Raw genomic sequence first — 144,179 nt, 5'->3', positions numbered from 1 at the left:
TGAGCGCCTTTCCTTTGTATTGATTTGGTTTAATGTGATAAGCCCACACCTCGGAACTGAGCGATCATACTCGATTTGGGTGACGACCAATATCAGGCTAATCCTCATACATTTAGGTATCATACCATACCTTTGAAATTGTTGATTTGTGAAATAAACAAGTGACACCTAAATTTGGATCAAGGGACACTGGTAAAGAGTGGTTATGTTTAGCAACGAGCCATGTGATCCGAATAAGGACATGTGATATAACATCGATAACCTAGCTTCATCAATATGCTGGATGAATTGAACTTAATATTTACTCGGCTAACATGATCATTCACCGCATCGGATTAGTTTATAATGTGACAAAACAGGCATTAAAGTCACGTGTTGAGGAAGTGTTGTCATTTGCGAATCAGGTGCTCGGAGTCGCGTGTTGAGGGAGTGTCAAATGGTGAGAGCATGCATCATGTCATATCTTCATATGCACATTTAATAAGAGTATTTAGGAAATGTTTGATTTCTCATTTTATCATTACTTGTGTTGACTGGGTTAATAACACGTGTAACTGCTTAGCATCTGTGCCTTAAATACAACATGTTTAAGTATATTACATGTATGAATATGTATTTGTTGCGAACCTATTAATCCCTAAAATATCCCAAATAACAATCTTGGAGATATTTCTTCACTATGTTGGCATTTGACGCCTTCCATTTGACATATGTAGATAACTCAACAATAGGACCATTTGGTGGTGCGCTGGGGCTCCCAATAAACCTCTAGCTTCTTCTCGCTTGGTAGCTGTTCTTCTGTTCCTATTACAATTATTATGATTTGTACAATTCTCATTTGGGTGAACACCATATTTTAATTGTATCTTTACTGTCAGCCCCATATTTATTTATTTTTGTTATCTCTACCTCGCTTTGGATGCAAATTTAAATTGCGCTACTCTGATTGCTCGTGTGTGGAACTGATGTGAATCTGAATGAGGCCACATGTACATTTTCATTTGGTTAACACTTAAAAACTCGGGACCGAAGTCTATGTACTCGGGTGTCAATTTTTGGGGTGTTACAACACAACACGCTACCCAGTAGGTAATAGGCCTGCCTAACGGGCTCAAGGAAGGTTACCATTGTGGGTTTCTCATTCCCCAACAATTTCTCTTAGTGTTGGGCCCGCTTGGGCATTAGGGTTGCATCATTTAGATGGACCCAATGCCACTTATATCTTAAGAGAACATTTGGACATTAAGATCTATCCACTAAATATTTTACAAGTTATACAACACCCATTTACAACACATGTCAGGTGGACCTCATTACATGAAAGGTAAAGCCCATACAAGATAGCCCATACTAGATTGCCCACTTAAGGTTTTTAGCCCAACAACACTTGGGAGTTGTTTTACAGAGTTTAGGCACTGCATTCAATGCTTGGGGAAGGTGGCGGACCCCACTGACATGGCCCCACATAAATTCTATGTCAAACAGACTTTTGGCGCAAGGTTGGTTCTGAGCCATTTTCAATTCAGATTTATGATCATATGAAACCCACATCTGGTGAAAGGATCCATATTGTAGATTTATGAGTGGGCTTTAAAAGGTGTAAGGTGGGCCTCATTGATTGGGTGTAAATAATTTACGGTGATGTCCTAAACATGGGTACTAGGAGGAAATGTGCACGAAACACAGTGCAGAATTAGTTTTGGCCCGATTTGGCCCGATTTTGAGTATGTCCCAAGATCACAAGGGATGTTATGTGCCCTTGGTAGTACTATACATGTAATTTAAAATTTATAATCTAGGACCAACTAGTTGTGCACACATAATATTTGGTATAGGGCCAAACATAGGTATTTTAATTTTCTGCACAACCATGTCTGACCACATTTTGGGATCCACTCCCTGATCATGTGGGGTCTGATTTGGCCCAAGTAAAATATTATTTATCTATTCATTGGTATACCATAAAGGTTTCAAGTGGTGGTCTACTCATATTTCCAGCGTGTGGTCCACTATAGAGGCCCAAAGTTAGTACAAAACACAAATAATCAGACAATTTTCAGCAATGGGGTCTGCCACAACTTAGGGCCCAATTTCCAAGCACTTAGGGATCATTCATGACAAAAAGGTGGGACATCCCAACTCACTTATATAAGGATTAAACATCCCCCAAAGTGGGACCCTTAACTACAGAGTGTGGGGCCCACTACAAGGTGTCAAAGAGGCCTACATGCAATACAGTCAAGTACTTAGAAAATTTCGGCAAATAGAAAGTGCAAAGGAAATAAAATAGATCCAATGGCAAGTGGGGCCTACATGCTAGCAAACCATAGATAAGAGACCCATAGAAATGTACATGGGTTTCTAGATTGGATGAACTAATAAAATACATAAATCACAAGTGATCCCATACTCAAGTGGGTCAATGAGAGGATGAATGTTATGTACAACATATATCCATCATACACATCTAGTAGCACATGAAATATATTGATTAAATCTCTATGATCTAATTCTTTGTTGAAAAATCTGATCTAATGGATGGTTTACTAATACATCATTTAGGCTGTACATGGGTTTCCAACCATACAGAGCCTTGGATCCATCTGGACCATACAAAACAATTTAAGATTTATCCTTACGGAAGTATCTATCAGTTCAGAATTTTCCAAATTTTATCATGAAAGAATCTGATCATAGGGACCATACATATGATTATTTACTATCTCAAGTAAGTTAAGAACAAATATCAAATGCATCTGACCGTTGGAATCACGAATATCGACCACACAAGAATGGTCATAACATGCCCCCAAAAACATCTTTCGTATAAGGCCAACATCTCAGTCGTCCGAACTCCGATTAAGGCTTATTATATACCATTGGAAAGCTGGTTCAATTTTCTACGAATCTAACAGAACGCATATTTTTAATACATTCATTAAAAGAGTTAAAAATGGGTCCATTTTAGGCAAATCGAAATCCTATATGTGCTATTGGATAGTGGCCAAGTAAACTTGATGTTACGGATGATTAGACCGTTGGATGGCTATGAAATTTGGTCTAGAGTTAGTTTATATTGTGGTTCATATTTTTTGTTGCAAGAATTTGGATCACCTTCCACCTCACCCTGGTCTTACACAAAGTGGTTAACGAAGGAGACCCTGGCTTAACCAAGGGACCCTCTGATGCCAAAGTTAGGCTAAGGAAATGGGTCTAAGTAGTGTAGAGTAGATGGGAGGTACAAGACATTGCATCCCTGTTGTAATGGGTTCCTCTAGTATTTATACCCATAAGGCGATGCAATCATGGCCGTCAATCTCGGCACGATTTGTTCAATCAAGCGGATGTCACGCGTGCGAAGATGTCAGCCACTATCTTTAGATCATGCGTCGGTTCACTCTCCCGTATGCCTTAATGGGGCGTATCTACGAGCGTGATCATTGGCCACGCCCATACTAGGGTTGGTTTCAGAACTTGGTCTCTCGAGCCGTTGGTCGGACCTTATGGTCGGAGTCTATGGTCGGAGTACATCTCTAGCCTCCGAGATGTGAGTAGGCTCGGCTCGGCCGATCTAGAGCCATAGTTCTTCGGATGAGGATTCCAGACAAGGGCTCGGCTCGTCCGATCCAGAGCCATAGTTCTTCGGATGAGGACTCCAGACAAGAGCTTGGCTCAGCCGATCCAGGGCCTTAGTTCTTCGGATGAGAGCTCCAGACAAGAGATCGACTCGACCAATCTAGGGCCGTAGTTCTTCGGATGAGAGCTCCAAACAAGAGCTCAGTACAGCCGATATAGGGCCGTAGTTCTTCGGATGAGAGCTTCAGACAAGAGCTCAGTTCGACCGATCCAGGGCCGTAGTTCTTCGGATGAGAACTCCAGACAAGAGCTCGGCTCAGCCGATCCAGGGCTGTAGTTCTTCAGATGAGAGCCCCAGATGAGGGCTCAGCTCGGATTACCCCGTCTGTCTCTCCCTAGTAACCCTAGTTTTGGAATCATAGTTCAAAAGCAAGGCCGGACTTGTCATGATGTTCTCCTTCTGAGGTCCTACTCATCGATTCGGTTTACTTGAGTCAGTCCTTATCGAGTTTGCTCACATTTTCCCATAACAGAAGCCCCCTACTCTCTTAGTCCGAGCCCGGACTTAGAGGTAAATTCCTGGGGAAATGAAGCGCTGCCTCCACTCAATATTATGAGTCGGGGTAATCGAAGCACAATTATCATGACGATTATTCTTTAAGATACGTGCCCGTTACGGTGGCCCCAGTCCTTCAACTTGTGACCTCTGGATGAGGGTTGCATGGCAGGTAGTTACGGATTGTAATTAATGGAGCAGGAGAAATGATGTCGAGTGCTCATGGGGGGAGGTGAGAGGTCATCTGCGCCGCAATGGCATTTAATACTGAGGGTACTCAGACCAGGGCACACGGGTCCAGACGTATGGCTTCCTTCCACATGTCCCATTATGCTTGGGTCCGAGCCATTTTAACTTCAGAGACAACTGTCTGTAATGATGGTGTTTGGCTGGTGGAGGCTATATAAACCCTTCCACGCCTTCACTTGACCTCTCCTGCATTTGAACATTTTCTCTACTGCTCTCCATTTTCTCTATTCTTCTCAATCACCTTCTGGCGGGAAAGGGTTTTTCCTGCCGAATAACGGGATTCCGTCAGTCGGAGAAGGGGTTTTTCCTACTGGATAATGGGATTCTGTCAGACGAAGAAGGGGTTTTGCTTGGAGGAAGTTGCCGGAATAAAGAAAACTGCTTTCGGACTAAATCACCTACAGCGCAGTGAGTCCTCCACCATTTACTTTTTCTTTCAATATGTCAAGTAACTCAGACGAAGCGCAAGTGATCCGAGGAGCAGGAGTGGACTCCGAGCTGGAGACTACCGACTCGGAGCTCAGAGACTCCAAAGGCCCCTTAGAGGCCATACCATTACATCCACCGGCCAAGAAGATTGCAGGTCCAAAGGCCAAGAGCCAAGGCACGAAATCGAAGAGGGTGCCTTGGGACCATGTAGGAAGGTCCAAGGCCGGTCCTTCATGGGCCAAGTCCCGAGCGATAGTTCCTAGACGCTTGGTTCTGCTCGAGTCTTAGATGGCCCAATTTCAGGCTGATTACCAAATTCCTGACTCGATACATGTCTGAGCTCCCTCACCTCGGGATCAAGCGGGTAATCCCGCTAATGGGGACGTCGCGATATTCCACTATGCCCTCCATTGTGGGCTCTAATTCCTCATCCATCCATTTGTGCATTTGGTATTGGCGCGTCTGCAGCTAGCTCCGGGTCAGTTAGCTCCAAACACATAACAGATTCTAGTCTCCACTTTCATCATCAGGCATCAGGTGAAGAACCAACACTTAACGTCATACGAGTTCCTGTATTTGTACATGGCCAAGTTTGATAAGTCCGACCCAGACTGGTACTATTTCTCGGCCAGGCCCTAATGTTCCCTGAGCCTGGTAACCCGACTCCCCACCTCTAACAAAGACTGGAAGGGAAAGTGGTTTTGGGCCTCAGGAGAGTGAAAAGCTCCCACTGCTGAGCTCGGCAACTTGCGGGTCTGAGTTCCCACCAGATTCTCTAATCCAGGTGGAACACTTTCTACTCTTCATTGTGTTTCTTATAGCTGACCCATATTATTGCATTCTAATCTGTCTTCTGCTTCTGCCTATAGTCCAACTGAAAGGACAGCCTGATCTCTCATCTTTACACCAGGCCCAGGTTGTTAGGGCTCGAGTGCATGGCGAGGATCAACGCATTTGGCATGACCTCATCAGTGGGGATAACCTCATGTCTTCAGGGTTCTGCCGATTTTTGCCTCACCCTTTTACTTTGGGTAAGCGAGGTAGGTGTTATGACTATCCGAGGATTCCTTCGTAGACTTCGCTCGGACTGACTCCCTTCTTTTGAGCAGGAATGGTCGAAGCTTCTGGCTCTAAGAGGAAGAGGACGACCATTGTGAGCCCTCCCATGAGCGAGATCCTGGCTGCTAAGCCAAGGAGAAGGTGACGGAGAATAAGAGGAAGACTCCTGCCTCAGATTCTACACTGGTCGAAGTCGAACCTGCTCCCGTTCCGACCGCAGTCCCTAAGACACAACCCTCTGAAGCTCCTACCAGAGTTGAGCCCATCACCATTCTGTCCCCAAACTTTGAGGGGAAAGCTCCAAAGGTTCCTCCCGTAATTCCTTCCCACCCTCCGGGGATTGGGAGAGAAGTTGTCTCAGAGACCCCCGACACCGATTTCTCCCATCACAGGGGAGCCTCCGAGGTCCCAACTTGCTCTGCCACCCATCTTACCACTATTGAGGTTGATTTCCTGGTTGGTAAGACTAATGCCTTAGTCGAGTATGCTGTCACGCCCGATGTTGAGACTCAAGCCTCCAAGGCCAACAGGGTGGGGAGGACGACTGAGCCTACCCCTCTAGCGACTTTCCCTACTGGCTATCACATGTCGCTGTTGAACGAGTGGGCGTCCAGACACGTGCCCGAGTCGAACATCACCAACACCCTCTCCCAAGCTTATGCTCGTTCATGAACAACTATGCCACAGTCTGCTATCAGTCGTTGTCGATGTTCGTGGCTGTCAAAAATAGGCTGAGGGAGATAGATCAAATTGAAGCAGATAAGGCCGAGCTTGAGAAGCTCTTAAAAGTTTCAGCAACAGACAAGGCCGAGTTCAAGAAGCTCTTAGAAGCCTCAGCTAGTGAGCGGGAGGAGCCAAAGAGGCTTGCGGAGGAGGGTCGCATTTGGGAGCTAACTCTCTGGGGCGAGGTCAACCAGCTCCAAGCCCGCTTGGATGTAGCTGAGCCCTAGCTCATGCATCTGCAAAGGGTCGTCGAGTTGTCAGAGGCTTTCAATGAGCATATGAAGGCAGAAAATACATAGCTCACGGATGACCTTGGGAGGGCGAGGCGTGAAGCTGCCGAGGGGTTGATGTCATAAAGGGTTGTCCTTGAGGCCTGGGCTACTGCGGAGCTGGACAAGCAGTGGGCAGAGCTCAAGGCGTTGGCAGCCTCGTGAGCTATTGCGGTAGTGGTGGAGTACAAAGAATCTTCAGAGAGGTACAGAGAATTAAATAAATTATATCTCCATGCCTACAACACCACTTATAACAACTGCCTCGTCGACATCCGAGAGCTCCATCCCGGCATCAATCTCAATCCTCTGGTTGCAAATGGAGCCGAGGGGACTGAAGCAGCTCCAATTGATGCTTAGGAGGTTGGAGAGGCCCCTGCTACTACCGGGAAGACTTCCGACACTCAATTCCGTGATTCAACGGTTGGCCCCTCTTCTCGGAGGGAATGAAACGTCTTTGCTTTTATATTATTATTTTTTTAACAATGGATACTTGAATGATGATATTTTACTCTTAATGTGTGAATGATGATTTCTGCTAAGTACTTGCGTGTTTGTGATTGGTTATTTTTGTGAAGTTTGTGGAATGATGGGTTGACCTCTTCTTTAAGAGGTCGGCTCATTGAAGGATATTCATAGCGTACTCTGCCATAGTAGAATCTTGTCGAATGACAAGCCAACCCCTTCTTTAAGGGATGGGTTTGCCAAAGGAGTTCATCCCTGCATGTGAGGGATGACCCTTTGTACCGTAGCAAAGTAATCGCATTGTAGGCCAAGTAGTAGAATAGAATAGATTCTTTTATTAATTTAGAAAGTAGACAATCTGAAGGTAACACAGCAGGTTGATCCGAGTCATACATTACTTTCCCTCTCAGGGGTAGTAGATCTTCAGATGCTCGGCATTCCAAGGGTGGGGCAATGAGAGTCCCTCCAAATCCTCCAAGCAGTAAGACACTGGTTTTGCCAAGCCTACTACTCAATAGGGTCCCTCCTAGTTTGGACCTAAGGTCCCTACTCTGGGTTCCGTGGTGTTCTGGAAGACCTGACGAAGGACTAGGTCTCCTCTTCGAAATCACCTCGTTCGGACTCGAGAATTGTAGAAACGGGCAACTTGCTGATGCCGAGCTGTGACTCTGAGTTTAGCGACGTCCCGTGCTTCCTCAATCAAGTCGAGGCTTGCCGCAATTTGCTCGACATTCTGGTCTTCATGATAATTCCTTACTCGTGCAATGGGGAGGCCTATCTCGATAGGGACGATTGCCTCCGAACCATAAGTCAGAGAGAAAGGAGTTTCCCTTGTGGATGACTGGGTTGTGGTCATGTAGGCACAGAGGATGAACGGGAGCTCGTCGGCCAAGTCACCCTTAGCTTTCTCTAACTCAGTCTTTAGATGATGCTTTATGACTTTGTTTACTGCTTCCACCTACCCATTGGACTAAAGATGACGAGGTCAAGAGTATGCATATATGATGCCGAGCCCTGACACATGCCTCAAAATTTATTGTTGTCGAACTATTACTCATTGTCAGACATGATGGTGTGCGGAATTCCGAACTGACAGATGATGTTTTTCCAAACGAAGTCGGTTACCTTCTGCTCTGTAATTTTTACCACTGGCTCTACCTTAGCCCATTAGGTGAAGTAGTCAACTACCACAATTGCGAACTTGGTCTGCCCTTTTCCATGGGGCAATGGACCGATGTTATCGATCCCCCACTGAGCGAATGGCCAAGGCCCACTCATACGGGTCAGCTCTTCAGCAGGCTACCTCAGTACGACAGCAAACCTCTGGCATTTGTCACACCTTTGGACAAAGCTCCTGGAGTCTTCTATGATTGTTGGCCAGAAGTACCCCTGACATAGTATCTTCTGAGCCAAGGCCCGACTCCCGGAATGGTTTCCGCAAATCCCTTCATGGACCTCTTGGATCACGTAGTCGGCTTCATCGGGTCGAAGGCACCTAAGGTATGGCTGCGAGTACCCTTTCTTATGCAAGGTGTCACCCATCATAATGTATCTTACTACTCTGACTTTCAGACACCGAGCCTCCAACTTGTCCAGAGGGGCTTCACTAGTAGTGAGGTATTTCACAATCGGATCCATCCAGCTCGCTGTCACTTGCACTGGATTGATCATTTCTTGATCGGCTCGGTCAGCTCGATTGATGCTCGGGTTATCCAGGAATTCCACAAGGACAACCCTCAGGATCTTTCCTTCAGTGGCTGAGGCCAGCTTTGTAAGTGCGTCAGCCGATGAGTTCTCAACTCTCGGGATCTGATTGATGATGCAGTCTTTGAATTTTCTTGTCAGCCTCCGAGCTTCGGCCAAGTAAGCAATCATCCTTGCCTCCTTGGCTTCATATTCTGTTGACATGTGGTTGACAATGAGCTAGGAGTCGCACCAGACATCGAAGAGCTAGACTCCGAGATTAAAGGCTAGTCTGAGTCTAGCCAGTAAACCTTCGTACTCCTCTTCGTTGTTGGAGACCTTGAAACCGAGCCTGATGGCGTACTGAACAGTGGTCGAATCCGATGCAACTAAGCCGACCCTTGCCCCGGCTTTCTTCAAATTAGACAACACATCCACAAATAGGGTCCTATCATGCTCTGCTTCTGTTTTAACCTCCTAGGGAGGAGGTAATGTCAAGGGGATAGCCGTTGACACTTCTGGATATCTGATGTCTCTAAATTTATGTCTTCGATTTCTTGACTCGGAACAGTGAATTCAGCTATGAAATCGGGCACGGCTTGGCCTTTGATCGCAGTCCTTAGCTGGTAGTGGATGTCGAACTCTCCAAACTCTATCGCCCCCAAACTTGGAAACCGAGTTCACAAAATTCTCGATCACCGAATCCGGTGCCGACAGCCTCCTCCATTCTCGACTCCCAGCGCCCATATGCCAGATTCCGATCCTAGGATCCTACAAGTAGGATTTTCCAACATACATTTAACTCGCAATAAGCATAACCACAAGTTTACCCAAATCACAAAGGTAACATCAATATCACATATCCGCTAATATAAACATTTAAATACAGTGCTGAAAGGGAAATACATATATCAAAAATCAAAGCTCCATAAGATAGATGCACACTCGAAGCTCAACGCTGCTGCGACCTAATGCCACCTACATGCATCTATCATGTATAAGCCTATAGAAAGCTTAGAGGGTGGTGTAAGTGTGTGCGATGCATGTGCGAAGCATCTAGATATCAAAGTAAGTGGAAATATTGGCAATTCATAAAGCATACAATATCAGAGTAATGTGGAAACATGCTAGTAAGTCTATAAATACTATCAGCCTTATCCAAGCTATGTGATGCAAAACCTAATAAACCAATATCATATACTGAGGAAGCAATGTAGATCAGTTATGCAATGTGGAGACATAGTAAGCCAAATGTCATATACTGAAAATGCAATGCAATATGCAAATCCTGACGAGTCCATGAATACCGTCAGTAGTATCTAGGCGAAGCATCAAACTTGCGTGTATCGCATGATCATGTGGGGGCAACTCCGTCTCATAAACATCTCATCCCAATGGAATATGCTTTAATCAATCATCCCTCACAACATGCATATGAATGATGGGGTCCACAAAAAGACAGCGAATCTAGTCCAAATATCAAGATAGGCTCTAAACAGTGGATACACCAAACCTGATACTGGATATCTTTCTGTCTATGGCAAGGGGTGATATAAACTAGTTTGCCGAAGCTCACTGATTTAAAATATGTCACGATAGTTAAGGAATGAATCCAACTTATAGACACCACAACATCGAACGATGCTTCCGATGTGGGACAAAGTTCTACCTTCACTATGTGCATAGTAGCCTGCAACCACTAGTAGCTCATCAGGCCCTTAGGCCCTGCCCACATCAGTGTCAACCCACAGTGCCCGCCCACATGTACAACAGTGACGAAGCGTCACAATATCCCCCACCAAGGGCAGAGCCGAGTCTAAGTACAATAAGTGGGCTTCCTTACCCTCTCTATCACACAATAAATTGGACTTCCCTATGGGACCCAATACATACATAAGGTGGGCTCCAATGTAAAATAAATAATCTTACTAACAACCAATAAGGACCCAACATCTTGGGATATCCCAATCAGAATAGATGGACCATGCAAACATCAATGGGGCCCAATGATTTGGGTTGACTCAAAATGATGAGACTGGGCCTAACAAAGGCCTAAGGGAATATCACAATGTGAACATTTAACCATCATTACCCATCAATGTGGACATTTAACCAACATTGCTCCCAAGGAGTGGCCCGCATGGAGCCTAACGTATAATGGGTCCATGGCCTCACATAAGGGTCTAATACACATCATAATGGGCCTCTCATGGGCCTTAAATACATCACAATGGGCCACATCACATGGGCCTAATATGTATCACAATGGGCCTTATATAAGGACCTCATATACATTGCATTGGGCCACACTCATGGGCCTCGAATACATCACGCTGGGCCTCATTACACAGGCCATATATACATCATAATGGGCTTCAAATATGGACCACATATACACCACAATGAGCCTCAAGTACGGGCCGCATATACATCACAATGAGTCTTAAATACGGGCTGAATATACATTATAATGGGCCACATCTCATGGCCTTAGAAACATCACAATGGGCCAGAACAATGGGCCTCTTATACATCAAGTGGGCCGCATCACATGGGGCTCATATACATCAAGTGGTCCGTAATATATGGAACTCATATATATCAAATGGGCCGCAATACATGACATCAACAATGGGCCTTCAACATATCACAATGGGCCACATATCTGGGCCTCGAATACATCAAGTGGGCCACATCACATGGGTCACACCAATGGGCTCATATACATCAAGTGGGCTGCATCACATGGGCCTTGTATGCATCAAGTGGGCTGTAATATATGGGCCTCGTATACATCAAGTGGGCCGCATCACATAGGCCTCGTATACATCAAGTGGGCCGCATCACATGGGCCTCGTATACATCAAGTGGGCCGCACCATCTACACCATTCATATATTTTAAAGATCATCTTAGAGCATTTTTAAAAAAAGAATCATATCGATGGATCATCTGGACCACATTCCAAATAGTGGCGGAGATGATGATTGGAAGATCATCTAGACTATACCACAAATAACAATGGAGATAATGATTTCCACCATTTAAAATTTCCAGGGCCCACCATAACATTTATTTTCCTTCCAATCTGATCATAAGGTCACAAAGACCTAGATTAAGAGAAAAATAAATTTCATATTGATCCAAAGCTTCTGGAACCCAAAACGGGTTTCAATGGTAGGCGTTCAATCCTCCACTGGTTTCTGCAATGTGATCCACTTAATATGCAGATCTGTCTTATTTTTAGTCTCAAGCCTTAATACGAGCACACCGTTTGGATGGACGATTTGGATGTAACATATACATCAAGGTGGCCTCACACCACCCGTCCAGATGGACGGCGTGGATATACAATACATACACCAAGGTGGGCTTCACCTGCCACCGTCCAGATGGACAGATGAATAAAACACATACATCATCTGGTGGGCTCCACATAGCGCATACATAACGATGTACGTCACATAGCACCGTCCAAACGAACGGTGCAGATATAAAATATACATCATAATGGGTGATACACAGCACCGTCAGATGGACGGTACAGAATATATACAGCAAGGTGGGTCCCACATGGGGCCCACCATATATGCATATGATACATATAATATAATATTATATTTTATTATTATATTATTTATTTTTATTTTTTTAAAAAGGGGGTCCAGCATCCAGGCCTGGACGCTGGACGAACGGCTGGATTAGAATACATTCATCAAGAGGGGCTCTCCCCACACGTGTGGCATGTGTGGGTGGGTCCCACGAATGCCATAAAATGATCTCTTCAATTAGCTGGATGGTATGGGTTAAACGCATACCTTGAGTGAGTCCCACAGGACCGTCTAGGTACGGACAGCCTGGATATACATTACATGATAGGTGGGCCCCACCCCCACACGTCTTGCACGTGTGGGATGGGCCCCACACGAGCCAAGTGGACGGACGATGTAACACACCTCTTGTTGGCGTTAATCCAGCAACTAAATAGCTACTGGACGATGTGGATCTTCATGGATGGGGTGGATCCACACATGCGGGACCCACCATAATATCAAGCTGATATTTAAATTTTTTTCCCTTCATCTGGACCTGTCCAAACAAACAGGTCAGTGGGCCTGCTACTGGACAGTCCAGTAGGGTGGGTCCAACATATGGATAGCATGGACATAATACATGCCTCATGGTGGGGTCCATCTGGGTGGGCGACATGGCCATATCACCATCAAGAAATGAAAGAGAGGGAGAGAGAAGATGGTGTAGTGGAGGGACCCCGCCACTATAGGCCCCTCCTAGATCACAACACATACATCAAAGTGGGCCCCATCATAAGTGGGCCCTCAAATGAAAATCAACGGTGGATCACCCACCAATTGTCCTTCTTCTTTAGCTCCTTGGATTGCTAATCACCTAAGCTCCTTAGATGGAAGATGATGGAGATTGAAGGGTGGAGATGGGAGATAGGGTGGTAGGAAGTGGGCCACACCATAGCTTCTCCATGGGAAGCTTGGACGTCCTCTCCTTGGGAGTTGCTTGGGAAAATGGACTTGAGAAAGAGAGAGGGAGAGGTGATGTGAGAGTGAGTGATGTGTGATGGGTGAGTGTAAGAAAGGGATGGGTGGAGAGAGAGAGAGAGAGAGTTGACTTTGGGAATGGGAGAGGTATGGGTGTTGTAAGGGGAGTAATGGGATGTGTACTTGACTTGAGGTGATTAATTGATTTGACATTTGGTAGAGATTCTCTCGAGATTACAAATGAGCTACGTTTCTTCGAGATAAATGCGGGCCCATATCTCCTTGCCTAGGTATCACATCGGTGCACAAGACACGGTGTTGGAACTGCGGTGATGGTGCGGTCGCAATGATATAAGTCTCGGGTTGAGTCGACTCAGATTTACAGGATACGACTTAGGGTCGTGCGCAAACACCGATTACAGGTCGTGGGTTGCCGAAATTCGACAAAGAGGACTGTGGATGCCTACGGAATGGTATGGTCTAGGATACGGGCCTTACATGAGCCGTTCGGACACCTCAGGCTTCTGGAGGATTTTTCAGAGGGGAGAATCTGTGAGGACGATGATGGAATGCGCCTGAAAGTACGGACACAACCTCTGAGTAGAGATGACTAGGCTGAGGGCTAGCTTCTCCATGCTCGGATATCTAGTCTCGGCAGGGACTAAAGACTTGTTAGTGTAGTAGACCAGACATTGTTTGCCCTCCACTTCTCGGATGAGTGTGGAGCTTACATCTGAGGCGGAAACCGCTAAGTATAGGAATAGAAGCTCACCCTGCTCGAGCTTTGATAACAAGGGAGGTGACCCTAGGTATTTCTTCAGCTGCTGAAAATCTAGCTAAGAGTCCGGGATCCATTCTGCTTTCTTGTGACCCTTCAGTTGCTGAAAGAAGGGGAGACACTTGTCAGTGGCTCTGGATATAAATCATTCGAGCGTCGCAACTCGTCCAGTAAGGCACTGAATCTCCTTCATCATACGAGGCAGGCTCATGTCAAGCAGAGCCTTGATTTTGTTGATGTTTGCCTTGATGCCCCTCTGGCTGACTTGGAACCCTAGCAACTTGCCTGAACCCACCTCAAAGGCACACTTGGCAGGATTCAGCTTCATCCGATATTCTTGGACGATCGAGAAGGTCTTTCCAAGGTCTGCAACGTGGTCGGACGCTTTAACACTTTTGACGAGCATGTCATTGACGTAGACCTCCATCATCTAACCAATCAATCGGGCAAACATCTGATTTACCAGTCTTTAGTACGTTGCTCCAACATTCTTTAGGCCAAAGGGCATGACTCGATAACAATAGAGTCCCTTGTCCGTGATAAAGGTTGTCTTCTACCTGTCTGGGGGATGCATGGTTATTTGGTTGTAGCCAAAGTACACGTCGAGGAAAGTGAGAAGCTCATGCCCGGCCATGCTATCGACCAGTTGGTCGATCTAAGGTAGAGGAAAGCTATCCTGGACATGCTGTGTTCAGGTCCGAGTAGTCTACGCAGACCCGCCACTTCCCAGTAGCCTTCTTCACGAGGACCACATTTGCGATCTAATCTGGGTAGTGAACTTCTTCAATGAAGCCCACATTGAGGAGCTTCGACACTTCCTCGACGATGGTTGTGTAGCTTTTGGGCTCAAATGCCCTCCTCTTCTGCTTCACTGGTTTGTGATCCGCGTCCACGTTCAGCCTGTGAACCATGATCTCTGGAGGGATGCTTACAATGTCCTCATGCGACCACGTGAAAATATCTTTATGGTCCCTCAAGAAAGCTAGCATTTGTGCCCATTACTCGAAATTCAGTGATGACCCGAGCTGAACCATTTTGCTCAGATCGGCTTCCTCGAGCGGGACAATTATTAGGTCTTCAGTGGAGGTATCTTTTGCGGGATCTTTAGGGTCGAGCGCATTTATCGTGAGTGCCTATTTTACCGATCCCTTCCTTACTTCCACTGAGTAGCATCAACACACCTCGCACTAGTCTCCTCGAACATATCCGACCCCTCCTTCGGCTGGGAACTTCATCATCAAGTGATAGGTAGATACAACTGCCCTTGTCACGTTAAGGAATGGTCATCAGAGGATGACGTTGTGTACTGATGGCACATTAACCACCAGAAAGTCCACCAGCAGGGTGACTTGACTCTGCCCTTCTCCCGCTATAACTGGGAGGGAAATAATGCCTTCGGAGATCACCCTATCTCCGGGGAACCCACGTAGTGCAGTCTTCCCGGGTAGGAGGAACGATCGGTCTATGCCCATCTTGTCGAATACTTCTGAAGAGAGGACATCGGCTGAGCTTCCAGTGTCCACCAAGACGTGGTAGACCTTGCGATTTGCTATTTGCATTGCAACCACTAGGGCATCATTATGCAGGTGCTAGATACCCCGCACGTCGTCCTCGGAGAACGTAAGGCTGCAGGGGCTTACTTGGAGCTCTTTACTTGACCTTTCAGCCAAACTAACATATTATTTTGTATCGATGCTCCTAGAGTGGGCCTTACGAGCCCTATTTGAGCCTCCGCCGCCAGACGGACCTCCGAAGATTGTTCGGATCTCTGGAGCCTCTTCCTCAGCTTTTTGTGATTGGTCATCCTTCTGAGTCCACTTCTCTTCTTTCACGTACCGACACAGATGACCCTTGCAGATCAGCGTCTTGATCTCATCTATCAAGTCGACGCAGTCACTGGTATTATGGTAGTGGTCAAGATAGAAGCGGCAGTATTTATGTTTGTCCAGCTGGCTAGTGTCTGTCTTCATGCAACTCGGCCAATACAACAACTTCTGGTCTCGGATGTCAAGCAAGATCTGCCCGGGGGATGTGTTAAGGGGAGTATACAAGTGAACTTCCTCTCTAGCTTCTTGCTCGGCCTTCGATCTCAGGAAGTGTTGTCCGTCTGACCTCCTCTTATCCGAATGTGGCACCTCGTCCCTCTACATCTTCCCCTTGGATGATTGTTTGGCAGCTTGATTGTCCTTACACAAAATGAAGAACTCTTCAGCATTCATGTATTTCTGGGCTCGACTCATGAGTCCACCGAGGGTACTCGGGGAATTTTTCCCTATGGGGAATAGGAATTTGCCTTCCTTGAGCCCATTAATCATGGCGGACAATGCCATCTTATCGTTGTAGTCGTCCACCTGCAGGGCTTCCTCATTGAAGCAAGAGATGTAATCCTTCAACAACTCCTCGTACTTCTGCTTAAGGGTAAGGAGATGGGTTGACGTGTAACACCCTGAATTTTGAGTGTTGAGCAAAGCTCTACTCCCGAGATCCAGTACATCACTTATGCAATATGGATAATGATGTTCAGATTTCGACCATAATAATGAGTAAAACAAGAGTAGGATTATACCAAAACATCATATCATACTCTGGATATAATTAAATTAAGCAAGCGAAAGTCTGAAACATATACATTTAAGCATGTAAGTGTTTCACAACCTCCAGAGTATGAGTATGTGACCGGGCTCAATATATACATGTACTGTTTTAAAATAAACAAAATGTGGAAAAGTAGATGTGTCCAACTAAGCAAAATATCCCTGTAGTCCCTGCACATCGGCATGAGGTCTACGTAGACCTGCCTGAGAGCTGAAAGTAGGAGAACTCCTCCTCCTCATCCATAAGTCCTGCTTCGTCACATAGACTTCATCAACACCTACATCTAAACTAGAGTCTGATTGGTGTTTTAAAACACCGTCCCAGAGTGGGAATGAGTGGCCCACTCAGTGGTACTATAAGGTAAAAGTTAACATGTTATCAAGTCAATCAAGCAATAATAATAAGGAAATCATAACAATCACTTCATAACTACTCTTTTTAATGCAAGAATGGAGTGCAAGTAATGATGTATGCCCTCATATCGAAGCTCCCTCACAAGCAACTCTGATAACCTATTTCACATATGACATCACTCCCTCAAAACGGTGTAACTTCATCATCTTTAAAGCACATCTTAGCTAATGCAATGTGATACATGGTCGTGTTAGCTGAGTACTTAATTAATCTTATTCATACAGCAGGTTTGGGAAGCTAGGGTACCTCCCTTTATATCATTGACCCGAACCGAATGATCCATCTAGGTTCGTCACTCCTAGTTAAGCAGATATGATAGGCAAGTTGTAGGGTCATCACTCCTAATGAAAAGCAGTCGATAGGCAAATTCAAGAATTTATACTTGCGGTCACTATGGAGAGGCTCGTCACCTCAGCGTAGGCTGACAGCTCGAACACGGTATCCCATACCACCATGCCCAGCTTATGAGTTTTAGTTGCTCAATGGTCACTACGAGGAGGCTCGTCACCCCAGTGTAGGCCGACAGCTCGAACACGGTATCCCATACCACCACGCCCGGCTCATGAGTCTTAGCAGATCGTGGTACCATGGTTAAAGTGGGTCTTTACATTAGAGAGGGGTACCTTAGATTCAAGCAGTAGTGTCCATACATGGTAAACACACAATAGGCCAATCGGTTTGTTAGGCAAGTTCGATTGGTACGGGCACACGCTGACTTAATTGACATGGAGTGCATAAGCACCCCTCGTGGCCTAACCAATGTCGATAATCGTCGTGTGACCCAGATTCATCAAGTATACCCAATGTGGCGAGACTAATTCGGCCACCCGAACAGGGACTTACCGATTGCCTGGGCTACGTTGTAGCCCCAATCTTACTCAGATGCAGCAAATAAATACATGTGATAATCATTTCAGCATTTAACAAACAATCCAAGTAAATTCCTCATTTGAGCATTTCATCAAACACATTGATCATGTTACTAAACATTTACATTTTATCCATAAATTACATAGAGGCAAATATGATTACATGAAAGAAACTATACATATGAACAAGGTAATTAAGAATTTTATCTTATTACTCGTAATAAATACAAATCACCAACAATTTCTCGTTCAGACAATTCGTGAAACACTTAGATTACAATTCACTAAATATATAAACTAGGTTAGTTATAACATATATTTTAGCAATTCCTTATACCGAGAGGTCAGCATGCATATGACAATGATGAATCATAGATCAGTAGTCATTGCAAGCATAAATCATGTTTAAATGTTCATTCAAACATTTCAACAAACACATGGGATGCATCTTTTGTTCAACACAATTTGTACATATATATTACACCGAAAATGGTGTATCTAAGACAATATGGTAGTAATCAAGTCAGGCATAAATCATTAGCTAACATTGAAAGCATTAATAACTACAACCTAAGCATTTATAGTCCGCACCTTTCATCGGAATACTCGATTCAGACTCTGTTCAAACTCTATGTTGCCGAAAATAGAACGTCGAGCACCTAAATGACGAAATAGGTTAGGTAGGTTGACAAATAACTATCCTGGATCTCTACAACAATATTAGGGTTAGGATTTCTTACCCAAATCGTAGCCGAAAAAGGTTGTGTAGCGTAACAGGACAAAGATTTGGTGCATGGAATCGTGGGAGAGGATTCCTGCAGTAATCTACCAAGATCTCTCTTCTCTCCTTCCTCTTTTCTCTTCTTTTCTCTCCCCTCTCCCTTAAGGTTTTATGAAATTCGTATATGAGAGAAGAGGGGTGAGATAAAGGTTATTTATAAGCCTAAAAGTGATGCAAATGGCCCCAAGGCCACCATATACATGGTTTATACCCTTTGGGCGACTGTTTTTGACAAACAGGGCTGATAGGGAGGCCCACCACCTACTTACATCATAGGGTATGCTCTCTGACAATGGATCCATGCCAGGACATGATTTCGGTGTGATCGGATAAGTCGATCAACCATGGAGGACCTGTGTCAGATCAACGGTCATACTTACTCAATCGGGGCCACAGCTATACGTATATGTGTAGAGAAATTTTCTTGTTCCATGGGTGAAGTTTGGTCAGAAACTGACAGTCTGAAATTCTCAATTTCGCGTGAGTGCGAATGGCCCAATTCACTTAAGTTTCATTTCATTTTCTAAAGATATTCGCGTTTCTCACACACTTCACTCAGGGCTTAAGTTGTACATTTTTAGACACTATCTGGGCTTGATTCCCGCAATGGTCATCAAGCCTAGTAAGACGAACATAGTCTTATAGTTTCGCGGTCATCGGACCCTCGACGTGCAGTCTAGGTCTGATACGGAGTTTCAATGTACTCCCAAGTGCAAAAAGCTCTTCGGATTTCTCCTAGGTCTTTAAGTGACGTTAAGTCAATGGTATCAACGGTTTTAGGCTTTCCCATTTGTGAAAATGGTGGCCCAATCTTAATCCACCAATTATTCAGTTCAGTACTTAACTAAATTCTGCCTAAATTACGATAGGATACGGTCCTTAGGTCGTTCTGCCTAAGGTGGTACCGAGTCTTTGTACGAATTTTTTCGAGACATTACAATCTACCACCCTTAAAGAAAAATTTCATCCCCGAAATTAGTACCTTTTCGCACTCCTCAAGGATCTATGGGTAGTTCTTACGAACTTCAGCTTCTGTTTCCCGAGTAGCCTCCTCCTTAGTGTGGTGTGTCCATAGCACTTTCACAAGTGGATAATCTTGCTGCGTAACACTTATTCCTTCCTATCTAGAACATGCGTGGGCTGCAATACATAGGTAGCATCTTCACTTAACTGCACTTGCTCCCACTTGATAATATGGGTATGGTCAGGAACATATTTCTTCAGCATGGATACATGAAATACATTGTGCATGCCTGCGAATGGTGTGGGCAAGGCGAGACGGTATGCTACCACACCCACTTGGTCTAAAATCTGAAACGGGCTAATGAATCTCGACGTGAGTTTTCCCTTTCTGCCAAAATGAAGTACTCCTTTAATTGGAAAAACTTTAAGGAATACATGGTCCCTAACTTCAAATTCTGTCTCCGTCTCGTATCAGCGTAACTCTTCTATCTACTCTGGGCTATAAGGAGTCGACGCCTGATAATATCGATCTTTTCTAAGGTCGCATGAACCAAATCTGGGTCAACCAAGCTCTTCTCGCCAACTTTCGCCCAACAATGTGGAGCTCGACATAGGCATCCATACAATGCTTCATAAGGAACCATGCTAATGCTTGCTTGGAAGTTGTTATAAGCAAACTCGGCATAAGGGAGACAATCATCGCAGTTGTCCTTGAAGTCAAGTATGCATGCTCGTAACATGTCCTCAAGTATTTGATTTACCCGCTCCATCTCCCCATCAGTCTGTGGGTGGAACGCGATACTGAACTCCAGTTTCACTCCCAATGCTTCTTGGATTCGAGTCTACAAAATAGACATGAATCGTGTGTCTCGGTCCGACATAATCTCTATAGGAACCCCATGCAGTCGTACTATCTCCTTGATGTATAGCTTAGCCAGATCATCTGTCGAATTACAAACTCTAATCGGGAGGAAATGGACCGATTTCGTCAACTGGTCCACAATCACCCATATGGAGTCATGTCCCTTTCTCGTCTTTGGTAACCCAGAAATAAAATCCATAGATATGAAATCCCACTTCCACTCAACTATGGGTATGGGCTGAAGTAACCCGGGGGGTCGGCGGTGCTCGGCCTTGACTTGCTGGCACGTGAGGCATCAGGATACAAAATCTGCTATTTGGGCCTTTATGTTATCTCATCAGTACAAATGCTTCACGTCTCGATACATATTTGTACTACCTGGATGCATTGCTAACTTTAAATTGTGGGCGGCCTGTAAGACCCGTATCCTTGATCATACTGTTCAGTAAGCTTCCGCGGTCCTCCCGGTCGAATTTCGGTGACCCGCGATCTATTATCAACGTTTGCACGTGACCCTGAGTCGTATCCCATATTCCAGAGTCAGCTCAATCCCAGACTTGTACCCTTGCGACTGCGCCGTCGCCGTGGTTTTGACGCCACGCCTCATGCACCAAGGCGATACCCAGGTCAGGAGGTGTGGGTCCACGTTCAGTTCCAGGAAAACATCGAGCGTTGCAATCCTGAGAGAATCCATCACATCAAATGTCAAGTACACATCACATCATCACACCCATCCCTAAGTACAACTACCCATCCCTAAAAAATAACTTTCCATCACTTCACCCATCCCTCTCCCCATCACTCCATCACTCACATCACCTCTCTCTCTCTCATTTTTTCTCCAAAGCTCCATGAGAGCAACCCACATCCAAGCAAGCTCCATGAGAGAGCTTTGTGTGGCCCACTCCCTACCACTCATTCCAACCCTTTAAAGCCGATCTCAACCATTAAAATCCAGCCCTTGGAGCTCTAGATCGCATCGATGGAAGGAGGAGTCCGAGAAGATCAAAGGTGGGTGCTTTCATTTGTTGATTTTGTGATTTGAGGGCCCACATATGTGGGACCCATCTTGATGTATGGTTTGTATCGCCTAGAGGGGCCCATAATGGCAGGGTCCCTCCATCACCATCTGATCTATCTCTCTCTCTCTACCTTTCTTTTAATGATGATGATGGTATGTGGAGTGGGACCCACCATGCTATACGTATGAATCCACACCGTCCAGGCCATAAGGCCGCATGATGTATGTGTATTACCCACGCTCGTCATCAGCTGTGGGGTCCGCCTTAACGGCATGTGGTGTCCACGGTGTGGACCCACCTAATATGCACGGTCCATCTGTTGGGCTGCTAGCCAGCAACCCAGCAGCATATAGCTGCTACAATTGACGTCAGTAACCTATGTGGGCTGACTGATGTATGTGTTTTATACACACCCCATCTATGTTATGTGGAACCCACCACCAATCATGTATTTCGGGTATGGGATGGACACATGTACGTGGACCCCACTTAAAGCATGCGTCCATCTATGCTGTCCACCATCCAAGTAGGGACAGTGGAGCCCACATTGTGTATGTATTTCACACCGTCCACCGTCCAGTCCCTGGACGGTGGAACCCATACGTAAGGTGTTGTATTCACACCGTCCCTCCGTTTTCCTTGACATGGGACCCCACCTAGATGTATGTTAAATCTCCACCATCCATCCAATTTCTCAGCTCATTTTAGGTGTTGAGCCAAAAAATGAAGCCAATCCAAATCTCTAATAGGCCCAAAACTGTTAAGGACTGCTGTGATATTTCTACACACCAAAATATATCCAATATTGGGCTTGTTAGGCCTGTCATGAGCCCAGGGACCCAACCGGTGGAGTGGATCCTTCTGATGTGGACCCCACCTATGAAAAACCTTGTAAAAATAAAAAAGAAAAAGAAAAAAATTAACACAGCAGATGTTGTTGCTGTCAGCGTCCAAAGGACGCTGCAGCAAGCAGCATCTGCTACTTGGCTTGGGCATAGGGTCAATGGGCCCCCACCATGGACCCCACCTTGATGCTTGTTGAACATCAACACCGTCCATTTGATGGGTCCCCTTTATTTATTGGATCATCCCAAAAATCAGCCGTACACAGAACTCCGGTGGTCCACACTATAAAAGAATCAGTGGGGATTGAATGTCTACCATTGAAACCATTTTTTTTAGGCCACAGCAGTTCTGGATGAAAGTGATATTTGTTTTTCCCCTTAATTCAGGTTTTTGTGACCATATGAACAAATGGGGTGGAAAAATAAACGTTATGGTGGGCCCTATGAACTGTTTAAATAGTGGAATCATTACCTCCACTACCAATTGTGGTGCGGTCCAGATAATCTTTGGACATGATTCATTTTTTTTATAATGCTCTCAAATGACCTCTATAAAGAGGTGAATGGTGTAGATATAATAATTGCATCACTTTGGGACCCATGTAACTTTGATCTCCTTTAAAATGTTCATACTACTCGGAACTCAAGAATATAAGAGCACTTGCTGAGGTCCACCTGAGACTTGAATTCATTAAAAACTTGGTCTGGCCGCTTAACCCAATGGGATGCATAAAATGGATGGGCTGGATTTATGAACCACATCTTGGTGGGCCCAACAATTGATTATGAATGTCTAATGGAGGGTAACCCTCTCAACTTTTGTGTGGCATGGCCCAAACAAGCCACCAATTAACTTGATTTTGAGTCCCAGGCCCCACCATGATATGTGTATTATACATACACTGTATATTCATTTTCTTAGGGCCGTGGGCCCCATTGTCTTGAGAGGCCCACCCTATGTATGTGCCCCAATCATGGGCTGCCTTAGGTAAGCCCACCATGATATATGAGTTGTATAAAGGTTGTCCATCCTTTTCTTTGGGCCATGGGCTGCCCCATGAGGCCCACTTTGATGTATGTATTTTATGTACACTGTCCATCTATTTTATGGACCGTGGGCTACCTTATACGGGCGCACCATGAGGTATATGTTATACGTGCTGCCCATTATTTTTTTTAGATCATGTAAAGGCTGTGGGCCCCATTGAGAGTTAGATCCAAATCCCAAGTGGACAGCACCATAGGAATAGTGGTGGTTAAACACCCACCGTTGAAAACCATACCCCACATTGCCAACTAGTTGTGTAATCGCAAGGCCCACCATGTTATTAGTATTTTATCTATGCCGTCCACTTATGCGGCCCGCCTTGATGTGTGAATCCTCTATCCACACCATCCAATGTAGGGACGATGGGTCCCACCGTATAATATATGTGTTTTAACCTCGTTGTCCATCTGTTTATTGTGGGGCCAACCGTAATGTTCATGTTTGATCCAAACCGCCCATGTGCGAGGCCCACCTTGATGTAATTGCTGCCCATATGATGAGGCCCATTGTGATGTATTTCCAGCCCATATGTTAAGGCCCATTGTGATGTATTCCCGACCCATATGGTAAGGCCCATTCTGATGTATTTTCGACCCATTTGGTAAGGCCCATTGTGATGTATTCCCGGCCCATATGGTAAGGCCCATGTGATATATATATGGCCCATGCGATAAGGCCCATTATGATGTATGAGAGGCCCTTGTGTGAGGCCCATTATGTTGTATGTGAGGCCTTGTGTGAGGCCATAGGCCCCACTAGATGTTAGGCTATATGTGGGCCACTCCTTGGGAGTAATGTTGGTTAAATGTCCACATTGATGGGCGATGATGGTTAAATGAACACATCGTGACCTTCCCTTAGGCTCTTTGTTAGGCCAATTGTCGATTTCTGATTGTCAAGGCCGATTGTCCAGTCCGATTTTGATTGTCGAGGCCAATTCTGATTGTCGAGGTCGATTGTATAGGCCAATTATCGAGGCCGATTCCGATTGTCGAAGCCTAATGTGATGTATATGCGTTCCATATTTGAGGCCCATTGTGATGTGTATTTAGCTCGTGTTTGAGGCCCAATGTGATGTATATTAGGCCTATTGATGAGGCCCATTGTGGTGCATTTGAGGGCCATGCGATAGAGCCCATTATGATGTATCTTAGGCCCATGTGAGAGGCCCATCGTGATGTGTATTGAGCTCTTGACTAAGGCCCATGGTGTTGTATATTAAGCCCTTGTGTGAAGTCATGGGTCCACTATATGTTAGGCTCTATGTGGGCCATTCTTTAGGGTAATGTTGGTTAAATGTCCACATTGTCAAGGCCGATTGTTGATGTCGATTATTGATACCGATTATGAGTATGTGACAGCATAGCTTCATGATACATGCCCATACACATCATCTGCATGTTCGTTATGAGATGTGATTGACCATTGCATACGTCATTGTGCATGTTGTTATGAGACTCCCTGATAGGCGGAGATTGTCTCACATGAGCACACAGTATGTGCAGGATTGATGCATGACTTAATTGTATGACTCATGCATCTTACATTGTGTGTTGTGATTACTGTACGCCCTAGCGACATCATGACCATAGCCTCCACAGGCATATTGTGGATGGCCAGATGGGATATCAAAAATGTTTAGTTCTATCATACGGGCATCATAGATGTCCCTGGGTGAAAATTCCTAAACCTCCATGGCCAGGAGACGCCCCACGTCGAGAATGAGTGGATATATATGAGCACATGAGGGCCGAATACCAGGATGTCGTATCTCCCACTATGTCGTGGTCGGTTGGGATGAGGTGTGGCCCTACCCGCCCGAGAGTAGGGGCATTGCTAGGCTAAGTTTGACTACCTCATGAATGGGTCCGCTATCGACATGCCGAGTAGATATTGGCTGACTACTGGCCAGGCGGATGGTGAGGTCTCTTCCACTTGCATGGTCACACGTCAGTGGGCGGCGATTTGTATGTAGAGTATACTAGACCCCGGTGATGATCCCAAAGAGAAACTATACTGATATGTAAACTTATCGAGTAGGAGTTGCTTATTCTTTCATTCATTCATTCACTATCCACTCGGGTTGGTGGTGTGCAACTAATTGTTATGTACCTTCGTAATGGCAAGGATTTCAGTTGGGCGTGCGACTAACCTGAGATCAGGAGTCTACTACATTGACTCTGGCTATCAAAATCTAGGTATGGGATTGATTTGGATAGAAGTCCCTTGTGATGGACCCCATAGCCTGCGATACTATGTACTATCATCCCGACTTCACTCCAGCTTAGTCATTTCATTTGCACCACATATTGCATATTGCATTACATCCTCGGCATATGGCATTTGGGGTTGCTATGTTTCTACATTCATATGACTTAGATGAGGCTGATGGTATTCGTAGCTCTTCAGGATTGCATATGGTATTGTATCATCTGTATCTGATATTTGATTTATTATATTTCCGCATTACATAACTGACCTACATTACTTTCTCAGTATATGACATTGGCTTGTTATGTCTTTTCATCATATATCCTGGATTAGGTTGATGATATTTTTTTACATGACTTGTCAATACTTCTGCTTACTCTGATATTGTATGGTTCGTGAACTTACCAGTATTTTCATTTACTCTGATATTATATTCTGAGCACGCACATACTGCTCACACACTTACACCACCCTCTAAGTTTTCTATAAGCTTATGCACGATAGATGCGTCCAGGTGACGTTAGGACATAGTCATAGCTGAGTAGGAGCAGGAGCGTGCAGCCAAGCCTTATGAAGATTTTTATTATATGCATGTATTCTTTTCCTTTTAGCATTGTACTCAAATGATTATATTAGTAGATATGTGGTGATGATGTTGTTCTTGTGATTTGGGTATACTTGTGGTTATGCTTCTTTCAAGATAAATTCATATTAAAAATCCTCCTTATAGGATCTCCGAATTAGAAACTGGCGTATAGGTGCTGGGAGCGGAGAATGGGGTATTATGGAGGCTATCGGCACCGGATTCGGTGATCGGGAGTTTTGTGAGCCCGATTTTCGAGTTTGGGGCGTGACACGGCCTCTAGAACTTCTCTTCTTAAGTCATGAAGGTTAGGGACGCATAGGCGGCCATGATACCACAAACCTCCATCTAAGTCAATCCTCCATTTTGATTCTTCACTTGCACTTGCACGCTCTCTCATCTTTACCAATAGCTCATCCTCTTTCTAAGCCACAATGATTCGGTCATCAATAAGTGGTTGCACGTGGAAATGTGCGACGCTCTCGAATGGCTCCTCCACTGTCAGGCTCTGTTCAAAATCTCGCACGAATTCCACCATATTCCACTCTTCTATCATCAGTGGGGCTGCAAATTCTATGATTTTCTTGTGACTCAATGCATCAGCCATAAGGTTGGCCTTGCTAGGATGGTAGGAGACTTCAAACTTGAAATCTTTCAAAGTCTCCATCCAATGGCGTTGCCTCATATTCAGGTCCCTCTGTGTAAAGATGTACTTGAGGCTTTTGTGGTCACAAAAGAGCTCGAACTCCTCTCTGTAGAGGTAGTGTCTCCAAAGCTTTAATGCGAAAATGACTGTCGCCAGTTCCAGGTCGTGAGTGGGATAGTTTTCTTCATATTTCCTCAACTGTCGTGAAGCATAGGCGATTACACTATCCTTCTGCATAAGGACACACCCCAAACCGACTCGAGAGGCATCGGTGTAAATAGTGTATTTGTCCCCTTGCTTTAGCAGTACTAGCACGGGAGCAGACATTAATTTGTCCTTTAATTCTTGAAAGGATGTTTTTACTTTCTTGTTCCAAGCAAACATAAGATCTTTGCGAGTAAGTTAAGACAACGGTCAGGCTATCTTGGAGAAATCTTTAATGCATCGGCGGTAATAGCCGGCAAGCCCGAGGAAACTCCTCACTTTTGTAACTGAGCCGAGCTGCTCCCAATCTTGTACTGCGGTCACCTTGGAAAGGTTCACGGTGACTCCTTCCTTGGAAATCACATGTCCTAAGAACTTGACTTCTTCTTTCCAAAAGTCACATTTTCGGTACTGTGCAAACAACTGATTCTACCTAAGAGTATCAGGGAGTGCTCACAGGTGTTCCTCATAATCTTTTTAACTCTTTGAGTATATCAAAATATCATCTATGAATATTGAAAAGGCCAAGCTATATGTCCTAGAGGGGGGGTGAATAGGACAATGCCAAATAAAAACTTATAACAGCGGAATAATAAAGAAAATGATAGCCAAATTAAATAATAATGCAGGAAAGAAAAACAACCTCAAAATTCAGATCTTGAGAGGTTGATACAAACGTTATTCTAAGGACAACCTTACACCAAAAACAGAGTTTATGGTAGGACAACCTTATTTCTAGAAAGGTCTTTGTATCAAGTCTCAAATCGAAGAGGAATACAAAAACAAATATGAACTGAATTGAAATAACTTGTAATTAAAGATGTATTGTTCTAGGGATAGCCATACACCATAAAAATGGCAGGGCAACCTTGCTGGAACAACTTTCAAATGAAATTGAAAAACAAGCTTATAAAGGAATAGCATAAAGTAAATTCTAAGCTATTACAACATTCTCACAAAGCTTGAAATAATTACAACATTCACCACCATACATACATCCCACAAAAAGAATAAAAAAAATTTAAAAGAATAAAATAAACAACCACAACACAAAGGATTTATAGTGGTTCGCTTGTGTGTTCACCAACTGTTATCCAACAGCCACACAAAAAGCTACTCCACTCCTAATATCCTCACACAGGGGATATTAGCGTTCACTAAAGATAGGTTTTCCCAGGTTCACCCAAAACCCTTACAATTGTGTCTTTGTATGTGGGCTTACACGAGTAAAAATCCCCCACTGCTGAGTTTTCCTGGCTTTCCTCGGATAACCAATATAACAAGATTTTTCGCAAATCTTGAAAGAAACCAAAATAATAGAAAGGAATTTACAATATGTAAAATACGAATATCTTCTTCGTTGTAGAGCCGGTAGAACCAAATCAAAGTAGATGATTGAATGTCCAAGTTCAATGTCCAGTACTCGATTACAATGGTTCTAGATCTAATTGATTTTAAATTAAACCAAACAGGGCTTGCCTTAATTGATTTTGATTCCAAAGAAAGGGAATAACAATTCCTCTTTTCAAATCAGATTGGAATAGCAGAAACAAAATCAATTAAAATAAAGCTAAGGAAAGAAGATATTAAATAAGCACACTTAGCTTAAATGGAGCACAAAATTATCTCTCAGAAGTTCGACGAAGATTGGCTTGAATACTATAATTAAATCGATGATTTCTTCTGAGATTCGTGCTCTATTTATAGGTGAGAAGATCGGGTCTTCGACTGGTCTAGAGTGCTCTTCGACTAGTCGAAGCCATAACAGATATTTGAAAGATTAGGCGGGATAAGCGCAGACCGTTCTACGACTGGTCGTAGCCCTCCTACGACTGGTCGTAGGTTTCCTTCGACTGGTCGTAGGTCCTGCAAAAGTTCGTTGGACTTCGAGTCGTAGATTCTACGACTGGTCGAAGATCGACTGGTCGACTGGTCGAACAGATTCCTGGACTAGTCGAAGGCTAACAGATTTTATCCGGAATATGTAACAAACTTACGACTGGTCGAGGATTTTCTTAGACTGGTCGAAGCAAGTCTAGGACTAGTCGAAGAAGACCTAAGACTAGTCGAAGAACAGACCAATCACATGTAAAATAACATTCGGTTTATGTATCCGAAATGACCTACTTATAAGGTCATCCTATGGTCAAACAAACCTCAATCATGAAGTATGGACATTGAAACAAGAGACCATGAAGAATGAGCCTTGAAGTCTTGATGTAGACTAAACCTTGAAGTAGCTCAATCATGAAAGTGGCTTGAGTTTCAGCTTGAGTCTTGATTTCAGCTTGACTTTCAACTTGAGTCTTGAGTTCAGCTTGAGTCTCAACTTGAGTCTTGCCTTGTACTTTCTTTTCGGCTTGAGTCTTGTTTTGTGAGCAGCTCTTGCATTCAAGATCTTGTCTTGTGATCAGTTCTTTCATTCACGATCCTGAGTCTTGTACTTGAGAGCTTTGCTTGATGTGAGCTTAGCTTGTTCATGTATGTTGATCCTTGAGAGAGCTTCACTTAAGCATGTTATATATAACATAACAGTGATTTTGGCACCACAAATTTGACAACAAACAGGGATATAAACTATAGCACTTACAAATATGATGACAAATCGGTAAAGATACAGCCGAAATACCCAGTTCGTGAGATCCATAAATATGGTCGGTGCATTTGTAAGTCCAAACGGCATCACGAGGAATTCGTAGTGCCCAAAACTGGTCTTGAATGTTGTTTTCTGCATGTCTTCATTCTTGACGTGCAATTGATGATATGTGGACTGTAAGTCTATCTTAGAGAAATATTACGCCCCCTTCAACTGGTCAAACAGGTCATCTATCCTGGGCAGAGGATATTGTTCTTTACTGTGATGTGATTTAGCCTGCGATAATCTATACACAAATGCAGCGATCCATCCTTCTTTTTCATAAACAACACAGGTGCTCCCTAAGGAGATACGCTCGGCCATATAAAACCCGAATCTAGTAAGTCATCAATCTTCTTCCTCAATTCCTCCATTTCACATGGAGGCATGTTGTACGTCAGTAAGGAGATAGGTGTCACACCTGGCACAAGGCCGATGGTAAAGTTGATCTCACACTAAGGAGGTAGTCCAAGGATCATTCTGAACATGTCCGTGAAATCTTAGACTACTGGCATGTCCCCAAGTGACAGACCATCATAATTTTCCAACAAGGAAGCATAACAACTAACGCGGTAGGGCCAACTGACCTGAACTGGAAAGTGAAAGTCATGCCTTCGGACCCATAGGTTGTCACCAATTTGCTCTCACGGTCAATTTATACCTTCATTTCGGTGAGCCAATCCATGTCGAGGATAACATCATAATGATGTATCTTGGTTACAATCAGGTCAAGGCACACCACCCTACTCCCTAAGTCTATCGGGAAACTCTTACAAAGCTTAATGGCGTTTGGGAAGGTCCCTGTTGCAGTAATGACTCTCACCCCAATTATAGGGGTAGTGTCCAACCCTAACCGTTTAACTGTAGAGAATGCTATTATCGAAACAGTGGACCTAGTGTCCACTAATAGGAATATAGGTGTACCTTGAATGTGGACAGTAACTTCAAAGGCTAGCGGTACTGCAATCGCTGATTCAAATGCTTCGGCGGCATGTGCATGTATGCGAGCTTGTTGCGGGCGATTAGGCAGCATTGTCATAAGTTGTTGTGATGGCCTATTTCGGGGTACAGGAGGTCGGTTGTATGGTTGTGCCGATGCTACAGATCGTAGAGGTGGAGCTGAAATAGTATGCGGTGGCTGGCGATTAACCCTTTGTGGCAGCGTATAGCCATTGTCTTTCATCTTAGTAAAACAAAAGGGGTCTGTATGGCCCACTTTGTTACAATAGGTACACTAAAGATCAAATTGCCTCTGCTGTCGGTGAAGCCATTGGTCTAAGAGGCGAGTTCATACACGACCTCTTGCCGAGAAATGACCAGTTCTGCAATTCAAGCATAGGCCTTGGGCCCATTGGCATGCGTGTTTGAGACACTTGTTCACTATCCTGCTCAGCTCTTAGGGACATGTTCACTAGCTTAGCATAGTTGAGAATGCTAGCACAACACATCTTGGTGCGGATGTCAGCCCTTAACCCTTCTGAAAATTGCCACATTCTCATCGGCTCGTCTGTCAAAATCAAAGGAGTATATCTAGCCAGCTTCGTGAAATGGTTCTCGTATTCTGCCACTGTTATTCCCCCCTGTTGGTGGCGGAGGAATTCGCCCTCCTTTTCATTACGGTGAGGGGGAAATACTTCTCGTAGAAGTGTACCTCGAATTCGTCCCATGTCCACTTAAATCCTGTGAGAACGGTTTGAAGGACATTGTCCCACCACAGGCTAGCTTCCTTCTCAAACATATATGTGACTAGGTCAACCTATTCCGCCTCGGTGCAGTGTAACAGCCTCAACATCTTAGAAATGCGATCTAACCAGTACTCGGCCTCCTTGGGTCTATGAGTACCCACAAAAATGGGAGGACGGAGGTGCTGAAAGTGCTCAAATGGGCCAGTTGTAGTCATAATCCCAGTAGGCTGTATGATGGCATCGACGGGGCCACATTCATGTTTTGTGTAATGGCCCCCGCTATAGTTGTCAGAACGTGTTGTTGGTGTTGCATGAGGAGCACCATCTGCTCCAACTTATCAGGGGGAGAGGCCGCCTGAGGTATGTGTGGCGTCAACGAAGACGCACGGTTCTGACCTAGAACCAATGGTGCACTCGGTGTTCGCCCATTTGTGGGGCCAGTGGCCAGTTGTGAATCTGGCAACGTCTCGCTACTCGGGCCCAAACTAGGGTCCGATTGGCTACCACTCGGGAGAGGGGCCCCATCAGTCAAATCGCCAAGTGGGAGATGTGCCATGTTCCGAGTAGTTTTAAGAGGCATTCCCTATATACAACATAAGGTACAACATTTATAAGATTAGGATAACATCATCCACTTTTTTTTCAAACATTCTACACATTTCTAGACAAAAGAAGCTTCATGCATTTCATTTAACAAAATTTGCCATAGTTACATATGATGTGGTATTACAGGTACTATGACAAAGGATGCATGAAAGCTTACTACAAAAGGCTTCAACACTTAACTATCTTAACATCCAAACTAAGCCTATTTAAGGCTATTACAAAAATAAAATAAAATAAAATAAAGAAACAAAAAGCCACTACAACTATACTACCAGTCCTCCGATTCAGGCGAATGCGGAGGTGCTCCCTTATCCTGCATATAGCACCGGAGGGCCTTTAAGGTGTGGGACATTCTCTTAAACTTTTGCTTCAAGTAGGCCTAGTTTTCCTCAAACTTCTGCTTTAAGTAAGCCTGATTTTCCTCAATCTTGACCATGCAGGCATCTAAGGCTACCCGGTCATGGCGGTCCTCACGAGCAATAGGAGGCCCCCCGTCCGAATCCTGGGCCTCATCTTCTTCCTCCTGCTCCCCTTCTCCACTGTCTTCCTCTTCTTCACAGTCTTCCTCGTCTTCGGTCTCTTCTTCTATCTCATCCCCAAACTCTTCAATTCTGTCTTGGTGTTGCCTAGGGCCTATTCTCATATTGTTGAGAGTAGTCTCATTGATGAAATGGATAGGGGAGAGGTTGTCCATGTGGAGCCTGAAGCCAAAGTTGCCGGCAATCTTGCAAATGAGTTGACTGAATGGGAGGGAGGCATCCCCCCGAGTAGATCGTGCTGTATTAACTATTTGAGTCAAGGCAAGAGTAGGCAAGCACACCTTTTTTCCCTGTCTAACTCGATACAGGAAGTCCACCATAAATCTAGTGCATTACGTGCGGTTACTCCATCTAAGGTACACGTTGTACATGCATATATGGTGGAGCAGGCGGAAATCTTCCATCATACGTGTCGATGCGAGGCTGTTCCCTCGCCTCCAATTAACAAGTTGGTCGCAAAGGAAATGAGTGTAGCGATCTCTCTCTCGTCCACTAGCAAGATTAGTATCAATGGCATGTACAACTCCACGCTCTATTCCCATGATACATGCTGTGATATCCACATCAACCTTGGCTTCTGTTCTCCCCAACAGAATGGTAAACTGGAGAGGCTCAAGAGTTAGGTTCCTTATGTGTGCGTAAAAGGCTCGTATGGTGCCCTCACTAGCATGTGTTTTTCCTTCAAATATGGGACCCCACCCATTCTCCAAGAGGTGGTCGATCACAGGATATATCCCAAATAACTTCTCATCCATGTGTGCTTTGAAAATAACTTTGCGATTACGGAACTTACCGAGTTCGGTGCCTGCTAGTAGGACCTCTTTACCTGGATTTGGGGATCGAGGTCCCGCTTTGACCTCCGCTCGGCACTCATCTTCATTTTAGAATGGTTGGACGACTAGGCCCAGCGTCATCCAAGGCCACTCTCTTCTTTCCCATAAGGGAAAGGAGCATCGTAATGGAGAAGATGGCGATTACTAGCTCGAAAAGAGCTATAGAGATGGAAACACTTTGAGGATAGGGTGGATTTGAAGGTATGGAGATTATGAGACACAAAAAGGAGGGTTTTGTGCTCAAATGAGTGAGAATAAGGGAGATGGGAAGATATGCAGGATAGTTTTAGAGAAATAGTGGTGGAGGGGTGTAGGATGTAGAGAAAATGGGAGATTGGAAGTATGGAAATGAAGGTTTGAGAGAGAAAGAGGATTTTTTGGAGGGCTTGGAGGGTTTAGAGGGGTTTGAGGGGTTGGAAATAAGAAAAATGAGGAGAAATGGGTGTTAGGTGTCACGCCCCAAATCCAAAAATCAGATTCACAGGAATCACGATAGCCGAACCCAGTGCCGACAGCCTCCGTAGTACCCCATTCTCGGCTCCCAGCGTTCATACGCCAAGTTCCAATCCTGGGATTCTACAAGGAGAATTTTCCAACATACATTTGTTTCATAAGAAGCATAACCACAAGTATACCCAAATCATAAAGGCAACATCATCATCACATATCCACTAATATAATCATTTGAATACAATGCTGAAAGGGAAATACATATATCGAAGTCAAAGCTCCAGAAGACAGCTAAACGCTCCATGCTCAATGCTGCTGCAACCTAACACCACCTGCACGTATCTATCGTGCATAAGCTTATAGAAAGCTTAGTGGGTGGTGAAAGTGTGTGCACAAGGTAAGTGCCAAGTAAGCAATATCAGAGTAATCAGAGTAGGCGGAAATACTAACAAGCTCATAAATCATACAATATCAGAAATATTTGCAAGTTCATAAATCATACGATATCAGAGTAATGCGAAGACATGCTGATAGGCCCATAAATACCATCAGCCTTATCCGGGCTATGTGGTGCAAAAATATAATAAACCAATATCATATATTGATGAAGCAATATAGATCAACTATGTAATGCAGAGACAGTAAGCTAAATACTATGAGTTGAGGATGCATGCAATATGTGATGCGAATGAAATGACCAAGCTGAAGTGTGAAGTCGGGATGATAGTACTTAGTATCGCAAGCTACGGGGTCTATCACAAAGGACTTCTATCCAAACCAGTCCCATACCTAAATTTAGATAGTCAGACCCAATGTAGTAGACTCCTGATCTTAGGTTAGTCGCGCGCCCAACCGAAATTCTGGCCATGAGAAGGTACACAACAATTAGTTGCGCACCACCAGCCCGAGTGGATAGTAAATAAAATAAATGTATGAGTATGCAACTCCTACTCAATAAATCCACATATCAGTATGGTTCCTCTCTGAGAAATCACCGGGGTCTATTACACTCCAAACCAGATTGTCACTTCATCACACACAACAAGGTGAGTAGAAGAGACCTCACTATCCGCCTGCCAATATCGGGCCCAGCTCGTCAATAACGGACCCATTTCTCGAGCTGGTCAGACTCAGCCTAGCATTGCCCCCTCCTCTCGGGCAAGTAAGGCTGCACCCCCTTCCATCTGACCATGACACAGTGGGAGACGCGGCCTAACGGTATACGGCCCTCATGCACTCATGCATCCACTCGGTCTAGACGTTGGAGCAACCTCTAGAACCAATAGGGTTTAGAAACTTTCACCCAGGGATATCTATAACACCCCATGTAGAACAGATTTTCGGTGTCCCATCTGGCCATCCACAAAATACCTGTGGAGGCTACAGCCCTGATGTCGCTAGGGCGTACGGTGGTCATGTCACACAAATGCGAGATGCATGAGTCACACGGTCTAATCATGCATCAATCCTGCACATATCGTGCGCTCAGGTGAGACAATCTCTACCTATCAGGGAGTCTCATAACAACCTGCCCAATGACATATGCAATGGTCAATCACATCTCATAACAAACATGCAGATGATGCATATGGGCATATGTCATGATACTATGCGGTCACATACTCATAATCGGTATCAATATCGACATCGACAATCGACCTCGACAATGTGAACATTTAACAAACATTGCCCACAAGGAATGGCCCACTTAGAGTCTAACGTATAGTGGACTCATGGCCTCACACAAGGGCCAAATATACAACATCATAAGCCTCACTCAAGAGCTTAATACACATCATAATGGGCCTTTCACATGGGCCTAACATACATCATAATGGGCTCCATCGCCTAGCCCTCAAATGCATCACAATGGGCCTCATCACATGGGCCTCACATACATTACATAGGCCTCAAATACATCAGGTCGAGGCCGAATGCTCAACAGAATGGGCCTCAATAATAGGAATCGGCGATCGAAATCAGCCTCGATGATTGACCTCGATAATCGGCCATAACAATCGGAATCGATCAATAATCGGCCTCGATGATCGGAATCGGCAATCGGGCATAACAATCGGAATTGATCGATAATCAGAATCGGCAAATCGGTCATGAGAATCGGATCGATCGATAATCAGAGTCGACAAATCAGTCACGTCAATCAGAATCGGCAATCGGCCACGACAATCGGGATCGATCGATAATGAGAATCGGTAAATCGGTCACGAGAATCGGATCGATCGATAATCAGAGCCGGCAAATTGGTCACGAGAATCGGATCGATCGATAATCAGAGTCGGTAAATCGGTCACGTCAATCAGATTGATCGATAATCAGAGGCAAATTATTCACGAGAATCGGAATCGGAATGGGCCTAACAAGGCCTAAGGAAAGGTCACAATGTGGACATCCAACCATCATTGCCCATCAATGTGGACATCTAACCAACATTGCTCCCAAGGAGTGGCCCACATAGAGCCATACGAATAGTGACCCATGGCCTTACGTACAATCACAATGGGCCTCATTTACATCACATAGGCCTCGACATATGGGCCAACATACATCTCATCGGGCCTCGAATACACAACAGGTGGGCCTCGCACCTGGGCCTCATCTGTTAAGTGGGCCACATCACATGGGCCGCATTATATGGGTCTCATATATATCAAATGAGCCACGTACCTGGGCCTCGAATACATCATAATGGGCCGCACTCATGGGCCTCAAATATACATTATGATGGGCCTCATGGATCGGTTGCACCAATGGGCCTCAAGTGGGCTTGGATTACCTCTAAAATCATTTCAATGGTTGAAGGTGTAACATGTGTATCACTGTGCACTATCATCCCATGGGGCACATGGCACCCTAATGGTGATCAGCATTGCCCAAACATTGTCCAGCACCATCCGAACATTATTCATGTAAATCGGTACCATGTAAACGTTGTCTATGTAAATCAGTGCCATCCAAACATTGTCCAACATTGTCCAGCACAATCTAGACGGTGTGGATGAAATAAATACATCATGGTGGTGTCCACGCTGGCAAAACAGGTGGATGACTTGGGTAAAACACATATAAGTGGGTCTAAAATGGACGGATGGTTTTGATACATCACATACATCGTGGTGAGGCCACACAACGTGTTGACGTTGAACAACAACGGGCCCCACCGACCCCAAACGGACAGGTGGTTTGGTCATATCAAATACATCTAGGTGGGTCCCGCATGGGCCCCACCACTCACATGCATGTATATACATATATATATCACACATCACATATATATATATATATATATATATATATATATATCACATATAATACAGTATTATATCATATTACATATATATTATCTTTGAAAACGTACACCGTCCAGGGCTTTCCTAATTCGGACAGACGGAGAGGATCTAGGACATACATCAAGGTGGGTCCACACACGTGGCAGATGAATGCCACACGTGCATCACAGCGGCCCCACATAAAAGGATGGTCTGGATCATCACTGGCCCCACGTGTGGGTGCCACACGTACATTCCAGCAGGCCCCACCGTCCAGTCCATTTGGACGCCAGGTATAAAACATATAGATCATGAGGGACCCCACAGAAGGTGGGTTTCCACGTGGGGCCTAACAGATATAGATATACATCTATTTATATAAACTATATTATATTTTATTATATTTTACCATAAACATCAACGTCCAGCCCTGGACGTTGACTGATGACGGCTTGGATGGTGCACATCATCATGGTGGACGGAACTGCTGATGACAATATCACAGCAGCTTTGTAACTGCTGGGACCCACCGTCCTCATCAATGGACGGTGTGGAAAAAAACTCATATATCATGGTGAAATCCCATGCAGTAACGAACGATGTGGATCTCACAAATATATCATGTGGGCCACGTCAAAATGAATGAACGGTTTAGATATGGCATGTACTTGGTGATTAGGGCCCACCTTTGCTGACGTCTTGGAGTTACGTGGGCCCCACAGAAATTGCTGACGTCACCTCACAGCAGGCATTGCCATGTGAGGTGTGTCATCCACTCCGCTCATCAGGTGGGTCCCAACAAAATAGATGGACGGTGTGGATTTGAAGTATAGATCACAGCGGGCTCCATCAGACGGTGTGGATCAAAGGGACCCACAAAAATTCTCGTTGATACAGCAGCATGTGCTGCTGGTGTGGGTGTCCCAGCCAACCTGATTCACGATCGGTGGGTCCCACGTGGGGCCCACCAGATATACATATATCTATATATGAATATAATATATATATATATATATATATATATATATATATATATATTATTTAATATTGTATATATAATATACCCATCCAGCATCCAGCCGTCCGTCCATTGCTGGGCGCTGGACGCTGGATGCATGGATCAACATAATATATATCATATTATATAATATATTATATATGCTATATATATATATATATAAACCATTACAGTGGGCCCACATCAATTTCAACGGTGGGAGCTCATCCTAACTGCTGTCTGTCGTGCAGTTCACTTGACTTTAGACCTGCTCGTTTGGGCCAGGCCATGAATGAGCCATCAATAAATGGATGGCGAGGGTATAAAACACACATTGGTGGGGCCCACTTCATCACAAAGAGAGAGAGAAAGAGAGAGAGAGAAACGGTGAGATTAGAGGGACCCCGCCACTATGGGTCCCTCCTTAATACAAATCGTACATCAAGATGGGTCCCACATGTGGGCCCTCAAATCACAAAATCAATGATAGAAAAATCATAAAATCACTCACCTATTGGCCGCCTTCTTGGTCCGATGGAATGCCAAACTCCTTGGCTTCGACTTAGACGGAGGATGATGGAAAATGGATGGTTGAATTGAGTGATAGGGAGGTGGGCCACACATGACTTCTCTCCCATGGACATCCACCTCTCCCATGGTTGCTTGGGAGATGGATTTTTTTTTTGAAAAATGAGAGAGAAAAGAGTGGTGTGTAAGAGATAAGGCATGGAAAGTATGGGTCCCTTTGACTTTTGGGATGAGAGGAATAGGCTAAGCATGGGTTGTTTTAATTAGTTGGTGGGAGAGGTGTGCGGAAGTGATGTGATTGATGTGATGTTGGGTAGAGATTCTTTTCTCGAGATTTGCAACGCACGGCGTTTTTTTCTCGAACTGAACGCAAGCCCACATTTCCTAGCAAGGATATCGCCTCGGCGTGCGAGACATAACATCGGAACCGCGGCGACAGGGCGGTCGCACTGGTACAAGTCTCGGGTCAAGTCGACTCAGATATGCAGGACTCGGCTTAGGATCGCGCGCAAACGTTGGTTACAGGTCGAGGGCTGCCGGAATTCGATCGAGAGGACCTATGAGTTTACGGAACGGTACGGTCTAGGATACAGGCCTTACATTAGGAGGGTTAAAAGGGGGCCCCCACACATGGGAGGGACCCACCATAGTTAGCTAGACGACGGTGCGTCGCCGATCCCGCGGTGCCGTCGCGCCTAGTTGGACCGGTTGGTGGTGCGCCGCCGAACGGGCGGTGCCGCTGCGCCCGCCTAGGCTGTCCGAACCCCCCCCCCCCCCGGGTGATGGGTTTTGGTCCGTGAGACCCCCTGGGCCCCACCGAACTTCGTGATTTGGGGTCTTAGGCCCGTATGGTCCATTTTTGTGGTCCAACGAGCGTATTCGCGCAATTTAGATCCGTTTCATGTTTGGAATTCATCAACTAACGACTCAAACCGGTCGACTGTGTGCCCGGAGGTGACTTAGGTCGATGTACGTGAGCTAAGTCCCACAAGTATATGTTGAGAACCTCATTATAATGTTTGGTCTTGCCTGTCGGCGAAACCTTGGGATCCAATGTAGTTTCTAAATTCCATTGCCCCCTTCCTAAGTCAGAGTGCGTCAGAGTATGTCGTGTTACCTATAACCTAGGTCTAGTTTAATCCAAATCATGCTCTGATACCAACTTGTAACACCCTGAATTTCGAGGGTCGAGCAAAGCTCTACTCCTGAGATCCAGCACATCACTTATGCAATGTGGATAATGATGTTCAGATTTCCCCCATATTAATGAGTTAAACATGAGTGAGATTATACTAAAATAGCATATCATACTCTGGATATAATTAAATTAAGCAAGCGGAAGTCTAAAATATATATATTTAAGCATGTAAGTGTTTCACAACCTCTAAAGTATGAGTATGTGACCGGGCTCAATATATACATGTACTGTTTCAAAATAAACCAAATGTGAAAAAGTAGATGTGTCCAACTAAGAAAAATATCCCTGTAATCCCTGCGCATCGGCACGAGGACTACATAGACCTACCCGAGAGCTGAAAGTAGGAGAACTCCTCCTCCTCATCCATAAGTCCTGCTCTGTCGCATAGACTTCATCAGCACCTACATCTAAACCAGAGTCTGGTTGGTGTTTTAAAACATCATTCTAAAGTAAGCAAGTTGTAGGGTCATCACTCCTAATGAAAAGTAGTCAATAGGTAAATTTAAGAATTTATACTCGTGGTCACTACGGAGAGGCTCGTCATCTCAGCGTAGGCCGACAGCTCAAACACGGTGTCCCATACCACCATGCCCGACTCACGAGTTTTAGTTACTCACTGGTCACTACGGGGAAGCTCGTCACCCCAGCGTAGGCCGACAGCTTGAACACGGTATCCCATACCACCATGCCCAACTCATGAGTCTTAGCGAATCATGGTACCATGGTTAAAGTGGGTCTTTACATTGGAGAGAGGTACCTTAGATTTAAGTAGTAGTGTCCATACATGGTAAACACACAATAGGCTAATCGGTTTGTTAGGAAAGTTTGATTAGTACAGGCACACGCTGACTTAATTGACATGGAGCACATAAGCACCCCTCATGGCCTAACCACTGTCGACAATCGTCATGCAACCCAGATTCACGAGTATAACCAATGTGGCGAGACTAATTCGGCCACCCGAACAGGGACTGTTACTGATTGCCTGGGCTACGTTATATCCTCAATCTTACTCAGATGCAGCAAATAACTATATATGCTAATCATTTCAGCATTTAACAAACAATCCAAGTAAATTCCTCATTTGAGCATTTCATCAAACACATTGATCATGTTACCAAACACTTGTATTTTATCCATAAATTACGTAGAGGCAAATAGGATTACATGAAAGAAACTATACATATGAACAAGGTAATTAAGAATTCTATCTTATTACTCGTAATAAATACAAATCATCAACAATTTCTCGTTCAGACAATTCGTCAAACACTTAGATTACAATTCACCAAATATATAGACTAGGTTAGTTACAACATATATTTTAACAATTCCTTATACAAAGAGGTCAGCATGCATATGACAATGATGAATCCTAGATCAGTAGTCATGACAAGCATAAATCATGTTTAAGTGTTCATTTAAACATTTCAACAAACACATGGGATGCATCTTTTGTTCAACACAGTTCGTACATATATATTACACCGAAAACGGCGTATCTAAGACAATACAGTAGCAATCAAGTCAGGCATAAATCATTAGCTGACGTTGAAAACATTGATAACTGTAACCTAAGCATTTATAGTCCGCTCCTTTCATCGGAATATTCGATTCGGATGTGGTTCAAAGTCTATGTTGCCAAAAATAGAATGTCGAGCACCTAAATGACGAAATAGGTTAGGTAAGTTGACAAATAACTATCCTGGATCTCTACACCGATATTAGGGTCAGGATTTCTTACCCAAATCGTAGCCGAAAAAGGTTGTGTCGTGTAATGGGATGGAGCTTTGGTGAGTGGAATCGTGGGAGAGGATTCCTACAGCAATCTCCCATGATCTCTCCTCTCCTTCCTCTTTTCTCTTCTTTTCTCTCCTCTCTCCCCTAAGGTTTTGCGAAATTCGTATATGAGAGACGAGGGGTAAGATAAGGGCTTTTTATAAGCCCATGAGTGATGCAAATGGCCCCGGGCCACCATATACATGGTTTATACACTTTGGAGGACTGTTTTTGATAAACAAGGCTGATAAGGAGGCCCACTACCCACCTACATCATAGGGTATGCTCTCTGACAATGGATCCATACCAGGACATGATTTCGGTGTGATTGGATAAGCCGATTAACCGTGGGGGACCTGTGTTAGATCAACGGTCACTTTTACTCAATCGGGGCCACAGCTATACGGATATGTGCAGAGAAATTTTCTTTTTCCATGGGTTATGTTTGGTTAGAAACTGACAATCTGAAATCCTCAATTTCATGTAAGAGCAACTGGCCCAATTCACTTAAGTTTCATTTCATTTTCTAAAGATATTTACGTTTCTCACGCACTTCACTCAGGGCTCAAGTTGTACGTTTCTGGACACTATCTGGGCTTGATTCCCGTGATGGTCGTTAAGCCCAGTAGGACGGACATAGTCCTATAGTTTCATAGTCATCAGACCCTCGACGTGAGGTGTAGGTCCGATACAGAGTTTCAATGTACTCCCGAGAGCAACAGGCTCTTGGGATTTCTCCTAGGTCTTTAAGTGATGTCGAGTCAATATTATCATTGGTTTTAGGCCTTCCCATTTGTGAAAATGGTGGCCCAATCTTAATCCACCGATTATTCAGTTCAGTAATTAACTAAATGTCGCCTAAATTATGATAGGATACGGTCCTTAGGTGGTTCTTCCTGAGGTGGTACTCAGGTCTTTGTACGAATTTTTTTGAGACTTTACATGACGGTTTATGACTCTTTTTACCGACGATAAACTGAGTCAGGAATAACCTGCTGAGCTCGGCAAAGTTGTTGATGGAGTTTGGCTTGAGTTGTCGATACCAGTTCTTTGCCGACCCACTCAGAGTTATCGAGAAGGCTCGGCACATCATTGCTTCAGACGCTGACTGGATCTGCATCCAAGATCTATAAGATTCGACATGTTCGGTTGGGTCCCCAGACCCTGAATACTGGATGACAGGAGGCATCCTGAACCTTAAAGGCAATGCCTTGGCCATTATGTCAGTGGTGAATGGAGGTTCGGTCTCTTCCATCATCGCCTGTACAGTAGTCAGGATGGCGGTTGGCTATTGGTTTTGCTATAGTGTTTTGATCTAGTCGCGGAGCTCCTTAAGCTGAGCTTCCCACGGGTTTTGGTTCTCCGCCATTGCTTCTTGGGGAGCCTCCGCCTCAGGCGTTCTATCCTGTCTCCTTCTCTCCAGCCGGTGGCGGAGGTGAGTTGGGGCCAGAGCCGAGGTTGCGGACACGTAGGATGGCTCCGCGTTCTGAGTAGGATCCGGGACTCGGGCAGACCGATTCTGGGATGCAGCATTCCACATAAGGTTAGGAGCTCGGGCAGATTGATTCTGTGATGTGGCATTTGGCATAGGATTGGGAACTCATGCGGACTGATTTTGGGATGCCATGACTCGAGAACTTACTTGCTATGGAGGTTCCTCAGGTGCCGAGACCGCTTCCACCAGGTTGAGAGGCGGCTGCTTTATTGCATCTTCATCCGGTTGATCTCATCCTTCAGCATCTGAACTTCATTCTGCAATGCTTTGTATTTCCCTCCTCGGCCCCGTGTCCGCTGAGACGGCCCTATGGTAGCCGATTCAGTATGCAACAATTAAGAGGATTGATGTTGTCCTCTCGGCTCGGGTTCCACTATTGTCACCTTCTTCTTTCCTCTCTCCATTTCTAGTGAGGCTTTCTAGCTTTTTGTTTCTTTTCCCACAGACGGCACCAAAATGTTGTGGTAAGAATCTGGCTCACCTTCCACCGCACCCTGGTCCTGCACAAAGTGGTTAACAAAGGAGACCCTGGCTTAACCAGGGGACCCTCCGATGCCAAAGTTAGGCTAGGGAAACTGGGTCTAAGTAGTGTAGAGTAGATGCAGGGTACAAGATATTGCGTCCCTGTTGTAATGGGTTCCTCTAGTATTTATACCCATGAGGCGATGGGATCATGGCCGTCAATCTCGGCATGATTTGCTCAATCAAGCAGATGTCACGCGTGCGAAGATGTCGGCCGCTATCTTTGGATTGTACGCCAGTTAGCTCTCCCCTATGCCTTAATGGGGCGTATCTATGGGCGTGATCTTCAGCTACGTCCATACTAGGCTTGGTTCTGAAACTCGATCTCTCGAGCCGTTGGTCGGAACTTATGGTTGGAGTCCGTAGTCAGAGTACGTCTCCAGCCTCCGAGATGTGAGTAAGCCTCGGCTTGGCCAATCCAGAGCCATAATTCTTTGAATGAAGACTCCAGACAAGAGCTCGGCTTGGCCGATCCAGGGCCATAGTTCTTCGAATGAGAGCTCCAGACAAGAGCTCGGCTCGATTGATCCAGGGCCGTAGTTCTTCGAATGAGAGCTCCAGACAAGAGCTCAGCTTAGCCGATCCAGGGTTGTAATTCTTCGGATGAGAGCTTCAGACAAGAGCTTAGCTCGGCTAATCCAGGGCTGTAGTTCTTTGGATGAGAGCTCTAGACAAGAGCTTGGCTCAGCTGATCCAGGGCCGTAGTTCTTCTAATGAGAGCCCCATATGAGGGCTCGGCTCAGATTGCCCCGTTTATCTCTCCCCAGTAACCCTAGTTTTGGAATCATAGTTTAGAAGCAAGGCCGGACTTGTCGCAATGTTCTCCTTATGAGGCCCTACTGATCAATTCAGTTTGTTTGAGTCGGTCCTTATCGGGTCTGCTCACATTTTCCTATAACAATATTATTTCCAAGTTTCAACTCTGATCTTAGCATGGTCAATTTTATATGATTTTTAGAACTTGTTGTCCAGATACAAAAAAACAGGATTACATGTGAAGGGTGTGGATATGATGTTCATCTTGGTGGACCATACTGACATGGGCTACTTTGCTGACCACCATAGCCATAAATACATGCACACAAGAACTCCACACCAGTTGGGCCCACACATATCAAGAAAATAAAAAGAGGAAGAAAGAGGAGGATGAGGAGGATGGGAGGAGAGGTGTAGACTCACCTCAATGGATGGATGGTTGGATGATGATGTGTGGTCCACTCCCTCTTTGATTAATGTGGGCCACACCTTAGCCCCACTCTCTCTCATTCTCTCTTAAAATATCAAAAAATTTCTAAGTATAGGAAAAGAATAAGTGCAAGAGAGCTCCTACTCTTATATAGGGAACTGGGGGTTGAGGTGGCAAGATGATGTGGCAAGTTTGTAATGCCCAGAAAATCGAGGGTCGAGCAGATGCCTAACTCCCGAGTTTCAACGCATCACTTATGCAATATAGATAATAATGATTAAATGTTTTCTATGTTAGTGCATTAAACATGAATGGGATTGCCCTAGATCAGTATATCATACTCAAGAGACAATTAAATTACGCAAGCGGAAGACTGTGAGAGATATATAAAACACATAAGTTGTTGTAAGTCTCTAGAGTGTGAACATGTTACCAGGTTAAATAATTACATGTATAATTCCAAAATATACAAAATGATAAAGTGTAATGTCATTTAATCTATATCCCTTTAGCCTCGGTGACGCAACTCCAGGTCTACATAAACCCGCCAGAGAGTTGCAGGTAGGAGAACTCCTTGTCGTCATAGAAGATCGGCTCCAACTCATAAGCCTCGTCATGATCTGAAACTACAATAGAGTCTGGTTGGCGTTTTAAAACACCGTCCCAAAGTGGGAGTGAGTGATCAACTTAGTGGAGCTATAAGGCAAAGGTTAACATGTTATCAATTCAGTCAAGCAGTAATGATAAAGCAATATAACAAGCATTCTTAAGTACTTTGGTTAATGCACGGATGGTATGTATTAATGATGTATGCCCTCGCCTGCACTCCCTCTATGACATCATCTCACGGTCACGCATGCAACACTCCCACTGTGCTCAACTCCAACGCCAAAGGCACATGCAATGCGGTGCATGTGCGTGATTAGCCAAGTTCTTAATTAGACCTATTCATATAGCAGGTTTGGGAAGCTAAGGTACCTCCTTTTATATCATTGACCCAAACAATAATCCATCTAGGGTCGTCAATCCTAGTTAGTCACATACGATGGCAGTTTCAGGTCGCTATGGAGAGGCTCATCACCTCAGTGCAGGCCTAGTTTATACTCAAAGTCACTACGGAAAGGCTCATCACCTTAGCGTAGTCCTAGTATATATTCGAGGTCACTATGAGAGGTTCGCCAACTGATCGTAGGCCGACAGCTCTAATACAGTGTCCCATACCACTGTATTTGGATCACGAGTTTGGTTTGCTCACTTGACACTACGGGGAGGCTCGTCACCCCAGCGTAGGCCGACAGCTCAACCACGGTATCCCATACCACCATGCCCTACTCACAAGTCTTGGCGGATCCTAGTACCAAGGTTAAACGAGCTTTTCACTAGTAAGTTGGCACCTTAGATTCAAGCAGTAGCATCCATACATGGTGAACATACATTAGGTCAATCGGGTTACTTGACAAGCTCGACTGGTATGAGTGTATGTTGAATTAATTAACATGGAGCGCATACACACTCCTCATGGCCTAACCACTTCCGATAATCACTGTACGACTCGGATTCATCGAATATATCAGTCATGGCTAAAACAGTTCAACCACCGATCGTAAACCATTACCAATTGCCTGGACTACATCATAGCCCCAATCACACTCCAAAGCAATAGCATTCACATGTGATAGTCAAAGACAACATGTGACAACCAATCCAAATATAAATCTCATTTGAGCATTTTAACAAAAACATAGTGTACATGTTATCATATAAAGGCATTACAACTATAAAACACGTACTAGCGATATAGGTTACATGAAGGAAATTGTAACTATAGATAAGGCAATTGAGAACCCTATCTCAACGCCCTCTTTAAATACGTTTCAACAAGCATTTTCTCATTCAGGCATATTATCAAACACTTAGACTACACATATCACATACATGTAATAAATTGGTTATAACGTATATTATAGCAAATCCCTTCACAAAGGAGTTACCACACGTATGACAATCATGTATTCTCAAACAACAATCATGGCAAGCACAAATCATAATTCTGTATTCATACAAACATTTCAACAAACACATGGAATGCATTAATTTCAACATAGTTCGTATATATATATAATACGCGAAAAGCATCGCATCTAAGCATATGTGATAGCAATCAAGTCAGTCATAAATCATTAACTGACATTGAAAGCCTTGAAAACAATAACCTAAACATTTATAGTCCGCACCTTTCGTCGGTAAACACATATCAAACTCAGTTCGAACACTATGCCTTTATCTACGGCACAACGGTAACCTATAACATGAAATGGGTTAGCTATTTCACCGATCTATCTATTTAGATACCTAAAACAGATTAGGGTTAGGATTTCTTACCCAAGAACGGAGTCGAAATTGTCGATATAGCGATACAGGAGGGATGATTCGGCACATGGCGTGGTGGGTCGAATCCCAGCAACTATCTCTCACTCTCTTACTCCTTCTCTTTTCTCTCTTCTCTCTCTTAGGGTTTTGGAAAATCGTATGGAATGAGAGAAGGGTGGGTTAAGGCCCTTATATAGGCCCAGAACTGATGTCAATGGCCCCAGGGCCATGATATACTTAGGTTATAGCCAAAAGTTGTCTGTTTCAGGCCAACGGAGCTCTTCTGGAGGTCCATTTCCTGCATACGGTCCGGTGAAAGTTTCCTGACAATGGATCTATGTCAGGTTAAGTTTTCAGTCTGATCGGGTTAGTAAATTGACTACCGAGGACCAGTTTCAGTTCAACGGCTATCGACACTCGATCAAGGCCATAAGTACACTGACATGTGTTGGGAAATTTTCCTGATCCGAGTGTGTAGTTGGGTCAGAATCTGATGGTCTGAAACCTTAAATTTGGCCTGCAAGCGAACAGCCCAATTCACTTAAGTATGAGTCTATTTTCTAAAGATATTCACGTTTCTCACACACTTCGCTCTAGGCTCAAGTTGTTCATTTCTGGACATTATTTAGACTTGATTTCTGAGATAGTTGTCAAGCCCAGTAAGGCGGTCATAATCATATAGTTTCGCGATAATCGAACTTTCGACATGCAGTCCAGGTGCGATACGGAGTTTCTATGTGCTCCCGAGAGCAACTGGGTTTTGAGATTGACCCTAGGTTTTTAGGTAATGTAGAGTTAGCGATTCTACTAGTTTTGGGTCTTGCAGTTCATATAGAAAGCGATTCGAACTAATTCACCGATTAACTTAGTTTAGTACTTAGTTAATTTTCATCTAATTTCTAAAGGATTCGGTCCTTAGTGATTTCTACCTGAGGTGGTACTCGGGTCTTTGTACGGATTTTTCTGAGACGTTACAATCTATCCCCCTTAAAGAAAAATTTTATCCTCGAAATTAGTACCTTTTCTTACTCCTCAAGAATCTGAGGGTAGTTCTTGCGGACCTCGGCTTCCGTTTCCCAAGTAGCCTCTTCCTTTGTGTGGTGTGTCCATAGCACCTTCACAAGAGGGATAACCTTACTACGCAGCACCTGCTCCTTCCTATCTAGAATCTGCGTCGGTTGCAGTACTTAAATAGCATCCTCACTCAACTGTACCTGCTCTCATTTGATAATTTGGGAAGGGTCAAGAACGTATTTCTTTAGCATCGATATTTGAAATACGTTATGCACGCCTGTGAGTGGTGTGGGCAAAGCAAGGCAGTACGCTACCACACCCACTCGGTCTAGTATCTGTAATGGGCCAATGAATCGTGGCGTGAGCTTCCCTTTCTTGCCAAACCGACGGACTCCCTTCATGGGGGAGACCTTCAAAAATACATGGTCCCCGACTTCAAACTCTAGCGTTCGCCATCTCGTATCGGCGTAACTCTTCTGTTTACTCTACGCTGCCAGAAGTCGACACCTGATAATGTCGATCTTCTCTGAGGTTACCTGTACTATCTCTAGGCAATCAAACTCTTCTCACCAACCTCTGCCCAACAATGCAGTGCTCTACAGGGGCGGCCGTACAACGCTCTGTAGGGGGTCATGCCAATACTCGGATGGAAGTTGTTGTTATAAGCGAACTCAGCATAAGGAAGATAGTCATCCCAACTGTCCTTAAAATCAAGCATACAAGCTCGCAGTATATCTTCCAACACCTGATTTACCCGTTCCATCTGCCCGTCAGTCTGTGGGTGGAACGCGGCACTGAACTTCAATTTCACACCCATTGCTTCCTAGATATAAGTCCAGAAGATAGATGTGAATCGCGTGTCTCGGTCCGATACGATCTCCATAGGCACTCCATACAGACGTACTATCTCCTTATGTACAGCCTAGCTAACTCGTCTGCAGAGTTTGAGACTCTAATAGGGAGAAAATGAACCAATTTCGTTAACCGGTCCACAATCACCCAAATGGAGTCATGCCCCTTCCTCGTCTTCGGCAACCCCAAAATGAAGTCTATAGAGATGAAATCCCATTTTCATTCTGCTATAAGCATGTGTGAAGTAAACCAGGAGGTCGACGATGCTCTGCTTTGACCTGTTGACATGTGAGACAACGGGATACATAATCTGCTATGCGGACCTTCATGTTGTCCCACCAGTACGAGCGCTTCATGTCTCGATACATCTTCGTACTACCAGGATGCATCGCCGTCTTCAATTGTGAGTAGCTTCAAGAACTTCCCTTCTCAAGTCATGAAGATTTGAGACACATAGGCGGCCACGATAACGTAAACCTCCATCCATACCAACTCTCCATTCTGAGTCTTCACTGTCGCTCATCTGCTCTCTCATCTTTGTTAATAGTTCATTATCTTTTTGAGCCACAATAATCCTGTCATCAATGAGTGGCTGCACACGAACGTGTGCGACGCTCTCGAATAGCTCCTTTACCGTAAGCTTCTGCTCAAAGTCTCACAAAAACACAACCATGTTCCATTCATCGATCATCAGCGGAGCCGCAAATGTTATAGTCTTCTTGCTGCTCAACACATCTGCCACAAGGTTAGCCTTGCCAAGATGGTAGGAGACCTCGAACTTGAAGTCCTTCAAGGTTTCCATCCATCATCGCTGCCTCATATTCAGGTCCCTCTGCGTGAATATGTACCTAAGGCTCTTGCGGTCACAAAAGAGCTTGAACTCTTCTCCATAGAGGTAATGTCTCCAGAGCTTCAATGAAAGATGATGGCGGCTAACTCCAGGTCATGTGTAGGGTAGTTTTTCTCGTGTTTCCTCAACAGTCGTGATGCATAGGCAATAACCCTATCCTTCTGCATCAGAACACAACCCAAACCAGCACGAGACCCGTCGGTGTATATCGTATACTTGACCCATTGCTCTGGCAATACTAGCACAGGGACAGACGTCAACTTGTCCTTCAGTTCCTTGAAGGCTGCTTCTGCCTTCTCATTCCAGGCAAACTTAAGTTCCTTCCAAGTCAACTGTGACAACAGTCTGGTTATCTTGAAAAAGTGTCTAATGAATCAACGGTAGTAGCCTGTCAGGCCAAGAAAACTCCTTACTTTTGTAACTGAACTGGTCTACTCTCAGTCCTGAACTACGGTCACCTTAGCAAGGTCCACAGCTATTCCTTCCTTGGACACCACATGTCCCAGGAACTTGACCTCTTCCTTCCAAAAGTCACACTTCTTGTACTGCGCAAACAACTGGTTCTTCCTAAGAGTATCAAAGACTACTCGCAGGTGCTCCTCGTGATCCTCCCGACTCTTGGAGTATATCAAGATGTCATCTATAAATACGATGATGAAGCGGAATAGATATGACCAAAACACCTGGTTCATCAGGTCCATGAACACAGCTGGTGCATTTGTGAGTCCAAATAACATCACAAGAAACTCGTAGTGCCCAAAACTGGTTCTGAACGCTGTCTTCTACACGTCCTCATCTCTGAAGCGCAACTGGTGATACCTTGACAGTAAGTCAATCTTTGAAAAATACTATGCCCCTTTCAACTGATCGAACAGATCATCTATCTTGGGCAAAGGACACTTGTTCTTCACCGTTACTTGGTTCAGCCTGCGATAATCAGTACACAATCACAGAATCCATCTTTCTTCTTCACAAACAACACGAGTGCTCCCTAAGGAGATACACTCGGTCATATGAAGCCTACATCCAACATATCATCGATTTGTCTCCTCAATTCCTCCATCTCACATGGAGGCATGCGATAAGTCGGTAGTGAAATGGGAGTCGCATCAGGCACAAGATCAATGGTAAAATTAATCTCGCACTGAGGAGGTAATCTAAGTATCATCATGAACGCATCTGTGAAATCTCAGACTATAAGTGTGTTCTCCAGTGTCGGATCATCAACATTCTCCAGTAAAGAAGCATAACAACTCATATAGCAGGGCAAACTGACCTGAACTGGAAAAGTAAAGGTCGTGCCCTCAGGTGCACGAGCTGTCACCACTTTGGTATCATAATCGATCTCTGCCTTCATCTTGGTGAGCCAATCCATACTGAGGATAACGTCATAATGGTATAGTGGGGCAACGATCAGGTCAATGAGTACCATCCTGCTTCCTAAGTCTATCGTACAATCCTTAAAAATCTTGGTAATGTCTGAAAAGGTCCCTGTGGCTGTAAGGATTCTCACCCCCTTTGTAGAAGTTATTTCCAACCCTAGTCGCTTGACTGCTTTGCATGATATTATAGAGATAGCGGACCCGATGTCCACCAATAAGAAGACTGGTATACCTTAAATATGTGTCATGACTTCGAAAGTCATCGGTGCTATAACTGCTGTCTCGGATGCCTCAGCTGCAAGTGAGTGCAGACGAACCTATTGAGAACGGTTCGACTGTGGTGCCATAGGTCGCTGAGGCATCCTAAATCAAGGTGCAGGTGGCCTGTAGGAAAGCTGTGCAGGTAGTATAGAACGTAGAGGTGGAGCTGAGATAGCTGGTGGCATCTGCCGGTTGACCTTCTGAGGAGGTATAAAGTTGTTGTCCCTCATCCTGGTGAAGCAATAAGTGTCAGCATGGCCCGACCTCTTACAGTAGGTGCACCATATATCAGGTTGTCTCAGCTGTGTCGGTGGAGCCATAAGTCGAGGAGGAGAATCTGCTTGCGGCCTCTTGCCGAGAAACGGCCTGCTCGATAAATCTAGTTGAGGCCTAGGAACCATAGGTACACATGTGCGACATAGCCTGTCCCCGTCCTGTTCAGCTCGCAGAGACATGTCCACTAGCTCAACGTAGTTGAGTATGCTAGCGTAACACATCTTCAAGTATATCTCGGGTTGCAGACCCTCAGAAAACTGTCGCATTCGCATCGACTGGTCTGCTAATATCAAGGGAGCATATCTGGCCAGCTCTATGAACCGGTTCTTGTATTCCACCACAGTCCTTCCTCCCTGTCGGAGGAGAAGGAACTCTCCCTCCTTCTCATTACAGTAGGTGAGAGGGAAATACTTCCCGTGGAAGCGTGTCTCAAAAGCCTCCCATGTCCATATGTAACCAAGAGCAACTGTCCTAAGGACGCTATCCCACCAAAGACTGGCCTCCTTCTCAAACATATAGGTGACTAACTCTACCTGCTCTACCTCAGTGTAGTGCAACGGCTTCAACATCTTAGAGATACGGTTAAGCCAATACTCGACCTCCTCAGGTCTGTGAGTACCCACAAATGTAGGAGGTCAAAAGCGCTGAAATCGCTTAAATAGGCCGCTGGCACTCATATTCCCAGCAGGGTGCATAGATGATGTAGGCAGAACTACGCTCATGTTCTGGGCAAGGGCCCCAGCAATAGGGGTCCAAATCTGCTACTGCTGCATAAGGAGCATCATCTGATCCAGCCTATCAGGAGGAGGAGCCTGATGCATGTGGGGCATTGACGAGGATGCACAGTTCGGCTCCGGAACCGGTGGTGCAACAGGTGTCGACCCATTAGTGGGGCCAATGGCTGGCTAAGAATCCAGCATGGTCTCACTATCCAGGCCCAAACTGGGGTCCATATGGCTATCGCTAAGGGGAGCTGCCCCGTCAAACGAGTCACCAAGTGTAAGACGTGTCGTACTCCGTGTGGCCTTAGGTGGCATTCCCTATACACAACATAGGGTGTAACAGGTGTAAGATTTTACATAACAACACTCAATTTCTCAAGCACTCTACACATTCCATAACAAAAGGAGCTACATGCATTTCATTTAACAAAATTTGTCACAATACATAAGATATAGCTTTACATGAACATGATAGGAAATGCATGTGAGCTAACCTAATCAAAGCCTTAAACACCAAACACACCATCAAACCTACCCTACTACTAAGCCTATCAAGGCGATAACACAGGAAACAGGAAAGCAAAGAAAACCCAAAGACAACTACAGCATAGGACTAGCCGTCAGAATTAGTGATGGAGGAGGAGCACCTTTGTCCTGCAGACAATACGGGATAGCATTCAAGGTGCGAGACACCTTCTTGAATTTCTGTTTCATGGAGGCCTGACCCTCTTCAAGTTTGGCCCGAGTCTCACTGACCTCCTGTCGCAGGGCAACCTGGCCCTCCTCAATCTGAGTCAAGCGGGCTTGTATAGCAGCCCGATCACGGTAGTGCTCATGTGTGGCAGGAGGAGAGCCCTCGTCAAAGTCTTGGGCCTCCTCTTCTTTCTCTTCCTACTCTTCCTCATCTTGGCTTTCTTCCTCTATCTCATCTCTACCTTCTTCATCACTCTCTTCCTCTTCACTTTCCATCTCATCCTTACTCTCATCGAGTCGGGCTTGACGTTGTCGTGGCCCAATATTCATGTTGTTGAGAGTAGTGTCATGGATGAAATGGATTGGTGCAAGCCTTTCTAAGCCAAGTCTGTAGCCGAATTCACAAGCAAGCTTGCATATAAGTCAGCCGAATGGGAGTGAAATGGTTGTCCTAGGAGAGCACGCGATCTGAACTATTTGTAGTAGTACATACGTAGGCAGGCACAGTTTGTCTCCTTGCCTTGCTCGGTATAGGAAGTCTACCATCAGATGTGTGCATTCGCTGCGATTGCTCCACCTAGGATACATGTTATGTGTGAAGATGTGGTGGAGCAGGTGAAAGTCAGGAGTCGTCTTGGACGCTAGGAGGTAATTGCCTAGATTCCAGTGGACCAATCGGCCATAAAGAAGTCACGTGCAGCGATCCTTTTCACGTGCACTCCTGAGGTTCTTCTCGATAGCATGAACCTCTCCACGTGGCATCCCCATGATCTAGGCTATCAGGTCCACGTTAACAACGACTTCCCGCCTTCCCACAGGGATAGAGAACTGTAGAGGCTCCAGCAGCGGCTCTCGTATATGGGCGTAGAAGGCTCGGACAGTGCCCTCATTTGCACGAGACTTGCCGTCAAATATAAGACCCCATCTGGCGTCCAATAGAAGATCCATCACCGGATAAAGATCAAACAGTTTCTCGTCCACATGTGCTTCAAAGAGAACCCTACAGCCTTGAAACCTTCCGTGAGCCATATCCGCCAGTAAAGCCCTTTTGAGAGGAAGCTGGGGATCGAGAACCCGCTTCATCCTGATCTCTCGATTGATGCTTAAACTTGCTTCGGCGCCTTTCTACCTCCTCGAACAGGTAGGGCGGCTAGGCCCGGCTTCATCCGTGGAAGCCCTCTTCTTCCCCATGAGGGAAAGGAGTGTGGAAAGGGAGAAAATCACCGCCATGAGCTCGAAAAAAGCCATTTGAGTGAAATAAGATGGAGGGATAGGATGGATTGTTGGGCTTTGAGATCTTTGAGACACAAAGGAGTGTTTGTGTGCTCAAATGGGAGGAAATGAGGGAGATAAGAGGTGGGTTTAAAAGGAACGGTGGGAGATGTGTATGGAATGAAGAAAATGAAGAAGATACGAGAATGGAGGAAGGATTTAAGAGAGAAAAATGGGATTTTTAGAAGATTGGAAAGCTTGAAAGGGTGTAAGAGAAGGAAATGAAGCAAATGGGATGGATATAAGGGGTCCCTCATGATTCTATGGGCCCCACTAGCATGTACACCCATCGGCCTGACTGGCCCGACAGGCCCGCTGTCTGTGGACGGCAAGCCCTCACCTTGGGGCAATGCCATCGCCGGCCACTGGACACGGGGGCAATGGCTCGCCCCAGGGGTGATACTATCCCTCCCCCCCCCCTAGGGTGTTAAAAATATGTAGGTTCCACTTTGGATCCCCCCCAATTTGCACCATTTAGGCCCCCGAGTCCGTTTGAGGCGTTTCAGGTCCGATCTCACGCACATTCACGTCTTTCGGGTTATTTGAGCATGGGATATGTTAAATTATCATCTAAACCCATCGATTGATAGTCTAGAAAGGAACTGGGATCACCTTATATGATCACAGATACGTACGGGTTCTGTTTCAATGGTCAGTTTCGCTTCAATGGTCATATGATCACCAACAGGCGAAACTTGGGCTCCTATGATCATTTCTACATTTTATCACTCCCTCCTAAGTTAAAGTACATCAGTGTGCATTATGTCTCTATAACCTAGGTCCATTTTAATCCAAATCATGCTCTGATACAACTTGTGACGCCCTAAAAATCGAGGGTCGAGCAGATGCCCAACTCCCGAGTTCCAACGCATCACTTATGCAACATAGATAATGATGATTAATTGTTGTCTATGTTAGTGTATTAAACATAAATGGGATTGCCTTAGATCAGCATATCATACTCCAAAGACAATTAGATTACGCACGCGGAAGACTGTGAGAGATATATAAAACATATAAGTTGTAAGTCTCCAGAGTGTGAACATGTTACAAGGTTAAATAATTACATGTATAATTCCAAAATATACAAAAAGATAAAGTATAATTTCATCTAATCCATATCCCTGTAGCCCCAGTGATGCAACTCTAGGTCTACATAGACCCGCCAAAGAGTTGCAGATAAGAGAACTCCTCATCGTCATAAAAGATCGGCTCCAACTCATCGGCCTCATTATGATCTGAAACTATAACAGAGTCTGATTGGTGTTCCAAAACACTATCCCAGAGTGGGAGTGAGTGATCAACTCAGTGGAGCTATAAGGCAAAGGTTAACATGTTATCAATTCAGTCAAGCAGTAATGATGAAGCAATACAACAAACATTCCTAAGTAATTTGGTTAATGCAAGGATGGTATGTATTAATGATGTATGCCCTCGCCTGCACACCCTTTGTGACATCATCTCACGGTCGTGCATGTAACACTCCCGCTATGCTCAACTTCAACGCCAAAGGCACATGCAATGCGGTGCATGTGCGTGATTAACCAAGTTCTTAATTAGACCTATTCATACAGCAGGTTTGGGAAGCTAAGGTACCTCCCTTTATATCATTGACCCAAACAATAATCCATCTAGGGTCGTCAATCCTAGTTAGTCGCATACAATGGCAGTTCCATGTCACTATGGAGAATCTCGTCACCTCAGCGCAGGCCTATTTTATACTCGAAGTCAATACGGAAAGGCTCGTCACCTAGCGTAGTCCTAGTGTATATTCGAGGTCACTATGAGATACTCGTCACCTGTTCATAGGCCAACAGCTGGAATACAATGTCTCATACCACCGTATTTGGCTCACGAGTTTGGTTTGCTCACTGGATAATACAGGGAGGCTCGTCACCCCAGCGTAGGCCGACAGATCGACCACGGTGTCCCATATTACTATGCCCGGCTCATGAGTCTTGGCGAATCATGGTACCAAGGTTAAACAGGCTTTTCACTAGTAAGTTGATACCTTAGATTCAAACAGTAGCGTTCATACATGGTGAACATACATTAGGTCAATCGGGTTACTTGACAAGCTCGACTGGTACGAGCGTATGTTGAATTAATTGACATGGAGCGCATACGCACTCCACGTGGCCTAACCACTGTCGATAATCACCGTACGACTCGGATTCATCAAACGTATCCGTCGTGGCTAAAACAGTTCGGCCACCGATCATAAACCATTACTGATTGCTTGGACTACATCGTAGCCCCAATCACACTCCAAAGCAATAGCATTCATATGTGATAGTCAAAGACAACATGTGACAACCAATCCAAATATAAATCTCATTTGAGCATTTTAACAAACACATAGTGTACATGTTATCATACAAAGACATTACAACTATAAAACACGTAGTAACAATATAGGTTATGTGAAAGAAACTGTAACTATAGATAAGGTAATTGAGAACCCTATCTCAACGCCCTCGTTAAATACATTTCAACAAACATTTTCTCATCAGGCATATTATCAAACACTTATACTACACATATCACATACATGTAATAAATTGGTTATAACGTATATTATAGCAAATCCCTTCACAAAGGAGTTGCCACACGTACGACAATCATGTATTCTCAAACAACAATCATGGCAAGCACAAATCATAATTCCGTATTCATACAAACATTTCAACAAACACATGGAATGTATTAATTTCAACACAGTTCGTGTATATATATATATATATATATATATATATATATGTAATACGCAAAAAAACATCACATCTAAGCATATGTGATAGCAATCAAGTCAGTCATAAATCATTAACTGACATTGAAAGCCTTGAAAACCATAACCTAAATGTTTATAGTCTGCACCTTTCGTTGGTAAACTCGTATTGAACTTAGTTCGAACACTATGCCTTTGTCTACGGCACAACAGCAACCTATAGCATGAAATAGGTTAGCTATTTCACCGATCTATCTATTTGGATACCTAAAATAGATTAGGGTTACAATTTCTTACCCAAGAACAGAGTCGAAATCATTGGTATAGCGATACAGGAGGGATGATTTGGCATGTGGCGTGGTGGGATCGAATCCCAGCAACTATCTCTCAATTTCTCTCACTCCTCTTTTCTCTCTTCTCTCTCTTAAGGTTTTGAAAAATCTTATGGAATGAGAGAGGGGTGGATTAAGGCCCTTATGTAGGCCCAAAACTGATATCAATGGCCCCAGGGCCATGGTATACTTAGGTTATAACCAAAAGTCGTCTGTTTCAGGTCAACAGATCTCATCTGGAGGTCCATTTCCTGCATACAGTCTAGTGAAAGTTCCCTAACAATGGATCTATGTTAAGTTAAGTTTTCGGTCTGATCGGGTTTGTAGATCAACCACGGAGGACCAGTTTTAGTTCAACGGCTTTCGACACTCGATCAGGGCCACAAGTAACTGACATGTGTTTGAAAATTTCCTTGATCCGAGGATGTAGTTGGGTCAGAATCTAACGGTCTGAAACCATAAATTTAGCCTGCAAGCGAACAGCCAAATTCACTTAAGTTTGAGTCTATTTTCTAAAGATATTCGCGTTTCTCACACACTTCACTCCGGGCTCAAGTTGTGTGTTTTTGGATATTATTTGGACTTAATTTCTGAGATGGTTGTCAAACCCAGTAAGGCGGTCATAATCGTATAGTTTCATGGTAATCGGACTTTCGACGCACGATCCAAGTTCGATACGGAGTTTCCATGTGCTCTCGAGAACAACTGGGCTTTGAGATTGACCCTAGGTTTTTAGGTAATGTAGAGTTAGCGATTCTGCTAGTTTTGGGTCTTGCAATTCATATAGAAAACGATTCGAACTAATTCGCCGATTAACTTAATTTAGAACTTAGTTAATTTTCATCTAATTTCTAAAGGATTTGGTCCTTAGTGATTTCTACCTGAGATGGTACTCGAGTCTTTGTGCGGATTTTTCCAAGACGTTACAAAGTTTATAAGATCTTATTGGTGCTAAAAGTGTGGTGGAATGTGATGTATGATATGGGTAGTGGATGGATGAGGTGGATGGTGCTAAGCATGCATTGGCCAAGGTGGAAGAAATCTAGACATGCATTGGCTAATGGATGGATAAGGGTTGTGAGTTGTAGGTGATGCATGGTGGATGATGAAGTGGATTGTTGCAATTGGTTGTTTGAAGTGATGTGGCATAAATCAAGACATGCATTGGATGATGTATAGGATGAGGTGGACATGAGTCATGATTAGTTTCTAAGGCATAGGGAGAGAGCTAATGATGAGTTTTGGGATAGAATCCAATTTTGTCTTATAGTGCTTGTCTTATATGTGTTAGCTTCTTATTTTGTCATGTAATAATTGTCCCATTTGTTGGTAATTTTCTTGTTCTAAAAGTGGGTTTTAGGCCCACATGGGCCCAAGTCCAATGGGCTTAATATAATAAAGGTTACTTGTATTATAGGATACGTAATTTGGGCCTTACATTCGATGGGTCATATCTCACTAACGGAGCATCGGATTGACACACGGTTTTTGCTGTTGCGACCGCAACGACGACACGGTCCACATGATAGAGGTCTCAAGGTCATCCACAACAAATCACTTAGGTGAGTTTTCTAGATGCACTAGGGTGGAATGTATGGTCTATCAACGGTGTGAGTCGGGACACGTGTGCATACGAGCGATGTTGCAAAAGACCGAGATCCCACAGTAGATCGTGTATCTAACTCCTTGTTTCACTAACACAAGCACAAGGGCAGTTGTCAACATTGTCTTTAACCTCTTAAATGCTTCATCTTCTTCTTCACTTCATACAAACTTAATATTTTTATGGGTTAGCTGAGATAGCAGTCTATCTATCTTTGAAAACTCATTAATCAATCACTGATAAGAACCGGTCAATCTAAGAAAACTTCTAACTTCAGTAACAGAAGTAGGTTGTTCCCAATTTAATACAATGGCGACTTTGGCAAGATCAACTTATATGCCCTATTGAGTAACTACATGTCTAAGAAACTTCACTTCTGTCTTACAAAAATCACATTTTCAAATTTTAGTATAAAGATGGTGTTGTCTGAGTGTATCAAGAATGTCTCATAGATATTCTTCATGATCCTCATGGCTTTTAGAATATATCAAAATTTCGTCAATGAACATGATAACAAATCTATATAAAAAAGGTCTGAATACTCTGTTCATAAGATCCATAAATACGGAAGGAGCATTTGTAAGTCCAAAGGGCATCACTAGAAATTTATAGTGCCTAAAATTTGTTTTCAATGCCGTTTTTTGTACATCTTCTTCCCTAACCCACAATTGATGGTACCCCGATTGTAAATCTATCTTAGAAAAGTACTGAGCATCTTGTAATTTATCAAATAAATCAACGATCTTAGGAAGAGGGTATTTGTTCTTAACAGTAACCTTATTTAATTTATGATAATCAATACAAGGTCACATCGTTCCATCCTTCTTTCTAACAAACAACACTGGAACACTCCATGGTGATACACTCAGCCAAATAAAACAACAACGTACAAATCCATCTAACTGGTGCATCAACTCTTTCAAAAGTAACACGGGGATCCATGGTTGATCGTGAACTACAACTATCAACCATGACCCAACATACATGGTCGACTGTAAAAATTTACGGTAGACCATGAATTTCCACTATTAACACACTGGACAAATCTTTTTAGAGTACATCCAATGATCCACGGTTAACCGTGAATTTCCATGGTTGACCACAACTCTCTGGACCAATTTTCTCAAAACACATCCAGTGATCCACGGTTAACCGTGATTTTCTACGGCCAACCGTACTCTCTGGACCTAATTCCTTAAACACATCTAGCAATCCGCAGTGAACCTTTGAACCAAAATTTCTTTAGCACATCCAATATTCTATGATTAACTGCAAAATACAAAGGTCGATCATTACTCTCTGGTCTAAAATCTTTCCAAACTTGTGATTTTTGAACTTCCTACTTCCATTCTCCTTCTTTGGGCTTTACCACCCCTTTTTAAACTTTTTTTTACTAAACTTATCACACGCACATAACTTTTCAAGCTAACAATATAAATGAAGGCTATCCTACTATTCAAAATTTCTAGATTTAAGTTCGAAATCATCATACAAAAGGAAATTTTAATCTTATGGTTCATTGTCACTAGTTTCATAATCTAACTATGTCAACATATAGTTTATGGTGGGTCCCCAGCCCACTGCCTCAGTTTATTTCTCAACTCATGCTTTGATACCAACCTATAATGCCCCAAAATTCAGGAATCGAGTATAACCAAATCCCCAATTTCTTAGGTGTCACTTTTAATGCAAAAGTTCAATTTAATGACATGAATTTAAATAGTATTAAATCATTACTAAAGAGACTCAACATCAATTATGTGTATACATATCAACTGACAGAAAAGTGCATAAAACATACATCTAACCATTTATAACAACCGATTCCACTTAACCTAGGAACCCAATATATACGTCCAAAAAAATGAAGTCTAAATATCTCTGATCTTCTCTCAAAAGATAAAACGGAAGTGGTGGCGAGCAGCTTAAAGTTACTCATCTACAAATTGAAAGTATGACCCACTGAAAAAAAAGGTCCACAAATCCTTTATTATTCACTATTGCCTCATCGGTACCTGCGTCACAAGCATCTGATTAGTGTTTTAAAACAACATTCTAAAAATGACTGAGTGATCAACTAAGTGTTACCATTCCTTAAGTTAATCATAATATCAACACGATTAAGTTTAGTTAGTGAAGCATAGCATCGCAAGCAGTTTCTAAAGTATTTTATTAATGCATGTATGCATGTTCCGGAACTTTTAACATGGGACTCTCTCACCTACCACAACGTGGGGATCTCTCACGTTTCACGTATGCTAGGAGTTGAGTTTTCCTCTGGGGTTCTCATCAAACAGTCGAGCACTCGATAACACCCTTGAGCACTTATGCACGTGGATGCATGATTATTAAGCCTTTATTAATCCATATTCAAACATCAGTATTAGTGAAGCCAGATTACCATAATTGTAGTATGTGTCAAATACACAGGAACCACGTGGCTCGTCACCAAATCCTTAATCCATTCAGGGTCATCACCAAATGTCCAGAATCATCAGTTTTGTAGGTATTGCCATTCACCCAAGACATAAATCAATAAGGTAATGGATCATCACCCATAATCACGGATGGTGTTCAAGACTCACTATAGAATTTGTTCACCTACACAGGTCAAAGACAGCATAAACATAGTGTCCCATACCACCATGTCTGGCCCATGAGTTATAACAAGTAGCTCGCTGCAATACATATAGAATGGCTATGAATGGTGACTTTATATCAATGGTAATCATGATATTCTATATTTTTTGGGATATTCAACACTATTCATAGAATAATGGTTGTCCCTGATTTAGACTAATTCAATGGATAGAAAGAACATCGACTAGACTGGCCTTAAATGCAAAGCAACCCACAAGTAGCCCAAGCTAGAGTTTGTCAATCATTTTCTGAAATTGCGGTAATGACCGCTTTAGTTAAAGTAGGAATATGCCAATGTCCTAAAGGGGGGTAAATAGGACTTTTATAAAATTCTATAACAATTTAAAATCTTATTACTCTAATCCTAATCAGCAAGAATACATTAGGATTACTCAAAAGTAACTCTACTGGCTTCCAAGCCCGGTAGAGGATCCAATCACAAACTATTAGAGAAATGAGCAATTTGCAAATTAGTTTATGATGGATATGACTATGTGCGTGTGTGAGGTGTGATCTCAAATAATCAAATAAGAAAATACTTAAGGAAATCACATAAGTAATGGAAGACAATAACAATCTCAAACACAGTCATTTTTATAGTGGTTCGACTACTTGTCTACTTCACTCCCGGCAAACGCACTCAGCCCTTGAGTGTGCCGGATTTCACTAAGGAGGTTTCACATGATTTACCTCAAACCCAAGGTTTTAAATCAGGTTTACCTTTAACCAGTACAACCTACACCTAGTCTGACAGTTTATGCTCCCACGAGCAAGGGTCAACACATAGCACCCGATTTTATGCACACTGGCCAAGGATCCACACTAGAAACCTAACTGTTTATGCTCTCCACAGAGCAAGGGTCAACACAATGCACCCACCACGTAAACTCCCGCCGGAGGCCTCCTAGGAGACTTGCAAGGGGTGAGAAACACCTTAAACCCAATCTTACAAAGGAATGATCACAAGGGTCCTCTAGACTCTAGTAACTTACAGATAAGCAGATGAGTCTCTTTCAGCACATTGTCGAAGATCTTCCTCCTTTGTTGACGAAGAATCTTCTGCTTCCATGAACCGCAACTCAGAAGATGTACTAATGCATGGCGACAGGTTGGGTCAAGGTTGTAATGAAATCCTACTCTATTGAAGGTTTTCCTATAAGAGAAATAGAGCGATTCCAATCATTCATGCATTCAAGGAATCTCAGCTCAATGATTTGCCATTAAGATGGTAACTGGAGGATCCTTGAATGCGGAAGTTCATTCCCCAATCCACTCAATTGAATGTCAATGATGAGGGTGGATTGGTGGATGAACTTCCATGAGAGAAAGGGCTTAGGGTATATGATTTAAGGTTAGACACTCAAAAACACTCTCTTCTTTCTCTACCAGCAACTAAAGACAAGTTCTCTATATATAGGCAAAAAGTTCCAACGGATATAAAATAGTCACATTTATGACAGAGTTCGATATTATCGAGCAGGGTCGATATCATCGAGTGTATACTCTTGATTGTATCGACTTACTACTCAATGACACAAACTCAGATGTCATATGCTTTTGAAACTTTTTGCCAGCTGGTCGAGGGAATCGAACTTGCATCGATGTCATCAGATTTCGAACTCCGATTTCATCGACACGAGGATCGATTCCTCGACATTTAAAAAATGAGAGAGACATACCTTAGAAATATTTCAGGTCAAGGATATGATCGAGACACACTCGATATCATCGAAATTTGAATATCGATGATATCGGTAGTCGGGTCGATGCATCGATAAATTCAAAGGATTTTCCAGTTAAGCTTGTTGGACAGTTTATGTCCATTCTCGATGCAATCGATCCAGCCTCAATACCATCGATACTTGAATATCAAATCTATCGAGTGACCCTCGATCCAAGATAAAAACCACCTACAAATATTGCTAGTAAAATGTGTCTAAGACCGATATCATCGAAGGCCTTCCGATATCATCGAAACTTGAATTCCGAGGATATCGAGGGATACTTCGGTATATCGAAGGTCTTTATGATTTTTCATAGAAAAATAGGGACACAATCTCTGCTGTCGATTTTATCAAGTCAACTTCGATAGACTCGAGATTCAAGTTTCGATGATATCGATACTGCTATCGATACATCGATAATTTCGTCCAGAAGTATATGCGGTTATTGGACAACATATGTCCTCATTCGATACTATCAAGTGAGTTCCGAGGACATCGACAACATTTCTCGATTATATCGATCAGACTATCGATAAATCGACAAAGGTAGAAAACTTACAGATTTTTCTGAATTTTGAAAAAAGTTTTCCAACTCAAAAACCCTTTGATATTCTAATTAGTTACCTATTGTTTTGGGACATGAGATGTGAGGCTCAGATTTACCTGTGGCGAGTTCGGGCCCACATCCGGTTGAGGCGGACGGTTGATTGATCTTCCTATAGAACTTCTCTGTCTAGCCGACTCAACACTCACGCTAATTGACAAACCAGGGCACTTTCATTTTCTACCCCGATCGATCGAACAAACAATCAAACCTAATGAAGGCGATTCATATTTTTCAACTGTTTTAAGAGACTAATCTAAGGCAATGAAATTAATTCCATAGCATTCTCAACATAGTTACAAACTCAAATTACAATATTTCCTTAAATAATCTCACCTGAGCATATAACCAAACATTTGGTGTACCAAATGAACAATTTCTTATTTTCACAAATCAAATCTAAATGAATACCAAATTCATACAACCCAAGAAATATATTATTATCTCAACACACATAGTATATGAATCATAACCATGAAATAGTTATAACCTTCAATTATGAAAAATTCCAACAAAAACTCAAAAGTCAACTATCCAAAAGTAATAGGGGTTAATAAAAGCCAACTTAGGAGAATAGACCTCACTTAAAAACTCGATTTTATGTTCTACGATTAAGACTTAAAGTTAAAAGAAAACCCTAAATGAATTTTGAAAAAATTTTAATTAGGGCAAGAAAAACACTATTTCAATTCTTTAAATTGAGTGTGTGAGGTACAATTTTCATTTCTACTTGGCGTCAATCGAATAGAAAAATGGCAATAAATTCAGAGTATTCTAGCTAAAACCCTAAAAAATCCTAAAGAAAACTCTAAATTTTTTATTTCCTAACCCTATTCTAAATGAAATTTCATATATACAAGTTCACTTGAAAAATTGAGGTGAGTCACACAACTCACAGTCCTTGGTTCTAATCTCAATTACATGATCTAGAGCACTATATTAAACATCTAATCTATGTGGAATTTCAAGCATACTAAGACAAACATATCCTTATAATTTCACAATTAATAGCCCACCAACGAATGGTTGGGAGCTCTTTTGGACATTCTGGCCACTATTACAGCTTTTAGGGAATAAAATTCCGTCAATTAAATTATTGGATTTGTAGCAGGCATTATCAGTCACAAGATGTAACCTACCAGGTGCATTTATTTTCCATCTAACATCATCTAATCATACTCGTATGGTTCTATTACAATAATACTCATGTTTTTATTCAAGTTAAATATAGTTAAAGATTCAGTTTGTTACATCACATTTACATGCAATATACGATTAGAGGTGGATATTTGAGTCAGTGAGAGAAAATGAATATGTATAATTTTCTATTGATCATAAAAGTTGTTCGTGTTGAAAAACATTGGATTTTAGTCCACTCGTATGGATATTTTGCTTCTTATAATGATGTCTTAAAGTTAAATTAATTGTGCCAATAAATGGTAACATTGTCAACATGGCATCTGATATGTTAATGAGTTTTAAGATGACCCTACTATGCATAATGGAAGATTCTCTCAATAGATCATGGGGTCCTTAGAGGTGTTTACACCCAATCTGATATTGTTAGATCCAACGGCTAAATTGTTGACACATTGCAGCACTACCATACGGAAGATGAGGAGGAGATCCTTGTGGCCGATATGATCGATAGAAGGAAATCATATGAGACTAAGATGGTTGTCTCTAGAGGACACATGTCAAACAGCCAAAGAAACTAAAGTACGCAGTTGTCACACAAACATGTGGCAAAACATAAGAGGCCATAACTTACTAATGGCCTGAGAGAGTGTACAATCAAATAACTAGTTGGCAGTGATATGCTCAATGACACATGATGAAATGTAATTAGTCAAGCTTAACTAATGACTGACTAGAAGCACGAAGATCATGAGAAGTCGTCCTTAAGATAAAAACATGATCGGCCATATCTTCTAATTAGCCAATCAACCAAGAGAAGATCATGGAGATTGATTCTGAATACAATTCTCCTGCAACAATCCTATGTGCCTATAAATAAGATAAAGAATGAAGAGCTTGGGTCCCACACAAATCCAATAAAACTCCCTTGTACAACGCAATGGTGCTTACATTCCATATCTCATGGACACTTATTCTAGCCTAGCCTAGCCTAACTTACTTTTGATCAAACTCCTTCACTGCAAGCGAGCAAAATGTTACAGAAAGCATGGATCGATTAGATTATTTACCCTCCATCCAATGTTCATGATCACAATATTGTACCGGTATGAAGATCCCTAAGTTTTAAATAGAAGGCCAATAGCATTTTTTGGACCACATGGTTAGTAATTTCATCAGCTATCTTGCCTATGAAGTTCGACTCCATGAAGAACAAACCGTCATCTTACCACAACCATCTCGTCTATAAAGCTAAGTTGAGAGATCAATAGATAGTCGAATCAGGACAGTTTCTCCTACAAAGTGAGGTCTCAAGCAATGAACAAGTAGTTATTGGTCACGACAACCTTACCTACAAAATTCAATCCCAATTGACAAACATATTGTCACCCCATTGGTTGTGTTGCGTATGAAGTATGGTTTCGGGCAATGAGTAGATTTTTGTCTAACCATGACCATCTCACCTAAGAACCTAGTTGTCAGATGAGTAGACCGTCGAAGATCCACCTACCATCCATTCCCCTAAAACATGATTGTCTCGCTTAACAAAGCTCAGTCATGTGATGAAAAAATTATCATTCACAAAGACTATCTCGCCTACGAAGTTGGCTGAGAAACGAACCAGACATTCATGCCAAATGATCGTTTTGCCTATGAAGCCTAGTATCTTGCCAAGTGACAAACAAACTGTCATTAGTTATCCCTTTTAGTTTTGTTTTTGTTTATACTTCAAGTTAACTATAATAGCACATTCCATAATATTATCAGCTCTGGCCTCGTTTTTACTTTTAACCTATATTACATTATTGTTAAATTGTATAAGCTATCACGCACTTAATTGATAGTCCTTTCGTCACAAAGGCAAAAGGAATTGATCAAATGATGAACCTTCCCTTTACAAATCGTCTGATTCTTTATAATGGATGGTTAGATAGATGTCCCAACCCTTTGGAACTCAGTATCTCAATCCATTTGGAACCTAAGATCACAAGGCATTCAGTTTGATTCAAGCCACATTCAGTTTTAGCATGCTCGAAATATACATATTATGTGAACGGCCGAATTTAAGCCAAATAAGACAAACCAAAGTCCTTAGGTGATCGAGTTTTTTTCCACGAAAGGTAGAAAAGGCGAAAGGTGTATGACAACTATGGAATTAATATGACATGTACCCGCATGCATTGGGCAAGGGGAATTACCATTAGAGAGACTTGGTGGACTATGAGAGAACCAATTTATCTCCTCAATCCTGTTAAGAAATCATATTTGACATGTGTGCTTAATGAACTTATGCACATCTTGGTTTTAATGCAAGTGAGAGATTGTTGGACTAATGTACTAGAAATCTAATATGAGCACTAAATCCACCGCCCATTTGGACACGATAGGAAAAATCTATGTTGTGAATCACTTGACCAAATGTCATTAGTGGATATGTTATGGTGCCTTAGCTAATTAATGATGTCCCCTTAAAACACATAAAACTATGAGTTGAGCAAATGATTGATTCCTTGAGATGAAACTTGAGATTGGATAATTGGTTATTGATTGGGAAATTTTATGGGGACCAGCTTGGTGTCGGTGTGCCTTCTCCCTTACTACATATAAGAGTGTATGTATGCCACGGATATAAGATCTAAGATTAAACCTTTGACCTTACATTTGGTAGGATCGAGATCAAGTCATTGGTCAGAGGGACCCATTTGCCTATACTAGGATTTATGTGAAGGACTTGATGGTGCATAAGAAATCATCAATCCATGGACCTTTTTTTTTTTTACACACGCACACACAACATGGGCCTCGAACCCATGACCTTAATGTTGAAACACATTGCCTACCAATGAGCCCTGGGTTGAAACCCTTCCTTTCAATTAATTATTTAATCCTAAAACTCGAGGATGTGTAAGAGCCACAATTCTAGTTGATTAATTTTGGCTCTTCTTACAAGGCTACAACATGGACATTAAAAGTGAATGTAACTAGGTATTTCGACTATGAGCCGTTGATTCTTGCACAAACCAATAAAATAAAAACCCACCAAGTTTAACCTATGAATATGTTTATGGTTAGATCTAATTAAATCAGGATTCACCAAGTGGTTTTATTGCTTGGTGTAACACTTAAAAGTATTTTAACCATTGAAGTTTTATTCTAACGTTGAAATTGTTTTGGTCACACTTGATGATGATCTTATTACCCAGGTCTGATGATCACTATTTTATCATCATGAAATATAGCTATTTGATGGATGGCCATAACAGTGGGGGGGGAAAATGTGTTGTATATTCCAAAATTTGTAAGGTAACGGAGTATCATACATATGTGCACCCTTGAAATCTTAACTCCTTATATAAGATCCTACTCTAGAGAGGATGGGGTAGAGAATTAGAGATGAGTAAACCCCCTCAAAAAGAGTGTCTGAAGGGAGTTTATCTCTTTGCTTCTTCTTCCTCTCTTCCATCACACATATTTGAGTGGACGGTGTGCTCCTACTAAAGGTGAAGACAACAGCTCTCTGAGTTGCCCCACCTAGAATAAATCGGGGAGAGACCTACTGTGGGGTATCAACATAAACGACTAGATTGATCTCATCGTGATCGATCATGCAGATAAAAATGTAAACTATCCTTACTAGATTCATCTAGAAATCTGACATAATCAGGATGGGATATCTTTGGCTACTTAAATAGATGGATTTATGAAAAATATGTTTAATTCTAGTGTATCCACGTGAATAACCATCACCTAATACCATGTTGGTGCTTGCACTTTCCTTAATGTCGACCATTGAGTCATTGATTTTGATGGCCATTGATCATATGGATAAGATATTCCAGTTAGTTGACCCGTTGCCTCCATCGCTGATTTGGTGGCCATTGATCATATGGATAGGATATTCTTGTTAGTGTGGATTTTGCACCACATATGACCATGGATAGGATATTCTCAGTTAGTTGACCCATTTTCGAACAATGGAAAGAGCGCTCTAACATAATAACCAATCCAACCCATCATTTTATCAGCATGCACCTACATGGCAGGACCGAAGTAGACGGATCCATAGGATGCTGGCGGAAGGGAATTGAGCACGCATGCGACATCGAAATAAAGAATGGCATTGTCCAACTCCATCGTTGGGCCGGGCACAATCCAAAGCTTCAATATGGCATTGCACCTCTGCTATGACACGCAGCAAACACTTTACATCAAGCAAACCCTATCTGTCCAAACGGCAGGCATTTCCCAAAAATTAGCCAGTCACTGTTGGGTAGAGTAGCAATCTTTCCAACATATGAATAGTCTGGATCGCCAAAGGATAGACAACACCTGTACAGAAGCATTTGTAACACCGTTGCCTGTTCCAATGACTCTAGGAACCTAGCACCAACGATAAACAGCAAACTCAACGAGGCTTCGGGAGATGATTTTGAAGAGAGCAACTGAAAATCATGTGCTGATTCAGGGATTTAAAGATGAATATGGTCTCAGCAAACCTGATTGAACTTTGATTACAACAATCTCCTCAAAAGTGAGAAAAGGGTTAGATGATCCATGGCAACTAACCACACCTACACGAGAGAGAGAGAGAGAGAGAGAGAGAGAAATAATAACAATCATCAAGACCCCATCTTTTCTTCTCAGGCACTGGTGACTGCTGAAGGACCAGCAGCCACAATCCCTCGTGCAGCAGCTGCAGCGGTCTCTGCCTGTTTCTTCACTTGGGCAGCATGCTTTTGCCCTGCAAGATGGTAATTGAACACCGTCTGGCTATTGCAGGCCACATTGCATACTTCACACACCCTAACTGAATCCACCGGTGCTCCGCCTTCCATTAGCTTGCGTTTTTTCGTCTCCAAATCCTCTCCAGGCTCTGATGGTGGAGCCCCCTTCCTCACCTGCCCAGCAGCACTTTTCTGTTTCTCTCCAGAGGAGAATACCCTCTTCTTGCCCGCTACCGATTTTTTAGGCTTTGCAGTAGTAGTGATGGGAGCGGGAGCAGGAGCGGGAGCAGGGGTGGGAGCAGGAGCAGCAGTGGCAGCAGCATTCTTCGACTCCTGCAGTTTCTCCATATTCTTCTTGTGCTTCTTTCCTGATTTGTGCTTGTTTAGGACATCTTGGCTGTTACAATCAATCTTGCAGACCTCACACCATGCTGATTGCACAACTTTGGTTTTCTTCGGGCCCCTCTTCCAGGCACCATTGGTGGAAGGGTGAACAGATTGGCGATTCCAGAACATGGGGTTTGGATTTGTGGCCACCATCTGCTCCATCCCATTTGGAGGTCTTATAGCCTGCAGCGGAATCACAAAAATGAAACCAGTGATCAAGTGTTACAAGCATTACATGGATATATACATAGCATCAATGTGTATGATGCACTTTCTCTAGGGACCATCCATATATATAATTCATGCTTACAGACCCACCACCCACACAACTGCACTGAAATGTGAGCTGTGAAAGCATCCACATTCGACCCAGATACAAACACAACACATGAATGAAGCGAGAACAATTAACAAATAGCTGCTATATATGTAGATTCCCTTTTGGGTAAGCAAACATACAAGTTGAAATTGAATGATGTTCCATCCAATAAATAATGGAAGTCGCCGGCCAAGTTCTGATGTAGAGAAGGTTGTGGACACTTTCATGGCCAAGATGGACCAAAGAAGGCCCAATCAGAGGCAGAAGTGATCAAGACTGTCAGAACCTCAAAACAGTTGTATCTCGCAAACTGGAATAAGTTTTTCAACATATCATATATGATTTTGGGGTAGGAGAAGCTACTTCAGCCAACCAACCCTGCTACGCCAGGTTGCCTACGCCGGATTTGCGAGATTCCATTAGATCAACGGTCGAAAGTCCATTTTATTTTCGTTTTTACTATAAATAGTAAGTTTTAATTCGATCATAACTTTTGATCCTTTGAGTTTTAAGAATCGTGCCGAACATGAAAAGGGCTTAGAAAAATTAGGAGAATAACATGGTTAGGCCAAATTGGACACTTACTATTTTTGCCTGAAAACCATGAAGTCTAGTAGGAATCATGACCGCCTATAAATAGTAAGTTTATTATTTATAGTAAGTCATATTTTTAAGGAGTTTGAGTTGGAGTTTGATTCTAAAACTTTGTCCTAGGTTTGAGTTCACTATTTAAAGGATTGTAATTTCATTTTCGTATTATCAATCAATTTATTTATAATTACTAGAAATTATTTCTATTTTCATCCCTCGTGGATTCGAGGAATCTCTATGAGGAGTCCAGAGAAGCTCCGTGGATTCGTAGTTATCCCTGAGGAAGACGGTGATCGACCTCATCACGTCCTCCCTTGTGTCGATTAGTATCAAAGCAAGAACTCCCCTCGAACTGATAGCAACTAACGACAAAATGGACCAAAATCCTATAGACGATGATCAAGAAATTTGTTATCTATTGGGAAAAATGGAAGCTTTCAACCAGGAGAGTCGATTGACCATACAAGGGTTGCAGGCAACCTTCAACCGTGTTTTTCTTTTCTTTTCTGTTAGCTAACCTTCGACTGTATTGCAAATGCGCTAATTCCCCCCCAAGCCCAAGACGAAACTTAGCCACCCGTGGTCACTATACAGCACAACCCCAATTTCCGTAGAGCACTTCCAGAGGTGAATCATAGGGCTCCCCAGATGAGTCAAGCTCCAGCGATGAGGATAACAATGGCGGCTTTGCCCGACAATTGGTCCATGGAGACGATCGATTGGATCGCGCTGAAAGAGATTATCAAGGTAAGGCTGAACTTCCTAGTTTTAATGGCTTATTGCATATAAAAGATTTCTTCGATTGGTTAGCCGAAATAAAACGATATTTTGATTACATGGATGTTTCGAAACATAAAAAGGTGAAATTAGTAGTATTCAAATTAAAATCCAGTGCTTCTACATGGTGAGAGCAATTACAATTCTCACGTGCCCGACAGAACAAGGCGCTCATCCAATCATGGCTATGGATGAAAAGCCTTCTTCGATCACGATTCCTCCCCAGTGATATTACGAGCGGGTATTGTTCTAGCAATACCAAAATTGCCGACAGGGGAATCGAACTGTCACAGATTACACCGAAGAATTCCACCGGTTGGCAACGTGAAATGACTTGTCGGAGATTGAATCGCAGAAGGTAGCATGGTTCATAGGTGAGTTACGATCAACAATTCAGGACTGAGTTTGGATGAGCCCAGTCAAGACCGTGGATGAAGCGGTTCAGTTAGTAGGTAGGGCAGAAACGTGGCTTACGAGAGTCCCTACTCGGACTTATCCTTCAACTCGGCCCCCCATGATGGGTCCCATGCAGGATTCAACACTGGCCAAAGGAAAGGAACAGGGAGGAGGACGCCATCAACCTCTTACAACCGCAAACCGTGACACGTGAAGCGGTCCATTTAAGCCTCAACCTGCAGCACCCACAACAGCGAGTTCGAGTGAGATTCCAAATTCTTATGGTCAACCACGGCCGAACAATTATTACCACCGTGGCCAAGCGGGCCACTTATCAAACACCTGCCTACAACACCCCGCAACAACCCACTTGGCCATTAAGGGGGCACCAAAGGTGATGCAGTGAAAGAAGGCTCTGGATTTGATGAAGATAAACAAACCTCTAAGGAATGAGCTGGTGACAGAGAATGGTTGGCCGAGGATTATGGTGAATCCTTGGTCATGAGGCGATTATTGTACACTCCAAGGAAAGAGGTGCACCCGTAATGGCACAATATATTCTATACGTGGTGTACTATCAACAACAAGGTCTGTGATGTAATCATAGACAGTGGCAGTAGCGAGAACATCACCTCGAAGGTGGTGGTGGACAAGTTGTAGTTACCTACGACAAAACATCATTCCCCTTGCTCAATTGGCTAGATAAAAAATGTGAACAAAACCAAGGTAATCGAATAATGCAATCTCATTTTCAATTGGTAGGAATTATAATGATCAAGTATTTTGTGACGTGGTCAACATGGAAGTATATCATATGTTACTCAGTTGACCATGACAATTAGACTATGATGCGATCCACTGAGTATGAGACAATGTTTACGACTTCATCTAGGATGGTCAAAAGATGACCCTTGCCCCTATGGCACCAAAGAACCACCCCGAAGCTTCTAAAGTGAAGGGGAGCTCCCTCTTAACCATTCGGGATTTCGTGGAGGAATCCAAGGAAACTAGCGAGGTTACGCTGTGGTGGTAAAGGGCGAGGAATTGAAGCCCTTAGACATTCCTCCAAGTTTAAGGCCATTGTTGAACTAATTTAAAGAAATCTGACCCGATGGATTGCCTCTCATGCAGGATATCCAACATCACAAAGACCTCGTCCCTAGGCTAGCTTGCCCAACCGCCCTCAATATCGGATGAGTCTGAAAGAGTGTGAGATACTTCAGGGGCAAGTGGTGGAATTGATCCATAAGGGTCTTCTAAGAGAGCATGAACCCATGTGTCGTGCCAGCATTATTAATGCCTAAGAAAAATAGGAGTTTGCACATGTCGACAACCAGACAACTAACAAGATTACCATTAAATATCGGTTCTCAATACCACGGTTGGATGACATGCTCGATATGCTAGAAGGTGTCAATATGTTCTCTAAACTTGATCCGAGGAGCGGGTACCATCAAATTCGTATTCGGCCCAGTGATGAGTGGAAGACGACATTCAAGACCAGGAAAGGATTGTATGAGTGGCTAGTCATGCCCTTTGGTCTATCAAACGCACCAAGCACTTTCATGCATATGGTGAATCAAGTGTCGAAGTCGTTCAATATGCTAGAAGGTGTCAATATGTTCTCTAAACTTGATCTGAGGAGCGGGTACCATCAAATTCGTATTCGGCCCAGTGATGAGTGGAAGACGACATTCAAGACCAAGAAAAGATTGTATTAGTGGCTGGTCATGCCCTCTAGTCTATCGAACGCACCAAGCACTTTTATGCATATGGTGAATCAAGTGTCGAAGTCGTTCATTGGCCAGTTTCTGGTAATATATTTTAATGACATGCTGATATATAGCCAAGGTGAGACGAAGCACATGGAAGGTCCTGGCAGTTAACAAGTCGTAAATTAACTTAAGTGCAGTTTTTTAATAGACAGCCTATTGTTCTTAGGATTTTTTGTGACGTACAAGGGCATCCGTGTGGACAATGAAAAGGTGCAAGCCAATAGGGAGTGGCCAATCCTGACGAACATTTATGAAGTGAGGAGTTTCCACGGGTTAGTAACCTTCTATTGTCGATTCGTGCGGAATTTCAACACTATAGCCGCACCCATTAAAGATTGCATGAAAAAAAGGCTTGTTTCAGTGGGCTGATGAGGCTAACAAGAGCTTTGCTGAAATTAAGCATTAATTGTCCACAACAATGATCTTAGTTCTTACCAGTTTCAACAAATTGTTCGAGGTTGAGTATGACGCATCCTATGTCGAAATTGGAGTCTTATCACAGGAAGGCAGACCAATAGCTTAACGAAGCCCGAAAGAAATGGTGACATATGAGCTTGAGCTGTACGCAGTTTGTTCAAGCGTTGCAACATTGGGGGCATTATCTGATTCAGAGAGAGTTTGTTCTCTACACTAACCATCAAACCTTAAAGTTTATTAATAATCAAACTAACGTGAGTATTGTGCATGCTAGATGGGTTGCATTTTTGCAAGAATTTACGTTCGTTCTGAAGCACGAGTCAAGGCACTTAGCCGTTGTGCATCATCACTTGTTACAATGAGCAATGAGGTGGTCAGCTTCGATTGTCTCAAAGAGTTGTATACTGAGGACAGAGACTTCAAGGATGCATCTATGAAGTGCCAAGAGGGTCATCCCACTGACCTACATATGCAAGACGGTTTCCTCTTCAAAGGGAATCAACTACGCATCCCCCAAAGTTCTCTGAGGGAGCAGATTATTCAAGATTTACATGGAGGTGGCCTTGGTGGACACCTCGGGCAAGACAAGACACGGGCTCTTGTTAAGGAGCAGCATTACTGGCCGCAATTAATACGTGATGTGGGTAAAGCAGTGCAGCATTGTTATGTTTGTCAGACCTTCAAGGGGAGGGGCAGAGTCTAAGAATACGGGCCTCTACACCCCGTTACCTGTGCCTGACGGCTCTTAGTAGGACTCATCTATGGACTTCGTGCTTAGTCTCCCATGAATACAGCGCAACATGGATTCGGTGTTTATGGTGATAGATCGTTTCTCAAAGATAGCGCACTTTATCCCATTTAAGAAGACCCTCGATGAAACATATGCGGCGAATCTATTCTTCAGATAGATCGTGCGACTAAACGGGGTTCCCAAGACCATTACTTCTGACCGTAACACGAAGTTCATTAGCTACTTCTGGTGGACTTTATGGAATCGGTTCGGTATAAAACTTCAATTCAACAATGCCTACCACCCACAGACCGATGGGCAAACTAAAGTTGTGAACCACACATTGGGAAACCTCATTCGGTGTATTTCAGGTGATAAACCAAAGCGGTGGGATTTGGCCTTGTCTCAAGCGAAGTTTGCATTCAACAACATGGTGAATCGCTCGACAGGGAAGTCCCTGTTCTAGATTATTTATGGTCGAGTGCCCTGCCACACACTTGACTTTTAGTCTCTTTGTCCAAGCTCCCAGACATGAGCATTGTAGTAAAACATATGGCAGACCGAATCGTGGGCATTCATGCGGATGTACAAACCAAGTTGCATGCCTCGAACGACAAGTATGAGGAGCAAGCCGACAAGCATCGGCGACAAAAGGTGTTCGAGGTGGGCAACCATGCTATGGTCCATCTACGCAATGAGAGATTTTCGACTAAGACTTAAAACAAGTTGAAAAACAAGAAGATTGGACCGGTATCGATCCTCTGAAAGATTAACGACAATGCTTACGTTGTTGATCTTCCAAATGACATGGAGATCTCGTATACTTTCAACGTTGCAGACCTGACCGAGTATCATGAATCGAAGTGGGACGAGAACTCGAGGTCGAGTTCTTTTGAAGTGGAGGGGACTGATGTAGAGTGGGTCGCAGACACTTTCATGGCTAAGATGGACTAAAGAAGGCCCGATCGAAGGCGGAAGTGATCAGGACCATTAGAACCTCAAAACAGTTGTACCTCGCAAACCGGAATGAGCTTTTCGACATATCATAAACTGCACACATCAAGCCATCGTAAACATCCAATTGATGGCTATCAAATGGATCATTAGAAGTAAAACAGTGAATGGTCCAAATTCCATGTGCAAAATCAAACAATGAATATCATGTTCTTCGTGCAATTCTTATGATATGCTCCATCCATAATTAGGTCAGCAATTTGGATAGACCGGATTAGCATACAACTATCCCATGTGCACAGTTGAAGAGACGCCACCATTTCCAAAAAGATGATGCACTATCGGAGTCAAGCACCAAGACAGGCCTATTTTAAACAACCCTTTCCCCTCCCCCCTCCCCCCTCCCACGATCGTCAACTCCTTTCACACGCACTGCACGTGCCACTTTTCTAGAAGCAGAAGCCACAGCCGTGGTTGTGGTTGCAGCGGCACCTGCAGCAGCGGCTAATTGGTGAGCAATAGGGAACATTTCTATTGTGCACAGATTTAGTACATGATGGGCTCATGGTCATGGTATTTTGATCAATACCATTGTTCTAATGGTTCTCATCAGGATTGAAAAATCTCTTCAATGGCACAATCCTAACCTTTTCAACCATTGGCCTGAAAATAGCTGGTTAAGAAAAACACCAAAAGTTGAGATTCAGTGGCAGGATCAAACATTCAATAGCTAGGATCTACAAAATTGGGAGATTCTTACTGCATGGTCCCTTCATGAGGGCTTATCAGATCAATGATCCGGAGCACTGAATCATGGTCACCACATGCACAAACTCTTGGTGAAATAGTAGAGTTCTCAATTCTTTGCTAAAAGAGTACTCCAACTCCAACAATAATAATAACAATAAATTAATAATTAATAATAAACAATGAAGATGATGATGACAAAAACCACAACAGCAATTACCTTTTTGAACTGATCTGGAAAGAACACCAGGGAAAAGTATAACAAACTGACACCTAACCATTTTGCAAGAATTGCCCTTGAAAACATAAGATTTTTTTTCAAAGGCAAGTGAGAAATAAAAATTCTGAAAGCATCAAAAAAATGGTTGTACCATACTTCCAGTTGTAGGTAATCAGCCTCTAATGATCTAATACCAATACATGCATATAGCAACACCTATACATGCATGCATACATCTCCACACAGATATCCCTATTTAGCAAAACATGGGAGTTAAATGAGAAATTAAAAGTCAGCAAGGAGTGGCAATTCATTAAGACCGATACTGGTAACTGAAACAGCAATCGACTACCACACAATGTGTGAGGTTCCTAAACAGAAAAATAGAACTGCTAAAAGATGCAGTCAATTGTCTGGCCTTTTATTCTTGGGTATGTAAGCCAGGATTGAATCTATGACCTTTGCTGCTGTGCTGTAACTCACCATCAGAGTTAAGTATAGATTCGATCCCATTTCCTGGCTACGTCAAACACGCATTGGAAAACCAGAAGAGGTTGGGAATTTCTCTGAAACACACAGGGGCAAACAAGGACAAAATCTTATCAGCAACATGGCACCAGGGACCAAGTGCTAATTGAGGCACAAACAGATCCACTTGATAACTTGAATCAAGCCTTGTGTATTTCATTGTATTGCTTGATGATGTGTCATGGGATACATGAATTTTATTCCATAAATGCTTGAGAGTCTGGCTGCAATTTAGGGTTATTAAGGGAACTGAAATTCTTCTTCCGCACACATCCAATGGGGCAAGTCACAAAATTTAGGAATGCCAACAATCACACGGAATTACGAGTAAGCACTCCTCATGCACAGAAGCAAGAAAAGTTCTTTGGTCGAAACACTGGCATCATGGTGACCATCAAAGCACTATTATACACCAAGCATAATCAACCGATCTTTTATACTCATATGCCCCAATTGCTCTATATTTCATCTATAGAAACCTATAGAATTTCTTCCATTTCTTTCCTCCGTTTCACACCTAAGGTCAAACTCATCCCTTGAGAACCCACAGCGCAATTCTCTCAGTATCACACATGGTAGTGACTGACTCATCCATCAGTGAGTTTGCTCCCCAATAAATACAGACCATCTAAATCTTCCTCTGCTCCTCTATGCAAACTTTCATGAATGTTTCGATGATCCTCCAAGAAATGTCCATCCCTTGTTAGCTTGACAAATAACAATGTCAGTGTAAAAATTATAACCTTAGTTCCAGGGCCAAACAACATTAGAAAGACAAAATTGATCCTGCTTGAAAGCTAATTGATCTACCATTACAATGACGTCAAGATCATGTGATTCCAACATCAATTGGGTAAAATGTGGACAAGAAATGATCAGTGTATAACATCCTACAGAGAATCAAGAATTAGGATGGTAGCTGTAGTGTCCAATTCACGTCATAATTCACAGAAAACCAGTTGGGGCTAGGGATGTGACCAAGGTATTCTGTAACAGTGACGGTGGCCATAACGGCGACCACCGTTACCTTTATGTTACGGGTTGTAACGGCTGTTATGGCCCCTATAACAGCCGCTACAGTCTCTCTTTTTTGTTGAAAAAAAAAAAAACCGAAGAACTTGTATTGGGCCCGTAATGGACCATTACGAGGCCGTTACGGCCTTTTACGAGGGCATAACGGGCCGTTCCGGGGGCTGTAACGGCCTTTACGGGTCATTTTTTCCATAACGGCCATTATGACCTTTACGACCTCATAATGTGTAACGGTTGCCACCATTACCTTTGGTCCTTTACATAACGGCCTTTACAGCACACCATGCATGTGACTCCACAGACTTTCCAAAGTTGGTTCCATTTGGCATTATTAGGAAGTTCTTGAAGTACCTGGGATTCTAGATGTTTCCGGTTTAGTAGGTGCCAATTTCCTATCCTTTTAAGGGTTGAGAATAGATTACATTTACGGTCTTAATCATGTGATAAATTTAGAAGACGGATTAGAGTTTTCTTATTTTGGATAAAGTATATACTCATGAAAATGGCTTTCCTCTAAAGAAAGAAGAACACTTGCATTTTCCATGGGAGTGATTCCCTTCATACGGGAATTAATTTCTCAAGATGAATGGGTATAATGACCATTCTCGTTATTAAATAGTTACATTTTACCTAAATACATGTTTAAGGGAACAATTGTGGGTTAATTACAAAAAACGCAGAAGTGGAGCTTGAACCAATTTGTAAATGCATGTTCTTATGAAAAGAACATGTATTGATCATCATGGCAAAGACTTGGAAGCAAGTTTTAGTGACTGAAATAACACATACGGGATCCGATCAGAGATTGCCAGAAAATATGGAAGTTAATTTCAATTGGTTGACAGCTCTGATTGTGAATCAACAAATTTCAAATGACGATATAGATGGGGTGAAAAATGAAAAAGAATTTGCACTTTTAAAATTGTCATTGTAGTTCAACAAAGATTCTGAGAAGATTAATCAGCCCAACCTCATTCCAATAGGGAAAGGGTGAGCCAGTAATTGATCAGTCACCACATAGAGACTCGGTGGATGGGACACCGAAGCCACTATTACATCAAGATCAATGGGAAGATTCACCAGATCAAGTGGATCAACAGGCACCAATGCTGATGAGAGAAGATTTAATGAATGTAACTCAACCCCTTACTCCGTGAGTTGAAAGATCATAAATAAATAATCTTGTGGCATGAAGAAATTTCCAACAAGAACTTTATGCAGAGAAATATCAGTTGACATATTGATAAAGCATAATGATGAGTTTTTCCCCAACCCTAGGGTAGCATGCATTTCAGACCTATGAATCTCATAAACCTACATCAATAGATTGGTGGGACAAGATAGTATGGATGCAACATCATTTTACGCTCCTGTGGACATGCATCTCGGAAGATGTGTGGACTTTGTGGACAATTATTTATATAAGTATTAATTCATCAAAAAATAATTTATATGGCACTATATATTCACCATGCAAGTCAAGACACTAGTCTGGGATCAAACAACGCCATAATGATGCAGAATTATTCCCATCTGAAAGCTCACTGAGTACCTTACGATGCCAATATCAAAATACCATTTTAAGAGAGAAACCAAGATCATAAGATTCTGACATCAAGCTCAGCAAAATCTGTATGGTAAAGTCTAGACATTTCTGGATTATAGAAGTTTCCGAGTTGGTTTGTGAAGTCTACTTATGGTAGAAGGAAATTACGTTGATTAGGATCGAAATTGGATCACGTGGATAAGAGGGTCGAAATTGGATCACGTGGATAAGAAGGTCGAAATCAGATCACGTGGATGTTCCAGATTGCTACAAAGTACAAGCTTTAAAAGTTTTTTTTTTAGAGATAACAGCCACTTTATTAAGAAGCTCGCAAGGAACGAGCAAAAACTACAACACCAAGCAAATGAAAGTCAAACAAGAAGATCAGCCAAAGTGGCCTTTACATAGATAACCCAACCCGCTATAAGGTCTTTCACTTTTCTAATGACCTCATCAGCTCCCAATCAAGCATTTTTAAAACAACACCTATTCCCAGCCTCCCAATTAGCCCACAATACAGCCATAATAATCAGTCTCCAAACAAACTTTAAAAGATACATCACATTTTTTCTTAACTTTTTAGGGGTTGGGTTGTAGTTCTAAAACTTGGTAACTAGACTAAAAAATCAGCTCAATCGACTCAACATGGCAAGATTTTCTAGCCAAGTCATTGTGAAATTTGATCGTAAGCCTCGCTCACAAGTCACTCCCTTGAAAAGGGTCCTTAAGAAAAAAGTAATAATCGGGTTTCAAAATCAAGACCTTATGCAGAAGAAGCAACGCTCTAACCAGCAAGCCAAGCATCATTTGCTTGCTTATCCTTTCATTATTTTTATATTTGATCAATATATAGCTATTTAAAATACTTATAAACAATATTAATTTATAAACACTCTCTCTCCCCCTAACATTGTATTACATGGATGGTACAAATTCTGTAAAAAGGATAGATTGGGTTTGTTTAATTATAGTTAGATTCATGTAAAAGGCTTTTCGTGGAGGTAATCGTGACTTTTTCCTTGGGGTGATTCTCTTGCACTGGGAAATGATTTCTCAAGAATACTGGCTGTAATGTTGAATCCGACTAGTGTGGTGCTAAGAAAATTGAACAAGTGATTTTATCCATATTCATGCAGTGAGACAAATTCATAATTCTGAAAACTCTTCTCGTTTAAATTGCTACACTTCTTATTTCTAAATGGTATGTTGATATGTTGGATGTTGACTACATGGTATTCAAAAACAGTTTAGTAACGGCTGTAACACAACAGTAATGGTGGGGACCAGTACACAATACTGTAGCAGCCATTCTGAAAAAATGGCCCGTAACGGGCTGATACAAGGCCGTAACAGGCCGACTGTATCAGTTCAATAAGAGGCTGATACATTTTCTTCCTTCGAAATCATTTTGACCATTACGGGCCATAACAGCTTGTAACATAATGGCCATAGGGCTGGCTGTCATGGCCACTGTTACTGCTATTGAATACGTTGGTTGACTCGGCTAATGCAACCATCACAATGGTCGAGCCTACATGAGTTGATCTGTTGGATTTTGACTCAACTCATATTGATATCGACTCACTTTAATATCAGAACTTTGTCAACCTATAGTTATCGAACATCTAAAGTTTGCGCCCAACAATTCAGATACGGATCAAAATGGACCCCATTACAGGCTTAAAATCTACAACATGGAATCAAGAAATTCCTTTTTATGTAATAACCACATTAGGAATCCACTCTGGTGAGAAAGTATTAGTGAACAGAGTGAGAGACAATAGACGTCGAAGTTTTCACATCAAGATGCCAAGGTTAACCTAACACTTCCAGAAAATCATGATAAATAGAGGAAATAAAATGCCGTGATGATAGGAAAGAAGATATGGCGTCTGTCTTTTGGCTGGGATACGGGTTATATGGTGGGAAAGGTATAATCGGTACTTCGGGAACTGTATAGATCTTTCTTCGGAAGTCTGCAATTCAGAGATAGAACTGGTTTCGGAATGGATGATCGTTTCCAAAATGATACCGGCAGGTCAGTTTCTTGACAATTGGGCAGCTCTGTGGCTTTTTTTTTTTTTTTCTTTTTCCTTTCTGTTTTCTTGTATTCTTTAGGCTTTTGGCCTCTCTGAAATAAATTCATCACCGTTCAAAAATAAAAATAAAATGGCATGATGATATAATTGATGAGAAAATAATTTCATAAATAGTAAAAGGTAATGAATTATGGGAGCACCCAATTCCTGTGAATGGGCCATGTTTATGGGTGATCAAAACTATTCAAGTGGTAGGTCCCACCATGAATAGGACATGTTCAAAATCTCTCCCCTTACCTTGATCCTAACTGCTTGGGAAACTGACATCCAAAGGAAAACAAGAGAAAATAATTTCATAAATAGTAAAATGTATGAATTATGGGAGCACCCAATTCCTGTTAATGGGCCATGTTTATGGGTGATCAAAACTATTCAAGCGGTAGTTCCCACGTCTATGAATAGGATGTGTTCAAAATATCTCTCCTTACCTTGATCATAACGGCTTGAGAAAATGACATTTAAAGGAAAACATGGCCATCAACATACGCTAAAATCTAGAAATCAAATGGCTAGGATCACTTATGGTATATCTATTATGTGGCCTACAACTTGCATGGTTCCAATCACTCATACAAGTGACCAATATAAAAGCAAATCAATTGATGCTCCTAAAATGCATGGTATTGGGCCTCTACGCATAAACCACCTGGTAAAAACGAAGTAGCATTGCTTTGCAACGCAAAGAATACTTAGATGAAGTATGCATATTCTTAATGCAATCATCAAAAACAAGAGAGATCAAGTCATGTAGCACAAAAGATGGAGTACCCCACATAATTCAACATAATGATCAACTAAGCTCATGCATGTAGTCATGAACAATGCAAAACCAACTCTCAAATTAATCCCTTGTATATCAAACCCATAATCGAACAAAAATGATAACTCAATTGATCTAGAAACATCCAGAGAATAAAGGTACATTTGGCATGAATGATAGAGATGCATGGACAGCATTCTCCAGATAAGGTTATTTTATGATGTTTAAACTTATTATGACAATGGAAGGGTTTTGGTAGCGACACCACTTATTAGCAAGTGTTGAACAGTGCAAAGCATTTAATACTGTAGACTTTGTCACGTGACCATGTGTGGGGGAACCTGAATGAAATTTTTTGGTCATGCTCCACCATAATTGATTCAATGATCTAGATGGTTTGGATTGTCGTATAATCATGACATGTATACAATTTTTTATGTGCATGTGCATCGACCATCATACTCAACCATCCATCATATTCCCTTGCCTCATAAAACCAGAACTCACAAAGTGAGACCAAAAACCAAAGACCTGTGTTGGGGGGAAGGGAATACGCATAGGGAGCGTGCCCATCTCCAATGTGGGGAAAATGATTTGTGTACATTAGATCCACACCGCCTTCAAATGGGAAGCCCTGTGTTTGGCCCTGATCCCAAAAATTCATACCAATCCAAACTCATGTGGGCCAAAACCAGATGGAACAGTGAAAAATCATCATCTTCTTCTTCTTCTACGCCTCATCCCAATTAACTGGTGTCGGCAACCATTCCACTCTATCAAGGGCCATAGCTTCAATTAGACCATAGGTTATCAAGTCTTTTCTAACAACCTCCACCCACGTCTATTTGGGCCCTCTCCTAGCCTTTCAGAGCCTTCAACTTGTACCAACTCACTCCTAACTAGTGCAATTCTTGAGTCTCCGTTGTACATGACCGAACCATCTAAAGTTTACTTACCCTCGTCCTATCTCCTATTAGTGCTACCCCTAAGTTCTCTCGAATGCATTCATTTCTAATTTTATACTTCCTCATCTTGCCAATCATCCATCTCAACATCCTCATTTCAGCTACGCTCTTATGATGAACATTCCTCAACTCTTTAACTACAATCAACCTATGTAATAGTATATTATATAGCACCTGTGTGAGTTTTGTGCTCTCATTACCCGTCCCAAGCCCCAATAACGGATGGTTGCATCAGGTTGGCAGCCGACATCAGACTTATGCCATAAGTTCCATCACAAACAGTTAAAATCATACCTATACAAATTCACGTGGTGAGACCCGCTTTAGTTCGGGAATGTCATATTTTTTAGCATTCCTTCACCGTGTTAGGAAGCACCAAAGGAACGGATTGGATGGCATATAAACACCACAGTGGGCCCCGCACAGAACTAATGGCATGCATGATCATGTCAACTATTCCCTATGGTGTGGACCACCTAAGTTTCGGATGAGCATGATTTTCAGGCTCCAGGACTAGCATGAGGCAGCGCACGTGATGGACTGTGTGGATCTCATGCATGTTATTCCCTTCGCTGGTTACACGAGGCACCCTAAAACGGACCTTGTCAAAATAGCTGGATTCTGCCTTTTTGTTTGGGACACAGCTGTCGTCATAGTGCAAGAATTAACAATGGAGAACAAGGCGCTAAATAGAGCTATTTTGGTAATTACACTATGGGAATAGCATAGTAAAGCACCAAACACAAAACTAACTATGCAAAAGCCATATTTTATGTTAACAGTGCTACTAGACATTCCAAATGGAGTCTAAAAGAATTAAAAATTCAAACACCACTACTGAAACAATGATGGGATAAAGAAGTAACCCATCTACTCCCATCAAGACTTGTTAAAGTATGATAAAATCTCCAAGAAACGATCAGAAATACAAACATAACAATTCCTTTTAGTCCACAAATACGTCTTTAAGAAAAAGATAAAGAATTAAACTCATTAGTAATCAACTTTCTTTTTTTCTTTTTTTATGGGTAACCAAACTTTAGGGCTCTTTTGGCATCTCTACTCTAATTCAATAAGAGCCTTTTCAATAAGAACTACTCTAATAAGCTCTTTTTGTTCTAGCTCTTGTATTAAATAAACTTGTTTGGTAAAATAACTTCTTTCAAAACGTAAAAAACCTATTATTTGAAATAAGCATGTTTGGCAAAACATTTTTTTTTTTTAAAAAAAAAAAAAGCTTTTTTAGGGGTAGTTGATGTCATTTTTAAAGATTACGAAAGCTCCATTATAAGAGCAATCCAGATGGTTTTTTTGGTGGATCTCAACATCGATGGGTTGTGCCCCAAATGGCAAAAGACTGTGGATGGCTACATACGATCTTCATGTTTTGAGACATTTGGGCCATCCATTATGTCGGATATTGGATGTGGATCTTCCATGAAATGAAGCCCACCTTTGATGTGGACCATCCATCGTGTGAGCCAAACCTTCAAAGTGGGTCAACCATCATGCAAGGCCCGTCTTGGATGTCGACCATTCATCATTAGGGGCCCACTTTGATGTAGGTCATCCATTAAGTGAGGCCCGCCATCAATGTTAATTACCCTTTATGTAGGGCCCCTCAATGTCTACTACCCATCATGTGGAGTCCACATTTAATGTGTCCATAGTGTGGGCCCTACCTCTGAAGTGGATTGTCCATCATTTGGGCCCACTTTTGATATCAACATTCATCGTGTTGGAACACCTATGTGGATCATCCATCATGTCACCCACTTTGGATATGGGTTGTCCATCATACAGGACCTTGGATGTATACCGTCCATACAAGGGGCCACACTTCGATGTGGGCCATACATCATGTGAAGCCCACTCATCCATTATGTGGGCCGGCCCACCTTGATATGGACCATTCATTGTGTGGACCCCATTTTCAATATGGATCGTTAATAATGTGAGCCCACCTTTGATGTCAACCGACCATCATGTAGGCCCACCTACAATGACCATCATCCATCATGTGGGTCCCACATTTGATGTGGATCGCCCATCAAACGGGGCCCACTTGATGTGAATGTTCCGTCATGTTGGGCCATACTTTGATGTGGACCATCCATCATGTGGGGCCCACCTTTGATGTCAACCGACCATCATGTGGGCCCACCTTCAATGACCATCATCCATCATGTGGGTCCCACCTTTGATGTGGATCGCCCATCAAATGGGGGCCACTTGATGTGAATGTTCCATCATGTTGGGCCACACTTTGATGCGGGCATCGTGAGGGGCCCACCTTTGATGTGAACCGTTCATTGTGGGTCCCCCTTGATGTGTTTCATACATCATATGGGGCCCCACGTTCAATATGGGTCGTTCACCACGAGGGGCCCACCTTTGATGTCCACTATCCATCATGTGGGTCCCACCTTTGTTGTGGATAGTCCATCATGTGTGGCCCAACCTTCAATATGGGCCATTCATCATGTGGGCCCACCTTTAATGTCAACCTTCCATCATGTAGTCCCACATTCAATGTCAACCATCCATCAGGTCAGCCCCACCTTTGATGTGGACCATATATCATGTGGGGCCACACTTAGATGCAGGTCATCCATCATGTGGGGCTCACCTTTGATGTGATCATGTATTATGTGGACCCACCTCTGATGCGGATCATTCATCATTGTGGAGCCCCACCTTCATTATGGGTCGTTCGTCATGTGGGCCTACCTCGGAGAGAGTAAAAATAAGAGAAGAGGGCAAGATACGAATTACCTAAAAAGTTTGAGGACAAACTTGTCCAAAAATTAGTTTAAAATGTCTACCCAGTTAAGCCAAATAAGCTCTTTTTCAAAAAGTAACCCCCCTCCAACTTACAAAATTGGAGTTTATTTACTACTTTCTAAACAAATAAGCCCCCTAATTAGACTTTTACCAAACAATCTAAAAGCTTCTTTTTTTCTTTTTTTTTGAAATACACCAATAAGCTCTTATTTGTAGAGATGCCAAACACCCCTTTATTGAAAAACCATCAAGCAAAGATAATACAACAAATGGACCATAGCAAGACTAAGGCCACAAGAAGACAGCCCCACCTTTAATATCTGCAAGGGGAGAGGAGAAAACTACCCCAAAAACATCAAACATCACCTCACCTGAAGCTTTCCATAATGATTTCCACCCGAAACTAGTCAGTGATCAACAATTGGAAACACGTCATTTGAAAGGGATTTTAGTGCTCTTTCAATCCTGACTAGAATTGTCGTTTTCTAATACCATTTGAGCATCTAAAAGTGGGATCGCAGTCATCGATCCTGAATTTTTCCTACTTCTCCTAGTCCGACAGAAACTCACATAACTCTCTCTTCAGATGTCGGATTTAGACAATTTTTAGCTCATTCAGAAAGGTAACTTGACAAGCTTTCAAATGGGACAAGAATCATCTGATTTGGAGACCGTTCGATATCCCAAAAGCACGTTGGAAGTCTTCGATCATAATCTCGATCATTAATCTTTCGAAACTGCGTGATCCAATGAAAACGCTCATAACTCCCTCATTTGATGTCAAATTGGGTCGATTTTAAGGTCATTTAAAAGGTACTTTAGTGCTTTTTCAATCCTGACTGGAATCGTCGTATTCCGAGACCATTTGGGCATCCAAAAGTAGGATCACAGTCGTCAGTCCTGAATTTTTCCTACTTCTCCTAGTCCGACAGAAACCCTCATAACTCTCTCTCTTCAAAGGTCGGATTCATACAATTTTTAGCTCATTGGAAAGGTAACTTGACAAGATTTCAAATGTTACAAGAATCGTCTCATTCGGAGACGGTTCGCTATACCAAAAGCACGTTGGAAGTCTTCAATTGTCATTTTTCAATATCAATCGTTAATCTTTCAAAATCGCGTGATCCAACGAAGATGCACATAACTCCCTCGTTTGAAGTCGGATTGGGTCGATTTTAGGGTCATTTGAAAGGTACTTTAGTGCTCTTTCAATCCTGACTGGAATCGTCGTATTCCGATACCATTTGGGCATCCAAAAGTGGGATCACAGTCGTCAGTCCTGAATTTTTCCTACTTCTCCTGGTCCGACAGAAACAGTCATAACTCTCTCTTCAAAGGTCGGATTTAGACAAATTTTAGCTCATTGGAAAGGTAACTTGACAAGCTTTCAAATGGGACGAGAATCGCCTCATTCAGAGACCGTTCCTTATCCCAAAAGCACGCTAGAAGTCTTCCATCGTCATTTTTCTATCTCGATCGTTAATCTTTTGAAATCGGGTGATCCAACGAAGAGGCTCATAACTCCCTCGTTTGAAGTTGGATTCGCTCGATTTTAGGGTCATTTGAAAGGTACTTTGGTGCTCTTTCAATCCTGACTGGAATCGTCATATTCTGATACCATTTGGGCATCCAAAAGTGGGATCATATTCGTCGGTCCTGAAATTTTTTCAAACCTTTTTCCAACCAAATCCAAAATTTAAAAAAATAATAAAAAAAATAAGAAACCTCATAAAGCAATAATAGAAAACATATTCAGTCCAAATTCCAGATGCAAGAAATAAAACAAATTTGAAACCAATTCTCCACCAAAAAAAAAAAAAAAAGGACAACTGTCTGTCCATTTATGCAAACTAAATTCCAATAAAGAAATAACAACCAATAATAGAAGATGCAAAATGGGCTAAAAGCATAATATGGGTTAAAGAAAAGTGAAAAACTAAGCTTAAATATAACAAAATAAATGAATAACAGAACTGTCTATAACAATCAAATCAGTCCCTAACCAAAAGCACCCAAACAAAGCCGAAAATTGAAAGAACAAATTTCAAATAAGGAGACAACTCAAATACAAAGCAAAATAAATGATGATGATGATGATGATGAAAGACGAGATATTAAAATGTTTTTTTTGAAAGACATAAAAATGTTACAACTCCTTTCTTTTCTTTTCTTTTCTTTTTTTCTTTTTTTTTCCGAAAGGTGATAAGAAGTAAAAAGAAACAACATTAGAGAAAAGGTGAGGGACGAAAATTGAAAACCCTACCGCCACTCATCCCGAAAGCCTATTGGCCACCTTGTTTGCATCCTCCAGACAATGGAGCAAGATGCTCACAAATGGGCCGCTATGAATTTAATCTACCTAATACACCCAGAGAGCCTCAAAGGCCCTAAGCACATCATCATCCCAATCCACTGAGCATCCCCACTGAATTGTGCAACCCTTAATGTCAAAATATTTCCCCAATCTCCCCACAAGCACCAAAGAACACCCCCATCAGCTCCCTATCATTGTCTTTCATAACTATAAAATATATAACCAATGAAGAAACCATACAGCACCTCCAACAAATATCGTCTGTATATGGGTTGCGCTGGTGAATTGGGCAATTTTGACCAGAGAATGGGCTCAGAATCAACCAGATTTGTGCAACAAGATTGAAAGATATGGAACTAGAGTAGATTAAACTGAAGGTACATTGCAGATTATGCTCCCATTCTCTTCCAGTTCCACAGGATGGATTAACACTCCAATATAATGGACCTTGGAAATTAACTCCAGCAATCCGTTAATTTATTTAACTAAAAAGATTGAAGCAACTAATGGTGTAGGGATAGAAGATCGAAGCTAGGCCCCACAATGTGGCCAGTTGAAAATTCAATTAGAAGAGACCATCCGATTGGACTATAGGGCCCACAGATAGCCCAAAAAGCTAACTAGGCTGCAGAACCTACAAACCAAAGGTCAAATGTTCCCGTGAACTGACAGTGGGTGTACTAACAAGCTAACAAAAAAAAAAAAGTCAAATGTTCCTAAGTATCACTTGTATGCCTATACAAACCATGTGGATGACTTATATAGTTGCATGAAGCAAAATGGCAATAGATTCAGGTGCCAGAGTGGGGGGATGTCTGGCTCATAAAGTTAGCAAAGTATAAAAGCTAGGAAGACGAAGCAGGTGAGGGAATGCAAACCTAAATCAAAACTTGAAGAGGGAAGGGCACCTAGTTAGAAGGATTTGCAACTAAGACGCAAAAATGATGGTTGACATAGAAGTCTCATTAGAGAGATTCAGGTTGCCGGAAATAGGCTTGATACAACTGTACAACAGTTGGCATTTCGAGAATTTTGTTAGCCATTTTTTTAGTTTCTTCTTTAGAGATGATTTAGGAAAAAGCTTTTTTCTTCTTTTGGAGCAATTATGATTTAGGAAAAAGCTTGAGCCAATAGGATTCCATCCTTAGCTTTTTAGCATTAAATAGTGACTAAAGTAAAAAGCTATTAAAACATATAGCCATATACATATGAACTATAACATGAATTATAAAATGATTCAAATGGCTATTTTGAGATTCTCAAGCAGTAGTTGGTTTGATCTCTATCATGCGTTGCTCCTATCTTGTATAACATGTGTGGCTTCTTCCGATTGCAGCATATGCATGTGCATATTAGTTATGATTATTAGATTGTCTTGTATATAACAGGCAGTCCTTTTATTTGGCGTATTTCTATTGTCTGGAAAATGGGAGGACTAATTCATCTCATTTGGTACCCATGCATCTCTACCCCTAAAAATTCAGTTATCTTTAACTTTGCAGCATCAATGATCTCAATGAAAATAAAACATAGAGAAATTTAAAGAATGAACAAATAATTTACGCAATGAGATGAGGACATTTAGAGCTCCATAAAATATAGGAACACAGAGACTCCAATTGAATCCCAATAAAATCAATAAAACAATTTTATTTAAATAAAAAAAAATTAAAAAAAAAAAAAAAAAAAAAAAACACCCTCAGAAAAGGGTAGTCCTTTTATTATATTCAAAATGAAAACTGAAAGCACCTACAAAATTTCAAACATAAACAAATAGTGACAACTTTGTTTCCCTCATCTTGATGAAAGAGTACAAGAGAACACAATGTTAATGGAGAACATGTCCAAGGCTATAACCAAAGTTCTTTCTCATTCTCCATGTGGTGGGCTAGGTAGATAATTTATCCATCAAGGTCCTCGATAAGACAAAAGGCCATTTTCAATGTTGGTAGCACACAAAGGTGCAGATTCTTAAGTGCTAAAGCCGCTGTTGTAGGGATTAAGTGCAAGGTGTACATAGAGACATCCTATGGCTATGTCAATTGAGGCTTACTTGATTGGTGGGATTTGGCAGCTTGGGAAGTCAGCGGCAGTGTTTAGTTGCCTTGAATTTCAATTTTAGACTCTCTTCGGGATTAGAAGATTTTAGTGTCTTTCCATATCACTTTTAACGAGGAGACCCATAATGATTCGCCTCGATTTCAGTCAAGGATTCTTAAGGGAAGTTTTTGTATTCCATTGCCCTCAGGTGTGCTTCTCTCATACCATATTCCAGACATAAGAAATGTCCATTGCCTCTCTCTCCACAAGAAGTTATTCTCCCTCAAGGTTCCTCCATCGTCTCTTCCTCTGACACTTCATCCACTTCCATCAATGTCTGGTTCAAATGTTGCAAATATCACATTTAGCCATTTTGTACTTCTACAAGCCACAAAATTTTATCCAAAAAAGAAAGGTGAAAAGGATAACCATTTCCACATACTAGAGATTCCTTTCCTAGTTAACCATCCACCAAAGAATTCGCTTCTCTAGAAATATGCCTAAAAGCTGTGGGACAGGCAGCCCATGCCTTGTTCTCATTAATAAGAAACCAATGGTTCCGGGAGTGTCATTCAAACCAGCATAGCAAGTGATTGAGCACTTATTTTTAGCATGCTACAGAAAATAATGTATTAAAACCAAGAAAAAAAGGAAACTCCTTATACAGCAGACCACAACTGACAACCAAGAAAAGGAAAAACAGAAAACAGCAAAAATCACAGGACCTCTCAGCCCACAATTAAGCGAAATATTTAATCAAGAGACAAGGCTGAGCCCAAAACAGAAAGCAGAGGACAGCTGCACCATGAAAACAAAGCATAAGTCAACGAACCACAGTGTATAGTGGCCAAAAACTCCACTCTGAATGCAATTCTTCTAACAAAACAGCCATAACATTTTAAGGAAAGCCCACTCAACAAGTCGAGTAAACTGGCCAACAATATCTGTTCATCCTTAAAAATGTGCTTGTTTTTCTCTTTTCAAATTTCCAAACCTTGGCTTCGAGGAACAGGCGTCACAAGACCCTTGTACTTTTTCAAGAGTGGACCATTGTCCCAACTGGAATACACCTCCACAAGAATTGGCAACTTAATCCACGAAATACCTATAAAATAAAATAAAAAAAAAATTGAGACCCTATGGCGGAGGCCACCAAACAGTGAAGAAAGAGATGACGGACAGATTGCCCATCCATCTTACACATGATGCATCTGTTTCACCAATAGTATCCTCTGTTCTTAGGGCGTGTTTGGATACATGGAATCCATGCAGAAATGGAAACTGTTTTCCACTTACAGGTCAGTTGGGCTGTTTGGATATGTGGATTCCACACAGTAATCATTACTCATCCAAAGTCAGAATTCTCTAGCACAAGAAACAAGGTGACTGTTGTCTAATGAATTGAGGATTCTACTTGTTAACCAAGCAGCCTCCAATTTTTTAATCTGATATTCTGCAGTGACCATGGAAATTATCATTGGGCAATCATTTATGTTATCCATGGAATCCAAACAAACCCTTAAGATGATTGATCGTTAAGATCTTGTCTTTAGCAGCTGATCAAACGAATGTTGCCACTCCAAGGGGAGCCTCCACTTGCCACATCAAAGTTAGCGAAGAGTGCCCCGGACTCCGTTAGTTTGGAAAGGAAAAACTTGCAGAAAAATTTTCCCAATCTTCTGAAATATCTGCATTTTTTGCATCAAAACAACAGCTTGGAGAAAGCTTAATAGAAACTGAAATTCTGCAATTTCTTCTTCTTCTACGTTTCTACTAAATGAGACATTCCAAACAGATCTGCCCCCAACCTGCTCTGAACACTCAACCACTGAATTTCACTTCACCAGAATTGAATGCAGTCCATCTGCAAGCCTACTATCAACGAACCATGGAAAATTCCCGCGAATCTGATCACCTTTGTTGACCATAAAAGAAAAACCTCCGAGTTACACCCAGTTCTATGTATCAGTAGTACAACCTATAATAGCGGTTGATATTATCGGGTATCAGTCCCAGCCGATAAGAAACATAGGGGGTATAACAAAAAATTGCAAAATATCGTGCTTATCATAGCCAATATTGGCCTATACACGACAATCTTGTGATTTTGAAAATATAACAATTTATTGGCTTCCACCACCTTGGTATAAAATGCAATGCATCTTTGGTACATGCAATATTATCACATGTATGATGATAACAGCATAATTCTTGCAAAAAATTGAAAATTTCGATATATATATATATATATAGACATCCTCAATCTTTTGGAATTATTTTTTGGAGGAATCTCTTCCCAGAGATGTTTTAAGAACTCCACTTGGCTGTTTGAAATCAAAACATGGTTTTGGTGATTTTGGTGGAGAAATCACAGATTCACAATACAAGAGCAAAATCAAGCAAGGACTCAAAAGTGAGAAGAAGTTTGAATTTCCCTTTTTTTCCTGCATATTAGCATAAATTCTAGATGAAAAACGATTTTGGAGATGAAAAATGGATGAGAGGACAATTACGGTTAAGGTAGCAGTAACAATACACACTCAGTATCTACCTATGGCAAGGTATTCCATAACAGTGACGGTGTTCGTAACGGCACCACTGTTACCATTATGATACAGGTTGAAACAGCTGTTATGGATTTATTTATTTTTAAAATTTTGAAAAAACCTATTTTCAGCCCCATAACAGACCATTACGGATTTTTTTATATTTTGAAAAAATCTATTTTCATCTCATAACAGACCATCACGAAGCCATTAAGGCTGTTACAAAACCATTATGGGTCAATTTTCCCATAATGACCGTTATGTGTAACGGTTACCACCGATACCGTTATGGCCTGTTACGGCCAATACATAACATTTTGGAATACCTTGACCTATGGGCATAATAGTGCAGTTTGGTAACCAAGGATGAGTACCAAAGATCATCAACTCATGAGCACTTATTTTTTTTCTTTTTTAAATCATTTTGAGTTTTAAGTGTAATCAATCACACGTCTTTAACATCCCCTAAGTTTCACTGAAAATTCCAACATTTTCCTTTTTACCTCAAGCCTCAGACAGTGATACATTTCCCAGTATTTATGAATTATCGACGATTAAGATACACGATTATCTATCTAGGAGTGCGATACATATAACATAACTCTGTGTGTGTGTGTGTGTGTGTGTGGGGGGGGGGGGTTAGGTAAAATTGGTTACACCTTGCCGCAAGGAGTAAATAGATTTCCCATGGAAACTTTCCTTCCACACATTGGAGCCTGGGATTCTTTTTTATCAGATGGGATCCCAACAATAGTTTGCAGCTACATACCTAACATTCTTCTCCAAAGAGCATGCTTCTTGAAACCAAACCTCCACCACAATTTGCAAAGAAGACTCCGACTCCTCTCCCTTTTCCAGTTGATGCCTAAACTCCCTTCTCTCTTTTATCTATAGACCTCGCTCCATTTAACTAAGTGGAATTTCCTCATCACTTGATCCTCTATATAAGAAATCCCGCTGAATTTTTCAAGGCTCGAGGCCACAACAGCTGGAATATTGGATGGAGAGAGGGAATAAGCCAGTGATGCATCATCATTAAATAAGGGTGATTCAAGCTCCCTGCAATAGGTAGCGTCTCTTCCACAACGCAAGTCTTTTTTCAATTCTCAATAATCGGGTCCCACATGGAGACAGATGTTGGGTTGGCCACCAAGGGGAGACCTAAATACATGGGCGGAAAGGATTGAATTCTGCATCCAACTATAAAAGCAAACTAAACACGGTCCCCTCTGCCACTTCAATGCCAACAGCCATGCTTTTGCCATGCTCACTCCCAAGCACAAAACTGTCTCAAAGCAACAGAGCACACACTTTAAATTGGCAACTTGGTTAGAGGATGCCTTGCACAAAACCAAAGTCATAAGCGAATTGGAGACGCACGATCGATAGGCTTAAAGAGCCCAACCAAAACCCTTTGAGAAGTTGACATGTATCCACTAGCCAAAATACTCTGCTAAGACCACCTGCTACAATCAAGAAGAAAAAGGGTGATGGCACATTTCGTTGTTTAAGACCCCTTGAACTGCCAAAGAATCCAACTGGTAAGCCAGTGAGAAGGACAGACCAAGGAGGCCATCTACACATTCCATTATCAATCTGCACCATCTCTCTTTCAACCCCGTCTACTTCAACATATGGTGCAAGAAATCCTAATTAACGTGGTTGCAGGCATTTTCCATGTCTACCTTGCAAACCAAACTTGAATTGTTTGCTAAAATCCTTGAGTGGATGCATTCATTGCAAACCCTGATGTCATCTAAAACTTGACAATCATTAATGAAGGTGCCTAGGAATGACGATATAATAGAAAGCATGACCATCTTCATAAGGTCAGCAAGAGTCAAAGCAATTGTCTTGAATAGTCTGGTCTGCCTATGAGGCTAATGGCCCATAAATCCTTGAGCTCTATGCCCCAACTTTTCTCCAGGATTCGACAAACGCAATGAGATCACCTTTGATAATATCCCAGCAGTGTTTTATAAAAGCCTATGGAGAAACCACCAGGGCATGGTGCCTTGTCACTATCAAGATTAAACCAGCAGTTTTGAATGATTTCTAGGAGTGATGCTACCTTTTCACATTTCAACAAGAACAATAGTCTCTAAGGTCAGGCCTATAAACATTTTCTTTGAAGTACAACCTTGCAAAGAAATCCAACACTCTACTTCATCTCATTTCTGTCTTCAATGATTTTACCCTCCAACATAATTCTATTTTGATCACATTTCCCCATCTCCTAGGATTGGCCATGCTGTGAAAGAAAGCCATGTTGATCCTCTTCCATGAGCCAAAATGCTTTTGATCTGTCTCCAAACAAAGAAAGCTGCGTTACGATCCCCTTCCCTGAGCCATAATGATTTCAATCTCCATCTCCAAACAATCTCCTTGTCTTGACAAGAATTGCCATTCTTTTGTAAGCTCAATCCTTTCTTGTATGTCAGCCTCTTAAGGATTTGCCAAGTGAGTTCATATCATTCAAATGTCATACAATAAAATCAATAAAACACAGAATACAACCAAGTTAGCACAAAGAGTAGAGCTGTTTGCTAAGTTTGAGTGGCATCTTATTTTCAAACTAGTGTAACGAGGGAAGACTACAAGGTAGTAGAAGCAATGTTTTAAATATCGTTATCGCGTAATGTATTGCGCCTTTGGGATACAAATACATATCGGTTATCGCATGGGATAGATCGGTTGTATTGCGTAATCTATCGTTGTTGTTAAGAAACATGGGAACATTGGGAAATTGGTCGAATTTTTCAATGAAACTTCAGGGATTGTTGAAAAAGACATCAATACATACTTAAAAATCTAAACATTACCAAAAAAAAGGTGCACATAATAGGGGTTTCCTTTGTATGGGGTCCTAATATATGTGCTTTCCAAATTCCAACTGAACTGATGCAAGAATATTCAAAGCCTATTCATATAATTTATAAACGTAAGAAGACATGTATGGAAACACAAGCAATACATTCAAAAGCAAAAGAAGAATCACTAGATCAGGTTACATACATGTTTAATTTTGTATTTGGATACAAAGATTAAAACTGATTTGCGAGAAATTGAGAAATTTTGATTTTTCTCAATTTTCCACAACTTGACCCATCTCCCCCAAATCTCGAAATCTTGATTTTTAATGGAAAACATGAAGAATTATAGATTTGTAACCATTTGACACTGGTTTAACGTAATTTACAACAAAAACATGAATCAAAAATCGAAAATGCTCACTGGATCGAATAAATGGGATATATCGGCACTACTTGTTCGTTTCATATCGCACAAGTGGGATACAAGATATATCGTGGGATATATAGGCTGATATTGTCAATATTTAAAACATTGAGTAGAAGTAGTTGGGTCTTATGAAGCAAACCCATAAATAAAAGGGATAGGATGGGGTATATCATATGGTCCATTGGAAGAAACAATGGAAAGCAATTAAGGATAGATAACGACTAAATAGAGATGTGAGTATTAAGAGAGCTATTGGTAGGTGGTAAAAGAACCAAATATTATAAGCAAGAAGACATGACAAAGGAGTTAAAATTAAAAGCATTGTTTTGAATAGCGCTCGTAGGTAGCTGCAGTGTTATGTAGCATAGCCAAATAGGGCAAGTCTCGTGTTGCACATGCTATTGGTAGTGTAGCGTACACTATGCGGGGTGTAGCGTATAGCAGATGTAGCGTACACGACAGTTAAAGCTCCAAAAGTTTAAGAATTTGGCTCTATACATTTGTGTTTGTTGAGCACCAATTGGAGGATGGTGGTTACTCATCCTCCTCACATGTGGCACTAAAGTACGGCTCTCTAGAACATTCAACCTTTGAGTCCTATTGTGGATAGAGTATATTTATAGAATCACACCTATCAAGCAACTGTAACTATCTCTACAAGTGTGACAAGTATACAGCTGAAGAGTCGCAAGCATATTTAAATGGTGTTAACAAACACAAAAGCCTAGCATTTATAGAAGAAAAGAATTTCGATTGTAAAGCCCTGGCCCTTCAACTCCAAGCCATAGCCTCTGTATCGCCCATCACCTACAACCCCAAAACCACATTTCAATTTTAAAAATCCACAAAGCTAGTGAAGAGGAGATTTTGGCTGATAAATCAGCCCTACAAGAGAGTTCTCATTTGTTGTATTTACAAAGCATTGGAGCCCAAATGAGGAGGGGAAAAAAAAAATTCAACTACCCCCTTTTCACATCCATATGGCTATAAATCTCAAAAATTCAGTTTTTTTATTGATTAAATCTGTTCTCAAGATTGATAGAGTGACGTTCTTGCCTCTTAATCACTTAACAAGTTCTTTTAATTTTTGAATGAAGATATATGGTTTCTTTTTGCAATTTTTTCAATTTTTTTTCCCTTTTAGGAGACCGGTTCCAATGCAATGCAGTAGGAATAGGATAGGATTGTTCTACAGCATTTTGTTGTGTGGGGCCTGTTGTAGTGTGTGAACGGCATGGCACACAACCAAACAACCATCACGTGGACCACCATGCTTCGGCGAAGGTGTTTGGGTGGTTGTGCATTGATTTCAATAGTGCAGCCCACGTGATAGTTGGATAGGCTTGATTTTCTTAGGGGGCTCAAGTTGGCCATTGTTTTCTACAGTGTGGCCCACATGATGGTAGGATAGGCTTGATTTTCTTATGGGGGCTCAAGTTGGCCATTGTTTTCTACAGTGTGGCCCACTGCCCAATCTAACCATCATGTGGGCCAACCATGCTATAACGAAGGCTTTTGCGTGGTTGTACATTGACTTTTACGGTGTGGCCCACCTTATGATTGGATAGGCCTGATTTTTGGGCATCACATCATCATGTGAAGGCTTTTTGTTGTTTTTTGTACTTATTTTTACTATTTAGTATATTCTATCCATCATTTTAATTATAAAATGAAAGTATCGTGTAGCTTACACCACACACTACAGAGGGGTGAACGCAACGCGCTATATAAATCACTGATTAAAAGTCACTTTCATAATTGAAAGATGCAAAGAAGATCAGGTATCAAGTAGAAATAATTGATCAAGAGAAACCAATTTCTTCTCTAAGTGGAAGATACAAGAGAGAAATATCATGGATATTGTGGGAAATATCACAAGCACCACTATAAGCCACATACATCATGGGAAATATCATACATATCAAGATATATTGGCATGTATTGACAATACTACTATTGATACAATGGATTTTTTCCAGTCTAGGATAGTGTCATATTGATGACCATCAATATTGAAAATATCAACCAATATATTAGCTAAATATCGTCTATGCATACAACACTAGTCCTATCCAGGCTATCGCCAAACACAAAACGTGGGCAGGATGCAAGGCAACTGCCATTCATTAGGAGTGAGAAGGGCTCAAGGCAAGACCTTATGCAACAAGGTAGTAAAGGAACTAGCATCCACCATCTTCTCTTGCAAGAAATTAAAGGTCCATCTCGCAAGAAATCAGGGAATCAGACTCGTGAGAATTATATTATAGGTCAGTTAAGGGCCTAACATCCTCAACTATCTCATTCTTGTGACAGCAGCCTCTTACATGTCTTTAATAATGTCAGTGTATCTTCCCGGGACCCCTTTCCTCTTCAACACCCTTCACACAAATCACTAGTTACATTATTGTATGTTTCTCCAAGTCTATAAACATGCACCACCCAAGTTTAGCTAATGCAGGGGCATTTTCACACCGAGCTCGAGTGGGGTAGCCCGTGGGATGTGGGGACACACTCGGAGTGGGTGACCCATATGATTTGAGGCCCACGGGGGAGGTCTCGTGTTAGAGACTCCTCGCCGTGGGTGATTAATGCGCATTTCACACCGAGCTCGAGTAGGGTAGCCCGTGGGATGCGGGGACACACTCGGGGTGGGCGGCCCATGTGATTTGAGGCCCACGAAAGGGGTTCGGCCGAAGTCCTAACCCATGTGATGTGGGGCTTGGGCTATGAGATAAAGGGATTAATTCGCCATATTCTAACAGTTCGAGCTTTTAGAGCAAGTGGTTAATTGTCCTGCATCAAATTGGTACCAAAGAAGGAGGTCTCGTGTTCGAGACTCCTTACTGGGGGTGATTAATGCAGGGGCATTTTCGCACCGGGCTCGAGTAGAGTAGCCCGTGGGATGCGGGGACACACTCGGGGTGGGCGGCCCATGTGATTTAGGGCCCACGAAGGGGTTTCGGCCGAGGTCCTAACCCATGCGATGTGGGGCCTGGGCTATGAGATAAAGGGATTAATTCGCCATACTCTAACAGTTCGAACTTTTAGAGCAAGTGGTTAATTGTCCTGCATCGTTAGCTCTCACTTCGAATCACGCTTTAGGCTCACTCTCCGGCTTCCTGGCCATATATACTCATTAAAATTTTGAAATTTACCTTCCTTCACACCTCATGTAATTATGATTCCTTTTTTTTCTTGATATATAATTCTTCACCCTCACTCTATCCTTTTCAATCAATTGCCCAAGGGGGGAAATAGCTTCGACTGTCAATCAACTTGACCTAAAGCCAAATTGGTTCACTGATGTCCTTGTTTCTTGTATTAGCCTTCACCCCATCACACTCCCTTGCAACTTCATAGTGTGACTCAATACGTTGAATCCCGATTAGTCCGTGCAACTTCGTGCATCTCATTTGCTCTTGTGAATTGGTATGACGATGCTTCTTTTCAGTCATCCAAAACTCTCCTATACAAAATTCTTTTAAGACCAGTTAACCAAACTAATCCTATTTCACCTAGTAATTTCTACACCTCTATCGGTATATCATCTATCCCCATTCCCCATGGCATTTCCGTTTTTTTCATGTTGATCGCTATAGGAATTCTCATGATCTCATGACATAAGATTCACCATTGTCTACCCAAATGATATCAACTCTTTGTAAGATGGGGACTGGCTAGCACAATCACTTTATTTGCTGGATCAAAGTATCACTCCCACTTCAAACTCTTGCTCCTGCTCCCGCTACTACCTATTTATACTTGTTTACATTTTGAAGAAACACCTCCCCGCTCCTACACCCAAATTTGTTGCCTTTGCTTCACGTTTCGTGCAACTATAACAATTACTACCAATTACAATTTACCAATTTAGATAGAAAAGAAATCATAGACCACTTTTTAGATGAAAACCTAGGCAACCTAGGAAGCATTTTCTTCAGACTCTCTACACATCCCCAAAAATCATACCACATCCCCTCTCCCAAGCTTACTCCTAATCCCATCACTAAAGAGCTTTCCGATGCAAACCCATACATCTATCAAAGTTTTGACCACATATTAAGGCATCAAAAATCTTCAAGGATAGTTTAAAAACTCAATGAGTCCAGGTCTACGCATCAAGTCTCATTCAAGGCTTTTTTAGAGGTTTCCAAGTAAAATAATTTTTTTCTTAGATATTTTAGTATTTCCTTGATTTTCTTTGATTTTCCATATTTCTTCCTCCATCTCTTATCTTTTAAAACCTCCTAGTTAGCCACTGCTACAAAGTAGCAGTTCGGAGTTACATGTTTGCTATGCTGCTTAGTTGTTCAAACTTGATAACATTTCGAAATAATTATCACGTAAACTCTAAATGTTATGCATTCAATTTGAATATGGCTGCATTAGTTCAGTTAGACAATCATAGCTTAGGACCCTATACAAAGAAAACCTATTATGTGCACCTCTTTTTTAAGATGTTATGATTTAAAAGTGTGTATAAAGGTCTTTATTAACAATCCCTGAAGTTTCATTGAAAAATTCAACCATTTTCCCAATGTTTCCCAAAAAGTGCGATAAATTACCCGATACAAACGATGTATCCCGTCCGATAACCGATACGTATCTGTATCCCAAGGATGTGATATGTAATACGATACTGATATTTCGAACACTAACGAAGACAACCCCTTCTCCCTAGCTTCATACATGTCTTAAATTACTCATCTCAATGAAGTATCCGACCCCCCCACCCCCCCCTGTTCCCAAGACCTCATGCATTGAATTTTTCACTTTTACAACTTAATCAAAATGTTAGTTGTCTCTCCACCCAGTAAGACATCCATTTGAACTTTCCCCAATTTTGTGCACTCATCTTTGAGATATTGAACAGGGACATCCACTCGATTCTCCTTCAAAGCAACTCCCACCAATTCAATTTTATTAAAAATCCATTTGAACTTTCTCCAATTTTGTGCACCCATCCTTGAGAGACATCCACTTGATTCTCCTTCAAAGCAACTACCACCAATTCAATTTTTTAATCGAAGTCTAATTTGCATCAAGTTCACCTAGATCTTGGATTGCTCCATTATGTAGTCAGGAATAGGTATATAGTGAGCTACTTGCTCCAATATGCGGTATATTATGGGTAGGATCACATCGATCACTCCAGGACATAAACATAGTTTATGTAAAGTTTTATGTACAAATGATGTTGTGATTTATATATGAAATGATGAATACTAGATTATAGACCCCGCATGCATAGTATCAAACCATATGCATGTTAGTGCATAAATAAAGTACAAATCTCCGCACTTCAGAACTTAATCAACAATAAGATAACACATCAATAATTTCGGATTTTTGATTAGTAAAAATAGCAATCCATACAGCAAATGATCCATAATCTAGAACATGTTGATCCGAAAGGAAAATATCGGGACTTGGCAATTTGGGTCAACATTGCTCAACACCCATAGACCGCTTCGCATCACCCTAGAAGACATCTTAGGTTGCACACATTTTGTTGACAGAATAGGGCCATTCCCTTTACTTGGGCCATGAACCTCTTATTTCCCTTTTAATAGTTCTCTTTTATTTTTCTTCCTTTTTTACCCTTTTCTTAAAGGGTAGTTTATGTAATTTTGAGTCGTACTCACCTGCGCACCCTTGTTACGTGAGCACCAGTATGCACCTTTGCACACATGTCATGGGCACAAAATCCAAATGGTCTATCTGATGCAACACCCCATGAAACCCCCAGGGGCCAACTTTCTGCCTAATCGAAAACTCTGGTGGGCCATGGCAAAGGTGATTCATCCAATGGACCGTTCAGATTTTGTGCGCACATCACCTATCAAAAAGTGCTCACAAGTTTTCATGAGAATTGGTTCCCATGTGAGCATTTCACTATATATAGACACACACAGTGTGTTTGGGGGGGGGGGGGCGTCGTCAACACATCACTAGTGACAAGCGTATCATTTGCAAATGGAAGGTGTTGAAGGAGCTTTCTTAACACCATTATGGCTCCAGGAAGTTCAACTATTATGAATCCGGTCATTCCTATCCATGGAAATTGAGAGGTTTAATTAAGAAAAGTACGTAGCTTGTTGGATATCTAGCTGTTGATATAGAACATGGACTTGGATGATGGTTGATGTAGGCCCAAAGCCTGCCACGGGCCCACCATGTCCTAAATTTTTGGATTGTTCACTGCTCGTGTTTGGGTCTGAACTTTGGGGAGTACAACTGCTATTTTCACAAATTATGTTGCTTATCTTTGTTGCTTTCCTCTTGATTTTGGGGCCTCTGATTTTCTGAATCTATAAATGCTACTTTAAGGCCAGTACAATACGGCTAAAGTTTTATAGATATAGTTGTCACTACTTGGTATCCTTTTTTGGATAGATCAGATTGGTTTGGAATCAATAGTTGGAAAATCTTGGTTAAATATTTCATAGGGACTATGGGGTGTCTATATGGTTTAAAAAAAGGATTGTTCTGCAAGCTGCAGAAGACAACAATTTTCTGAGTTTAACTTCTTGTTTAAGTACTTTTAACGAGTGCAGACATCAATTACAATAAGTTGTTTATACCTCTCTATTACAATCAGTGTTCATATTGTCGACGATATTATCGATAATATCGCGATAATATCGGTATCGACGAGTCACCGACATCGACTCCCCCATATATCGCATCCCTTCAGGGTTTCGGCGAGTTTTCGGCGATTTTATCGCTGAAACGATAAAATGGAGATATTTTCGATATTATCGAGCACGATCAACACCCAAAACTCCCATGCACCATTGTCACGCAACAATTTCAACAATATTATCTTTAAATATCACGAAAATATTGGTCCAACGACATTCGACTTCCACCAATTGCTTTGTGCGTAAATACCAGAAAAATCGAAAAAAATAAAAAAAAAAATAGAAAATCAAGAGGATGTGTTGAAATTGCTTCAAATCTGGTTTGGGTTGTCAATTCTGGCACCTCTTACTGCATCTATTTGGATATTCGAGCATTTGATTTGGGGCGACTCCACCGTCAATGGCTTTTGGGGGAAAATTTTGATTCTTCATCTTCTTCTTCTTCTTCCTCCTTGCAACGACTCTCTCTCTCTCTCTCTCTCTCTCTCTCTGACCAAAATTAATGACTCTTTACTCTCTCTGTCAGTTTCAACTTCAAGACTCTGTTTTCGTCGATTTCCAAAACAAGATATAAAGCAACTATATGATACTCGGCAATGTAAGATGATTTGATACACCGGCACTTAAAAATTGTACACGTGGCATACATATTAACTCATAATACACCAATTAAATTGTGGAAGTAGGTTACTTAAGTCACGGTCCCAAAATGCGATTGTTTGAACAATCCAAACCTCTAATTCGTGGACACATTAAAACAAAATAAAATTTTATTTAAATATTTTTTAAAATTATTTGAATGTATAGGAAGGATGTATGGATGTTTGGATGATTGGATGGCATGGATGAATGGTTGGATGAAAAAAGGGAGGGATGGAATAGTTGGATGGTTGGATGGTTGGATGGATGTTTGGATGAGGTGGCTAGATGGCCGGTTGGATGGACGGATGGATTTTGGATGATTGGATGAATAATTGGATGGATGCTTGGGTGGATGGTCAATTGGATGAATGAATAGGTGGATGGGATGAGATGGATGGATGGTTGGATAATTGGATAGTATGGTTGGATGGATGAACGGATGGGATGGTTGGATGGATAGATGGGATTGATGGATGTATGTTTAGATGATTGAATGAGATGGTTGGATGGTTGGATGGATGGATGGATGTTTGGGTGGGCAGTTGGATGGATGGATGATTGGATGGGATGGATGGATGTTTGGGTGGGCAGTTGGATGGATGGATGATTGGATGGGATGGTTGGATGTTTGGGTGGATGGTTGGATGTTTGGGTGGATGGATGGATTGATGGTTGGATGATCTGATGGGATGGAAATATGGGACGGTTGGATGGTTTGATGGATGTTTAGATGATTGGATGGTTGGATGGATTTGGATGGTTGGATGGATGAATGGATGGAAGGATGGGATAGTTGAATGATTGGATAATTAATTGATTATTGGATGGATGGATGGATGATTGGATGGGATGGTTGGATAGTTAGATGTATGTTTGGATGATTGGATGGGATGGATGGATGGTTAGATGTTAAATGGATGGATGGGATGGGATGGGATGGTTGGATGGATGGATGGATGTTTGGATTATTGGATGGGATGGTTGGATTGTTAGATGTATGTTTGGATGATTAGATGGGATGGATGGATGGTTAGATGTTAAATGGATGGATGGGATGCGATGGTTAGATGGATGGATGGATGTTTGAATTATTGGATGGGATGGTTGGATTGTTAGATGTATGTTTGGATGAATGGATGGGATGGATGGATGGTTAGATGTTAAATGGATGGATGGGATGGGATGGTTAGATGGATGGATGAGATGGTTGGATGGATGGATGTGATGGATAGTGGATGGTTGGATGGATGGATGTGATGGATGGTTGGATCATCATGCATGTATATTGTGTTTATATGCATATTTATGCATATTTATTTGCTTGTTAATTAGTTTAATAAGATTCAAGTGATTGTAGTTTTACTATTGGACTGATTTCTTACGACAACATATACTTTTAGGCCCTATTAATGGAAATTTATTATGCATGCATTCTTTCTGCAATGTTTTGATTCCTAAATATGCAAATATGTGTATTTTAGCATCTCCTAAAGTTTCACTAAAAAATTCCACCATTATTCTTATGTTTCACCATTTTTCCCCACATTTCCGGTTATCGGCGATATTATCGGCGAAAACGATATTATATCTTTATCTCCGGCCAGCGAAACTTGTAGCGATAATGACAACTCAAACACTGATTACAATACTCTTGTGTAGTGTGTTTACTTCATCTCACTAGCAATTGATGCATTGGATCTCATTGATTTAGTAAGCAAATTGCATCATTTGCTTGGATCAACTCGCACAGACAATAGGCTATGTCAACTCGCACATACGATAGGTTATGTCACTAATCAAGTGAGAACTCTGGTGCAACAGGAATCCCAGAACTAAGTTATATGCAAGGTCACATGGGGAAGGTCCCCACTGCGGTCCAAACAAAAAAAGATTATCCCAGAGTAGCGAAGGCACTAAGATGGAATTTTAAAATTGCTAGAATGTTATAAGCAGCCCAAAACTAACTGCGAATACTTTGGAATAACACGGTGGTTTGTATGTAGGCAACTTCATTAGTTAAATGAATAAGGTGGAGAAAGTGTCCGAATACACGATCTCCGACCATCAAATGCTAGTCTTACCAGTTATGAGCTTTTCCAGTCATGTGCATTGAAGGATGATCTCAAGTCAAACTAATCATCAAGACAATAAGTAATTTCTAGGGAAAGGAAGAAAAAGAAATAAATAAATAAAAAGTTCTTCCCGTGACTAAGAACATGACAACTTAACGTTCGACAGTGTCACAATCATTGTCAAGGGAATAAATCAATGAATGTACCCAAGGAAAATTTCCTTACCTTGACATCACTAGCTGGATTTTCATGAGTATAAAGACCATAAATTTCTAGATATCTTAATATTCTTAATCCGGACACAGAATACCTTTGATTTTAAAGATATGTTTAAAATATAGTTGCATGAAGCAAGAAGCAAAGCAGCAATAGATTCGCAGCAAAGCATCTGTTTCAAAATGTTAGCAAACATAAGCAACCGGGAAAGAGGGGCGGGAGCAAGAGCGCAAGCACAAGTCCCAAGAGCAATTTAAAGCAGCAGCAAAATAAGGTTATAACACCTGATGCATCACTTGCATTGAAAGCAAAGAAGTAAAGACTGTTTGATTCCCCCTAAGAACCATCATCAGCAACAAGGCAGCAAGCAACCTTATCACACAAGGCAATCATGAGACCTCCATATGTCAAGGAATGATGGACCAACATCCAACAATAAAGCCAAACCCGAAACAGGGAGGGGGCTATAGTTGAGTAACTTTTTTTAAGGTAACACTATCAGGGTTGGACCTTGGAATCACTCACACACATTACACTGCCTCTACCAGCTAATCTAACGAGTAACTATAGTACCTAAGAGGGACAAGGTCACACGCCTTCAACACAGCATGGATAGATAGGGAAACTATTCTTCCAAATGTCCTTTACATCAGTCCAAAGTGAATTTGGTTGACGGAAATCATGTGGAAGACATGCTCAATCATGTGCAAACAAAAGATGAGAGCATAAGGCATCATTAGATCATGAAGAGCAAACATATAATGATGGGGCACGGCTCGCAAAAGATGTATTTGTAAGGGAGGGGGGGCGGGGGGGTGTGAGAAACTGGTTATTCAGCAAGCAAAGCTCTTGGTGTCTAAAGTGGCACCACCTAAACTTCTAGTGGAAAGAAATGCACGATTATGGTAGATGGGGGAAACAATGTGAAATTGTGAATAGTCTCACAAGAAATCGTGGATAAATCAAAACTGAAAAAACATAAGCATCGGTATCCATACCAAATTCGTTGGTTCAAGAAAGGGGATGAAAACTCTACTAATTCCAGGTGCTCAGCATACTTTTCTATCATATTTAATAATAGAGATGAGGTGTGTTGTGACATGTCACATTATATCGGGTAGATCATGGCTGTGAAATAAGATTTGGTGCATTTGACCAAGTCTAATAGAGATGAGGTGTGTTGTGATGTGTCACGTTATATTGGGTAGATCATGGCTGTGGAAAAAGATTTGGTGCATTTGAGCAAGTCTAACACATATTCATCAAGGTATGGTGTTACTATCACATTGCACTAGATGAAATGGCTTCCTACGCCCAAATATGATATATAGCTAAGAGGAAAAGTCACTCAAAGTAAGTCCGAAGGAGAAAGAAGAGCAAAATAATATATGCATTGATTCTTACACACACGCGCGCGCGCGCGCGCGCGCGCACGCACGCACACACACATATGCTAAAATAGAAACACAGCAGTGAGATGTTCCAACTGATGTATATACACTCCTAATGAGGACATCCGATCACCTTACAGGGTATACCAGAGCAGGAGGAGATCAACTCTAGTTTCACTTTGGCTTGGTGACCACTACATGGGGCCAGGTGGACCACATTGAAGAGCCCACATGCATGATCGTGCATCTTCGAAGACCCTACACTAGGAAGAGGCATAGGGGTTTTTTTTTTATTATTTTTTTATCATGTATATGTTACTATTATTTTTAATATTATAGGGGTTGTTTATTGAGGAGATTAGACCGTTGGATTGTGAGGACATGTCGATCAAACGGCTAGTTCTTGAGGGTGCTTTGATCGGTTGGTTGGATAATTATGATCCTCGCATTGATCGTAGACTTTAGGATGTTTAGATTTATTTCTTTTATTTAGTTGCTTATTTATGTTGGATTTATTTTAATATTTAGTTGAGATTAGCGAGTTAGGAACAAGTTTTCTTTCATCGAGCGTCTTAACATGAGGATTTTCATCGAGAGCCCCTTTTTTAAAATGTCATTGAGAACCTTAACGTGAGGATTTTCATCTGAGAACACTTTTTTTTTTAAGTACCTTTTGAGACTATAAAAGGCTTGGACGTCCAGCCCTAGCCCATAATTGAATGTTTTGAAATTGAAAATAAATAATTTAAATAAATAAACTCACTTGTTTTTAGATAGAAAATCTCTTGTGAATGGAAGCCAATGTATGAAGCCTAATCTATCATCTTTGTTACTCGTTGAAAATGTATTTTCTCGTCTCTCTCATCTTCTTCTCAAATCCTTCTTTTCTTCCACTTTTCTTCTCAAAACCCTCAATCCTCTCACTCTTTCCTTCCAAACCGAAACCTGCAACCCCAAACCCATCCTTTCTTATTCCTCACTCCACCAAACCCAACCCATCACCATCAGCCCCTACACATACGGACAGGGCTGTACAACTGTGCAGTCAGCCTCTTCTCTCCATTTTGCTCCCTTTCTTCAATCCATCTTCATATCCCATAAACTCTAGCCTAAAACCCTAATCCCCAATTCCCTATGAAATCATAATCCTCAATTCCATATAAAATCCTAAATCCCCAGATCCTACTAAAGCCCTAATTCCTTTCAAATCCATAACCCTAGATTCCCATATCCCTGACCCTAGAAAGACTAAATCAGCCCTTTTGAATTAGACCTAAGCCTATGCTAAAGGGGGAAGTTCCACCTTCCATTGATCCTTTGAAATTTCATGTTTTATATGGTTTAATTTATTATGGGAATGTGATTTAGATTGAAATCTAAATTTTATTGTTTATCTGATTTCTTAGATTTGTGGTAGGTTAGTATATCTTATACTTTGAATTGCTCTTCAATCCGCTTATAATTTCCTCACATCATATCTTTAGCCTAGATCACACATCCTGCATCAACTCCTAAGTATGAAAACTTGGTTCCTGAAGAACTCCCATCTACACTTCCTCGTATGTTGAATCATGCATCGTATTCACTTAGTACCACGTTTTGACCATACCAAATCCCATTTACTATTGAATGAGTCCAGCCAAGCACACTAAGCTCCACCGGCGGGTGGAGGCATTTTCACACCAGGCTCGAGTGGGGTGGCCCATGGGATGCGGGAGCACACACAAGGTGGGCGGCCCATCTGAGGCAGGTGGATCGTGGGAGGCGAGACCCATGTGATGTGGGGCCCACGAGGGGGATTCGACCGAGGACCTAACCCACGGAAAGTGTGTGGATTTAAGGAACAACACCTCCACCATCTGAGGCAAGTGTGCAGGATCCTTGAAGTTGTCCTGCATCAAAGTTATTGCAAAAGGGTAAGTATGCCACCATGTGTTATTCCTATATTGTTAACAATCAAAAAAGATAGATCTTGGAGAATATGTGTGGATAGATGTGCAATCAACCAAATTATAGTCAAGCATTGGTCAAGGAAGCTTCTCTGATGGTACGGCCCTAGGAATCTCTGGTATCTCCAACTTCATGATTTTCTTATTCTGCACTTGGACAATATACTAAATAAGCTACATAGATAGACTATCATCATATTTGGATTCAATGTGAGTAGATGGAAAAACCAAGATGCGGGATGGTTTTGGCAAGTGGTTTGGGATGTTATTCAACCTTTCAAACACAATCAGTGCTATCATGAGGCAACTACCAAAGGTATTCCATCTCTTCATGGGAACTCGTTAGTTTAATTCGATGACATTCTTGTTTGTAGCCCTTATTCATAGCTCACCTCAATCATTTATAGCAAATATTTAATGTAGTAGGGAAGGAATCACAACACACTAACTTGAAAAAGTGCTCCTTCCTCGTGCATAGAAGTTGTGTTTTGTGGACTACATTATTTTTACAAAAGGGATCGAGCTTAACCCAGAGAAGATCAAGGCTAGTACGAGGGGTGACCAATACCATGAAACCTCATAGTGTATCATGTTCTCCACGGTTTGTCACATTTTATCAAAGATGCATCTAAACACGAGTACTATCATCACGTTGATGAGGACATCCGAGCATCATACCAAAGGAGGGTTGAGCCAGTCTCCTTATGGCTAGACGACCATTACATGGGGCCCATTTGGCCCAATTTACATTCACAACCACGTCAAAGACTCCACGTGCATGTTTGTGCATCTTTGAAGACCCCACACTAGGAAGATGCACATGGGCTGCATATAGGAGCTAAATGGACACATCGGACCATTGGATTCAGTGGACATGATGATCGGACCATTGGATCATCATCATCGAGCATCTTGATTGTGGACCCCCATAGGCCACGAAATAGTTTAATTGTTTAGTTTGCTTACATGTTTCATTATTTTCGGTATAGCTCATATTTGTGTTGAGAGTAGGGAGTTAGGAACAACTTTTAATTTATTAAACATCTTTATGTTGAGAATCTTATTTGAGAGCGCCTTTTTATAAAAGGTCTTTTCTGAGACTATAAAGGATTAAACATCCCCACCTTAGCCAATATGCATGTTATGAATAAAAGAGATTTCTCTCCCTTTCCTTCGAGATTTGAGCAAAAGTTCAACCTGTGATTGGATTGGTGGTGTGAAACCACGGGAAACTAATGCAGGATATGAAATTCAAATATGATGTGCAAGATTTTCAGGCTTTAGATCACACTAGTTCAGAGACAAACACACAAAATTCCACATCCCACATAACGTCAAGCACTCAACAAGGGGAATCTGTGCGGGTCCAGGCCTACATGGCTAGGGCTAGATCAGTAAAATTATGGACCAAACGATACTCAAAGGGAAGAAAAAATCATCCACACATGCACAGCAATCAGTCCCCAATCCAAAGGATTCATCAATTCCAATTCAGAGAACCCTAGGGTAAGAAAATGGGCAAATCAATTGAACGTAATGCAATTTAGGGTTAGGGTTAAGGTTAGGGAGAATAGGTATGAGAGGAGTAAAATATGCGGAAATCTAAACCTAGCGTTAGTCCCCGCGCGCAGACAGCGGGCCAGGCCTGTCGCATGTGCGCAAGGGTCGGGCCGCACGTGCGAGGGGGGCGCCGAACGCAGAAAGCGCCTCCTTGGCTCTGGTCGGCCAGGGAAGGGCTTCAAAACTCCCAAGTTTCGTGTCGATCGGATAAGCGATCTGTGCGTGGTACTCCACCGAAGTTTCAGCCCTCCTGCAGGGTCGGATTCTAGAATTCTGCTGAAGAGAGGAAAGTTGTTGCAATAAAGGACAGATTTGTAGCACAGATAATTGTGCGAGATGAGAAGGGTGGATGGTAGAAGATGGGAGTGAATCGAGATAGATGTGGCTTCGCACCACGGTAGTTAGCCCTTCAAAGAAGGGAGGGCTTCGCACCTAATTAGGTTTTCATAACTCGGAAAGGAGCAGGAAAAAACAGCAAGTTTTATTAAGCAAAACCTAAAATATGAGACTAATCAAACTAGTGAGCCACGATCATGAGAACCCATGATGGGCTTTATTTGACTATTAGGCCCACTCCAACGAACCAAAACTCAGTCTTCTAACTAGGGGGCCCTCCCTGGACGTCGTCATCGATCTAGATCGACGGTGGGGTGCTCCTTGCGTACGTGCGTGTGGGGAGGGGGGAGGGATGTGCATGTGCGCGAGATGTCCCCATCAGAAACGATTCCCTATTTATCTTTTATAGTTTTCTCTCTTCTCAACTGAGTATCTTTTATCTTCTTCTGTTATTCCTTCTTCATCTTCTTTTTTCTTCTTCTTATTCTTTTGTCTTCTTCTTTTAAACCTCCATTCTTCTTCTTTCTACAACCCCTAATCCATCCAAACCTAATTCTCAAAACCATAGTTCTCAAAACCCTAAATCCCTAAGGGCGTGTTTGGGCGGTGGGATTAGAAGGGATTGGGTGGGATGGGATTCAAAAAAACATAATTATTACCCATGGCAGGGATTGTCCCTTGTTGCAATGGGATAAGATTAATGCCATGCTTTGCTGGTAACATGGTGGCACATTGAATGGATATACCCACCATTTGAAATTACTGAGAATAACACGTGTTATATCTAGACTGTTCATTTGTTCTGTAACCTCATTTTATGGCATGGGCTTAAAAATGAGGTAGATCCAAAACTTTTGTGGCCCCAAAGAAGTTTTCAACGGTAAGTATTCAAACCCGTTGCTTTCTATGGTGGGGTCCACTTGAGCTTTAGATTTACCTGATTTTTTGGCCCATGCTCTAAAATTAGCTCAATAAATGGGTGGACGGTGTGGATATAGCCCACACATCATGGTGGGACCTACACAACTTGCTAACATTGAGTGAAATTGGCACAGGACCCAGTGCAATTCCATCTAATCTAATTCCAAGCTTTTCCATTCTTCCCAAACATGGAGTGGAATTGGCACAGGACCATATGAATCCCATCCCACCTAATCCCTTCTAATCCCACTGCCCAAACACGCCCTAAAACTCCAACCCTAAATCCTTAAAACCCTAATCCTAATTTTCCCAAAATCCCTTAATTTTGAAAAACCCTAATTTTTCCAAAATCCCCTAGTGCCAAAACCTTGGTTCTCCCTTTAACAAACCAAGAGATTCCCTTTAGAATTAGATCAATTACCATGCTAGGATGGGGGGTTCTATCTCCCATAGGTCCTGGTTAATCAGTAATTTATGAGTTGTGGGACTATCATAGGCTTGAATTTGGACATGTCATGAATCTAACATTTCTGAATTTATGGTAAATTATCTTTATTTTGTTGTTCCGTTGCTCTAGTTAATCTGTCTTTTAATTTCATGACATCTTATTAGGTTAGATCATTCCATCCTGTATCAAATTTTGGTATCAGAGCCTAGGTCTAGCACAGGACTTTCATGTCGCATCTAGGTTAGATTTTCATATCATCATGTCTAGAATTAGCGGTCTTCCCATTCTCATTACATTCATTTAGAGTCTTTATTTCCTAAATTTCCCTTTAGACCCTCGGTTTATGCCCACCCGTATTAGGAGTGGTTTTGGTCTACACCCCACAATGAACTCGGAACACAACTTGCTGAGGCTATCGCTGCCATCAACGCTCGTCTTGCTGCCATTGAGGCCCAAGGTAGGACCACTGATAACCACTTGGCAGCATAGGAATGAAACCAATAATCACATAACCCAGTTGGAGACTTCCTTCCAGGCAAACCTCAACAGTGGAGAAGATGGTTAATCTCAAGCGGGAGTTCAAGTTGGAGGATGTGAGAGAAATCATGGCCGAGGTATTGGCCGTGGTGGTCTGGTGGAGTGCGTACCCAACCACCTCGTGAAGAGTATCAGGACCACAATAACTCTGATGAACGTGTGATGAAAAGTGTGAAAGTTGAGGGTCCGAGCTATGATGGTCGCTTGGACCCCAAGGCCTTTCTCGATCGGCTAGCAGACATGGATCACTATTTTTGAGTGGTATGACATGTCTAATACACGTCGAGTGAGGTTCACCAAGATGAAATTGGCGGGCCAAGCCAAATTGTTCTAGACAAATGTCAAGAGGAAGATGGAAAGGTCTGGAGATGGCCCGGTCACATTGTAGGCCGAGATGAAAGAGATTTTAGGAGAAAGTATCTCCCCCTCTCATTATGTTAGAGGCTCCTAGATCAATGGCAATCCCTTCACCAGGGATCAATGCCCGTGACAAAATTACATTGCCAAGTTCAATGAATACATGATGTCGTGTAACGTCCACAAGGACCCGTTAGTGACACTTTCCCGTTTCAAGATGGGCCTCTGATCCACGCTTCAACGTGAGCTCATCCTTTACGATGTCAACACCCTGGAGCAGTTTTTGAAACCTTGAGCAATATTTAAAACCACAGGTCGTGAGGGGATTCAACCCTCGTGAGTCCAATGTCAAGGCTACTACACAAGGAACCAAGCCTAGTATTGGGGGTCAATCCAAAGCCCTTATTGGTACTCAATCCAACATTAGGGATGTCAAGGATAAAGGTCTAATTAGTATTGGTTCAAAGGGAAGTGAGCAAGTGCATTGTTACAACTGCTGAAGATACGGGCATTTCGCATATCAATGTCCTACAAAAGAGCGAAATAAGACCCTCGTCATTGGCGATTTGGATAAAGATGTGGCTGATCAGGGCGATTGTGAAGAAGAAGAATATGAGCCTGAAATTGGTGCTAATGATTAAGAAGGCGGAGTTAAGACCACGCCACTTGCAGTCGTTAGACGTGCCTTAGGCCAGACTATAGAAAGTGATAATTAGCATAGGAAATCAATTTTTCACATTTACACCAAGTGTGGTAACAAAAATTGCAAAGTGGTCATTGATAGTGGTAGTTGCACCAATGTGGTCTTTGTTAGCACTGTGGGTCGCTTAGGTTTGATAGTCGTTCCTCACCCTCAACCCTATCGAGTCTCATGGGTTGATACATCTTCGATTCCAATTTCTTAGCATTGTCTCATTCCCATCCAATTTGGTTCCTATACGAACACAATGTGGTGTGATGTTTTGCCTATGGATGTGGGCCACATTATTTTGGGCAAATCCCAGTTGTATGATCATGATGTAACACTAGTCGGCCGCTTGAATACGTGTTCATTTATGCATGAGGGTAAGAGGATAAAGTTAAATCCTCTTCCACCCAAATGTACCCTGGAAAAGGAGGACGTTAAGAAACGCAATCCCGAAGATCTGAGGAAATTCCATCTTGAGTCTCTCCTTATAATAAATGCTAAAGAGTTTGAAAGGAAGACTAAAGTTGATTTAACAGTACATGTCCACATGGATAAAGTTGAATCCTCTTCCGCCCAAAAGCACCAATGAGGTTACACCGGAGGGTAGTATAGAATTACCACCTGGGGTGAGTACGGTATTGGAGGAGTCTAGTGATGTTATCCTAGAGGACACAACGAATGAGCTAACACCCGTGCAGGATATTCAACATGCCCTAGATCTTGTTTCTGGGTTTACTTTACCAAACCTACCTCATGAACAAATGACTTTCGCGGAGGAAGCGGATTTGGAAAGGGAAGTAAATGAGCCTAGGAAGCCTATAGATTTTATTCCCACATTAGTCTCACATAGGTCGTCAAAGTCCGCAGATGCATTTACATGTCATATCCATGATTCGCATGTTGAAATTAGAAAACATATTAGCATGAGCAATGAAACGTACAAGATATGTGCCGACTCTCATCACAAGTTCAGAAAGTTTCATGTACGTGACTATGTGATGGTTCATATAAGGCCTAAACAGTTGCCGCAATGGACCGTTAAGAAACTACAAGCCTGTAGCGTAGAACCCTATAAGATACTGAGTAATTTGGGACACGATTCATATGTTGTAGATCTTCCACCTGACATGGGTATTAAATCTATGTTCAATATGGAAGATCTTGTATCTTTTAAGGGTCCAGCATATACACCCGCTAGCCTTTATTCAGATCATCATCTTGATTCTGATCATATCCCTACCGACCTGTTCTATGACCCTTGGCCTATACCCAACTATTCTTCCCAACATCTAACTCTTTTGCCATACACACCTACTAAGAGAGAAAAGATAGAGGATATCTGGGTTGAGCGAGTGGGTTTCCACGTGACATAGAGGTTACCAGGAATACCTCGTCAAGTGGAGGGGCAAGCCAAAGTTAGACAATATGTGGATCACAGAGACAAAGCTTCGGCAATTAGACCTGGATCTCCTCGAGTGTCATCGTAGATTTATTTTGCCGAAGGCAAAATCTCCTCAGCCTCGGGGAATTGATGAGGACATTCAAGCACCATACCAGAGGAGGAGCGCTGAGCCAGTCCCACGTGTATGTTTGTGCATCTTTGAAGACTCCACACTGGGCATAAAGGAGCTTGATGGACACATCAGATCGTTGGATCAAGTGGACATGTGATCGAATCGTTGGATCATCATCACTGGACATCTTGATCGTGGACCCCCATGGGCCACGAAATAATTTAGTTGTTTAGTTTTCTTACATGTTTCATTATTTTTTGTATAGCTCATATTTGTGTTGAGAGTATGGAGTCGGGAACGACTTTTAATTCATTAAGCATCTATGTTGAGAATCTTATTTGAGTGTGCCTTTTTGTAAAAGGTCTTTTCTGATTGGATTGGTGGTGCTAAACCACGGGGAGCGATTCCCTGGTTATCTTTTCTACTTTTCTCTCTTCTCAACAAGGTATTGTCTTCTCCCATGTTCCTCTATTCTTCCTTCTGTCTCTTTTTTTTCTTCGTTCTTCTTCTTTTAAACCTTCATTCTTCCTCTTTCTACAACCCCTAATCCATCCAAACCTAGTTCTCAAAACCCTCAAAACTGTAAATTCCTAAATCTCTAAAACCCTAATCCTAATTTTTCCAAAATCTCCTAATTTCACAAAACCCTAATTTTTCCAAAATCCCAAAACCCTAGTTCTTAAGCCCTTTAACAAACCAAGAGATTCCCTTTAGAATTAGATCAATTCCTATGCTAGGATGGAGGTTCTATCTCCCATAGATCCTGGTAAATCAGTAATTTATGGGATTCGCATTGCAGGATTGTCATAGGCTTGAATTTATGATAAATTAGCTATGTTTTGTTGTTCCATTGCCCTTGTTAATCTGTCTTTTAATTTCATGGCATCATATTAGGCTAGATCATTCAATCCTGCATCACACGGTTACCCGATTCAATCTAGTAGGGAAGTGCAAAACAACGCAAGGGGTAAACAAAAGCTTCGGGACCATTAAGAAGATGGCGGCGAAGGACCAAAGTTACACTTCAATTTTTTATTTTATTTTTTTATTGGAAGGTAACGTTGTTAGGGATTGAACCCTAGATCACTGACACACACACTACACTATCTCTACCAGCGCATCTAACAAGCAAGACACAAACCATATTAGGCTAAGACATTGGAGGCATCTACTAGCTGTGTTTTGTCGTTCCATTGCCCTTGTTATTCTGTCTTTTAATTTCATGGCATCATATTAGGCTAGATCATTCAATCCTGCATCACACAGTTACTAATTCAATTTAGTAGGGAAGTTCAAAATGACGCAAGGGGTAAACAAGAGCTTCGGTACCATTAAGAAGATGATGGCGAAGGACCAAAGTTACACTTTAATTTTTTATTTTATTTTATTTTTTGTTGAAAGGTAACGTTGTTAGGGATTGAACCCTAAATCACTCACACACACACTACACTATCTCTACCAATGCATCTAACAAGCAAGACACAAACCAACATGTTATGCCTCAATATTTGCAGTGATGTTGTGCTAAACTAGGAAGAAAATGGACTTCTTTCTTCAAGAAGAAGTTACTAAAGCACATAAAAATGACTCCACTTATGATCTTCAGCTCTACATGGTAATCCAACCACTAAGACAGGCATTGCCTGATTAGCTAAGTTTATTACATACTAGAATTATGAGGCATTACGACATCTGAACACCCAATGGAAATTTTGGTGCTCAACAAAAAAGGTGGATAGATTTTTTATAGGAATAAACTTCATTTTGCATATGAAGCATAATGAAGTCAAGAATCAAAACACTTTTTGAGTAGGAGGTCAGCCCTGTTTGGAGCACTTGCTATAAGTAGGGCTCAGGAGATGAAAGAACAATACAAGGAAGCCCTATTTCCAGTCATGTGTTGATAGATACATGGATGGCCAAGATCAAAAGCGTGAATTCATCTCACAAAATGAATATCAATTTAAGAGTTCATAATTGTGCATTCTTGAAGGATCGTTGTGAGAAGAGATTCTATGTAAGCTACATGGAGGACTCGGTGAACACTTTGGAAGAGATAGAGATTGGATATTCTGATGGGAAATACAACTCGTCTCATATGTGTCATAACGTCGTGTGGTTCATTGTTGCAGGGGATCACTAATACCATTTTTTAAGTACAAAACACTAGCAGACCTCTTCTCGTCCCAACTACATCATAGGGGGATATTTCCATTGACTTCATTTTGGATCTTCCTAAGACTCAAAGAGGAGTATATTCAATCTTCATTGTAGTGGACCATTTATCAAAAATGTCCAACTTCATTTGTGCAAGAGGATAAAGGGCGCCACATGTACCAATGACATCTGCTTCATGAAAACTGCAAGAAAAAAAACTTCGCGAGATGCTAAAGAATATAACTTAGGACCATGATTCAAAGTTTGTAGAGCACTTTTGGTGCACTTTATGGAAGAGTTAGGGGTTAAGCTTCATTCTCCAACACACAACTCTCAGATGCACGGAAAAACTAAGGTAGGCAATATGAGCCTTGGTCACATTTTGAGGAACATTGCAATCAACAATGTCTCTCAATGGGACTTGACATTACCCCAAGCCAAGTTTACTTACAACTCGGTAAATTGTATCATCATCATCTAAGCCTTACCCCAACTAACAGGGGTTGGCTACATGAATCTTGTTTCGCCATTCCAGTCCATTAAGGACCATATCCTCTAAAAACCATAGTTTACAAAACGGGCCGGTCAACCTGAAACAGGGTTGAGTCAAACCATCTGAGTCATGGGCATGGTCAATGGATTATGAAAACTAGGTAGAAACTTCTTTATCTATAGCATGGCCCTTTTTTGGGCTCAACTTGAGTTTGTTGACTCGCACGAGTTGGCAGAGCCAGAGAAATGGCATTTTAGTAATTTTCAAGAAGAGACGAAGAAGAATGGCATTTTCATAATTTTCAAGAAGAAGAAGAATGATGATAATGATGAACGGTATTAAATAAAAAATTTAAATAAAAAAAAAAAAAAAAACTTTTAGATAAATCTCACAATGGATGTTGGATGGCTAAAAATCCATATCTATAGAAGAAGATGATGGTGGTTGTTGTGGTTATGGTGATTGGGCACCCAAAAATTACCGCCTTGACGGATCTTGCCATGAATGTTGGGTGCCCAAATGTTCTAGAAGAGACGCCCAAAAGCTCATACATGAAGAAGGTAATGGTGGTGGTGGCGGTTCCAATTTTTGAAGATCATGGGTCTCAACATTTTGAAAATGATGTATCTCACCGTGGAGGTTCCAACTTTTGAAGATAATGGATCTCATTATGGATGCGAGGAAGGAGGAAAAACCTCTCAACAATGAAAGAACCTGGCCCAAAATCTTTTTTTTAAAGGAACTATAATAATTATTATTATTATCGTTATTTATGACTCACCTAATCAACTTGGGAATTGGTACTCGCAAGCTTGATTCGATTCGATAATGAATCAAGTCCCGAACTGAGTCCCAAGCTGAGTTAAAATCTAAGTCATTCTTACTACCTCCACCCACATCTTTTTGGGCCTTTACCTTGCCTTTTTAAAGCCTTCAACTTGAACCAACTCACTCTTGACTGATATAGTTTTTGGTCTCCATTGCACATCATCAAACCATCTAAGTCTAGCTTCCCTCATCTTACAACCTACTAATGCTACTCCTTAGTTCCCTCGATTACATTCATTTTTTACTCTCTCTCCCCTCATCTTGCCACTCATCCATCTCAACGTCTTCATTTCAGCTACACATCCTAGAAACATGTCATTCCTTGACAAGTGCTACTCCCAAGTTCCCTCAAGTATGTTCATTTTTTATTATATCCCTCCTCATGTTTCCATTCATCCATCTCAACATCCTCATATCAGCCGCACAGCCCACACCTATAAAAATGTTGTTCCTTGACTGCCTAACATTGTCCCGTAAAGCATGGTTGGTCTTATAGTTGTCCTATAAACTCTCCCCTTCAACTTGATTGGTATGTGCCAATCACATAAAAACTCTATATGCACATCTCCACTTCATCAACCCAACTCCAATTCTATGAAGTCAGTAAATTGTGACATGGAAAATCCCTATTTAAGATTGCCAACAAGACAAGTCCAAATCATGTACTTGACTTGGTATCATTATATGTACAAGATCGAGCAAGCAAAAATGCTAATGCATGTGATGCATACATCCGTGACTCAAGCTCAAATAAAGAAAATTGAGGAGATTAATTCAAGTACCAATAAGCTGCAGATAAACACCGTGAAGAGAAGATTTATAAAGAAGATGACATGGTTATCATCTTATCTATGCCGAAAGAAAGGTCTCTAACGAGAATCAATAATAAGTCTCGAATCTAAAAATATGAAGTTATGCCGAGTCAAGAGGAAGTTGTATAACAACAGCTATGATAAAGTCCTTCGACATGGAAAATGTATTTGAGACATTGAGTACAATCGCAAGGTATTTGGCAAGCAGGAAGGAGTTATTATTGATATGGACAAATAGCTCCCGAAGAAGGATGCAATAGAACAAGTGTTGTGCATGAAGATTACTAATACCATGTGAGGTCAATAAAGGCAGTACTTATGAGCAAAGAATTGAAAAAGTTGGACATAGACCTCTACTACTTGTATGAACAATCCAACCCACTAGTTTCAAGTTCTCTTCAACTTGCGAGGAATGAAGTAGGCCTAGGACCCACATAAGGCTCGCCCTATGCCAAATTTTTCAACTATTTGTTGTATACTTTTGAGGTTGAACTTCTAGTCCAGAACCACTAATGGAAGATTACAATCATTATTTTTTGCTGATTTTCTTATTATTTTGGGGGCCATTTTTCCAGATATAGACATGATATTTTCAGGCTCTTAAAATTTGGTTGTCTTCATATGTACAATTTTGCTACTTAGCATCCTATTTTTGAGAGACTAGATTGATTCGGTCTAAGAGTTGGAATCTTAGTCAAAAAGTACATAAGAAATCTAGGTGTGTGCATAGGGTTTATAGGAAAAAAAAAAAGATAGTTTTAGGGCATAGAAGGCACAACATTTCAGCAAATGTCAATTCTAGTAAGTTTTTTAACCCTCTCTATTCTAAGGGCCTATTTGGATTGGTGGAAACTAAAATGTGGATATGGAAATCAAACGTCACATTATAGTTAAGGCAAATGTATGAAAAGGAATCCACATTAACCTATTTGTTTTAGCACACATGATTTTTATAGAAATGTTAAAAGGTCAACGGTCATTAAGCAAGAATTGTCTCTCATAAGCATGGAAATATAGATTTAACAGGTTTCTTTTTTTTTTCACAAACAGGGAAAAATGTCACATCTGTGGAGACCAATTTCATTTCCACAGTTTTCCATCATTTTCCACCAAACCAAACACCCCCTAATATTCTTGTATGGTGTGTTTACCTCATCTATTCTAGCAACTCAGGCATGTGTTATCTTTCAAAAACAAAAAACTCAGGCATGTGTTCACCTCATCTATTCAAGCAACTCAAGCATCAAATTCTAATTGATTCAATAACCCAATTGCATTGACAGTAGGCCGGTCCTCAAAGGAACTATAGAACCAAAAAGCAGAGAATTGCAGGAATTTGGAAGTCCACCAAAACACATATAACAAATTATTTATAAAAAAAAAAAAAAAATCAGTGCTTCCATAACTGAGACTGCATTTGGAAGTCTGCTAAATCAGCAAAGAAACAAAAACATCTGTGCAGGTTCACATTAGACGACGCTATTTCCAAGAAAACTTGTCCTGAAAAAAAAAAAAACATTTCTGCTGCAAAATGCAATGCAGATAACCTCAAAGTCCAGATTACAACAACCAATTTCAACAATAACCCGTTCCATCCAACCAAATAAAATGAGAAGAATAAAAAATAAAACTGAAAAATAAAGAAATTCCATTCATTATCAGTGAAAAAAAAAGATGGATTTAGGCCGCAGGAAACGAGATTGCTTACAGCAGCATAACCAAGAGGATTGGCCCCGAACTGCCTAATCGCCTCCTTGGCTGCCCAGTTCTGCTGCACACTCGGGTCCTGGTAATATGAGGCTGCCGCGGGCCCCACCGGCATCAGTGGCTGAGGGTGGTGCGCGTAAGGAGGCGGCACCACCAACCCCTGCCCTTCGAAACCGGCGTGGGGGGCATAGGAATTCAGCGTGTAGGGATCAATGCCGGGCGGTCGCAGGCCGACGTCAGGCGCATTCGGTTTGAATTGTGTGGGTGGCGTAGGGTTCTCGTATTTGGAAATGAGGTGTTGAATGTCTGGAGCGTTGAGAAGGCCAGGGTTAGGGTTTGGAGGGTGGTGGGGGTTGTGGGGAGCGTAGGATTGCTGCGGCGCATCGTAGAGATGGGCGTACGATTCAGTGTGATGCTGGGGGATGGTAGGAAGATGCTGCTTCGGATGGATTTCAGACCATCTGCTGAAATCCATGGAAAAACATTCAGCGAGATCGAACGAGACAGCGCGAGAGCTAAAACAGGGAGCGGGATGGGCTAGGTAAGGAAAAGAAAATGTCCCGAAGATTCGCGTGAATAGGCAAAATGGCAGCTGACACCCGTGCGGACATTTCCACACGAGTCTGTATCGTGTATCCGAGTCCTCCACGAAGGGCCTGTTTGGATTCGTGTATTGCATTGTACCGTACTGTATTCGGGTACTGTTCATGTATACAATGGACGGTTTTCAGAATACATATAAATCATTCGTATACAAATCAATGTTTGGATTGGAGGTATCATGGAGAATAGTATAAAATATCTTATACAAATCAACGTTTGCATAGGAGGTATTATGTATGCATACTGTACAACTGTACGGATTGGCTACACCCCCTGACACCGGCCAATGGCTGGTGGTCGTTGCTATGTGGGCCCCACCATGATATATGTATTTCATCCATGCCATCCATATGTTTTTACACATCATTTTACGGTTTGAATCCAAAAATGAGATATATCCAAATCTCAAGTGGACCACATTACATGAAACAGTGTTCAATGAGCGTCGACCATTAAAAACATTTTGGGGGCCATTATGTTTTGGATCAAGCTCATATTGTTTTTTCTCTTCATCTAGGTCTATATGACCTAATCAATAGATTTAATGTCAAATAAACAGTATAGTGGGCCATAGGAGGATTTTAATGGTTGATATCCAATCACTATTGTTTTCATGTGGTGTGATCGACCTGATATTTATGTCCCTCTCATTTTTGGGATCAAGCAATAAAATGATATGTAAACATGGATGAACGGAATGGATGAAACACATACATCATGGTGGGGCCCTAACTCTAACAGTCATCAGTCGCGAATTCTCGAGATTGAGAATTCAAGCAGTGCAGTCATTCGGCTGTAATGATGGCATGCCTGAACTCTGACAAAACAATACCGCGTTTTTGAATTTTTGGAAACGGACTGAAATCGCGCGCATGGGATACCGTCCGTTATACGCTCCAATCCAAACGCTGTTTATTTGGAATATTCAGGAATATTCACTTATAATACAATACACCGCTCTCTTATACGCGAATCCAAACAAGCCTTAAGTGGGAAGCGGATTAGTTGGTGTACCTAGGGGTGTACATCGAGCCAAACGGAGTCGAGCTAGCCTTAGCTCGACTCGGCTACCCTAGCTGACCTCAGCTCAAACTCGGCTCAACTCGGTCTTCCAGCCTAACTGGCCAGCTCGGCTCGATTCGGTCAACAGCTCAGGCTAACTTGGGCCGAGTTCGAGCCAAGATCGAGTCGAGTTCATCATTGAGGCAGACTGGCCAGCTCGACTCGGCTACATTGGCTGACCTTAGCTCGGTCTTCGAGCCTGATTGGCCAGCTCGGCTCAGTTCGATCAGCAGCTCAGGCCAACTCGGGCCGAGTTCGAGCCAAGATCGAGTCGAGTTCATCATTGAGGCATTTCCACAAACACCTCAACTACAACTTCAAAATTCCACTGCAGGCAAATGTTACAAGATTCCGAGTAGCTATGCTATTTTTTCGCCCTTAAGAATCAGGAAAACCAAAACTGATGAAAAGGATTTCAGTTTGGCAGAAAAAAAATCCACTGCTTGAATTATTACTCTAAAAATAGGGAAGGGAACAGGCGATTACCACCTATCCTTGTTCATCATCATCACTCCTGCAAAATTAGCCGCCGCCGCGAGATCCGTACTTCTTCCCTAAGACGATCAACTCAACTTGTCATAACCAGCAAGCACACCAGCACCTGCGACCGCACGCAAGATGTTTGCACCAGCACCCTTGAAGAGGGACTTAGCCCCCTCATTTTAAGGATCTATGAGAATGCATCCAGGGAGCTCTTGTACTTCACAACTTCGCCAGAGGTGGTCATCATCCTTCTACGGACTGTATCAAGATTTATTCAATGTACATACCTTGCTTGCCACCAGTCAAACCTTCTTTGCCACCAGCCAAACCTTCCTTGCCACTAGCCACATTTCATTCAATCATTTTATCAAACAGTTGGTGAGCAACATCAATAGCAAAGTAATTGAGTCACCGAACTGGTTCGATCCGAGTTCGATTCGAGCTGGATTCAATCCGAGTCGAGTCGAGCTGGGGCCTGCTCTCGAGCTCAAAAAATCAACTTGACTCGGCTCGAACTCAGCTTCGAACTGAGTTGAATCGAGCTTTTTCGAGTCGAGTCGAGCGAGCTAACCGAGCTAGCTCGTTCATCTACACCCCTAGGTGTACCACACACCACCGAACTGGCTAGTGTGTTTATGTCACCAAGTTTTGTGGGTCCCACCATGATGTATGTTGTATATCCAAACCGTCCATCCATTTTAGTGATCATTTTAATACTTAAGCCGAAAAATAAGATAGATCCAAATATCAAGTGGACCACAGTGAAAAAGGCAACGAGGGGTTGAACGTCAATCATTGAAAGCCTTTCGGAGGTCACTGAAGTTTTGGATCAATATAATACTTGTTTTTCCTCTTCATACAGGTCCTTTTGACCTTATGAATAGATTGGATGGAAAATAAATGTTTTGGTGAGCCCTAAGAATGTTTGAACGGTGAGAATCATTCTACCAATGCTATTTATGGTGTGGTCCTCTTGAGCTTTGAATATCATTAATTTTTTATATAGTGCTCTAAAATGATCTTTAAAAATGGATGAACGGTTTAGATATAATATATACATCATTATCAGGCCTATATAACTTTGATCTCCATTGAACTACTCGTACAGCTTGGAACTCGAGGAGCATAAGCGCTCGTCTTCGCACGACACGTGCACACCAGCCAGGTTGGTGGCGTGTGGTACACTAGCCAATCCACTTCCAAGTGAGTGAGACCTCATTACCCTGGCCCAATATCAGGTCCACTAACCGTCCATTTTCTTATGTCGTTGTGGCCAACCAGATGAGCCTATGGCCTGATTCTTTTGCATTGGCAGGGAGCTCCCATCATGAATAAATGCCTGGATCATAATTGAGTGTCAAGTTGCATTATCCCCTCTTGTGCGCAGGTAGTGACCATTTCTCGGCTAGGGAATTTCTGTTGACATCTTGCTGAAAATAATAATTTATAAAATAAGTTACTAAAATTCTAAAAGGTCTTTTGCTAATATATAGCTCCAGTGTCACGGAACGCTTAAATAGCATTATCTTTCAAAACATTATTATTCTACATGTTGTCCTTGCATTGACTTCATTTTTTAAAGATAAAATTATCCTTAATTACCTTTTAAAATCTATGTACAGTGGTATTTTCTCTCATCGTTGGTTCCTGACAAACTCTTCTATCTATACACCTTTTTTTTTTTTTTATTAATGTTTTAAATTTTTTATATATCTAAGAAAGGGAACATATTAAGTGCGCCCCAACCTCACCAAAGACGATCTGACTCTTATTGTGGGGTCTACTTTGATGCATGGATTCTATATTCATGTTGTTCATCCATTTTTTCATATCATTTTAGGACATAAACTCCCCAAAAAAAAAAAGAAGAAGCAAATCCAAGTTTCAGGTGAGCCATGCCATAGTAAACGATGGAGATTGACCATTAACAACTTATAATAGGCTACAAAAGTTTTGGATGAAGTTGATCTTTGTTTTTTACCCTCATCCAAGTTTACATTGCTATATAAACAGGTTGGATGATATATAAACATTAAGGAAACATTATGATGTGCCATGAGAAGTTTTTATCTGTGGGATGTTCAATCACCTTGTTTCCAATGGTATGCCCCACATAAGATTTAGATGTGCTTTATTTTTAAGCACGTGGCCTAAAATGATCTTTCAAAATGGATGGATGATGTGAATATTAAACAACTATATGGAAAAGGGCCCCATGATAAGAGGTGCATTGCCTTAGGTGAAGTTGGGCTCACATCTAATCCACTCCCCTTAGAAAATGGGTTTTTCCTATTCTTTATTTAAAAAAAAAAAAAAATCTTGCATATACAGGTCTTTTACCAAGAAATAGATAAAATGATATATATAAAAAAAATAGAGATAGCAAAAAATGAGAGAGTTATGACCTTTTCTATGGGTTACTCGATGTTGGAAACGAGAGCAAACACGACCTTATGACAACATAAACTTTATGCCCACTTTCGAACAGTCAAATGGTGTCTAAATAAGATGATTTTAAATCTAGCTAAAAGTTTATCGAATTATCTTTCTAACGAGCATAAGATCACATTGTCTGACCTATAACGAGAGAGTTATGACCAGTTTTGTGGAATTGTGTGCAACTGAAAATGAGAGCGAAAATGTTAACTTTAGGCCAACTTTAAAATAGTCAAATGGTGTCCAAATGAGATTATTCAAAAGTCATTTGGAAGTTAATAGAATTATCATTCAAAAAGATCTCGAATCATCTCATTTGGACATCATTTGGGTATTTAAATGTGAGTAAAAATTCATCATTTTTGCTCTTAATTTCAGTTGCGCACGATCCCCCGAAATAGTCATAACACCATCATTACAGGGTGGATCGGGGTGATCTCATGCTTGTTAGAAAGATAATTCAATAAACTTTTTAGATGAATTTGGAATTATCTCATTTATACACCATTTAACTATTTAAAAGTGGACTTGAAATTTATGATGTCGTCAAGTTGTATTCGCTCTCATTTCCAGCATTGAGCGACCCACAAAAATGATCATAATTTTCTCTTTTTTACTATCTATTTTCTTTCATTCTATCTTTTTCTTATTAAAAGACTCATTTATGTAGAATTTTTTGAAGAAAGAAGAAGAATAACTCATTTTTCCTAGGGGAGTGGACTAGATGCGGCCCCAACTTCACCTAAGGTGATGTGTCTCTTATCATAGAGTCCACTTTGATGTATTTGTTTTATATCTATGCCGTTCATCTGTTTTGCCAAATTATTTTAGGTTACATGCTTAAAAATGAAGCAAATCCAAATCTTATGTGGACCATACTATAGGACACAATGGTGATTGAACATCCCACCATTAAAAACTTCTTATGGCACACATAATGTTTATTTTCCATACAAACTATTTATAAGGTCAAATACACTTGAATGAAGGGAGAAAAACAAATATCGACTTCATTCAGAACTTTCATAGCCCATTATAAGTTGTTAATGGTCAATCACCATTATTTCCTATGGCATGGTACACCTGAGACAAGGATCTATTTCTTTTTTTAGCTCATGCCTTAAAATGATATGGAAAAGCAAATAGACGCGTAGATATAAAATACATGCATCAAAGTGGGCCCCTCAGTAACGGTTGAACCGTCTTGGGTGAGGTCGGAGCTACAACTAATCTATCACCTTTTTTGAAATGTATAAAAAATTGAAAAAAGATAATAAAATAAAAATAAAATAAATGAATAAAGGTGTATAGGTAAAATAGTTTGTTATAAACTAATGACAAGAGAAGGTAGCATTGCACACAAATTTGAAAAAGGTGCTTAAGGGAAGTGTCATTTAAGAAAAATGAAGTCACTGCATGGACGTGTAGAAAAGTAGTGTTTTAAAAAGCGATGCTATGTAAGCATATTCCATAAAACCTAGAGTATATCTTAACAAAAATTCCAATTCTAAATGCATATTGTGAAAATCTCACCAAAATAACATTTGATCAAAAGTTTTTATCCCTGCTACACACAAGGTATCATGAAACCCCGAAATACCCCTCCTTTATTAAAACTTACTTTTGTATGGCTTGTGGCATGGAGGACCATATTTTTCAGGATGAAAATGTCCATACCATCAAGGACTTTTTATTATTATTTATTTTTTAAATCATTTGGAGGTCGATTGTCATTTCACATGTTTTAAGTTTTAGTATTTATCTTTTGTGTTCTCCATCAATTTTTCATGTTTTTTTACTACTATCCGACAATTTTTCATGCCTTTTTTACTATTGTCTTTGACATTTTTTTTCTTACTTTCACCTATGAAAGAGTCTACCTCAAAAGAACTTTGTCTGATGGTTGATGCTACAGAAGGTGCACTTTAAGTTAGAAGATGATTGACTAAATGGTTACTAATCAAGGCAGTTTATGACTTATTGAAAAGCTTTTCAAATTACCTTTTGAACAAGCCCAAGATCATTAAATCTAATGTACAACAATGGAAATCTAGCATATTTACCAAAGTCGCACAGTATGAACCATCTAAGCAAAATACCCTGTCGAGTGGAGATTTTGGTTCATGTGCCCTAAAATCTCCCCATAGTTCAACAATTAGCATTCAATTCCCTTACCATGTGGCCCACTTGAATTTTGGATCTGCCTAATTTTTGTCCCATACCCTAACATAAATTGAAAAAAATGGATGGATGGGGTTGATTTTTCAAAAACATCACAATCGACCTCGGGTGTTTCAACGGAGGTCGTTCAATCTGCACCTTTTATGGTTTGTGACCCACTTACCTCATTTTTGGGCCAACCTCATAAAATAATCTGAAAAAGTTATTGGAAGGGGTGGAGTTCTCACAAACATCACGGTGGGCCTCACTATTGTTTCAATGTGAGCTCTCGATGCCCACTAGTCTGTGTTGTCAATTCACTCATGTCCTAAACAAATTTTAACGGCATTATAGAGTATAAGGCGTGTTTTCGTCCCTAAAAAACATATCCCCTTAATCCTGCATGTGGAGGTGTAGAAAAGTAACTAAAAAAAAGGGGTGTGTGTTTTGAGGGTCCCATAGTACCAAGGCTATATACATTTAAATTATTATTTTTAAAGAAAAAACCTTGATCGATCACTCATGAAAATATTGTAAAATTTTTAAAAATTCCATGATAATTATCATAGTTCCCGAGCACAGCACATTAAGGCGCGCTTGGTGTGTGCTGGTCCCCATGGATTCCCAGTGATAAGCCTTCAAATATCTATAAATATATACCCACTACAAGAACTAGGGTTCTCAAGAGAGGTTGTTAAGGACCCAGGTTAGGTTGGCTTTTCACTTAGATTTTAAACCCCTTGGGGTCAAGCCTATTCAAAGTTTTGATTTTCTAAGGCATGGCAAAACCTATAATTGAGCTTGGCTTAGCCTTGTTACTAATAAAAACAAATAGGAATGTTGTTAGAATCTGTGATTAGTTCACCTCTCGAGTTTAAATTATGATGGTTCCTCCAATCAAGATCATATGTGTCATGTGTGGGTGTACTTGATAGTTGTTAATAAGTGTTCTCACCTATTTAATAATCACGCATTGTCTTCTTGACCAGTAGTACATCATATACTTTGTTTTTATCATAACCCGGTCGGCTCTCAATCATAGTTCTAGCTAATTTACAAGACACATGACATTTACTAACATAGTAATTTAACAACCCTTCAACCAATATCTCGTCTCTTAGAAGTTTATTAGAGTATTCTCATGTCCACTTCAGCATGAACAAAATAAAACCCTAATTCAGACCAAAACCCAATTCCTGCAGCAAAATAAAAATTATGCAGCAGTTAAGGAAGTAAGTAAAGGGAGTGAGGAAGGATGTTACCAAAAGAGAGAAACTAGTGTTGGGGGCCATTGCACAAAACCTTAGGATTTAACCTCCCAAAACACTAGAATTATGGGATAATAAAGCAATGAAATAAATCAAAGCACAAGCTACACGACACAAGAGATTTTTACGTGAAAAACCCTCAAAGAGGTAAAAACCACGGGACTTAGTCCAGAGCAACAATCCACTATGAAGTAGAACGTTACAACCGATCACAAGCACACATCGCTTGGATCAAACCTTCTTCACCCATGCAGGAGTGGATGAATAATAAGAGAGTAAAGAAAAATGGAGAGATCTCACTGATCACGAGGACGTAGAAGCACTGAGATGTCGACTGTAAAGTAAATCACCTCTACGAGCAGAATCTCCCTTCCACAAGCTTCCTCTCTCTCTCTCTTTCCTCTCTCTCTCTCTCTCTCTCTCTTCTCTCACCTTTGATAGCCCTAAACCCTTTAGCAAACATTTCCAAAGCTTTAGGAAACTCTCTTGCATTCACTAGAAAAGCCCTAGGAACCCCTATTTATAGTTTAGGCAACTCCTTTCTGCACCTCTATGAAAATCGCCTCAAATTTACACAGTCCGCACAAAATCCGGATATGAATCTGCGTAACCTCGATTGGTCGAGTAGGGTCCTCGACCGATCAAGCGGACCCCTGAACGGTCGAGCAGCGTGAATGAATAAACACAATTGGTCGCTTGACTTTGAGTCCAGCGCCACTTGACTGGTCGAGCACCACCCTCGATCGGTCGTGCGAGGCACTCGACCGGTCGAGCCATGAGGAGAAAATCTCCATCAAATCTCTCCCCTTTTGACTCAGGAGGAATTCACATTCTTCAAGCCAGCCTGATTTTTACAAACCTCAAACTTGCCCTTAAGCAATGTCTTGGTCATCATGTCTGACCCATATCGTCTGTGTGGACTTTCTCAAGCTTTAACATCTTCTGTTCCAAAGTATCCCTGATTCAGTGGTACCGAATCTCTATGTGCTTCAACTTGGAATACTGATCTGGATTATTGCTTAAGTGCATAGCACTTTGACTATCGCAATAGACCACGTGCTGCTCCTGCTTCAGGCTAAGTTCCTGTAGGAACCTGTTCATCTAAAGCATCTCTTTATATGCCTCTGTGACTGCAATGTACTCAGCCTCTGTCGTCGACAACACTACGACCTTCTGTATCTTGCTCTGCCAAGAGATCGCTCTCCCTGCAAATGTGAACATGAACCCCGATGTAGACTTCCTGAAGTCTATGTTACCTACCATATTTACATTTGTATTACGCTGTCACAGGTTTTCCATCACCATAGCATAAGCTCAACCTGGATGAGCCTCTTAGATACCGTAGTATCCATTTCACCATATCATAGGTGTAGTTCTTATTGAAGGATCTAATCTCCTCTCGCATAGCTTTCAACTACTCCCCCTTATGCTCATTGGCTAGGGCCTCAGAAAAATTTTCTGCCTCTCCCCCATCAGTGAGTATAATGTACTCATGCGGCGAGTACCTCTTGGACGGCTGTCTGTCCTTAGATGACCTCCTCACCTGTAGCTCAACAGGTGGATCAAGTGGGGGCTGCTCTCCCGGTCCATCTTCTATAGGAACTCCCTCGTCCTCTGTACGTTGTTGTACTCTCTCATCATTAGGCACCACGTGAGGAATAACCGGATCCATGTCCTCTAGCTCTCCTGAACTAGGTTGCATCTTTTCTGGCTTACAAATGTCTTTAACGCATTGATCTTCAAAGAAAACCACATCTCTACTCCTGACGAGCTTCTTCTCAGTCGAATCCCACAATCTGTAGCCGAACTTTTCATCACCGTACCCTAAGAACACACATTGCCTGATTTTCATATCAAGCTTCGACCTTTCGTCCTTTGATATGTGAATGAATGTCCTGCATCCAAACACCCTGAGATGACTATACGATGGATCCTGTCCAGTTCACACCTTCTCGGGTACTTCTCCGTTTAACGGGGCTGATGGAGACCTGTTTATCAAATACACTACCGTGTGCATTGCTTTTCCCAAGAATGTCTTGGGCAACTTCGCATGGGATAACATATATTTGATTCTTTTTACAATGGTGCGATTCATTCACTCAGCAACACCATTATGCTATGGGGTCTTGGGAATCGTTTGTTTATGCCGTATACCCAGGGACTTACAATACTCATGAAAGTCATCGATGTATTCACCACCATTGTCAGTGCGGATGCACTTCAATGATCTACCTGTCTCTCTCTCGACCATAGCATGAAACAATTTAAACACACCAAAGACCTCATTCTTGGATTTTAAAGTATAAACCTAAACCCTCCTAGATGCATCATCTATAAAAGTGACAAAATGCAATGCCCCACCTAAGGTTTTTGTCCTCATAGGACCACAAACATCAGAATAAACCAAATCTAATGCATGCACTTTATTAACATGAGAAACAGATTTAACAAATGAAACTCTATATTGTTTCCCTGATAAACAATCAATATAGGTTTTGAGAGGTATACCTGTCACGTCTAGAATGAGTCACTTCTTTGCTAGTAGCTGAAGCCCTTTTTTCACTCATGTGGCCTAGACGCTTGTGCCACATGTCAATAGCTGACTATTCCGCTGCATTCAACCCACCCTTGCATACATTGACACTTGCCTTGTAAAGGGTGCAATACTTCTTTCCTCTGGCTGCGATTAATGAACCCTTGATGAGCTTCCAGCGCCCACCAACAAAACGGCTTTCATAGCCATCATCATCCAACCTTCCCGTCGACATTAAGTTAAGGTGAAGGTCTGGAATGTACCTCACATCCCTAAGAACCAATGTGCAACCCACATTGGTCTTTACACAAATATCACCGACCCCTACGATCTTCGATATGTCAGAATTTCTCATCTTCACGGTCCTAAAGTCACCTGACCTGTAGCTTGTGAAGAAATCTCTACGTGGAGTCGCATGAAACGAGGCTCCCGAGTCTATCACCCAGTCGGTGTCCTAACTCGTAGCCGTGAGACAAACATCATGATCTTTTGAAAGAATAATTATATCGTCGCCATCTGAAGCGATCGCAATGGAATCTGATTCATCTTCCTTCTCCTTTTCTTTTCCTTTCTTGTCATTCTTCTTCTTATAACATTCATGCTTGTAGTGACCCTTCTTGCCATAATTTTAGCATTCAATATCCTTCATGGTACTCGACTTGCCTCTTGATTTATCTCAGGCTTTTCTGCCCTTTCTATCCTTTCCTTTCCCTCGATCTTGTATTACAAGGGTCTCTTGCTGAGTAGACCCTTGAGATTTCCTCATTGTCTCCTCATTGAAGAGACAACTAGTTATTTGTTCCATGGATACCTTTTCGTCTGGCGCGGAGTTACTTAAAGACACAACCAATGTCTCCCAACTATTAGGCAATGAGCTAAGCAATAGTAAAGCCTGTAATTCTTTGTCCAGGACCATCTTCATAGCGGAGAGCTGGTTCAATATATTGCTGACCTTATTCATGTGCTTAGCCACAGAACCACCATCTTTGAACTTGAGATTCATAAGTTGTCTTATCAGAAAAATCTTATTGTCGGCTGTCTTCCTCTCAGACAACCCTTGTAATTTCAGCCATTAGCCAGCAGCTGAGGTCTCTGTAGACACATGGTGGAATACAGAATCGTCCAACCATTGTCTAATAAACTCCACCGCCTTCCGGTCCAATTTCTTCCAATCATCATCTGTCATATCCTTTGTTTTTACTGATATGCCTAAGATTGGAGCATACAAGTCCTTGCAATAAAGCAAGTCCTCCATCTTAGCCTTCCATATGGTCCAATTAGAACCATTGAGATTGATCATCCTTGATGAGCCACCTTCCATAATTCAAAACCAATCCCACTCCGTTCAACCAACTTGAACACTCTAATACCACTTTGTTGGGGGCCGTTGTACAAAACCTTAGGATCTAACCTCCCAAAAACACCAGAATTATGGAATAATAAAGCAATGGAATAAATCAAAGCACAAACCACATGACATAAGAGATTTTTATATGAAAAACTCTCAAAGAGGTAAAAACCACGGGACCTAGTCCAAAGCAACAATCCACTATGAAGTAAAATGTTACAACCGATCACAAGCACACATCGCTTGGATCAAACCTTCTTCACTCACGCAAGAGTGGATGAATAATAAGATAATAAAGAAAAACAGAGAGATGAAGACGTAGAAGCGCTGAGACGTCGACTGCGAAGTAGATCACCTCTACGAGCAGAATCTCCCTGCCACAAGCTTCCTCTCTCTCTCTCTCACATTTAATAGCCTTAAACCCTTTAGCAAACCCTTGCAAAGCTTTAGTAAACTTTCTTGCATTCACTAGAAAAGCCTTAGGAACCCTTATTTATATTTTAGGCAACTCCTTTCCGCACCTCTATGAAAACCACCTTAAATTTACGCAGTCCGCATAAAATCCGGACATAAATCTGCGTAACCTTGACTGGTCAAGCAGGGTCCTCGACCGGTCGAGTAGACTCCTCGACTGGTCAAGCAGAGCGAAAGAATAAACATAATTGGTCACCGGACTTTGAGTTGAGCGCCACTTGACTGGTCGAGCACCACCCTCGACCAGTCGTGTGAGGCACTCGACCGGTCGAGCCATGTGGAGAAAATCCCCATCAACTAGAACTAGAAGATCCTACAAAATGGAAACAAATACACAATGTTAGTGATGTTATAATTTCTAAAATAGAACAAACCCTTAAAAAATGAAACCCTGGGTTAGAGAAATTCAGAAAAATTGAAAAATCTAACTTAAAACAAAAATTAAACCTAGAAAACCTAAACCTAATCATGTTCAACGCCACTCCTTGGCAACGATGCGAAAAAATTGATTGAACGAACGGTTTAACAACCCTAAGTATAGGGTTGTGATGTAGTAATAACTCGATGAGATTGAGGTAAATCTACAAGGAGTGTGAAACACAACTAGAACTAGTCTAGAGATAGCCATTTATCTAGATTTTTAATCTAGCGAATGAGTAAAAGGAAAAATAATTAATAAAAATGATTAAAGATTGAGGGATCCACTTCTAGTAATAACAATGCATAATTCATCAATTTATCTTCTAAAACACAACTAGAACCAAATTCCAATTCACTCTAAGTGGGAGATCAAACAGTTAAACCAATCATAAACATCCAACAACGTGTGATTTTAATTAAATGATTCTTTCATGAAGCAATCAAACATCAATTGTAGGGAATTCAAAGCATCTATTGTGCCCAGAGTCTATAATAGATCAATGAATTTTACATATTGATTCCTTTTCTAATCAAGCATTGTAATTGCACTCCCAAGCATCTAATGTAATTGTGGTTAACAATGAATCAAATATGAAATAACACAAAAGATTTAAAGGAAATTCAAATCTTTTCAATTAACTAATTATCATTCAAATCCAAAAGTATGAATTCATAAAATAAAAAATAACAAGAAAATAGAAACTTCACACCTTAACCTTAGCTAAGAGATTAGTTAAACATAACTAACTAAAAAAACAAACTAAAAATTAAAGATCTACTAGAACCATAAAGAAATCGAAGTGGAAGAACGTTGTCGGCGCTCCACCTAAGCCTTTTCTCCCTCTCTAAATCCTAAAGAAGATTTGTGACATATAAAACACCTAGTTTATAGTTTTGGAGATCTAACTTTCGCACCGCCTTCGAAAAATAATAAACTGACTTTGAATTTACACAGTCGCATGCTTCTTCAATGGAATTGAAGCTTCCTTGATGGCATTAAGTTGTGAGTCTAGCAATTAACGTGGAAAATTCATGAATTTCTCGATGGAATCGAAGTTATCTTCGATGGCATTGAAACTTTTCCTGATGTCATGGAAGGGCCATTTTTGCAATTTTCAAGGTTCTGTCTTTCTGGCCGTAAAATTTTAGGATTTGATTTTTTTACCTCTAAATTTATGTAACGCCCTAAATTTTGGGGGCTGAGTAGATACTTGATTCCCGATATCCCGGGTGCCACTTATGCTTTGCGTAAGTGAGGTTCTATAGTTTATTTTACCTGGAATTGAGTAATTCCTGAAATTAAAATAGACTATACAATGGTCGCATCATCCAGCGCGTCAGGCTCTATGGTACCTGTAACTAAGATGGAGTCTGGTTGGTGTTTTAAAACATCGTCCCAGAGTGGTAGTGAGTGATCAACTCAGTGGGTTCCATTAGCAATAAGTTACACATGTTATCAATTCCATGGGCTCAATTAATGAAAAGCATCAAACACACAATTCCTAGCTACTCTTATTAATACATATGCATGTTATTATGATATGATGCATGCCCTCACCATCCAACACTCCCTCGAGCAACACCATCTTACGTTTGTAATGCCCAATACTCTCTTAATGCGACCTTGACTGCCGAGTCGCCAACCTATGCTAATGCAATACCATGAATATTCATGTTAGTCGAGTATTTAATTAAGTCCGTTCATCCAATAAGATTATGGAAGCTAAAACACCTCCATTTAATCAATGACCTTATCTAGATCACTTGGCCTAGGGCGCCCATAGCGGCTTTGAGCTTGCAATCCATGATCCAAATTTAGGTATCATCCATCTGTTTCACAAATTAATAATTCCAAAGGTAAGGCATGATACCTAAAGGTATGAGGATCAACTCGGTATGAGTCGTCACCCAAACACCGAGTATGACCACTCAGTTCCGAGGTGCGGGCTTATCACATAACCAAATCACCATAGGGAAGGGCTCGTCACCCAATTCCATTCATGCGCGGGTCGTTCGAATGGTACTCTGGCATGGAACCATCGGCCGGGTAATTTGACGGGGCCATTTGAACAAGAACCTGTCACCTCCTGTGCTCGCTGGTCACTAAGGGGAGGCTCGTCACCCTAGCATAGGCTGACAGCACGGACACAGTCTCTCATTCCACCATGCCTGGCTCCCGATACTTGGTTGCTCACTGGTCACTACGGAGAGGCTCATCACCCCAGCGTAAGCCGATGGCTCAGACACGGTGTCCCATTCCACCATGCCCGGCTCATGAGTCTTAGTGGGATCGAATCACTAACGGTTATCAGTAGGCCTCTTAAAGGTATGGGGTGCTTCAGATTCAGGCAGGCGTGACTATACATGGTTAACACACATGGTTGGTCAGCTAGTGAGCCAATTTGCCTTGTTCAGGCGAATTACAGAACACAACATCGGAAGCGAGCATCCCATGTATTCCAACTACTGCCGGCTATCCGTACTCAAACCAAATGGGTCAGATGGGCCGTTGGGCAGCCCTACTGATGGGACTGCCACTACGGGCTTCGATATTGCTGGCCAACCCAACAAGGGGAATTGAATATGTAGATATAACAAAGGAACACTACGATATACTTTTAGTTATGGGAAATTTAAGCATGCGTAAGTATAGATTCATAAGATTAATATTACTAAAGATCAAGTTGCAAGGGAGTTCTAAGCAAACATGCAAGAGTTCCAATTCACATAATGTTGTAAGAGGACCATGTACCATTCCTAATTTTAGAGAATTTGGACATGCATGCAGACAATTATGTAGTCAATTACCTCAATTCATGTGTATGGGAGGCATGTAGGGGTGTACAAAAATCGAGTTAGCTCGGTTAGCTCGTTTGACTCGACTAAAAAAAGCTCGATTCGACTTGATTCGAAGCTAAGCTCGAGCCGAGTCGAGCTGATTTTTTGATCTCGAAAATGAGTTCGATCTGGCCCCAGCTCGACTCAATTCAGATTGAATCCAGCTCGAATCAAACTTAGATCGAACTAGTTCGGTGACTCGATTACGTTCTATTGATGTTGCTCACCAAGTGTTTGATGAAATGACTCAATGAAGTGTGGCTAGTGGCAATGGAGGTATGTACATGAAACAAATACCCTTTTTTTCTTGATTTTTATGTTGCTTGAAAGGTGTTTGATAAAATACCTGTAAAAATATTGCTTCTGTTTACATTAAGTGGGATTTTGAAGGTGTAGTCTAGGTGTTTGTGGAAATGTTGCAATGATGAACTTGGCTCAACTTTGGCTCAAATTGGCCCGAGCTACTGACCAAACTAAGTCGAGCTGGCCAATCAGGCTCGAGGACTGAGTCAAGCTGAGTTCAAGCTGAGGTTAGCTAGTGGCCGAGCTGAGTTAAGTTAAGGCCAGCTCGACTCGGTTCGACTCGATGTAAACCCCTAGAGGCATGCAACACATTTCCCCCAAATTTCCTCAGGTTTGGGGTTGGGTTACATTCGAATTTCTCATAATGGAAAGGAAATTCAGACAAGGCAAACATTAGATGGCTTGGAGCTAATTAATCCTCTCAGAAGCAAGTTTAATCATAATAAGAATGAATATCTACTATCATTTCCCTTGAAAAACAACATGCACAGTAAAATTCTCATAGAAAATCATTAATTCTAGCCTAGGTTTGATAAAAGGCCACCTAAAGATAATGGTTCGCACCTAAGTATGGTTCGATGACCTGTGGAGCTGCTTCCAAGGTGTCGGTCCCGCTAATTTGTGTGTCGGAGCCCTATGCCAATAGGATTTGCATGTTAGGTTACATGCAAGGGGCCTATCCACTTAAAACTAAAGAGGATTGGAAGGATACCTTTCGGTTGTTTGCGAGGTGCTCCCGCGGTGGTGTGGTTGCAAGCTTCGGTGGGGGAGGAAATTTCTCAACTTTCAGCCTCCTTGAGCTCTTCCTCAGCCTCCACTCCATCTCTACTCTCTCCTCCCTCTCTCCACACTTGCAGGAAATTCGTATGGAAGTGTGAGAGGAAGTTTTAAGGGCTTATATAGTCTGGAAATTAGTCTGGTTGGCCATATGGAGACTTGTTCTAATGTATATACCCCTAGTGGGTGGATTTTTGGTCCCTAGGGCTATCCCAATGGCCTCCCAGCCCATCTGTGTCATGGAACAAGTACCCTATGGTCAGATAAAGGGTTGTTCCAAGTTTGGTGGCAAACGGATGAGTCAATTGATCGCAGGGGCCTAATTTGTGATCAATGGTCATCGATGTTTGATCAGGGCCCCGGTTATACGGATATGAGCAGGAAAATATCCTTAACTCATGCCTCGAGTTTGGTTGTGATCTAACGGTCAGAAGGTCACAACTTCGTGAAAGAGCGGAAGGTCTATTTCACTTAAGTTTTTAGATTTCAGCTTAGGGGATTCATGTGTTTCAAGCACTTGGCTTCTGGCCCAAGCTGAGTAGTTATGGGCACTTTCTTGATTCGCCACCCGTGATAGACGTCAGGCCCAGTGAGATGGATATTATTTTATAATTTCGGAGCTAGTGGGCCACTAACGAGTTGTCTAGAGCTTGTTTGGATAATTGGGGTATTTTTTGAATGAATTGGGTGGGAAGATTTCTTGGGCATAGTTGTTAGAGTCTGAATTAAGTAAGTTCACAATGTATCCTATTCAAAATTTGTGAAAATGGTGATTCGGTCATGATTACTCTAAACCGTTGGTTCTTAGGATAAATGAGTAAATAGGTCGACTTGGTCCATTAGTAAGATCTGGGCCTGGCTCGGCTTTGGGTAAATATTTAATTTAGTTATGGTTGTCTCGATGATTCAGTGATGGGTTGGTTAGATTTAGGCCCTAGATGAATAATTCACGAGGACAGACTTGAGGTTTAAGTGATCAAGCGGATTAGTTAACTTCTGTAGACACCCCACCTAAGCTAACATCTCAAGAAGGCTAAGACAATCCAAGGATCATGATCATATCTCTGATCCCAGCTTAAACACCCAACCCAAAAATCTCAAATCGCCAACCCACAACCAGAAACCGTGATCTAAACCGTTCAATCCACATGTAGCCCCATCTTTACCCTATACCCTGATTAGGACCCCTTTATCCAAACTTAAGCCCACCTATTTGAGCCATAAAACCCCAAAAGAAGACCACCGGACGAACCAACACGATGAACAACGTCCGCACGCTCGAGCCCGGCCCGAACGCATGACCAGCGGTAATTTGACTACCGCCGGTGGTACTCAGAGTGTCGCCACTTGCGGCCCACGTGTGGCCATCTGGGGACAGCTATCACAGCATCCGAAAGTCAACTCTCTTAAGAAATTACCTTCTAATCCAAGCTTATTTACCATTTTACCAACCCCTTTAGCCAATGAGAACGCGCCACGTGGCGTCACTCTCCCTCCAACCAATCACTCCTTGCCACATTAGCTTTCACCCCTCCCAAACCCAAAAATTACCATGGGACCATTGGAGAAGGCTATAAATAGCCCTCTCCTCTTTACATTTTCACCAAGCCATTCTCACTTCCAAGCTTAAGAGAGTGAGAGAAAAAGAGAGTGAGGAGGAGAGTGAAGGAAAGGGAAGGAGCTCCCAAGCCTTCAAAGTTCTGATCTTTCAAGCCACCCCCTTAACCTTTCCTCTTGACCTCTCCAACCCATCCAACTTAGCCCAGTTTGATCATGGTTTGATCTATGTCCTAGCTTACTCAAAAATCAAGCCAAAGATCCAATCAAACAAGCATCTATCATGACATCTATTCCCTTCTCAACCCCCCTGCTTCTCTAGATCTCTAGTGAACATATGCTTTATGACTTGCCGTACATCGGATCCTGTCACATCAGAAATTCCTAAGTGATCTAGTACACTTTTCTTTACCTTTTTACATAAGCATCATCACATCTGCTCTCTAGACACATTATTGGACGTATGCTCTGTGGCTTACCGAAATCTCAGATCTTGCTGCATCAGAAATCCACATGTGTGCCTAGGCCTATCTCGACCACATCATCCATCCCTTGAGATTATTTTACCATACAAAGTAGAGACTGTACATTGTACGGGTAGAGAGGGTGCTTAATACCTTCCCTCTTTGTAACTGAGGTCCCTTACTCGGAGTTCCGGATCGTAGACCAAGAGTCAATCTAAGGTAGGAAAATTTTCAGATTTCTCCAACCTTACGTATTCCATAGTTCTAGCCGACTGTGGGATTCCGAGATTATTCGGATAGTGGCGACTCCAACATCCATAATCAGCCTAATCACTCTCGCCACCATGAAACTTACAATCAGCGTGGGCGTCGATTTTCAGTGTCTACAGAATGGCGACTCTGCTGGAGATCTCTAGCTCTCACTAGTTGAGACCCGACTCAAAAGTATGCGGTACTTTAATCTCAAGGGACTTCATCACTGCATTCATACAAAAAAAATCTTTGGCTTGCACTTTCTTAGGCACAGATTCGAACCATGAGCACTCGATCTCGTGCAGCCATGACCTCTCAAGCTACCCGGTAGTTCAGCCAGCTTCTGAAACATCAGCACCCGCACCTGCACCAACACCTGCGTTGTTACCTCCACTCGCTACAATAGACCCACAACCCAATACCACCATGCAAGAAGTAGTCCAAAGTCTTCGAGTAATGCAAGAGCTACTACTTCGCCTAGTGCCAAATGTCACACCGAATACATAGGCAACCAAATGTCACACCGAATACATAGGCAACCCAGCCTAGTGTACAGAACAGTTTACTCCCTTAAACTCCTTTTGCCTTTCCTCTCATTCCTCCAGCTAACCCTATTCTCCCTCTCCCAAAAGAGTCAGCACAAGATCAACAGCAACCAACAAATGGGAGCAACCCTCCCGCACATCTCTACTCAGTTCATCACAATAATCACGTTACAACACAAGTTCCCCCTAATAGGAACCACAGACAAGAACTGGCGGATACCCATGAAGGGGGCCAGTTTCGAGTCCAACTCACTCCCCCTAACGGGAGTAACATTCCGGGATTGACAGGTACCCCAGGCGGGAGCCATTTCCAAACATCACACCCTTCGAAAGGGAGCGGCGTTCAATTCCAGCTACCACCCACCACCGGGAGTCTACCGTCTTTCCAACAACCCCCCATTCTCGATCCATACGAAGAGGAAGCAGCACAAGCCCTATACCAAGGGGCAAGGTATCCGCAGCAAGGTAAGTCGAAAATTGAGGAATTGCGAGAGTAGTTGCAAATGGTACAGAATCAGCTCCAAAGGAAGCAAGGAGTGGATCACCCATCCACCAAGTTCAGGGATCTCTGTCCCTTCCCAGATGCCCGGGTACCCCCAAACTTCGAGGTACCAAAATTCAAAAGGTATGACGGTAGTGGGTGCCCCATTGCACATCTTAAGGCCTTCTTTAGGGAACTCAATCCGATAGCAGGGAATGATGGAGCTTTGATACGACTCTTCCAGAAATCCCTCAAAGGTGATGTCTTAGATTGGTACACTTCGCTGGACAGCCACCAAATCAGAACCTGGGAAAGACTCTCTCAGGCATTCATTGATAGATTTTCATATAATTTGAATATGGCTTCGAGAAGGGCAGAGCTAGCCGCCTTGAGACAAAAAAGTGACAAATCACTGTCAGTATACATAGGACGATGGTGGGCCATGGCAGCCTGAATGAGAAACCCCATCGATGACGAAGAACAGATATCCATGATTGTACATTTCGTAAATCCCAGCATTTCAGGATACCTGATCTCATACCCCTACGTAAACTTCTCTCAACTCATTCGAGATGGTGAATAAGTGGAAGCCAGGATCAGAGCTGGAACCATTTCCCCATGGCCACACCAGACCCCACAATACGGGAATGGAAATGACACTACTCCTACACAGCATACTACAGAGGTTAATAATATCGTCGCTAACACTCAAGGCAATCGGTACACCCCTTAATCGGAGCCACAACAAGACAGACAGTACCAGCCATAATCAAATAGGCAGTACTAACCACACCAAACCAAACAGGGATATTAGGCACAACCATCTCAACAACAATCGCAACAACCTAGGGGGAATGCGCAAGGTCCATACAAGCAAGCAATGTTAGGAAGGAAGTTCACCCCTTTGACACAAACATACAGTCAGGTTTTGACAATGCTAATACAAAAGCAACTTTTGACGCTGTTTCAACTGCGACTTCCACCTAATCCTTTGCCACCAGGTTATAATGAAAATCAGTATTGAGCATATCACTAAGCTCCTGGTCACTCATAGACCGTTGTTTCGCTTTGAAACATGCGGTCCAAGATTTAATCGAAAGTCAGAAGATCACTATCACCCCACAGGCTAGCAACATGGCTCAAGCCAATATCCTCCAAACTCCCTTGCCGTCGCATCAAGTGGGACCTAGCACATCTAACACTTCTACTGTCAATCATATTAAGGAAAGGTGTCACGGGTACTTCTCTCCGCATCATTCCATACAAACGATCATGCCCGGCACAGTAAACCAAGCATGGGGACATCGATAGGCGCCACCTCCTGAGCCGCAGGTATTCCTCAAAGCAGCACCAATAACTCAACCTCTCATATTCCTCGAAGCAGCACCTACAGTACAACCTCTCATCTATCTCGAGGCAGCACCTAACAGGTCTCAGCCTCTCATCTCTCAAGGGGTACCCCCAGCACTCTC

At 41.9% G+C, this 144,179-nt stretch overlaps 1 protein-coding gene across 1 annotated transcript; it reads right to left on the bottom strand.

Annotated features, from left to right (window-relative positions):
- Positions 1-69,983: 69,983 nt before the first annotated feature.
- Positions 69,984-123,262, bottom strand: LOC131229655 (uncharacterized). Its single transcript, XM_058225643.1, has 2 exons — positions 122,705-123,262; positions 69,984-70,834 (listed from the first exon to the last, which is right to left on the bottom strand). Exons 1-2 carry the CDS (start codon positions 123,176-123,178, stop codon positions 70,181-70,183), a joined length of 1,128 nt encoding a protein of 375 aa, XP_058081626.1. The 5' UTR covers positions 123,179-123,262; the 3' UTR covers positions 69,984-70,180.
- Between the last annotated feature and the right edge of the window lie 20,917 nt (positions 123,263-144,179).

The sequence above is a fragment of the Magnolia sinica genome, chromosome 16, assembly GCF_029962835.1.
Source record: "Magnolia sinica isolate HGM2019 chromosome 16, MsV1, whole genome shotgun sequence".
Taxonomy (NCBI): domain Eukaryota; kingdom Viridiplantae; phylum Streptophyta; class Magnoliopsida; order Magnoliales; family Magnoliaceae; genus Magnolia; species Magnolia sinica.
This window is presented reverse-complemented; position numbering and strand designations above follow the sequence as displayed.

Excerpts from the sequence above, each read along its gene's own strand:
- LOC131229655 (XM_058225643.1), bottom strand. The coding sequence starts at position 123,178 with ATGGATTTCAGCAGATGGTCTGAAATCCATCCGAAGCAGCATCTTCCT. Across the intron at positions 70,835-122,704 it reads ATCCTCTTGGTTATGCTGCT|GCTATAAGACCTCCAAATGG; the intron begins GTAAGCAATCTC and ends ATTCCGCTGCAG.